The sequence below is a fragment of the Pseudorca crassidens genome, chromosome 6 (assembly GCF_039906515.1).
Source record: "Pseudorca crassidens isolate mPseCra1 chromosome 6, mPseCra1.hap1, whole genome shotgun sequence".
In the NCBI taxonomy this organism is placed as follows: Eukaryota; Metazoa; Chordata; class Mammalia; order Artiodactyla; family Delphinidae; genus Pseudorca; species Pseudorca crassidens.
The window spans coordinates 39,819,350-39,963,528 of NC_090301.1; positions in this window are offsets into that span (position 1 = coordinate 39,819,350).

Consider the following 144,179-nt stretch of genomic DNA (forward strand, 5'->3'; position numbering starts at 1 on the left):
ATTTCAAAAAGATGGCTCCCAGGTCCTTGAGAAAGACATTCCCAGGTCTTAATGCTAACAAAAGGCCTATTTAATTTATTTAGTCTTCAAAAGGATAAGGAGAAAGGAAGAAGATACTTAAAAGTACAAGTAAATAAATGCTCAAAGAAAAAGGAGGGGAGGAAAATCTGCTTCGCTTATTTTCAACAGGGAGAATTAAGCCTCTTATTTTTCATTTGTATTTTACAAATAGAGATAGGATTTTATTTGAAAAGCAGTTACATATTTCAGAAGAAGGCTGTTTGGTTACAGGAGGAATGAGGCTTATGAATGACTACATGTGGGAGGTAAATGCAAGGAACTGCAGATTGGTTAGGATTTAGAAATATGTAAATTAGAGTGAATGATGATGAATACAGCTGACCATGCTTTCATACTGTGAGAAGCTGGTGTGTCTAGAGTGGATGGCTCAGGTTGATAAATTGATCTACAAGTTTGTCTAAGCAGCATAACAGTCATGATAATAATTAAAAAGAGTATGGTCATTTGTATAACTCTTGCATTAAAACAAAGGAAACCTACCAAAGGAAGCAATACTTTAACACAAAGTTTAAAAAAATTTACATGCAATCTTTTAGAAAAGGTTTAGGCAATGTCCTCAACAATGTTCAGACAGTTAAAGCAGTGAAAAGCAGTCCGGTAAATAAGTTTGATATGTTGACGCGAAGTGTGCATAAATTGAAAAGACTGGAAAGATAGATTATGATTTGATCATAGAGGGCTATGATTAACAGGTTAATCAAGGTGTTTGAACTTTATCTAATTGGCAATAGGAAGCTATGAAAAGTTTTTGAGTAGAGTGAATGACATGACATCATCAGTGGGAAGATAGATGAAGCATTGTGTTCCAGATAGATTAGAAAGAGGAGGAAATGGAAAGCAAGGGCTTTCTTAAGGACTGTGCTAAGGACAGATTTTGTGGAGGAGGTAATATTAGTTTTGGACTTAACTTTGAGGTGTCAGTTGGTAACATCAGGGTGGAGATGTTCAGTTAAGAAATTGGGGATGCAGACGGTTGCTCAAGACATCAGGGCTGGACATACAGCCGGTCACGTAGTTATCTATATAGAGGTGATAGTGAGAGCCATTCTGTTAGATGTAGATATTATGCTAAATTCTCTGGAAAATTTTAGGACTATCGAGTCTAAAAATTACAACTTAAATTTGATGTCTAGGGTATACAATTCTTTTACAGGTCTCTAAATAATTATAGTCATTTGTTATTATGAATAACCACATGGCAGGAATATGAATAAATGTTTTTGAAAATAGGAGCATGCATTGTTTTGTGGGAAAAGAAAGTATTAATCATTTAGAAGTGCAGAATATCAGTATTTTCCTGTGAAAACACTGACACCCCAATGTGTTTGTAAAGTCTTCTTTCCCCTGGGATTGAAACATTGAAACAGGAATATCTATGAGTACTGTCACAGGAGCTGATATTTAATAGTGTTACCATGAAACATTTTGCCGAAAGTACCTCTGTCCAGTCGTAAATCTATTTTTTTGCTTATTGTCCAAACTGATAGAGATTTGTTCAGATAAAGGGAATTGAATATCGCCATTCCAATCACTCTATTGTGTCACAGAGCATACAAATAAGGATCACATTGGACAGAGCTCAGCAGAATATAAACAACTGAAGGTGACAAAGTTAACAGCTGCCATTTTTAAGAGTATATTGAAGGAAAACACTTTACTATGTAGTTGCAAATGCCGAGATTTACTAAACCAAATTAACTTAGTATTCACTCAAAGTGAAAGCTCTGTAGAGCTCACACAGAACACTTTAAGATCTTTCATTAGGTAAAACGATGTCTTAGGTAATCACCCATCTTCCATTTTGCCATTCCTGGTCCCAGGGCCTTTGCCTGGGATGTAGTTTCCACTTTCTGCCTGGAATTCCTTCTATTCTCTGTTCTCATCCTGCCTTTTCCTCTGCATGTTATCATCGTCCCATTTGCCTGATGCCCATCCTCCTAGGGCTACCAGTATCTATTCATGGCTAGATTCCTGAGTCCTGTACTTGTCCAAGATGGAAGTTCACTTAAGACTAAAAATTTTCTGTAAATTGCAACAAGGGCACTGAAATAATTTTATCACAAGGATTTGATAGATACGGGACCAGGGAGCAAAGCTGCTAGGGGCGAAACTAGAGATGAAGAAGAGGTAGGGAGAAGGATGAGTCTTCTGTATCTTTATTTTGTGCAGATAACACATACTGCTCTATTGTGTTTTCTTTGTTTTTAATCTGGGCCAGGGTTCAGCTGGTTTCTGAACCCCTAAAAATCTGAGTCCGTAAAGTAAACGTAAAGTAACAGGAGTAACTGCTAGGTTGTTTCCAGATAATTACCAGGAAGATGCCTGGCTTCATGTGGGATAAATGGAAAATATACCTGTTTGAATATTATTTGACACCAGAAATTCAGGGCTTATATTAAACTGCACCTTAACTCATGATTACCGGACAGCTTTGGAAGCTAAACAAAGTAGCTATGAGAAATCTTGGTATCTCTAATAGTTTAAAAGAAATTTTTTCATCACTATATAATAAAAAGTATATGTTTACTACATTATTATTCTTTAAAAAGTAAAAACAAAAACCTTTGTTCTCTTCAAAAATCAGAGTTGGAAACCACTCTATGTCTCATAGCATATGGATACTTGGATTTGGGGGATATGATTTGACCATTACATTAGAGTAGATAAAATCAGAGAAGTTGGGGACCCTATAAATCTCTTTTAAATAGCCTATTTCTGTCAGGGTGTGCTCCATGCTGTTACATGCACATTCAAGTTCTATTAATTGGTCTACTATATATATATATTTTTACATTCTTATACATATATATATTTTTAACATCTTTATTGGAGTATAATTGCTTTACAATGGTGTGTTAGTTTCTGCTTTATAACAAAGTGAACCAGTTATACATATACATATGTTCCCATATCTCTTCCCTCTTGCATCTCCCTCCCTCCCACCCTCCATATTCCACCCCTCTAAGGGGGTCAGAAAGCACTGAGCTGATCTCCCTGTGCTATGCGGCTGCTTCCCACTAGCTATCTATTTTACATTTGGTAGTGTATATATGTCCATGCCACTCTCTCACTTTGTCACAGTTTACCCTTCCCCCTCCGCGTGTCCTCAAGTCCATTCTCTAGTAGGTCTGCATCTTTATTCCTTTCTTGCCCCTAGGTTCTTCATGACCATTTTTTTTTTTTTTTTTTTAGATTCCATATATATGTGTTAGCATATGGTATTTGTTTTTCTCTTTCTGACTTACTTTACTCTGTATGACAGACTCTAGGTCCATCCACCTCACTACAAATAACTCAATTTCGTTTCTTTTTGGTCTACTGCTTTTTGACTATCTTCATTTTTATTTTCCTCAACATGAATTCAGTGTTAGGGTGAATTATGCTGGTCTCAGAAAAAAAAAAAATTGTGCCTTTTCTATTGAAGGAAATTTAACCCTAATACCTATCTATGAGGTAGATGTTAGGATTTGCCTCATTTTACTGATAAAGAAACTGAAGCTAAGTTAGTACAACTTTCTCAGAGTCTCCTAGCTGGGAAGTGGTAGAGACAGGATTCAAGCCTTGGTCTGACTAACTCTACACCGTGTTGTTTACTGACAATTAGGATTTTTTTTTTTTTTTTTTGGCTGAATTCTTCCTGCATCTTATTTCAAATAAAGCATTAGCTATTAATCTTTCTTCTTACACATTAAACATGGCAGATCTTTGCTTTGTACTTAATCTTTGTTGTCATCTGATCTTGCTTCTGTCCAGCCCCATTTCCACTAAGCTTTGAGTTTTTCAATTTATCTGTTTGGTTTCAATTTCCAGTTGCTCAGCACTGTTAGAGGAAATCGGCATATAAACAATCCTGACCTCAAGTATACTTATAAATTTATTATAATTATATGAAAAGATTTTTCATTATTTCTTTGCTTATTTTACAGTGTTTTTCACCTGGGTAACATGGTGGTAAAGAATTGCTGGTAAAGAATTGCTCAGGAGTGCCAGAAAAGCAATGGAGCCATGTTGTATGAATACAGTACCAAGGCAATTAACTAAAAGCTAAAACGTCAATCATGCCTTTCTTTTTTTCTCCAGCCCAAGTCCCCAAACTAGTTGGAATGACTTTTTCAACTAATCTATTTGTTGATTTTTCTTTGTATAGGCAGTTCAGTAGTCAAATATTGTTTTCCTTTTCATATCACTTATTAATTAAAATATGATTCTTTCTTTTTTGAAGCCAATGCCTAGTTTGTCAGAAACTGCATTCTTTCATTTTTCTAGGTACATAATTACCATGAGAAACAAAGCTATCAGATGCAAATTACATTTAACCCCTTTGAATCCTAACAAGCACATCAGTATTTTACATCTAAGGAAAAGTTGAGACTCAGAAGACAGCTACAAAGATTTATCTCATCCATTTAGGCAAATGCACTACACATTAAAATTATTTTATAAGTAGGAATTTTGAAAGTCATGGAAATGTCTTGTTTTTATTCTCAGGATAAATACTATTAATGCTAAACATACGTAATTTTGCTTTTGAGTTGTACCCCAAAAAGATCAAGTGGTAAAGAGGTGCTAAACATTGGTACAAACCTAATGTATGATAGCTTTTAACAACCAATAGTCCCATAAAATATTCCATCAAAAGACCTTTTAAATTAAATGTTGTATGTGTGAATGTGTGTGTTTTGCCTTGTGTGGAAAAATTTTTAGACAAAATAGAGTGATTAACCCAGTCTCTCCTGCTTTCTTTGATGTTCTTGTTTGCCTGTCAACAGTTCAAAGGCAAAAGGTGCCGAACATCAAGCTGACTTGATGGCATGAAATATTAACCCCCGTTACTGATTCTCGTACCTGAGATCATAGTTTTACAAATCACCCCTACATTTGACTAAACCAGAGTAATACTGAGAGATTATTATAATTTGAAGATTTTAACTAGTAAGTTTAGAAGAGTAATGAGTGTATGAGACTAAATTATAATTTATGTTATAAAATAGCAGCAGAGGTTGGTTTATTATAAACTGACTAATAATAATTATGGTAAATGTTCTTTTCAACTAAGGTAGTTTGACTTAAATCAGAAATAACACAGAATGGACCTACTCTTATGAAGGATAGAATTGCATTGTGATTATGAGTAAAATATAGAAATGTATACCACAATTCCATGATTCTTTTCAGCAAGCAGAAACCATTTGGATGGTTACTTCTAGGAATAGCATATTTTGTACAATAATTGATTTTTGGTTCATGATGTACAATACACAATCTACAATAAATTTAAAATGTAAAAATTAATTGAAACCATTAAAAAATGGATGAACAATTTAAGAGGAATGGCAAAATGCTTTCAAAACATGATAAATATACATAATTAATCTGATACTAATACTTTCTGTGGGCATATAGAGGGGAAAAAAGCAGTAAACATTTGGTTAAGAAAGGGAAATTGGCTATTACTTTCCTATTCCAATTGCTGTAGAACTCTCCATAGCCCAGAAAGACTACACAGACTCCCTGCTCTATGAAGAGGAAAATACAAGTAATCCTCCTGTAGTGGATGATTGTCTATGGCCAGTCACCATCATTGAACATTCTCCTTTATCTTGTTACTTTCTCACGTTAGTTCCACCTTCTGAAAATGCACATCCTCAGATGCCCTTGTGGCTAGGGTGTAGGTAGCCACAGTTGTTTTACAAATCAGATGTGGACTCAGAGATTAGCAATGTTACGAGGTGGCCTCGCCTGGGGAGATAGTGTTCTGACAAGCATGATGGTGGAGGTGCACAGTTCCCTGGGTAGCAGTAGCAAGTGTTTTGGAGTTCAGTCGCAGATGCGAGGATTGCTGTCTGAGGCAGGGATGTTTCAGGTAAGATGTCATGCATGTGTGTGGGCATGGTGCGTCACACATGTGTGTGGGTATAATTTCAGAGCTGAGTTCACCAACCCTCTCAGGGGTTCTGTGAGCTACCTAATGTCCTTTAATAATTAGTTGTTTTGGAATGGAAACTAGCCATGCTGGATTTTCTTTACAACTAAGACTAAAATAGATACTCTTCTCTCAACCCTACCCACTGCCAATGAAACTTCCTTTGGAAGTTAATGAATTCTTTTGTCGCTTCTCAATTCACTCAAATTTTACTTATATTATAGCATGTCTTAGGTCAGAATTCCCTGGAATCAGACTCTGAGATGGAGATTAGCCTTCAGGATGGAGATCAAACTCTCCTATCTGAGATGGAGATTAGGGTGCAGGATGTTTATTAGTGAGTATTGCGAGGATTAATACCTGTGCAAGCAAAGGGAAGGAAGCAGGGTTGAGCAGAGGGCGATACTAGCCTGTGATGTAGTTTCAAAAAGGACTCCAGTGAGCTCCATGGAAAGATGTGAAACTTGAATGGCCCTCCGAACAGTCCTTTATGTCCATCAGCCATGGGATGTGAGCTGCCCTGGAGAGAGGGTTGAACTTGGGCAAGGTGATTGTTTTCATCGAGAGCAATTATAAAGACAGTTGATGGCAGAGGAATTCCCAGCAGTTGGAAGAATACATCCTTCAGGGGACAGCATTCACTATGTGGCTCATATGTTTTATTATTGTTATTTCTTTCCACATCTGTTGCTCCATAAGACTAGGGGCTCTCAGTCTCATGGAAGATTTCTCAAAGTGGTAAAGTTTATAATGCTTAAGCATGTGAACTCTAAAGCCAAGCTGCCTGTGTTTCAATCATGGTTTCAGCACCTACTTACTGTGTGACCTTGGCAAGTGTATTGAACCTCTCTGTTTCTCATATATAAAATGAAGATAATTTTTCCTTACTCATAGAGTTATCATGAGTTAATTTATGTAAAGGGCATAAAGTTTTTTGGAATGGCATAAATACTCAATAATGTTAGCTAAAATTAACTTCTAAGTATCTAGAATCTGAAAGCATGCCTAGTACATATTGGGTGTTCGATTTTCACTTTTTTGGATGAATATGTTATTGGAAGTTAGACGTGGAATGCAGAGTTTATGGCTGCATGTGCAACATAATTTAAAGACACTGACAGCCTTACCTGTTCTTGAACATCCCCCCTTTAGGGAAAGAATCTGTTGAAAAAAAGATTTACTAGAATTGAAATGACTATATTTGATCTCTATAATATCTTATCATCTTAGCCAGAAGTTAGTCATATATTCTCAGGCACCAAAGCTAATAGGATAGTTTTGATAGAGTAAGAAAAAGAAAAAAAAAAGAAAAAATGTACAGAGAAAGAATTATGGTTCTGAGAGAACCACCCTGGCATGAAGATATAGACAACTGATGAGAAATGTCCAAGCCAGGAGGAGGAGGGGAAGGAGGTGTTGGTCAAAGACCGGCTATCAGACCAGGAACTCCCTGAGGGTAGTAGGCATGGTGTCTGGCACTTGCTGCAGAGTAAAGAAATAACAAGCACATTGTTTCCTGGGGCTGGAGTAGAAGCATTTTAGAATTCTCCAGGTGTCTGCTCTCTAAATACTCTTTGCTCCCTAATTAGAAAGTGAATTATGAAATCCCTTTGGTGGGACACTAATTGAAATGAAGAAGGTGTTCTGCCTCTCTTTTCTTTTTTCTTAGGGCCACAAACAACAGTGATTTTTCTCGGGGACTTTGTTGGGGGTACCGAGGCAGTCTTCTCTGGTTAGACTCTCAATAAGATAACACTTTACAGCTCTTTTTTTGTTTCTCTTTTCAAACTTGAGGGAAAATGTGAAATATTTTTGTTGCTCAGAACAAACAGATCCATGGCTGTACCTTGTGATGCTATTATGTTTCTAACAGAAGAAAATGTTTTTCTCTGGGACTTCGGGGCACTATATTAAGACATAGGGAAGGGTCAATATAATATGGTGACACGAGAGTGGTGTCTTCATTCTCAACAGACACTATGCTTATGATATTTTCCTCTCAGAATTCTGAGAATATTCATCATCTCAAACAAAGGAAAATTAAACACATGAGGAAAACAAAGTATTTTATTGTTGTTGTTGAGATTCTGAGCTAATAATCATTTAAGCACCTGCAGGATCCCAGCACTGTGCAAGATGTTCCACTAGGAATATGCTCTTTTAGAAATGTAAACAGTTATTAAGAATAAAAACATCTAAGAAAAGTGTGAAAAGTTCCCAGCAGAAAAATATGAGCTAATATTTACTTGGCACTTTGAGATAAACATTTTACATATCATCTCATTTAATCCTCACGATTTCCCTATGGGGTAGATGTTACCCGCACATTGCAGAGGAAGAAACTGAGGCTTAGTGATATGAAAACAGTTGTTTGAGCTCATGTGGCCTCCATGTCCCCTTATCACTAATTGTACAGTCTCAATGTCTTGCTTAGAAGCAGGTCTAGATTCTTTCAAATATTGACCAAAACACTGAGATATTTCCAATGGTGGATGATGTTTTAGAATCGGTCAGAATGTGGACTTAAGAAGGACTCCTCAATAGAAACCATCTGCCCTTCCTTCTGGGTTTCTTAAGAATTGTCCATATATGTCCCATATCAGAGTCATGTAGGGTGCTTGTTTAAAATGTAGATTTCTTGTTATGTGTAATTATAGCTCAGTGAAAACTAGGAAAAATAAGAAAAAACATAAAATAGTTTTCAGAAAAAAAATACATTCTTGAGTCCCACCGGAGACCTTCCAGTCAGAATTTATGGTAACAGAAGTGGAAATTTACATCTATGACAAACACCTCAAGAAATTCCCAGGCCCACTAACTTTGAGAAACACTGTTTTTGGTCCTGGACTCTGAGGAGAGGCAGGGCATTTCACAGTATTTGTGAGAAAAGAAAATCAGTATGGTCTTTGATTAATGGCCCTGAGAAAGAGAATAAGAAACGTATCTAAAAATACTACCTTAGAATTAGAAAGGTTGATGGGTGAGAACAAGTTATTAAAAACCAAGAATAATTTAAGAACTAATTTTACAGATAATTGGTAATGAAATGATCTGATAATGGTGCAAGTAGAGTACATAAGGGTGAGTTTTGAAGAAGCTGTAATTAAGAGGATTAAGGAGACCAGCTGAAAAAGAATTAAAGAATTCAAGATAAATTATAACAGAGCAGGAATAAGAAACTTACTTCCCAGAAATAAGGCAGTCTTAGGAAAGAGGCATTAGGTTTAGATTTATCTGAAAATCTGTAATGGAGATTAGAAGCATGACGCTTTGGCCTTATAGAGAAATTTTCAGAGATGAAATGTTTCGTAGGAGGTATGTATGTTACCTGGATCGAAAGGTTCTCTTTTGCTTGTACAATAACAGTAAGCGTGTATTTTCATGCTAGATGCTATTTTCCAGTGTTTAACTAAAAAAAAACATTGCTGGATGGCTAGTGGGAAGCTGCTTCATAGCACAGGGAGGTCAGCTCGATGCTTTGTGACAACCTAGAGGAGTGGGATAGGGAGGGTGGGAGGGAGGCTCAAGAAGGAGGGGATATGGGGATATATGTATGTATACATAGAGCTGATTCACTTTGTTGTACAGCAGAAACTAGCACAACATTGTAAAGCAATTATACTCCAGTAAAGATATTAAAAATAATATAAATAAATAAATTAATATAAATTAAAAAAATGCTAGCACTTATACTGAATACACTAGAATTGTAATTTCTCATGCATAAAGCATGATTTATATGTAATATGCAACTAAAAAAATAGAATTTACATTATTCTGATAGAGCAACTGTATTGCTTACTATTCATTGAAACATTTAATATATGAAATAACTTGATTAAAGTATATAAGATGATAATAACTTATGAAGTTTATATATTGCTTCCCAGAAATTTGAAGCTATTCTCTCTGATGTAAACAATAATCTCTGAATTGAAAATCAATATTTATGAATAATAATGAGTATATGAATATATTTCTTGATTTTATACTTTAGTCCATTGGCTAATCTATTTTCATACCAATACCTATTGTTTGTGTTCACAAATTTTAGAGTAAACTATACATTCTGATAATGGAAGTTCCCTTCCTCCACAAACCTTGATATTTTTTTTCGTAATTGAAACTTTGGGGATAATTGTACATTCACTTGTCATTTTAAGAAATAATATAGGGAGATCCCTTGCACCCTTTGCCCAGTTTTTCCCAATGGTAACATTTTGCAGAATTATAGTATGCCACACAAGGATATTGACATTGATACAATTCACCAATCTTACTCAGATTTCCCTAGTTTCATTTGCACTGATTTGTGTGTGTGTATTTAGTTCTAAACAATTTTATCACATGTGTAGGTTTGTGAAGCCACCACCACAGTAAAGATATTGAACAGTTCCATCTCCACATGAGCCATCTTGTTGCTTTTTTATAAACCCGCCTCCCTCCTGCTGTTCTTTGTATATATATTTTAGACTGTTCTGTCATTAATATTTCTCTGTGAAGTTGAAGATCACTTTGAGCAAATCCCAACCCACAACACGCACATAGTGGGGACTGATTGTAATCGCTTTAAACATTAAAATAAACATAAATTTTAGGAGAATTGACAGATTGTGCTCTTAATCATTCCATTCAGTGTCAATGCCCAACCAGCCGAAGACCACTGGGAACAACCTGTTGTTGAGCAGGTTGGTTTATTGTTCTTTGAGACAAAGGAGAACACACATGATGGGGAATCATAGGGTGTCTCAGAGTGCTAAAAAGAGTCTGTTATAGGATTTAGGCTGTGTTAAGTGATTTTGGAGAGGATTCAAGGAAGTCAGTTGGGCTTTGTCCTGAATTGGATCCTGTAAGGCAGAGAGGCGACTCTGCAATCGGGGGTAATCATAGATCTCATCTAGAAGGCAGGGAATGAAGTGAGGCTAGACCTATAATTGGTAAAGAAGAAGCAGGTGGCATGGACATATATACACTACCAAATGTAAAAGAGATAGCTAGTGGGAAGCAGCCACATAGCAGAGGGATATCGGCTCAGTGCTTTGTGACCACCTAGAGGGGTGGGATAGGGAGGGTGGGAGGGAGACGCAAGAGGGAAGGGATATGGGGATATATGTATATGTATAGCTGATTCACTTTGTTATAAAGTAGAAACTAAAACACCATTGTAAAGCAATTATATTCCAATAAAGATGTTAAAAACAATAAAGAAGAAGCAGGCGCTCACATTAACCAGGATGTAGGATGTGTGATTAGTTTTGTTACTTGGACAATATTCATATTTTGTCTGTGTTCAGACATGATTAGGTAGTACTCTTATTTATTCATCCTGGTGATAGAGTAGCCTTGTCTGATGATGTTACTCTATGAAACTGGGTATCTTCGACAAGACTACATGTGAGTGCCAGGTCAGCTCCTAGATGTCAAAGGCCTGCTTTTCTCTTTCTCACCAGGAAGAGGGTATGACTTTCCATTTGTTCAGATCTTCTTTTATCTCTTTTAATAACATTTTATAGTTTTCTTTATATTGTTCTTCCTTGATATATTTATTATTAAATATATTTTTTGATTTTGTCATCATCAAAAAGAGATTTTCCCTGTGTTGTCCTTTATTGGTATTTATTGCTAGAATAGAGAAAGCTATTTGGTGTCACGTTTATATTTTGTCTTTTTACCTTAGCAAAGTTTAACATCTTTATTGGAGTATAATTGCTTTACAATGGTGTGTTAGTTTCTGCTTTATAACAAAGTGAATCAGCTATACATATACATATATTCCCATATCTCCTCCCTCTTTTGTCTCCCTCCCACCCTCCCTATCCCACCCCTCTAGGTGGTTACAAAGCACAGAGCTCATCTCCCTGTGCTATGTGGCTGCTTCCCACTAGCTATCTATTTTACATTTGGTATATATATGTCCATGCTACTCTCTCACTTCGTCCCAGCTTACCCTTCCCTCTCCCCGTGTCATCAAGTCCATTCTCTACTTCTGTGTCTTTATTCCTGTCCTGCTCCTAGGTTCTTCAGAACCATTGTTTTTTTTCTTCTCGATTCCTTATATATATGTTAGCATACGGTGTTTTTTTCTTCTCGATTCCTTATATATATGTTAGCATACGGTATTTGTTTTTCTCTTTCTGAACTTACTTCACTCAGTATGACAATCTCTAGGTCGATCCACCTCACTACAAATAACTCAATTTCATTTATTTTTATGGCTGAGTAATATTCTATTGTATATATATGCCACATCTTCTTTATCCATTCATCTGTCGATGGACACTTAGGTTGCTTCCATGTCCTGGCTATTGTAAATAGAGCTGCAATGAACATTTTGGTACATGACTCTTTTTGAATTGTGGATTTCTCAGGGTATATGCACAGTAGTGAGATTGCAGGGTCCTATGATAGTTCTATTAGTTTTTTTAAGGAACCTCCATACTGTTCTCCATAGTGGCTGTATCAATTGACATTCCCACCAACAGTGTAAGAGGGTTTCCTTTTCTCCACACCCTCTCCAGCATTTATTGCTTGTAGATTTTTTGATGATGGCCATTCTGACCAGAGTGAGGTGACACCTCATTGTAGTTTTGATTTGCATTTCTCTAATGATTAGTGATGTTGAGCATACTTTCATGTGTTTGTTGGCAATCTGTATATCTTCTTGGAAGAAATGTATTGAGGTCTTCTGCCCATTTTTGGATTGGGTTGTTTGTGTTTTTGATATTGAGCTGCATGAGCTGCTTGTATAATTTGGAGATTAATCCTTTGTCAGTTGCTTCACTGGCAAATATTTTCTCCCATTCTGAGGGTTGTCTTTTTCACTTGTTTATTGTTTCCTTTGCTGTGCAAAAGCTTTTAAGTTTCATTAGGTCCGATTTTTGTTTTTATTTCCATTTCTCGAGGAGGTGGGTCAAAAAGGATCTTGCTGTGATGTATGTCATAGAGTGTTCTGCCTATGTTTCCTCTAAGAGTTTTATAGTGTCTGGTCTTACATTTAGGTCTTTAATCCATTTTGAGTTTATTTTCATGTGTGGTGTTAGGAAGTGTTCTAATTTCATTCTTTTATATGTAGCTGTCCAGTTTTCCCAGCTCCACTTATGGAAGAGGCTCTCTTTTCTCCATTGTGTATTCTTGCCTCCTTTATCAAAGATAAGGTGACCATATGTGCATGGGTTTATCCCTTGGCTTTCTCTCCTGTTCCATTGATCTATATTTCTGTTTCTATGGCAGTACCATACTGTCTTGATTACTGTAATTTTGTATTATAGTCTGAAGTCAAGGACCCTGATTCCTCCAGCTCTGTTTTTCTTTCTCAAGATTGCTTTGGCTATTTGGGGTCTTTTGTGTTTCCATACAAATTGTGAAATTTTTTGTTCTCGTTCTGTGAAAAATGCCATTGGTAGTTTGACAGGGATTGCACTGAATCTGTAGATTGCTTTGGGTAGTATAGTCATTTTCACAAAGTTGATTCTTCCAATCCAAAAACATGGTATATCTCTCCATCTGTTTGTCTTTAATTTCTCCATCTGTTGTCTTTAATTTCTTTCATCAGTGTCTTACAGTTTTCTGCATACGGATCTTTTGTCTCCTTAGGTAGATTTATTCATAGGTATTTTGTTGTTTTTACTGCAGTGGTAAACAGAAGTGTTTCCTTAATTTCTCTTTCATAGAATGAGTTTGGGAGTGTTCCTCCCTCTGCTATATTTTGGAAGAGTTTGAGAAGGATAGGTGTTAGTGCGTCTCTAAATGTTTTATATAATTCACCTGTGAAGCCATCTGGTCCTGGGCTTTTGTTTGTTGGAAGATTTTATGTCACAGTTTCAATTTCAGTGCTTGTGATTGGTCTGTTTCTGTTTTCTATTTCTTCTTGATTAGTCTCGGAAGGTTGTGCATTTCTAAGAATTTGTCCATTTCTTTCAGATTGTCCATTTTATTGGCATATAGTTGCTTATAGTAATCTCTCATGATCCTTTGTATTTCTGCAGTGTCAGTTGTTACTTCTCCTTTTTCATTTCTAGCTGTATTGATTTGAGTCTTCTCCCTTTTTTCCTGATGAGTCTTAATAATGGTTTATCAATTTTGTTTATCTTCTTAAAGAACCAGGCTTTAGTTTTATTGATCTTTGCTATCGTATCCTTCATTTCCTTTTTTTTTAAATTTTGCAGTTCGCGGGCCTCCTTATGGGGATTCTCTTGTATGTTATTTGTTGCTTTTCCCTTGCTGATTTTAATATTTTTTCTTTGTACTTAATTTTTGATAGTTTGATTAATATGTGTCTTGCTGTGTTTCTCCTTGGATTTATCCTGAATGGGACTCTCTGCACTTTCTGGACACTTGATTGACTATTTCCTTTCCCATATTAGGGAAGTTTTCAACTATAATCTATTCAAATATTTTCTCAGTCCCTTTCTTTTTCACTTCTTCTTTTGGGACCCCATTAATTCGAATATTGGTCCATTTAATGTTGTTCCAGAAGTCTCTGAGACTGTCCTCAATTCTTTTCATTCTTTTTTCTTTATTCTTCTCTGGTAGTTATTTCCACTCTTTTACCTTCCAGGTCACTTATCCGTTCTTCTGCCTCAGTTATTCTGCTATTGATTCCTTCTACAGAATTTTTAATTTCATTTACTGTGTTGTTGATCATTGGTTGTTTGATCTGTAATTCTTCTAAGTCCTTGGTAAATGTTTCTTATATTTCCTCCATTCTATTTTCAAGATTTTGGATCATCTTTACTATCATTACTCTGAATTCTTTTTCAGGTAGACTGCCTATTTCCTCTTCATTTGTTTGATGTGGTGGGGTTTTACCTTGCTCCTTCATCTTCTGTGTATTTCTCTGTCTTCTCATTTTGCTTAACTACTGTGTTTTGGGTCTCCTTTTTGCAGGCTGCAGGTTTGTAGTTCCCATTGTTTTTGGCGTCTGCCCCCAGTGGGTAAGGTTAGTTCAGTGGGTTGTGTAGGGTTCCTGGTAGAGGAAGGACCGGTCCCTGTGTTCTGGTGAATGAGGCTGGATCTTGTCTTTCTGGTGGGCATGGCTGCGTCTGATGGTGTGTCTTGGTGTGTCTGTGAACTTATTATGATTTTAGGCAGCCTCTCTGCTAATGTGTGTGGTTTTGTTCCTGTCTTGCCAATTGTTTGGCATTGGATGTCCAGCACTGTAGCTTGCTGGTCAATGAGTGGAGCTGGGTCTTAGCACTGAGATGGAGATCTCTGGGAGAGCTTTTGCCATTTGATATTACGTGGGGTTGGGAGGTCTCTGGTGAACCAGTGTCCTTAACTTGGCTCTCCCACCTAAGAGGCTCAGGCCTGACGCCTGGCCGGAGCACCAAGGCCCTGTCCACCACACAGCTCTGAAGAAAAGGGAGAAAAAAAAAGAAATAAAGAAAAATAAATAAAATAAATGTTATTAAAATAGAAAGAAAATGTTTAAAAATAAAAAAGTAATAGAAAATAAAAAGGAAGAACAAAAGAAAGAGAGAGCCACCAAACTAAGAAACAAATCCACCAATGATAAAAAGTGCTAAAAAGTATACTTAAAAAAAAAAAAATGGGGCTTCCCTGGTGGTGCAGTGGTTGAGAGTCCACCTGTCGATGCAGGGGACGTGGGTTCGTGCCCCGGTCTGGGAAGATCCCACATGCCTCGGAGTGGCTGGGCCCGTGAGCCACGGCCGCTGAGCCTGCGCGTCTGGAGCTTTTGCTCCGCAACGGGAGAGGCCACAACAGTGAGAGCCCCGTGTACCGCAAAAAAAAAAATATGGACAGACAGAACCCTAGGACAAATGCTAAAGGCAAAGCTCTACAGACAGAATCACACAAAGAAACAAACACACACTCACAAGAAGAGAAAAAGGAAAAAAAAAATATATAAAAGAAAAGGAAGAGAGCAACTTAATAAACAAATCTACCAGTTATAATAAGCCCTAAATAGTAAACTAAGATTCACATAAAACCAGAAACAAATTAGTTACAGAAAGCCAACTCCAAGTCTGCAGTTGCTCCCAGAGTCCACTGCCTCAATTTTGGGATGATTTGTTGTCTATTCAGATATTCCACAGATGCAGGGTACATCAAGTTGATTGTGGAGATTTATTCCACTGCTCCTGAGACTGCTGGAAGAAATTTCCCTTTCTCTTCTTTGTTCGCACAGCTCCTGGGGTTCAGCTTTGGATTTGGCCCTGCCTCTGCCTGTTGGTTGCCTGAGGGCATCTGTTCCCCGCCCAGACAGGACAGCCTTAAAGTAGCATCTGATTTGGGTTCCTCTGGCTCACTCAAGCCGGGGGAGGGAGTGGTACGGAATGCGGGGCAAGCCTGTGGCGGCAGAGACCGGCATGATGTTGCATCAGCCTGAGGTGTGTCGTGTGTTCTCCCGGGGAAGTTGTCCCTGGATCATGGGACCCCGGCAGTGGTGGGCTGGGCTGCACAGGTTCCCAGGACGGAAGGTGTGGATAGTGACCTGTGCTTGCACACAGGCTTCTTGGTGGCTGCAGTAGCAGCCTTAGTTTTTCTTGCCAGTCTCTGGTGTCCGCACTGATAGCCACAGCTCACGCCCGTCTCTGGAGCTCTTTTAGGCAGTGCTCTGAATCCCCTCTCCTCACGCACCCTGAAACAATGGTCTCTTGCCTCTTAGGCAGTTGCAGACGTTTTCCCGGACTCCCTCCCAGCTAGCTGTGGCACACTAGCCGCCTTCAGGCTGTGTTCACGCAACCAACCTGTCCTCTCCCAGATCCCAGTCCTGGGATCTGATCTCCGAAACCTGAGCCTCAGCTCCCAGCCCCTGCCCGCCCCGGCGAGTGAGCAGACAAGCCTCTCGGGCTGGTGAGTGCTGGTTGGCACCGATCCTCCATGCGGGAATCTCTCCACTTTGCCCTCTGCACCCGTGTTGCTGTGTTCTCCTCCGTGGCTCTGTAGCTTCCCCCCCTGCCCACCCGCCCCCGTCTCCGCCAGTGAAGGGGCTTCCTAGTGTGTGGAAACCTTTCATCCTTCATAGCTCTCTCCCAGAGATGCAGGTCCCATCCCTATTCTTTTGTCTCTGTTTTTTCTTTTGCCCTACCCATGTATGTGGGGATTTTCTTGCCTTTTGGGAAGTCTGAGGTCTTCTGCATTCAGTAGGTGTTGCGTAGGAGTTTTTCCACTTGTAGATGTACTTTTGATGTATTTGTGGGGAGGAAGGCGATCTCCACATCTTACTCCTCCGCCATCTTGAAAGTCCTCCTTATTAGCAAAATATTTTGTTAATTTTGTTTGAACATTTAATATCTTGGATTTTCTACTATCCAAATAGGATAATGTTGTCTCTTCTTTTCTGGTGCTTATGCTACTTATTTAATTTTATTGGATATTTGCTTTTGTTAAAAGTTTCAAGGCAGTATTTAATATTGTGATAGCATTCATCTCTGTCTAACTGGAAAGATTTTAGTGTTTGTTTATTGTAATGCTTCTTTTTGGGAAGTGGTAAGATAGTCTTTAATGTATTTAGAAATTTTGTTTCTTATTATTTTATTTAGGGTTTTATTGGAAATGACTGCTGAATTTTATCAAATATCTTTTAATCATCTATTGATATCACATGTTTTTCTTTTATTAATATGTAGAAATAATGGACTTCCTCTTGCATTCCTGGAATAAACCCTTAGTCATATATTTTCATTTTGATTTGTTTCTGGATTGCACTTGCTTATACCTTGTGCAGCAGGCTATGTAGCTTACTTTTAGACTGATGAGAAAGATATTAATAAGTCTTTAAAAAAGTAGCAAAGATCTTGGTCTTAATAGTCAGCAAATGTGAGAAAAAAATGTTCTAATGTGGTAGAGAAATATGCACACACACACGCACACAACCAAACAAGAAGACATGACATTATATTCATAGATCTGTCAAAAAAAATCCTATATTTTTCATCACTGGTGAGTGATGTGGTATGAAGAAGAGTTAACTGTTTCACACACTAGGAAAAGTGACTGTTAATGCTGCTGTTTGAGAGAGTAATTTGTCAGTATTAAGATCCAGATACATATACCTTTGTTTTCCAACTTCATTCACAGGAGTATATTATATAGATAAACAAAAGCATCATTACTTAACAAAGTATGTGAAAATATCTTGAGTAAAAGAAAAGGAAAGAAATATAGTGGAAACAAAGAGAATGCCAGTCAAGAGGGGTATGGCTTTATAAACTAGGGGGATCCACACCATGGAACATTATGCTACCATTAAAAATAATGACTTAGTTCTCTCCTAGTTAACCTGCAGAGAGTTTCATGATGCATTTTGGAATGAGAAAAACAAGGTGCTGAAAGGTTATAGATATGATCTCAATTATTATAAAAGCAAGAGCAAAATTTGTGTCTGGTTATATGTATATATTCTATATTTTATCCATGTTACATATTCTATGAAAAATTATGCAAAATTTTTCTTGGCTATAAAATATTGTTTTCTTTCTTGTGTATTCAAAGATAATGCTTTCTTTTCGTATGGATACAAAATCCAGTTATTTTATCTGAAAATATACAATAGCTTTTAATGTGCCTGATGTCTATATACTTCTGCATAAATGATCTTAAAAAGTAAAAAGAAATAAAACAAAACCAAAACCTAAAGGACCCTGGACTTTAGAATAATAATTAGATAGCAAAAATTCCAAAACCATTTATATTACTGTTTTATGTCTTCATGTCCTGCAATCTATATCTCAAAATACTAACGTGTATCCAAAATTGAAGATCAAGTAAAGTAAGCAGAAGTGACACTGTAAAACATTCCTTTTAAAACGATTTATTATAGTAAAAGACATGGGAACAATGAAAAGGTGAGCAGAGGGAGGAACTCTTCTCCAATTCCATTTCTATCACAGCTGGAGGTGCATAGTTTCCTTGTTCTTATAAAGGAATTACTGCCACATGGTGAGTTCCTGCAATAAAAGTTAAATATGAATTGGCTGTGCTTCTTAAATGTTAATAATCCAATCATATGGAAAAAGGAATTTAGTAATGTACAGTATAATGTAAAAAGTCAGAACTCTAAGAGTTTGAGATTTTCTTGGAGATTTACTCAGATGCTGTCATCTTTATGTGATGGCACTCCTTCTGAACAAGTGTTTATATTGATAGTGAAAATCTGTTTAAAATGAAATACTTGTATCTGTAAGCTAATTAGCTGTTTAAATGTATATGATCTAAAACAGCTAACTGATTTTAAGAAAATGAATAGCATATTTTGATACAGTGGATATTAGGCTTTCTTTCTCTCTCTCCTCCCTCCCTCCCTCCCTCTGTTCCTCCCTCCTTTCCTTCCTCTCTTTCTTTCTTTTCTTCTCCTTCAGCCGTTAAATGCTATATAGACATAGTCTAAGGAGAGGGAGTATTAGTTTCCCCCTAGGTTCTTACGGGAAGATAGCTTTCAAAACTTAATTTTTATTATGTTTATGCACACTTGCTAAACCTAGAGAAAATCAAGCAATATTTTTGGGAGGAGGGGAAGTAAGTTTACATAATCCTTTTAAATATTTGCTTGATATCTCTAAATATTGCCCACTGCACATCAACTAGTATTCTGCTACCACTAAGTACAGTTAGAACTGTTTCTGTCAGTTAGTTCCTGAAGGCATCAGTAGGATGTGTAGCCAGGGGAAAAAAGGGAGGTTAGGTACTTTTAAGAAAGGCACAAGAAGGAAAAGAGAAAGTACATAGAGAAAATAATCTTTTTTTTCTGATGTAGCCATTCATTTCTTTAACAAATATTTATTGAATGCTAGGGACTTTTCCAGGTGCTGTTGATTCAGCTGTAGTTGAAGAGAAAATGTCCCTGGAATTTACTTCCTAGTTGAGATCTTCCCAGTAAAGAATGAAAACAACCCTTAGAAATGATATTGAATGTGCTTCCAAAAAGGATATTACCCCATGGGAAATAAAAACTTTCCAATAAAATAATGCACCACTGAAGTTTCATTGTTACCAATACTTTAAATATCTAATATCAGAAAAGAAAGTGTAGTAGAATTGAGGAAGAAGACTGTATCTAGCGATCCATTGTTTAATATACTTTCTTAACAGATTATTGAAAGACACCTTGTTTTAGTAAGCATAAAGGACCTCTGGCAATGTGAATTATTTAAATATACAAAGGTGATGACTGTATTCTTGTATTCTTGTTTTTCTATCTCTGCAAACATATGAACATAACATTTCCAATAGAAATAGTCTCATACACATGTTTTTACTTTAAATAATGCATTTACTTTAAATAATGCATTAGAGTAGAAAGCACTTATGAAGAAACAGCCAGAGCAAACTTAGATTTTTATTTCTAAAAGACTGGGGAATAAACACTCTTATCAAGAGATTGGATTAGAGCATTGCACCAGTGAAGGCAGTTGGGTCAAGAATTATCAAAGTATTAAAAATCAAGTGATGTCGTCAGAGCATTAGTTTTGTATCAACATATTGAATTTTTGTAATATTAAAATTCTCTAGAATGCCTACATGTCAGAAAGAAAGAAATCTAATATTTGTTTACTGGTGTATTTTGAATTTACTTGGATCTATCATGTCGAGATAGAGAGACAAATTTCTGAAACAGCCATACTCTTGTTTGCTCTTTAGGACTCCATATACATGTTTAATTCATTTTGCTAAGTATTTATTTACTGCATTTTGTCCAGCTGAATACTGCTTGCCATGAACTCTATCTGTCACAATTCGTTTTCTAATGAAATAATACATGAACATTTAAAATAGAGTATAGTAAGAATAGAAAGTACTGTAAAAACAAAAGATGATGTACACATTGTTAATAGTTGCCTGACCAAGGAGTGATCAAGATGGGAAAACTTTATGGAAGAGAGATGCCTAGAATTGAATCTTGAAAGTTTCCAGATTTGATTGGAAATAAAGTACATGTGAAGCAGGGTGAGCATCATTAACAAGATTGAAGCTGGGGCAATGTATATGGGGAGCAACAATGAGAACAATCTCACTAGAGTGATAGACCTTGGAGGGCAGTAGGGGGAGAAAAGTTATGATGAACTCAGATTTCTCAGGAGATTTGTGTAGCAAAATATGGAAGATGGATTTCTTTTACGAGGCAACAAGAAGGTATTGAATGTCCCTGAATATTAGGTCAAAGTGAAAGAATCTGGCAGGATATTGCAGAAGCAATTGGAAGTATAAGATAATGTAAGATGAAGGTCTTCGGTATGTTTCATCTAGTTACCTGCAGCTCTGCTTGGTTTGAAGTAAGAGAAAAAATTCCTATATTCTCAGAGTGGCAAGGAATTACCCATGAGGATCCAGGACCTGGAAGGGAGCTCTGATTTGCAAAAAGGAATGAACAGCAACAGGAATGTACCACACGGCAAGAGGTTTGAAGTCTCCAAGGATAGATGATGATCAGGGACCAGATGGGAGTTCCCTATCTCTGACACCTTGGCTATACTTACATTTTCTTCATCTTGCAAGTAAATCCAACAAATTATGTGTATGTGTGTGCATGTGATGTAAGAGGTGGAGAGATGTGAGACCAAATTATATATCTGTCAGAATGAGAACCTGTTCAAAATAAAGGATGGTTATAATGTAAAAACAAAGGTTAACTAATATTTACTCCCCATAAATATAGCTCATTGAATATGAGTTCTGGCACCTATTTTGGTGATTGGTAATAAGTTCTCAATAAATATTTGTCAATTAAATAGAATTATTGATTGAATTGGATGAGACCATATATTTTCTGACATTCCCTTTAGGCTACCATACTTCTTGAAAATAGTAGAAAGTTATAAAATCTCTAAATTTAATTGGTTGTGTAGATCCTTTTTATTTTGCTTTATGTCTTTCTTAAACTTACATTCTTCCTCCAGGCCTATATTTTTTAGCATATTTCCTCTTGAAAATCCTGCTGAGTTGAAAAACTACAGTTATTTGGAGTTTCTTCAATATGCAAAAATAGAGGTTTCTTTAATATAGCAAATTAACAGAAATTTTAATTTAGTATTTAACAACTAAGGAAGGCATATTAGCCTGTCTCCATAGCTATATATTAAAAATACACAAACCTTCAGAGCTAATAAAAAGTTTGAATGTACATTTTAGTATTACATTTGGAAATACATGATCATTTTAAGCATTCTACAATATTGACCAGAGATGTGAAAATTGATGTCTTTATCATTCTTAACAGTTGGTAGTTTTTACAACATGATCCCATGCTAAACTCTGTGCTGAGGGTGTAATATATGGGCAATATATGTATGTAAGTGTGCATTCAAGTATATACCTATTTACCTAAGTATGAAATATCATTTGAATGTAGTTTGAAAATATGAAAGCAAATACAGATTTATTTTTCATTAGTTTTAGCATTATATTATACTTAATTTAAAAATATAATTTATTGATTTTTTCTAGTTTTGCAAGTAACTGATATTTATTGCAGAAAAATTGGAAAGTGAAAAAATGTATAAGATGCAAATAACCATAATCTCATTATCCAAATATTTTGTTGTATTTCTTATGGTCTGTTTTCATTGCAGAAGTATGCTTGATCAGAGTTGAATGTAGACAAAATTTTATTTTTCTACTATACTTTAAGTAACCCATAGAATACAAGGAATGAGTTTTGCTTCATAGCAAACTGGCCCTTTACCATTCTCCATTTTCTCTCATCCCTCACTCCAGGTTCAAACCCTCCATGTGAATAAATCTTCCACAGAAATTATTATAGTTATTCTCTGTTTTGTTGTCTAACAACACATCTATTTTTCTTCATTAAAAAATGCAGCGTTACAAAACCTAAATCCTAGAAATAGAAAGATCCAAAACAATGTTCCTCTCCAGTTTGATGCTCACTTCTTGTAGTACATTTAATATTGGTGAGCTGTTATGATTTGTAAAAATCTAGAGGCTTCTCTGTCTTCTGTGTCTAGAAAAGCAACTTACATACAGTGGGCACTCAGTAAATATGAATTGAGTGCATCTCCTTGTTGGATTATAGGTAAAGTGATTGTTGGTGTTTTTATGGACTATGAGTTTATTACCAATTGATATAACTACAGACTGTGTAATACAGATCAGCTGAGTATGTAATACTGTTGTATCAATGGCTCTTTTGTAAAACTCTTTATGGTTTTTCCCTATTTTTGTTTATAACTCTGTCCCATGTGGTCTGTTCCCCTTTTATTTTTTATCCAAAAATCAGAAATAATATCTCTATTGAGATTTTCCATTGATATGCATAAGCAGCTGTGCCGTTTAAAACTCTTTCAGTTAATGCAACATTGAACTGTAGACATTCCTAGAGCGAAATAAAATGGCTCCCCTTAGACTGACAAAAATACCCTGAGGCACTCTGTTTATTTAAATAGAGTGTTCTTCAGCAAAGGTTGCTCCATCAACAATTAGTGTCTTCTTCATAACTCCTAAATTATTCATTAATGCAAATCCAAAATCTAATCACTTTTTTCTGCAGCAAAGTTGAAAGGAGAAAATTAATGCTATTTATTTCTTTAAAATACACTTTCTAGTTCTTTTGCTATTAATGTGTTTGAATAAATATAATTTTGATATGCAAGGTTTCCGTGGCAATTTAAGTTTTTGAATAACAAAAGAAGGATGAAGACAGGATTTTGCTGTTTCTTTTACCTCTCAGAGAGTCCTGACTAATAAAGTGCATCTCCTGTAAACATGAATTTCTTTTTGCTGGCAGCAAAAATTCTGCTAATAGTTTCATAGCCATTTCACACTTGTACATTGACTAGTTTATGGTATATCCTTAACTTGCATCTCCCCTCCTTCCCTGCCAGAGGGCTTCATAAACAGAATAAAGATAAGGCTGCACATTTCTACTTATTACTGTGGAATCATAACTACCATCTCAGGGCACTTTCCCCAAAGTTACCTTCTGGCCAGTGCTCCCTTTTTGTGTTCTTGGCTCCGTTCACTGAGGAAGTAAAATCAGATATTGGTGATTGTTTTAACTATGTAAAGAATGTCTCTTTGTATGTGTGTTTTTAAGTCTTATAGAAACTCTGACTCTTTAGGAAGCTGATCATGTTCACCTTGTTCTTCCTGGTCTGCACCTTAAATTATATACAAATTAATGGCAGTTATTACGGTTATTCTTTATTCAAGTTGTATTCCTGTCTTACTGCTCTTGTTTTTATTTAGTTATAATGCCAAAATACTTTTTATTTCATCTTGTAGTAAAGATTCCTGTAAACCATACTGGAATCTTTCATGGAATGATGTGGAGTATAACTATAAACATATAGACAGAAATTCATATGTTGTATATAGTGTGCACCTCTGCTATGCTGGCAGAATGACAGCTCGTAGGGCCAGCCGGTAAATTCTTCCCTTCAGTAGGAAGAGATTGTGAGTCTAGAGTAAGATAAAGCACAGTCCTTTACTTTTCACACATAGGGGTATGTATTATTCACTTATGGAAGAGTAAATTTCATCCAAAGGCTTAACAATATAGGTAATGAATAACAAGATAGTTCCCTGATACTTTGTGATCTGTGTATAGCCATGACAAAGGAGTATTTATGTTTTAAATGTACAAATAACAAGAAGGGATGATAGCATGATCTGTAACTCTTATGTAAATTATTCCTGGTCATGGGACATAGGCCAAGCGAATCTGAGAATAAAGTTTCATCTGCCCCAATGTTTGTCTCAGCAACAGGGATATGACCCACTCAGACCAATGAGAAGCAATCCGTGTGAAAGACCCAGTCGTGGGGGAAACAAGATCAGACTCTGGACTTTTCAGTATGATAAGTAATCAATCCCTTGTCCAGAGGTTAGGCAGTAAGCATTTGAGTCTCTACTTTATTTTTTAAAAATGCACTAAATCAAGGTTACTGTGACACTTATGATGGATCAGCAACAATAGTTGAGAAAGCATTCTATGCTACCGACTTGATGCAATGCTCTGGGAAGGCAATCAGGGACCCCAGGTATGTCTGTGTAAATTGTGGATTAAATAGTCCTTAAAGAGACAGTTCATATAGTCCACAACATGAACAACAACATATCCCAGGATTTATGAACTTTATGACCTGCACAAAAGCCAGGTCTAAATGATTAATTCTAGAACTCAGCTGAAGCTTACTCTAATGTTTGATTCAACTTTTTATATGAAAATACAGTTTTGTGCAGCATAGTGGAGAAAGCCAGTTAGGTTATATGAAATTGGCATTGTACTGCCATTTTAACAGTAATTGAGAATCTCCTTTTTTTCAATAATATTCATATTTCCATATTTTATAAAAGATGTTAGTCTTTTGAATTACATATACTCAATTTGAACAGTGTAAACTCTCAACCTTTTCTTTTCAGAGACAGAGCGTTGAATTTTTTGAGATTTGACAAGAAAGAAGTTTTTAATAGTGAATTATAGCTAAAAATAGATTTGTGTTAAAACAATTTTATTGACCACTTCTGGGTCTAAAAAATAGATTAAACTTTTGATTGCAGGGCATTTGTTAGTAAAGAGTTGGAGCATAATTGTTAGTGAGCTTTCAGAAGCCTTTCTTGGAGATAATGTTTGAATAATCTATTGCCAGAATTTGAATAATTTATGCATGAACCAGTGTAAAGTTATAATTGCAATTACAATGTTCAGTTCAGTAGCAATGAGTTGCATTTGAAGTTGGATACCGATTACTCTGTATAGCTTAGGTTCTGCTTTTCATTTCATTTTTAACAAAGGATTCTGAGTAAAGGGATATGGCTCAGAGCTTGACAAAAGTTCCCAAGTGAAGTTTTAAAGAGTTTCTTTCTCAAGATTTTTATTTCATTTTATTTTATTTATATTCAAAGTCTGAAATCCAATCTTGCATGCTTCTGTGCCATAGAGATAAAGCAAGGGACTGAAAGTGCCCCTGGCTGGACAGAAAGGACTTTTCTACGTTTCTTCTGAAGGAGCAGCTGCTCTTATCAATAATTTCCTGAAGCAATAGTCCTGGAGTGTAAACAATATTTTATACGGATGACAGTGGAACAGAATATGTTATTGCTAAAATTTGTGGACTTCACTGTGGAGAATGGATTAACCCTGTATAACACAGCATCAAATGCATTATATTTTCTGAATTAAATGAAAGGGTTAAGAGTTTTTGTATGATGGGAGTCTCAGACTCAAAAAGAAACAATACAATAATTTTATTTTCACAAATATACAAAAAATGTTATCTATCACATCACATTCTAAGTAATTAATATTACTAATCTTAGTGTTTGGTCAGTCAATTCAAATTAAATTTGTAATGTGACATTGAATTTTTGCTTTCTTGAAAAACTTTAAAACTCTACTGAAGTGTTGACAGTTTTAGAGGGCTAATTTTTTTTATTTAAAAAGATGTCAATGGGCCATGAATTATTTTTATATTCTCTGAACTCAACAAACAAACATTTATAAAGACTTTAATTGGTTTGACCAAAATTAAAACAATTTTAATTGTCTCTGGAGATCAAGCACTTCCATGAAAATCATTTGTTTCTAGAAACTTTGAGATTTATTTTCACTCATTACAGTCAAGTGTCTACAGACCCCTTTCTCCAAATTTTGTTTACTCTTACTACAATATAAGAACATTTCTTAATTTTACCATTCATATTAAAGATATTCTCAAATGGGGGTATTGACTAGGGAACTGAGAAATATAAGATGAATCTCAGAAGCAGAATTGTGTAACTCTTCCATCACAGATATCCTAGCGTATACTGAGTTGTAGATTTATGGACTTAAAAGAAAACTTGAGCTCATTTAGATCTGTACCCCACTCTAAGCAAAAGAAAACAATACAGAAATATTGTAGACATATTTTGGCAAAAAATCTTAATATCAAATCAAATTATACAGCCTTTTAAAATAACTGTTTTTCTTTTTTCATAAGCCTTACACTCAGGAATATAATTTATTTTTGGTATAATTTAGATCTATTCTCACCTGCTACTTTGTAATTTCTAAATTTATTTTTGAGATCATTGAAAGAATATTAAAGATGAGCTAATTCAGTATGAACCCCCCACAGGGATTGAGAAATTTAAAAATCAAGGGTATAACCAAAGATTTATTTTATTTTAAATCTTATTGAATTAAAATCAGTTTTTATTTTTTAGGAACCTTCCAAAGAAATTTAATATTGTATTTTACTTATTTCAACTTCTTTCAAATGAGAATGAAAAAATAAAATTCAATTCTCACAATTATACCTTATTAAAGCAAGTTTCAGAACTAATGTATAATTTGAAGTATAGCTAATGATTACCTTTAGGAAAATATGCATTGCAAAATCCAAATTCAGTTGATAAAATTTGTTTTCAGTGTTCTCTTCTTTAAAAATGATCAACAGAGATGAATCTATTTGGACTATAGTAATTTATAGTTGGCTAATTACAGGGTGGACTTTATAAAGAATTAATTTTGACTAAGCAACATAATAATGTGAACAACATTGTAAGATGCTATGTTTGAAGAGAACATACTTAAGAAAAAATCTGATTTTCACATTTATTATACAGGAGTTAGTGGATAGGAGCGTGAACGTTGCAGTTAGACTGATGTGCCACTTAGTATGTGTTGTGGTCTTGGACAGATCAGTTGGGAAAGTCAGTTTGCTTATCAGTAAAAAGTAGTTACCTGATAGGATTACTATATATATATATATATTTTTTTTTTTTGCGGTACACAGGCCTCTCACTGTTGTGGCCCACTGTTGTGGCCTCTCCCGTTGTGGAGCACAGGCTCCGGACACGCAGGCTCAGCGGCCATGGCTCACGGGCCCAGCCGCTCCGCGGCACGTGGGATCTTCCCAGACCGTGGCATGAACCCGATGTGTCCCCTGCATCGGCAGGCGGACCCTCAACCACTGCACCACCAGGGAAGCCCTACAATTATTTTATTATATGTTAAAGCACATAGAATATTACCTGACCCATAGTTAGCACTCTATAGTATTTGCTATTAATTATGGTATATATATAAGTAGATAGCATTTATTTTAGGTGAATTTATCTTTTTTTCCAAAGTAGTGCCTTCTACTTGGAAATGTGAGAAACAGCAATTTTGATATAATTCTATAAAATTCTATTAAAAAAAGACATGGTCATTAGTCATGAAAATTATCTTTAATTGGAAAATGAAATCACATGCCACTGTTAAATGGAAGAATGATGTGGAATATTATAGTACATTTTTCTGAAATTGGCATCTAAATTATTAAATATACAGGTTTTCCCCTGGAAAAAAATTGTAGTTTGAGGTCTTTCACTAATTTGGGTGGTTTCTTTTTTTCCTAATTAGTCTGAATCACTAAGGTTTTCCTTTGTTTATAAAATATCAGTTCATGACCAGGTGTACAAAAGGGAAGAAAGTACTTTCTATCAATAACTTTATGTATTCAATATATTCATTTATTTTCATTAATTATTTATAGAGGATTTATAATGATATATATGCACTGTAAATACATAGATGTATATTTAGTATATAAATACACATTATATATAATTAAATATATCTGTAATATATAGTTATATAAATATATATATATATATATATATATAAATTCTCCCAACAGACTTGTGAGGTTGTCATATTCTTCTTTTATTATAATAAAGGAAATAGCATGGAGAGAGATTAGGTTAATTAATATACGACAATACTGTGCTTTGAATCCAGGTTGCTCTGCTCTGAAATACATGCTTTTTCCCAAAATACCATATTGCTCTCGTAGATAGCCATTTTAGGCCAGTGATGCATGTTATAACTAAGGATGACTTAGTATGGCAAGACCAGAATGTCAGGAATGTTAGAGATTGAATTTATGTTAAATGACTTAAATATCAACCTAAAAAAACCCAAACAAGCTCAATAAATAACAGCAGGCCAGTGTGTTAGTATTTATTAACAATCTTGCTGAGTTTATAAGTTTTCTGAGTCAGTGTTTACTAGCCATGCTATATTTTAAATCCAGATTACAATGATTGAGCACATTAGATCATTTAGGAACACTTGAACAGTGTGTCAGCATCTGATGAAGAGGAAGTAGGCCATTCTACATGAAATATTTGTTACTAAGGAACAGTTTATTAATGTTAATGTATTTTCAATCCTGTGGGTTAAAATAAATAAAAGATTTGACCTAAACTCTTTCTAAAATAGGGTGCCATACCTTTAAGCATGTTTCTATCCCTAATTCAAGGATTTTCAGGAGACCTAACTGGTGAACTTATAGGCTTATGTATATACAGGCATACTTCATTTTATTTTGCTTGGCTTTATTGCATTTTGCATGTATTGCATTTTTTACAAGTTGAAAGTTGTGGCAACCCTTCATTGAGCAAGTCTATTGGCTCCACTTTTCTAACAGCGTTTGTTCACTTTGTGTTTTTGTGTCACATTTTGGTAATTCTTGCAATATTTCAGACTTTTTCATTATCATTATATTTGTTTTGGTGATCTGTGACCAGTGATCTTTGATGTTACTGCTACAACATGCTGAAGCTCAGATAATGGTTAGCATTTTTTAGCAATAAAGTATTTTTTAATTAAGGTATGTACATTGTTTTTTAGACGTAATACTATTGCACACTTAATAGACTAAAGTATTGTGTAAACATAACTTTTATATGCACCAGGAAACCAAAAAATTCGTGTGACTCACTTTATTGTGATATTAGTTTTATTGTGGTGGTCTGAGGTATGTCTATAATAGATGATTCATAGAATGATATTCTAAGGATACTCTAAAATATTTCTCATAAGCAGTTTTTTCTAATATGATCAAACAGATATTTCTGTCAGGACTTGAAAGAGACTAGAAAACACAACTTCCTGAAGTTATGTCTCTTTGTATTTAGTCCCAGATGGAGTTCCGTTAAGCTTTTTATATTGTATGCATTTAAAAATCTCTTTTGAAGATGGTATACCTATTAACTAATAAGTTACTTGATGGAAAAATGTACGGAAGTAATTCTAAAGGATATATTATATTAATATACATTATTTCCCCAGAAATAGAACAACATCCACTGTAGTTTTAAAATGGATTGTTCTGAATTATGGGCTGTTGCTTCTGAAACCTGTAATAGCTTTATATAACCTTATGCTTTACATCTTAGACGAGCCTTTACACATGTTCCTCTTGTATAAAATAGGGTGGTGATCAACTGCAGGTTATCACTGAGTGGAGGAAGTCTGCATAATGATTAGAAAAATTAGATTTAGGGTCAGCCACTTTCTAGCTCCATGATCTTGATCAAATTACTTGACTTTCTTAAAGCTTCAGTTTATGTATTTGTGAAATGAGACCAGATAACTACATGCTTAATTATTTAGTAAATGTCTGTTATCATTATGGAAATCATGGGTAACGTTTTCTTATCCATCGTGGCAGGAGATATAAGCAGCTAATGTTCTAACTCTCAATTCCAAATGTGTCTGTTATTGGCCACATAAACCATTGAAGAATAGTAAAATGTTTGATTTTAATATAAGAACTTCAAGGTAAGCTTTTATTAAAAAATGTAAAAAGCTGTTTCTTTACAGCTGTGTATAATATTTACATAGTTCTGTTCACACGGGTCCAGAACTGCATATCCACAGAGCTATTAGCATCTCAACTGAGAATGTCTAAAAAGATTTTAGCAACAGATGCAAAACAGCTGCAGTGCTATTTCAATAATAATAATGGATAGATTTATTTTCTGTGGGCTCTCTTTTATACATTCTGAGCTGACACTAACATTTAGGACACAAAGGAAATTAAATAATAACCAAAAAATCACATTTTCTTGGGTGAGGAAAACTCACCCAAGAGTTTTACTATTACATATGCAATAGTAATTAACTGTCAAAGTCTAGTGTATTCTATAAGATCACGCTGAATTGCAATATCAGCCTTAGCACTGAACAGTAGGATGAATGTGTATCAAAGTTTACAAATTAGTTTCTCTAATAACACACACTGCTTTGTAGTGAAATTTGGTTTGGATATCATTTTGATTCCAAACAAGTTTAAGAGGATGAATAATTTACATATTGATACTATTGACAACCCTTGCCATAGTTTGAATTTCTTTTTAAAAAATTGCTTCCTGGTTCTAAAAGATGCTCCAGATCTGAGATTTTGTTTAATATGACTCAATATGAGATATAGCTATAGTTAATTGCGAAAGTGTTGATGCAGTATTTACTATATGCTGCTGGAGAGTAGAGAAGCTGCAAAAGAAGTGAAATGAATGAGCTCCCCAAAGAGTGTTCAGTATAATTCAAGCCATGAAATGGCTTAAATAACTTCGAGGTGACAAACCCTGTGATTCAAGAAGGATACTGGGCTGAATAATAACATGGAAACTAGAAGGGCATTCCTTTTGGGGAGGTAAATATAGTATCAGTTTTTGACAAATTACATTTCAGATAACGGTGGAATATCCAAGAGGGATTTCAACGTGATGGTTGTTATATCTGTTTTCATTCTGCTGGTCAACCCATTCAGTGATTCTCTATTTCATTTAATACATTATTCATATCTAATATCTTCAAATGATTTTTCTTTAAAACCACACGCCCTTGCTTCATGTTTGTAAGATTCTCTATTTTCTCCCATAAGATAGTAATTCTGCTTTAAATTCAGGTTCTTTCTGTTTCGTTAGTTCTGCTTCCTTAGGTGTAGTTCTTCTGCTTATTGTTCTTGTTTCATAATGCTAAGTACCTTGAATGTCTTAGTTTTGTGGAGGTGAGTGCCGATTCACTTCTCCTGAGAGTGTCATCCTCCTCTGCTTGCCATGTGCATTTGGGAGAGGAGAAAATCCTGTAGCCTGGGTCTGAACTCTTTGCCCTGGTTTGGGGAAATGAGTGTGATGTGTTTATAGGTGCAGTGTTTTTTTCTTTTTCTTGGTTTGACATCTTAAACCAAAGGAAATATTTGCCCTCCTATTGTTTGCCAGGGTTTATTTAGCTGATCTGGCTGGCTGAGCAGATGTTACCTTTCTTGTTCAAGACCACCTGTAAAAATCTCCTAAAAATTTAAACTTGATTAAAATAGAAGGTTTATTCAATGTAGATTAAAACAGTTATTTCTCTTTCAAATATTATTTCTATCTTTTAAAGGATTTCCAGTTGAGATTTATCTTATAGGAAATAGGATGTAGTGAGTTAAGTAGATAGTGTAGGTTTGCATTTCACAGTCTTCTTGCTAGGGTTGGTCTCAGAAAGGATTGTGGAATGTGCATATTCATCTTGTTGGTGTCGCTACATCCTTTAGGGTCATTATCCCATCTCTGAAACTTCACCCTATCCTAACCACACAAATAGCCACTGGCTGTTCAGAGTTCTTTATAAGGACTTAGCCAAACCCAAATCACTTAAGACCCCACTACAGACGTAGTATTTTAATCCATAGGAGCCGCCAATGGCAGTGCAATGAAAGTCCTTCTCCCTTTTTTAATAGTTTATTAGAAATTATGTTTCCTTTCATTAGAAATGAAAAAATTAAGGTTTGAAAGACATTTTTGGTAGACTTGGACTAAAAATAGTATGCAGTAATACTCCACATTTTCTTGGATCTGATGAAATAATCATTGAAAGACATCTTTTATATATTAGTGTGTGTATATATTCAAAGATATGTGATATGGCCAAAATTTTTTGACAAGATGAAATTGTGTAAATTATCTCTATTTTCCCACAGTCAGTTTAATTTACTTGTTATGATTTCAGTATGTTGTTATTATATATTTGTCTCAGTTACATTTAATGAGCCATTTATGTCTATCTGCCTGCCTGTCTGTCTCTCTGTCTGTATCTATGTATCTGTCTGTCTATCCATCCATCCGTCTATGCTGCATTTATCTTGATACCTATGATTGATACCAGCAGCAAAATAAAAATTCTTTTGGTTCATTTTATTATGGAATATTAACTTGCTGTTGTAATGCTGAACTTTGGTCACAATTAAAAATAGCAAAGTATTTAAAAAGACAAATTGAACCATTGATGACAAGAATACTTGACAGTGTTGTAAAGTCCATCATACTTTGATTTCATTTTTGAGAAATTGCTTCATAGTGAGTTGTGTGATCCTAGGACATGTATTTTTATTCATAAATTCAAACTTGATTTTTGACAAATATAAAAATTAGCTCTCCTAACCTCCGGTTCTAATTCATACTGATGGAACAGAAAATCTTGTCCTCAAATTCAGTAATATATTTTGTAAATAACTTTAAAGTTGAAATATTTTCCCTTTTGGATAATTTATTTTTCTTGTTTAATTTATAGAAGATCCACCTACTGGAGTATTAGAAAAAAATGACAACATAAGACTGTGGGATACATGTTTGAGTCATGATATATAATTGACTCCATTTAATAAATACCTATAAGTGAAATCATCTAAGTGATAGGCATTTATTGATAACACTGTCCAGTTCCCCTAGAGAAACAAAGATGAATTAAAACACTGTTTTCTAGCTTTTTGTAGCAAAAAATATATACACGATAAACTGATACATTTGTTGTCTATGATTTTGGGTAGTGTTAAACATGATCTATATCTCTTATTTTTACTGTCAAGTTCCAAATTGTGATAGAACATTTAGAAAGATGACCTTCTGTACTCTAAGATACTTTCTACATTTAGATATAATATCTTTAAAAATTACTGGAAATATTATCATTTAATTTATTTAGTATTAAGCCCTTTTTAAGACTTGAGACAAATGATACTTTTAAAATTATACATGTATGCCTGGGGCTTCAGGTTTTGAAATCTAATAAAAAATGTTTAATGCTAAATAATTTAAAAACAAAAATCATTCACAGATTAATTAGAGACTCAAGCTAATTATTATGTACATTTTATTCCTCGACAGACAAATTGCTACCAAGTCAGCCTGTTGTAGCTGAACAGCTATTGTAGACCCTCGTAATCTGACTTCATAATGGAGACTGCCACATTCACTGGTAAGAGTATTTCTGCTTTGTTGGTTAGTGAAGCTGTGATACTTCAAAGCTAGCAATTAATTTTTGGTTAGAAATATGCCTTTGACCTCCCTCTAGATGGAAACAACAAAAAATTTTAAAGAATAAAAGGAAATAGTATACTGGTTTACTTAAACTATATGACTTGGTGCATGTCTGTGTTTGGTGTGTTTGAGTTGGAGAACAAGCTGTACATTAACATAATTATATATATATTTTAAAGAGGAGTGTTCTTAGGAAGCCATCTAGGGAAACAGCCTATGACAGGCAACATTTAATCAAGGTAAGTTCTTTAAGATTAGTTAAATTTGCAGGGGCTAGTTGAGAAGTCAGTTGTATTAATAGTTTGAATTTAGCTCCAAATGATGGCAGGGCAAGAGTTAGTTGAGATAAAGAGGCTCAATCTGCAAGGCAGAGATGGAACTTGTAGGCAACTCAAAGATAACTCAAGCAAAGGGAAATCCAACGATGGAAGAAGAGAAGGGAAAAGAAAGTTGAGAGGGCAGGCCTCTTGTCTCCTTTGTCTGAAATGCTTTTTGTCTCCTTGCCTACCTAGCTAACTCCTTTTTATCCTTCAAGCATTAGCTCAAATCACTTAGTCTTATTTTCTGTCCTCACTCTAGTTTCTATTCTGTATTTCCACTGCACTTGGCACATACTACTATTTCTGACCTTGCCTGGAAATTTTTAGTTATTAGTTTCTTTAACGATCTCTGTCTTGAGACACAGGAAAGTTGTCTCGTTTATCTCTGCATTGTCACTACCCAGAAAAATGTCCCATACATAATAGTTGTTGAATAAATACATGTTTGTATTTCTCCAGGAAACATGGTGAATGGATTTTTAAAATTCTAAGTTGTGCTCTGGATATTTGCAATTTTTGAATGATAGTTAGCTGGCATTAGAATTATTAGACAAGTAGTAGCACTTACTGCTCATAAATGGAAAATGTAGGGAGAGACCTGAAACCTTTGTAAAAATGTGAGTCTAGAATTGATTACGAACGTGGTGCTGAAGGCTGGCAGCAAAGCTCGGGTAGTAGGCACAGCTGGGTTGTTGCAGGTGTTTGCAGAAAGGGCTAATCAAGGGAGTTGCTTAGCACAGCAAAGGCAAAAACTTTTCTCCCAAACCTTAATTCTAAACCTCACATGCAAGGAGGAATGAAATCTGTGCAGACTGTTCCAGGAGTTTATAGGAACTAACTACTAAATGTGCAAATGGGAGCTTGTTTGAAGTTTCGAGCAGAGGAGCACAGCAACTTGTATACCCTTCACTAAAGAACCGTCCTCCTCTGTGAGGGAAGGTCATCCTCTTCCACGGAGTGCACAGCCTGTACAGATGTGAAATTCAAGGTGTCTTTTTTTCAGAATGATTATGCCTTTAGAACAGAAGATCTTAGACAGAATTAGAAAACATAATCTAAAATGGAAACCTTACATTGTAGGATCTTGTGGAGGGAGAAGGTTAAAACTAAAGGGCCACGTTAGAGAACCAAAATAGGAGGGAGGAGGAATATGAGACCCAAGAATCTATCTAACAAGCATGTAGCTCTTCCCACAGAATTAGCACTGGGCTTTTGGAAGGAGATCATCATAGCATGTTCTACAGATCAAAATGAATAAGTCACAAAGCTGGAAAGAATGAAGAGACCTTCTTTATATAACAAAACAGAGCATCTGGGGCTTAGCAGCTCCTATGGAGTAGTATAAGCATGTTTGACTTGGCCAGTTGGTAGCTGTGTTGTGGGTATTAATATCCCCATTTTTCAGATGAGGAAACTGAGGCACAGAAAGTTTAAGTAACTTTTCCATGTACCTATGGTGGAGTCAGATTTGTCCTTAGGCAGTAGGGCTTCAGAGTCTATGTTCTTTGTCAATATTCTATGTCAGAAATCAAGGTGGTTTTAATAATGATGAAAAAGCAGAATTAGGAAACCTAGCTTGATCACTCATTAAAATTAGCTTTCTAATGCATATATCCTAAATTGAAGTTATCCACCCTAACATTGTCCGAGTTGGACAACCACAGCCTTGTTCCCAGAGGTTGAGCCTATTTCATAAAACATTCAACACAGATGAGTAGAGAATTCAAGTGCATGGAGGGCAGGATGCCCCGAATGAGAGACCAAGGCTGACCAGGTATGCGCAGCTTTTTCTCACAATCTCTCTAATTTGATATTCCCTTGAAAAGTATAATGCGATGGAGGGTGTACTTTCCTAAGGAGTGGGAATTACTTCTGCTTTATGGAAATGCTCACAGAGAGCACTTAGATATGATGGGTTGGAACATGCAATCAGAATATGGAAAAGCAAATCATATTTTATTTAATTCTGAAATAGGAAGCAGAATTGAATGTGGTTTGGTGTGTGGTCTTCAGAGGCAGCAGGCCTATTTTGGATTCTAGATCTACCACTTATTAGCTGTGTGGTCTCAGGCAATTTATTTTATCTTTCTCAGACTCAGTTTCTTTATCCTGAAAATGGAGATAAGAATACCTGTCCTTCAGAGTTGTGACATTGTATATGAAACATCTATTGAAATAGTCCAGATCTAAGCCTTTCGGGTGAAGAATCTGACAAGTGGGTTTCTAATTGGGGTACATATTCCTCCTCAGAAACATTGCTCTGCAGGCTTAGGATTCAGAGGCAAGGCCTGACTGCTTCTTGTCAATGTGAGATTTTGAAGACGCAGATTTTTCTAATTAACTCAAGATGGCAACCTCCCAAAGCTGTCTGTTTTCAAGATTGTAGGTATTTCATTTTCATTCTGTTGTGATAAAGGGGAATGTGGTGAAGATGATCGGAATTACCTCCTATTATGAGCTTGTTAATTTGTCTGCTGTCATTTTCTAAGCGTTTTCTTGGAACACATCCAGAAATTTATAAAAGAGATCATCTTCCATTTCATACTGTTACAGGCTGTGAAACAATAACTAATTTGAGATAATAAGTATTGTAGCTTATGCAAACATACATAAATACAAAACATGCTGGAAGCAAGTACACCACCAACCAAGACTAGAGAAGGTATATTTTTAGCAGAGTTTACTGTTGTATAAGATGAGATAAAGGTACGGAAATATGCTAAGATGTTAGTACACTCATTGCATTAATCATTTGTCCAATAAGTATTTATTAAGTACATCATATGAGAGAGAGATACCAAATATCCAATTCAAAGATAAAGGTGCATATATCATACAAAATCACAGCAGCATCAGATGAAACAAACTGCTTTATTTGTACTAAAATATTTGTAAAAATTGAATAATTGCATTATGAGACACTTTCATAATACACAGATGCTGATTGAAATACGGCTGACTATTGCTGTTTGTTTTATTAGATTAAATAGGTCTTTATGTTTGGACTGGTATATATCATAGAATCATCTGTAAGCCCTCTTTTATTTCAGTTCTATAACATTCATTTTTAAACTACTTTGATATAATTTCAAGCTTTTAGAATAGCTGTAAGGCTACTACAGAAAACTCTCATATAGCCCTTAGCCAGATTCACCAATTCTTAAATTTTGTACCTTTTTTTTCTTTTGGCTGCACCGTGCGGCGTGCAGGATTTAGTTCCCTGACCAGGGATTGAACCCATGTGCCCTGCGGTGGAATCACGGAGTCTTAACCACTGGACCGCCAGGGAAGTCCCAGTTACCTTTGTTTTAATCTACAGTATTTTTGAATAATTTCCAGAAATTTTGCTTTTTACTAAGTACCCAAGGACATTGCTAGAAAGATTTGTGCTGAAGAGAAATCTGTAAGCCAGGTGTTTAAAATCTTTAGCAAATGAGTGGTACATATCAGTGATCAAGAGGACTAGGAATGTAAAACCTATTGGTATTAGTCTCAAAATTTCTAGAAATAACGATCTCTATATCCCTGGGCTTGTCCTGTTATCCAGTCTTTATTGACTTTGTCCATTGACAGGGCAGAACTTCAGCCACCACTCTGATGGGCTACGTCCTAGATATGCATCTTTGCAAAACTTTGTTATTGCTAACCTGATGAATTCAGATGTTTGCTTCAGATCACAACTTCCTAGCTTTCTTCCTACCCACTTATTTCTTCCTGTCTTCATCCTTCCCTGAATTCTTTAGATCCCATGGTTCATCATATCCATGAATAGTCTCACAACCTTTTCTCATTGTCATTCTGTTTTGCTAACCTAATAAAACCCCTGAACTGGGTAAATCCAACTATCCACTTTCTTTGTGCTTAATCTTATGTTCTAGGCAGAGGTGAAAAGATTATTGCTACTACAGATTCATGGTCTCCAACTTCATCTACGCTCTCCTCAGTTCCGGGCAAGCCTAGCCACAATCTTCCTTTCTTCACTGTGACCATTGAAAATCTTGTCTCATCACTTCATGGACATATTTAGTAATTATCTCATTTCTCTTCTGTAACTTCAACCTCTACCCTTTTATAGAACCCTTCCCTTTAAAATGTAATCCGCTATACTCTCACATGGGGAGGGGACCCTCCTGTAGCCCCTGTGTATTCAAGATTTTTAAGTGCATCTACCCACATATCCCCAGCTAAAGTCTCCAGGACCCACTTCGTCCTTACTGGAACTATAAAATCAGTCTTGCCTGGGCTGAGAATTTAGCCTTTTATGAAGTTCTCCTGCTCTTAAGATTAGGTCCTCAGCCTGGTTCTCAGTACAGTAAGCTCTCCAGTTACAGAAAGTTGGTGATTCTTTAAAATCTGACAAAGCAGTTCTCTGGATTTCAGTACTTTGCTTTCAGTTGGTGATTGATGGTCCTGAATTAGTTATTTCCTTTCTTCAAAGCATCACTGGTACTCAGCAACAGCTATTCCATTCCAGAGTCCTTACAAATACTATTTCCCTCACACCTCTCATATGCCAGAGATACTGTACAAGTAGTGCATACTCTTCAACATGTGTCCTGTTCCATGTACTCCATGTAAAAGTATAAACAATTACACTCCTACAGCATGTCAGAGATGATCAATATTACACCCACCACCAGTGATCGTGGGTCCATTACCAGCTGACTGATGGATAATCTAACTTAGAATCCCATAGACTCAGCTTCCTAGGATAATTCTCACTACCAATTTTCTGACTCAACCCTAAAAACAGAACATGAGGCAGATTCAGTTGTACCTCATTTTCTGAGAGATTCAGTTGTACATCATTTTCTTCTAAAAAAAGAAAACAGTAGGGAGTGAGAGAAGCAAAATAGCAAAGGAGAAAAAGCTGAGCTCGAATAAAGTCTGGGATTGACCTAATTCACGAGGGATCACACCACAGAGTTCTGGCCAACTTGAGACAAAAATGCTGTCCTATTGTACTGTACACCTGTTGAACATTGACTCTGTGTTGCCCTAAATGTGAGGTGCCATCAGCCAGAGGCAATCCTCTAGAGGAAGGGAGTAGTTGTTAGCAGCCTACCCTATGGCAAGTAGGCTAGCAGTAGCCTGTTAAAAATGCTGCTACATGGATGCTCCTCAAAAACATGATATTGAGAGAGGGAAAAATAGATACAATATAGTACATACTGTGTGATTTCATTTATGTGAAATTCAGAACAGGCAAAAGTAATACGTGATCAGAGTGATGGTTGCCACAGGGTGAGGAAAATACACTTATGGGAAAAATGAGACTTGGAAATGTTTCATATCCTTATCTCTGGTGTTCCAGAATCAGGTATGGACTAGGGATGAGAGATCGAAAAAATGCTAAGTATTTGGGTCCTCACTCAAAATACGATTAAAGATTTGTGCACAGAGTAGAAAAGAGGAATCCTATGAGTTGAGGAATGTCATTTTGACCACTGCCTCCACCTAAATTGTGAGGGAACTTTCTTTCTTGCTTGCTTTCCCCCTGAATTATCAACGTGTTAATTAACCCTACACCTGTTGCACTCCTATTGGATATAAGACCTTTTCTCTTTTTCTTCTTCATTTTTATTTAATTTTTATCCCTATTTAGTTATGTATTTTTCTATTCTTCTGCTTTTCCAGCTGCCAATTCAGAAAACCTTTCTCTGGCATGGCTTTTGTTCCAAACTCCTTCCCAACACTCGATATTGTATTATATGAAATATGAATACTTTGAGTAAGCCCCATTGGAGCTGCTCCTTATAAAAGCAATTTATATGGTTATAAATACATCACTTAAGTTTAAGCACCCAGTTTTAACAACTCATGCTGCTCCCCTGGGACTCACAATTCACTCAGAGCCTTGCATGTCAGAAACATTGAATCAAACATGTACAGCATAAAAAGTGTCTATCCACACAAACCTTTATCCCTCACACTGTTTAAATATTGGTTGAATACATGGATGCCACAACTTTATTTTTTACCAAAACATTTATTTCAGTCATTCCATATATTTACAGCATTAGAATCAATATATGAGTTATGCTGTTGTGTTCAGAAGAAACAATTACAAACTTGTGATGAAAAGAGGAATAATGCAGAATTCACGCATTATTACATGGTGTGAAAAATGATACTGCCATATATCGCAGGAACGTAGATTATCTTAAAGTTCACTGGTTACTTTCATAATCCTTTTTCCATCTTTGAAGAAATATAAAATAGAGATTTTAAGCAAGAACCATAAAGTAAGAATAAAGAAATTATGAAAATAACTTAGAGTCACCTTTGCTATTTTGGTATAAATGCATAAATTTCAACTGAGGAAAGACTTGTGAGATATTCTGAAAGCAGATAACAAAGAACTTTTTATAGTACTGATGATTACATTGATTTCTGGCAGCTATCGGTTATAACTGATGTCCACTATAATTCTGATTGATGTTTAATGCCAGTCATTTCCAATTACTTTGGTTTAACAAAGAAAAAGTTCCTATGGAAATGTATTTACCTGCTTGACAACACCTTTGGCAGCTTTCCTTATTATGAATCTGCTTTTGACATTGTCTGTGTGTCTTTAGTACTTTCATTGTATCCTACTCTCTACTCTCTCCCTTTTTTTCATTCCCCATCTCAACTTCTTCATGTGAACTATACAAGGGAGAACTTGACATGCCAGGCCTAAGAAAAATATGTAGCTGTCTGTCCACAAACAGATGGTATTTTATACCTCTATCTATATCTAGCTCTATATCTATCTATCTATCTATATTTCTGACATGTAAAATTAGAGTTTTAAGTTTTGTATACTTATGTACTTATATATATGTACTCATATATATGTGTATATGTGTATATATATATGTGTTTATGTGTATGTGTGAGAGAGAAGTTGCAAGGGGTGTATGGGAGAAGTACATTTTTTCTTCTTTTTAAAAAAAATTTATTTATTTGTTTATTTATTTATTTATGGCTATGTTGGGTCTTCGTTTCTGTGCAAGGGCTTTCTCCAGTTGCGGTGAGGGGGGCCACTCTTCATCTCGGTGCACGGGCCTCTCCCCATTGTGGAGCACAGGCTCCAGATGCGCAGGCTCAGTAGTTGTGGCTCACGGGCTTAGTTGGTCTGCGGCATGTGGGATCTTTCCAGATCAGGGCGCGAACCCGTGTCCCCCGCATTGGCAGGCAGATTCTTAACCACTGCGCCACCAGGGAAGCCCTCTTCTTTTTTTAAAATTTGATGAAGTGTTATTAACACTTTTCTATGTGATTACTCAATGATTATGACCATAAATAACATCGTCATAATTTATTGCCTTGAAAACACAGGTGGAACCTTGAAGCATTTATCATCTGTGGTGATCCGCAATGTGTTTTATATTACCAACAAGATTTTATATGTCTGTCATATGTCTATATGTCTATATGTCTGTTTGAAATAAATAGTACTGGAAGCCCTGATGAAAAAACATTATCAAATAATCCTTCCTGAAAGAGAATGAGAGAAAGAGGGAGATATTAGAGTTCTAATCACCTAACTTTAGTGGCTTTGATATATTTAAAATCTGCAGTGCTAATTTGGTACAAAGTCAGGGACACTGCAGGGACTGGTTGGAATTTTCATTGTGACACAGGTGAAGGATTAAATCTTTTCCTTCTGTTTTGTGTGGTGTCTTTGGATTTGATTGATTGATTGATTGGTTGATTTTTAGTCTAAGTTTGAACCTTTCTCTCTAAGATCTCCAATCATCAGATAAGTTTTGCTGTAGTAACAAGCTACTTTAAAATTTCAGGGGCTATGGTACAAATATTTATTCCTTTTTCATGCTACGTGATCACTGAGGATCAGTTCTGACTCTGTTCCACCTTGAGTCCAGAACTCTGGACTCAAGAATGAGGAATTAGCCACTATCTGGAACATTGCAAGTTCTCATGGCAGAGAGAAAAAAATATAGTGCACTGGCTTTTACAGCCTCTGCTCAGAAATGCTACTTAACCACTCTGGTCATGTTTCATTGTCCTAAGCAAGTCATATGGCCAGGCCTGATTTAAATGGTGTGGTATGTAATAATCCCCCAGGGAAGGCAGTGAAAAATATTTGTGATCAAAATACAATCTACAGTGGGTTCTTTTCATTCCAAGGCAAGAAATAAATGGGCTTAGAACTTCTTTCCTCTTAGCAAGGTGTCTTATAAGGAAAAAAAAGCCCAGAAATCATCAAAGCTCTTTATCTGTCTCTAGTTAAGGTAACTCACAATCTAACTCAGCTTCAGATGTCAGTAATCAAAATGCAATGTTGCCCGTTATCTCTTCCTCCTACCTTTCTCATAGACCTTCAGTAGTAGTAGGTGGGGATTTGGAAGTTCTCTCTCTTTTGACCTTGGAAATACAACTAATCTGAATGACTATCATTCAGCTTTGCTGGAGTAATAAATAAATCCTAAAATCCCAAGGCTTAACACAATAAAGGTTTATTTCTTGCTCAGACAAAATATGATACAATTTGACTGTTTGTCATAGGCTGGCTTCCCCAGAAAGCAGACTCTGAGATGAAGATTTGTGTCCGTGGAGGTTAGTGGTGGGGGAGCCCTTGGAGTCAGCATCAGTGGGTGAGGCAAGAAAGTAGGATTGGGCAGAGGGAAGAGTTGAACTATAATGCTGTCTTACCAGAGGCCTCAGTTAATCTCACAGGAAGATCTGGAGCTGGGCTAGTTCTTCAGGGTTGTCTTACGTGGGGATTGCGGGAAGGCTGTTATACTTCTGTATTGACCAGTTATTAGGTGTGTGTTACCCCTAGAGAAGGGTAATAGTTTTGGCAAAGAAGCTCTCTTCTGCCGAGGAAATCTCCAGAGTTCAGCTCAGCTGAGAGCAGTCACCACTGATGAAGGAATCTTGGTGGCACAACAGAGCATCCCCTGTGATTGTCCTCCTCCATTTTTATAGGTGGACCATTGAGAACTTGTGCTTCCTAAACCTGCCATGGCAGAAGACAAAGGAGCTAGCAGTCTCTACCCACCTTTCATTGTCCCATACCAAGTCACATGGCTCTGAGCTAACTGCAAGTGCAGCTGGGAGAGAGAGGAGCACAAATGTGTTTATTGAGTGCTAATAATCTCTAACACACTGCCTGATTTACTAGATGATAATTTTTGGTGCCTGAAAGAACTTGCTTTCACCAAGAAATGTTTATTGTGCAGGTGAAATTTATGTAACATTTTTCCAAATTTAGGGACTGGGTTATTTATTTGGATTTGTTCTATTTCAGGATTGCTCTGTATAAAGGTAATGAATATTTTATTTATCACCTCTCTCTTTCTGATTCAGAAGAATGCTTGTTGCCATCTGGAATCACAGAGAAAAGAAATAACTCTTCTCTGAAATCACCGTTTATGCCAAGTACATAAGTTGCAGTGTCATACTACAGTGAATTTAGAGAATATAGTAGAAATTTTTGTTAGGATATAGTTTCATCTGCAATATGAAAGTTTGTTTCACTTACATAATAAACTGTAAGTAGAAGGTCCAGGTATGGCAGCTCTGCTCCATGAAGTCCAGGGACCCAGGTTCCTTCTGGTTGTTGCTCTGCGATCCTTAGAATGTTACCCTTGTCTGCCGTGTCCCAACATGACTCCCCACCAGTTCCAAGTTTAAAGTAGCAAATGGGAGGAAGGAAGAGAAAAGGGTCATCATTCCTCCTTTTAGGACACATTGGAAGTTGCTTATATCATTCCCCTTCATATTCTATTGGTCAGAATTTAATCATATAGCCACACATAGCTGAGAATTGCAGCCTTCATTCTAGGTTGCCATGTACCTAAGAAGAGGTGAAAGGATAGTGTGGATAACTATTTTGTCTGCCATGGTGGCCTGGAACTTGTCAGTTAACACCAAGTTGGAGACTTGTTTATGTCAGAGGTCTCTGTTTTCTTCCTTTCTAAAGGTGGAAGAAAGGCATTTATTTTTCTCTCTTTGGGGTAGGGCCACAGAAAATCTACTTATTTGTGATGGAGTAACATCAAACAGCAGGGTCATTAAACAGCTCATTAGAACATAAAATATTTTGTATTTTTGTTTCAGTTAAAAATAGAGGGCTAATTTAGATGCACTTAGAATATAATTATTTTTTATCAGTATTTTTATACTTTTAAAGTAGTACGTAAGTGCACATTATTCTTAATTTAAATTGACAGCCACTGTGATACTTCTAGAATAGTATGTGGATGATCTTTGTGTCCCTCCAGGGAACTAGAGAGTCAGGTAAAACATCTTTGATGATATATATTGATTTTATTTGGAGGTAAGAGTTAAATACTTTTCATAAAAAGGACTAAACATAGGGAGAGTGGGAGGGGAATGCAAGAGGGAGGAGATATGGAGATATATGTTTATGTATAGCTGATTCACTGTTATACAGCAGAAACTAACACACCATTGTAAAACATTTATACTCCAATAAAGATGTTAAAAAATAAAATTAAATTTAAAAAAAGGGGCTAAACATATCATACATGCATGTCATTGAATATATCAAGAATGGTGGTATTAGTTTTAAGATTACATTTTTTTTTTTTTTTTTTGTATTTTGGCTGCACCAGATCTTAGTTGCAGCATGCAGGCTCTTCTTCCTTGCAGCGTTCCGACTCTCAGTTGCGTCATGCATGCAGGATCTAGTTCCCCAACCAGGGATCGAACCCAGGCCCCTTGCATTGGGAGCATGAGTCTTACCCACTGGACCACCAGGGAAGTCCCAAGATTACATTATTTAATGGAATATTAAAAGGATTTTTTCCTTTTCACTACAGATTTCATATATCTATCTATCTATCTATCTGTATATAATTTACTGACCTTGGCATTATTCAAACTTGATTCAAAACTAGAAGAAATAAATTAATAGTTTTTAAGTTCATAAATGTGTGGCTTCTAGATGTGACCTGATAGAACACTCTAATTTTTCTCTAAAGATAATTGTTTTTAGAGATCAAATATTTTTCCAAATGTTTTATATTACATCTCTAAAACTTTTGAACAAGTGACTTTTCAGGTGCTTGACATTAGTGAGAAAATTTTGAAAGTAGCTTTTCTGTAATCTTGAGTCAGTTCCGATCGAGCAGGGATTACTATGGATGCCAACACCATGGGAGCCCTGGGGACAAATCCTGCTGTGTGCTTGCTGACATCCACTGGATTTTCTTGGAAGTTCAGTCAGTCTTGATGAATATGAATTCTTCCCAAAAGAACAAGACCTGCTTGTGCTCCAGGAGGCTGTTGGGACTGACTTTTCTTTCGGGGAAGTTCATAGGAGTCAAATTTTATGCCTTAAATACCCATTATCTTTAGTCACTACCCCAAATACCAGCTTTTTCAGTAATCAGTAGTCTACACTTGCAACCTTTTTTTTTTCTTGAGCCAACTTTCACAGCTCTTTTTCTTCCAAAACCATTCTCTTTTGCCTTTTGAAATCCTCATTCTGTGGTATAAAATTTTTATGTTCTTCTCCAAATCTCCCTACCTTAACTGAATCTTAGATAGCTCCAAAAAGACCACATTCGTTGTAGGTCTTTTAGTTAATGTCACACATTATCCTATAAGCCAAAAAACTCAATACTGGAAGTGGGATAAGCATCCTCACCACTCTCATAATCCAGCTTTTGTGATTTTATTTTTTTCTGAATTTTTTAATATACAGTAATAGAAAAAACAACCATAGTTTTTGAAGATGTGGACAACTAACTATCCATCTCACTATCTTTCCCCATTCCTACCTTCTGACCTCCAGATCATTCCCTGTCACTCTTTGAGGACTTTGGTGTCCATCTACAATCTTGTTTGTGAACAGTATCCTGCCATCCTCCAATATGAGGTCAAATCACATTTGGATTTCTCTAGAAGAGAAATTATGTAGTGATTATAGTACTGTAGCTGTATCCGTAGACAGTCTCTTCACTCCACTTCAGCTGTATCTCCCAAGATTCACCTTGGACATTTTCCCTTTCCATAACTATGTCATTTCTAAATTCTTATCTAAAATATTCCACTTTATATCTATAAGCAGCTATGCTTTCAATTCTCTCACATTAAAGGAGAATGTATCACATTAGAAGAATGTGAACTTTTAAATCAGTCACAATTGAGTTTGGATTTTAATTCTGGATTTTTTTTAACAGTGTTATTATCCTCAATAGCTTACTTAATCAAATTGGACTTTAGTTTGCTAAGTAATAGTTAAGATATGTCAGTCAAGTTTTAAACCTAGCTATACACTTGCTTTAGAATTCTTAACCTTTTGATTGCACCTAATATAAAGGAACACGTTACTACCTTTTTTAGATTAAACATTAAAGTTCACTCTCTCGTTCCTTTTATCACTCCTTGGATCCAGAAGAGAAACACAGGAGGTCCTTAGCTGGAGCACATGCCATACAACTCTATGTGTGATATTCAGCACATGCTAAGGAATTATAAGGTTTGTATGAATTCATATGGAAAGGTTTCAGAAACCCAGGATGCTGACTTCTCTTGGTCAGTGTAGAATCAGCACTAACAGACTTATTGTAAGAGCTAGCTAATCATTAAGTGCAAACTCCCTGGAATATACTAGGTGAATAGTAAATGTATGACTTTGTATTATTCCCACCACCAAGGTTGCTCAACCTTTTTGAGTTGTTAGGACCTCTGCTCTCTCCTGGCCATCAGCACTCTTCTTGCTTCCTCCCTTCTTCAGCATGGATCCTATGGTTCGTCTCCTCAGTGATTCTCTTTCTAGTACCAACACAATCTTTGCCCTCTTGTCTTTTCCTCCCATCTTCCTGGCAAAACAAAATCCCACCTCAACCAGTTTTCTGTCTTCTCTGGTCTTACTTCTGGCTTTCTACTGATGGCTGGAAATGTGACATAATAATGCAAATTTCCATTACAATAAATCCATGATCTCTGGCATTAACTGTACTATTTGGGCTAACCAGAAGTCGTTTCCTATTTTTATACGTGTTTTGTTTATCCATTTTTTGCAGCAATTTTATAAAACCATCCCTGTTATTATGTTACACAATTCCACCCCCCTCTTAAAACATGACTTAAGAGATCCCTCCTTAACTTCCTGTTACCCTGCCTTAAAATGACACAAATTTATATCTATGATTTTCTCTTTAAATTTTATCTCCAAATAATTATAATCTACTATTTAAGGCAGCAGTGAATCCCATTTATTGAATGGACTCTGCTTCATCAGTAATTGTTTTTTCCTCCAGTATCTTCAAGTTTTCCTAAATAGGCCCTTCCTCTATTTGAAATATAATTGACCCTTAAACAACTGTGGGGGTAAATCCATGTTTAATTTATAGTCAGTTCTCCTTATATGTGGTTCTGCATCCACAGACTCAACCAACCTCAGATTGTATAGTATTGTAGTAGGTATTTATTGAAAAAAATCTGTGTACCTGTGCAGCTCAAACCTGCATTGTTTAAGGGTCAGAGGTACACTTAAGTTCCTTTTGCCACAAACCCCTCTCTTTACCTCATGCCCAACTCTGTGGTCAGTATATCTCCTTCCTTGAATGGGTATTCACTCCTTCTTTCTCCACTTTTTCACTTTCTGTTCATACTTAAACTTTTGAAATTTTGGTTCTGTTCCACCCATTTCAATATATCCACTTTCACTAATGTCCTATGTCGTTAAATACAATAGACACATCTGTGTCTCTGTCATCCTTACCTTATGTTAGCATTTGCTAATATTTATCACTCTCTCATCTAAACAGAATTTCTTCCCTTGGATTCCATGATTCTTGACTCTCTTGACTTTCTTCCAACATCTCTCAATGTCCTTTGCTGCTTTCCTCTTTCTCAATACTGGCATCATTTTCCTCCCTGATATTCTTAACTAGTTCAAATAAAACCCAAACTCCTCTAAGCAGGACATTTACAAGTTCTTTAGGATCTGTCCCCGACTTACATCTCTGTCTTCATTTCTATCAAGTCTTCAACTCCTCATGCAAACTATTTACTTTAATCATGCTAGCCAAACTGTCTCTTTTTCCCTTTGGTCTTTGTACATCTCATCCCTCTGCTTGGAACACATCTTCATCCTTCTTTGTCTTCATTATGTCTTAGTGGTTTTTAAGTCTGACTTTCCTAACATCTCCTACATGGCCTTGGTGCCTTGTTTGGTGTCTGAGGGGACACTGTGACTTATGGCTGGCACTCATCTCACTTTACTGTAACTACCTATTTACTTACCAGTCTCTTCAACTCCCTCTATGTGGATTGGAACAATCTTACTCCTCACTGGGCCCCTAGTTCCCAGCAAAATGGCTGAAAGATGCTTATTATGTATGTTTAGAAAGAATTAATGATGATCGTTAGTCACATCTGACTAAACCAAATGAAATGCTTTTGTTTCTTTACGTGAAATGTAAGGTTAATATCATTGTTGATGACCTGGTAGTACGTAATATAACTTTAATAAATGCTCATTTCCCATTCTGGCTATCATAGACTATCTTTATTTGTCAATAAAACAAATACATGTTCTCTTTCATCCTCCTTCCTCAAACTTCACTGTCTAGTGGGCAGTGCTACCGTTTTAGCAGCCCATAAAGAAAGCATCTTACTCAGTCTCATCTCTTCTAAAATCCTGCCATTATGTTTTTCCAGAAAATCTTCAAAAACTAGTTCTTTTCTCCTTTGAATTTCTGCTTTTGCCGTCTCTCATCTGTAATATTGCAGGTTTCTCCTCTAATTGCATATCTCTAGCTCTGTACTACTGCTGTCAATCTTCAATTTCAGAATGTAAGTTTTCTTATCAACCCAAACCTGTCTCCACACTCATAATTTTTTTTTTTAAAGGAGGCTTTGTTAATGGCCTGGCATTCTGAGAACTTGCTTACTGTACTCTCAAGAGGAACTGGGTCATAGTGAATTCAGTGTTTTTTATGAGTCCATTTGCTGTAGATAAAGTGCATAGTTAAGCCTCAGAAAATCCAGGATTGTCATTTCACTGGAAAATGAAAGTTTCCCAATTCATCTTGGCTCACAGTTTATCATAATAAATGCTTCAGAGATGAATGCTTTTAACATTCACTGAGATTTTTCTGAACTTTTAAATACGCATTCACTTTACTGTTCTCAAATGTATGTACTGTGAATATTTATTAAGAATAATTTATAAAACACTGCTGAATAGTGATGAATTTAATAATATATCTTGTTGTAAGACACTTCTGAAATTTATAGAACTTCAACAAGCCTTTAAATGTTTTTTCATAGTTTTTTTCACTCACATTAATAGATTTATAACTGTTGAGTGAGTTTCATTGTACACTATATATTTTGCTATCGGGAGGTTAGTTATAACTATGAAAGCTAATATAGGAGATTATGTGGAGTCATGCGAAACAAAGGAGAAAAAAAGTTTTTCTCAGAAGATTGTTCTTTATAAAAGAAAAACCACAAATCACACTTTCCCAGAATTATGTTATGTATTTGTGGCAATCGTTAAGCTGGTGGAATTCTCCTTCAATATAATTTCTCTTGCCAGTTAAAAATATTCTCAAGGAAATGACACAAGGTGTCCCTCATAATTTAGGAAGAGTGTTTAGAGAAAAGTTTCCCATGTAACTCAGCCACATCTGTTCAGGCTAAAACTGAATGTTGTGGCTTAATAATCTCTTCTCATAAAGAAGTAGACATTTGTGAACTTTACCATCAGACTTTGTCTCATTAGTTGTAATTGAATAAATCTTAACATTGTTGACATATTAAGTTGGAGGACAAGTACAGTGAAAATTCAATTCTGGATGCTAGAGACTTTACATTGAGCTTTAACTTGAATCTCAGAATTGCTGCTTAAAATTATGCTAAGTTCAATAAGTCAGACAGAAAGACAAATATTATATGATATCATTTATATGTGGAATCTAAAAAATACAACAAACTAGTGAATATAACAGAAAAAGCAGCAGACTCACAGGTACAGAAAACAGACTAGTGGTGACCAGTGGGGAGAGGGAAAGAGGGGGAAATATAGATGGGGGATTAAGAAGTACAAACTACTAGGTATAAAATAAGGTACAAGGATATACTGTACAACACGGGGAATATAGCAAATGTTTTATAATAACTATCAATGGAGTGTGACCTTTAAAAACTGTGAATCACTATATTGCACACCTGGAATTTATATAATATTATACATCAAATATAGTTCATTAAAAAATGTTCTGCATTAAATGTTATATTGGTTAAATTTCAAAAAGATAACTTAAGGTAAAACATTTAAATGAAAAGCTCAAAGAGAAAAAATATTACCTGTATTCTCACCACCTAAATAGTTATTTTTAAAAATTTTCTTCTATAATCTTTCATATACACTGTCCCTAAGTATCCTCAGGAGATTGGTTCCAGGAAGCCCTCTGTGGATAATAAAATCCATGGGTACCCAAGTCCCTTACAGTCGGTCCTCTCAATCCACGGGTTCCACATCTGCAGATTCAACTAAGGGCTGATAAAATATTTCTATTTGTATATTTACCATATAATAGGAATAGATTTCCATTGTAATTAAGGTCATGAAGGAGAGTCATGTATCTCATTTTCCTAAATTGAATTTCTTTCTCCTTTCTTGAATTGGAGGGAAATCTAATCATAATTTGTCCAAAGTTTTGTCATTTAACACCCATAGGTTACATTTTTTGCATGACTCCTTGACCTTTCTCATACTGGTTATATTTGTTACATCTAGAACTTTTCAGCTGCTACTCATCTTTTCTCTATGTTCTTTGATTTTTCTAGTAATACCAAGCAACCCTATTTCCAGGGTTATTTTAAAGTCTGTGACATTATGGTTAAAATAATGTTTAAAAAAGCAATCCCAGTGTTTTTGGATCATGAGTTGTGATGATATATTTCAATGTAAAAGGTTAAGAAAATAACTTGGATTTTAATTGTGACAAAATTTAGTGTTTTTTGTTAAGAAAACTAGTTATAAACTGTGAAGCTCAAATCTTTCTCATGATATTTCGTGTTTACATGTACTACCATCTACACACCTTGCTCTATCAGAACATGGCTTTCCCATTTCCAATTCTTGCCTGTGAATACAGGAATAATTTTGGGCATGGGGGAAGAAAGGCATTTTAAATAAAAACAAATATAACAGTTTTTGTTTCATTTAGTCAATGATTTCATATCCTCAGTAGAATTTAATTTTTATGTAGATTTTACCTGTTTTTGTTAATTTTGTAAATTCCTAAGAATTTCCTTTTTCTGTAAATGGTAACTTTCCTTCTATTATATTTGATTTTTGTAAACTGCCACAGTAGAGTTCTTATTGCTCCTAATACTTTATAAGATTTGATTCTCTTGGTATTCTGCACATATGTCATCTACCACTAGTGCCTGCTTCTATCTTTCAATTTTTCTTTCTTTCTTTCTATCATGTACTTGCATTGGACAGTTTAGAGCAGTGTTAAGTTGTAATGGTGTAAGCAGTTATTATTATTGATTATATCTGTACATGCTCTAAATATCCATATATTTTGGAGTTAACTTCACTTGTGGTCATGTGTTCTTCTTCTGATGGATTTCCTTTTCTTTTTTTTTTCTTTTTTTTTTTTTTTTTTGATGTGGACCGTATTTAAAGTCGTTTACAATATTGCTTCTGTTTTATGTTTTGGTTTTTTGGCCTCGAGGCATGTGGGGTCTTAGCTCCCCGACCAGGGTTTGAACCCGCACCCCCTCCATTGGAAGGCAAAGTCTTAACCACTGGACTGCCAGGGAAGTCCTCTGATGGATTTCTTGATCCCATTTGCCCAAAGCCTATTTAAAACTTTTGCACCATATTTAAAGCCACGGTCTTGTTTTTACTGTGATATCTTGGTCAGATTTTGGTGTCAGTGTCACGATGACTTTGTAAAAAAGTAATGGTAAGCATGATGGTTAATTGTATGTGTCAGCTTGGGTAGGCTGTGGTGCCCACTTGTTTGGCACCATCTAAATACTACTTTAGATGTTCCTATGAAAATATTTTGTAGATGCAATAAAATTTTACTATCAGTTAACTCTAAGTAAAGGAGATTACTATCAATAATACTAGGGTAAACCTCATTTAATCCGTTGAAAAGCAAAATTTGAGGTTTCCTGGGAAAGAAGGAATTTTGCCTCAAAACTGCAGCAAACTCAGGAAACTTGCCTGAGCTCCCAGCCTGCTCTTCTGTCCTACAAATTGAAACTTACTAGCCCCCATATTTTTTGAACCATTGGTTCTAGTTGGTTCAGTGTTTCCTTTTCCCCTTCCCTCTCCATGATTACAAAGGCAGTGTAGATAGCATGGTAGTTAAGAGGGTGGATATAGGACAGAATCTGTGAAATTTTCTGTGTATGTGATGTGTATCACATCACTTTGGAATAGTGACAGTTGTGTTTTTTCCTTTCCAATCATTGTCTCTTTGCTGTTGTTGCTATTCTTGTATTAGTGTACTGATTAGGATTCCTAATACAATGTTGAATAAGATTGGTGATATTGCTTTGTTTTGTTTCCTATCTCAAAGGGAAATGATGTTTTGCTTTAGGTTTCTTGTTGTTGTTGTTAATATAGGATAAATACTAGACGAAAAAACCCTATCACATAATTTGTAGATGCAACTGAAAAATAAATGCCATGATTCAGTAAGCTAAGCATGTGAAGAGCTTCTCCCATTTGATTTTATGTATATTTGTAATATATATTTTTCATCTGTGGAGGCTGTTAAAATCAGTTATTGAAATAATGTGAGCATAGAAACAGTTATATTGCTCTTTCATTAAACGTTAAAATAAAATTTTCAAAAATAATTAAGCAGAGTCATTAACATTGTGTCAGAGAAGATTATCAAAAAGAATATTCTGTTGAGAGCAAAATTCTTTTTGTATTGTTAAGAAATTTTAAAAACACAAAATTATTTGAAAATATTGTTTTTTAATCTAAATCATTTTTTAAATGTGTATTTTTGTGTTTTTATCTACTGAATAAAATATGTTAATGCATGGATATAAGTAACCAACCAATCAATATAAATATATAAATATTGGGGGAACATTGGCAAGAACAAACTTTTTCTGATAGTCATGATCAAAATGTTTGGTGATCACTACACCATAGCATTCTTTTTTTTTTTTTAATATTTATTTATTTCGCTGCACTGGGTCTTACATGCGGCATGTGGGAGCTTCATCGCGGCATGCAGGATCTTTTGTTGCAGTGCACAGGCTTTTCTCTAGTTGTGGCATGTGGGCCCTGGAGTGCACGGGCTCAGTAGTTGTGGCATGTGGGCTCTCTAGTTGTGGTGTGTGGGCTCCAGAACACGCAGGCTCAGTAGTTGTGGCATGAGGGCTCTCTAGTTGTGGTGTGTGGGCTCCAGAACACGCAGGCTCAGTAGTTGTGGCATGAGGGCTCTCTAGTTGTGGTGTGTGGGCTACAGAGTGCACGGGCTTAGTTGCCCCGTGGCATGTGGGATCTTAGTTCCCTGACCAGAGATCGAAACCACGTCCTCTGCACTGGAAGGCAGATTCTTAACCACTGGACCACCAGGGAAGTCCCTATAAGGCAGCATTCTTTGCAATCATAGTATATCTGACAGAACTTTAAACACTACCATTAGACTTGAGCTCTCAAAAGTTTTGGTAGTTTTTTTAGTGAACATTACCATGAGGTTAAGAACTTTTCTATTCAGGGAAGGATGACGTGAAAGCCAGAGTGTTTCTAAGGAATAAGCAGAATAGTTAGGCACTTGTGAAAGGTGAAGGTATAGATCAAAATAGCACACAGGTTTTAAACTTGGTGTTTAGATTGGCAATATACATAAGACTGAAAGAAGAGATCAAGAGAATGATCCAGGAGTATTTAACTTGATGGTTTGGAGAAAATAGTTAAAGGTTGGTGGTTAAGCCCTTGGTGAGAAAAAATACCTCTCTGAAGGGTTAACTCGCTGACACTTCCTTAGGCACAGAGGTGCAGGAGGTTGTTGGAATATACCACAGTAGACGGTCCACCTCTGAAGTAAGTTGAGGGGATACAGGCAAACACCACTCTTCTGCTGAAGATCTGCTGAGTCTTTGAGACATCCAAGCAAAGATGCCAAGTAGACAGTTGGATATATGGATTGGGAGTTCAGAGAAGATTCAGAGTGGGGGATATTTATTAGAAGATAATATATTTTTTAGAAGATAATATAACTTTAAGGAAGGGGTAGTTAAGGTTGCCTAGGGAAATAGCATAGAATAAGATAAAGTCTTAGATGCAGTCTGGGTTTTAGAGTTCAAGTAGCAGATGAAGGTATGATGATGGGGACAGAGGTGAAATAGCCAGAGAAGAGAGAAAATAATAGTGAAGGGACATGGACACTGACAAAGAAAACAGCCATTCTATATTCTTAGTAAATATATCATAAAATTCAGGTTAATGAATGCTATATAATAAATGACCCATAAAACAATTCAGTTATTCTTCCTAAAAGGCTAAAAATCCCTGCCTATGTATACCTCATTTTGGAGAAAGAATCAAGACTATATAAGGATTGAATGATTGCTTCCTTTATTCATGTAAGTAGGGAGGATACTTATTGTGATTTTCTAACATCTAGGAAGTTCCCATATTCCAGTCTGTTCTCTTGGTATCTGGAGAAACAGTAGACCAACAGAAAGTGTGTGCTTCCTATTTTACACCTGCCCTAAGGATTTATCTGCTATTCATAGCTGTCACTGGCACCCTGCTTCCTACCCAGGGTGAAGGAGGTCTTCAGGTTGAGTAAGCATGAGTGGATGCAGTTATAATTGGTTGATAGCAGCAGAAATAGTGAACAAGTTGTCCAATTGTTGCAAGAATTCTTTGGAAGAGTCACGGGTAGTCAGCCAAGCAGAGACATTATTGTCACAAGGCAACAGGATGAAGTCAGTAGTGGGAAAAAATTCAGGTTCTCTTTTTCCATTTTGATCCTGGAGAATCCGGAAGGCATAATTCAGAGAATTAATGTAGGCTCTTATTTTTGCCCTGTACAATCTCTTGGTACCCTCAGGTTGGTAATCTAGAGAAATAACTGTTGAATTATTAAGTCCCCCAAAGACAGAGACTTCATTTAACAATTGCTGTGAGATCATGCATAACTTAAATCTAACCCACACAGGCCTTTGTTATATCTGGTCTATAGAAAAAAAAAAAAAAAAAAGAGAGAGAGAGAGAGAGAGAGCAAGAATTGGAATCAAATTATATCTAGTAGAAAGTTGGGCTGAAGATAAGGAGGAAGCCAAAAAAAAGATACAATTAGACTGGGAAAAGTGACAAATTAAATATTGTAGAATATTTCAGATGGCTAGAAATGGGTTGTAAAATTAATTCATTGGTCTTTATCTCTACTGTTTTAATAAAAGTAGGATTTTCTTCATAATAGTGTCATTAGTTTGAAAGTATTGTGCTTAAATCCCCCCCCAAACTATATTAAAAGCCAATCCAATTGTATTCTGGATCTAATATAAGGCTTTTCACTGTCTGAGGAGATCTCAATTCTTAGTTTGCAAATTGCATCATTGTCCCAAATGATACGGATATATAGCAAAAAATACCAATAATCATAGTAAGAGATTGTGGAGTTGTTTTTAAAGGGATATAGAACTTTAAGAAGTTGTTTAAATAAAACAAGAAGTGAGAGATAACGTTGCATAGAGCTATGAGTTCTCGGGTCTTCCCAAGTTCCACGTGGGAACAGTTGGTGAGAAAGTAACAGTGCACTTTCTAAGGAGTCTATACCATCCTCTAGAACTCTGCTATATATAACCTGAGCCACTTGACTGTTGCAGAGATCTAGCCCTGTGTCTACTGCCTTACACGATGCAGGAAATTATTGAAAAAAATTCTGATATTTACTGCAGGATAGGGTGAAGATGTTGTTTCCCAGCAGCATCTCTCTGTAGCTCCAGACTTTAGGTATCTCTGAGCTCATTTCTCCATGAAGAAACCATGAAGTGATGTCAAATAATTAATCATTTAAAATATTTACTCCATGCCTATGTCTACCATTAATATACTAGGGAAAATGAATAAATATTAATTATATTTTTGTGTATATTGTTCCCTAATTATCATATATTTGAAAATTAAAGTTGGTAAAATATCTCATTTATGATATAGATAATTGACACCATGTGTATGTGGCCAAAGGGGAAAAGTAAAAATATTTGCTTTCTTTAAATGTTAATAGTAGCTCCATTGCTTGGCTTCCACTTTTTCTTCCAGGTAAAGAGACTGAAAAGCCCCACATTTTTTTTGCAGATTCCCTTGTAGTTAGGGCTTTGGATTTCAGTTATTTTCTGGAAAACTGATACACCTGTGAGAGATTTAGAAGGCAGAAGGGAAGCAGAAGCCAACTTGCTGCTGCTGTTGCAGCCAGCAAACAATGTCTAGAAACACCGATATTTATAAGCAGTTGACAAAGCTTATATTTTATGTCTTAACCTCTTTATATCAGGTTTTAAAACTTATTTGCATAGGCTTAATTCCTTGAGTTTTCTTTCTTCTCTGGATTACAATTTTCAAAGTAAAAAAGCTGTACCCTTTTTCTTACTAAGAGTGCTGATGGGTTTTTGCTTGCTTTACTGTTTGTTTTATTGACATTGATTATTTTTGGTTCCTTTCATTAGGTTTTTGGGAGAAGGTCTTTGAGTCTCAGTATTGTCCTCCTGCTATGTTACCCTATCCCCTGGGTGCAGTCAGTCTTTATGAGTGGTGTGAGTGCCAGGGAAAAACAGGCATATCTCATTTTATCACACTTCCCTTTATTGTGCTTCACAGATACTGCATTTTTTACAAATTGAAGGTTTGTAGCAATCCTGTATTGAGCAAGTCTATTGGTGCCATTTTTTCAACAGCATTTGCTCCCTTCGTGTCTGCATCACATTTTGGAAATTCTTACAATATTTCAAACTTTTTCATTATAATTGTATTTGTTATGGTGACCTGTGATGAGTGATCTTTGATGTTACTACTATGACTCGCTAAAGGCTCAGATGATGGTTAGAAATTTTTAACAATAAAATATAATTAAGGTATGTAAATTTTTTTAAGGCATAATGCTATTGTACACCTAATAGACTACAGTACAGTGTAAACATAACTTTTATATGCACTGAAAACCAAAAAATTTGTGTGACTTGCTTTATTGTGATAATTACTTGATTGTGGTGCTCTGGACTGAACCTACGATATCTCCAAGGTATGCCTATAATCCCCTCATTTGGATCAGTTTACGGGAACCCCCAAACCTGGAGGATGAGCCGGCCATCTCATGGTCCCTTTTTTTCTCCCAATCAGTAGTAGACAACAGGTGAAGCAACATGTATACACAAAGATTTATTTGCATTGACTACATGAGAGATACCAGAGGTCTGAGATACTCAAGAATTCCCTAAGTTATTGGGCTTGATAAAATCTTCAGCATTCACACATCTGGCCAATTTTGATTGTGTCTTTGTCCACTGTACAAACCCCTCTGAAGACACTCCCCAGACTTCTCTCTAAGATGAAATTCACTATCTACTTACTAATTACTGTTTACTTCCTTTGCTTGTTGCTTTTCACATATAATGTGATTATTAGAAGCAGGGTGGGCATGGGGGTTCGGGAGGTGAATTGTAACTGGTAATGGTGCTAGTTAAGTTCTGTTTCAGCCAGGACCTTGCCTCCATTTGGCTGAAACTCACTTGTGTTCCTGCCTCATCCCACCCATATGGTAACAATAATTTAGAGACTTTGTAGTCTCTGTCTCCTTATCTAGTTGGATTTCCTTAATGTCTCCCCAAATTTACTAACGTAAGATCCAGAATATTTCCAATCTTTAGTCCAAATACATCTATTTTTACCTTAGTCCAAATACATCTGTCAATATTTATTATGTAATAAATTTCTAGCTTATAACGTCTCCATATTTTCCCTATGACAAATACTAAATAATTCTTTCTTATTAGTATTCAAAACTGAAAAGTATGAATAAACAAAAATAAAAATGATTTTTATCCCTTAATCGGCATGAATTAATATTTTCTTTACTTAATTCTTTTTATCACCTGCTTAAATCATCATATGATGTAACATATGATGTAATTAGGATGTAAAATTAGAATAGGTCAATAATAATGATTTACAGAATTGAAAATTTTTTAAAAAATCACACAATATTTTATAATTTACAGCTGCATCATCATGCAATCTGATAAAGTTACTTTCTTCCTCATTAAAAGGACTACTGCAGAGGGAATTCTAGAATTAATAGAAGCCTCATGAATAATGGCAAACAGGTGCTTCATGAAACACAACGAAACCATGAAGCATGGTGGCCTTGAATATGAAATTTCCTTTCTGAAAGTCCTTCTATTTTTTCAGTCAGCCCTCAGAATTGAATAACATTTAAGCTTTTGTATGTAGAGATCAGATATTTCATGAATTCAAGGACCTGACTAATTGCTTGTGAATACTGAGAATCCTGTAAAAATTATAGAAATAAATTCTTGTGAAGGAGCAAAGAACACAGATCTAGGAGTGGTTTTTTTAAGAACAAAGACTGAAATATTTCATTACATTTAGAAAGAATTGTTGCTTGAAATCTCATATTAAGATGCATTCATTCAGGTGCCAAGAGCGATACATTGATGGATTGCAGTACAAAGGGGAAAAAAGGAGAGGAAGGTACAGTACTATATATGTTACTAAGCTCATTTCACCTGTAAAGGGAAGAATATTGATTTCATTCATCTCACTTAGTTGGGAGTCTGACTTAAGAAAAATTCAGGTTCATTGACATCAACTCCAAAGATGACAGGATTGTATTGAGAGCAGAAAAAAAGGACCAGAAAAATGATAAATGTAACTTCATTAAGAAAATTTAAAAACACTATTTTTCTTCATGAGAAGGCAGCAAAGGAGCCAGGGATTCTGGCTGCATCTTTAATCTGTGGTGACCTCAGTGGCGTTTGTGATCTATGGGCTTTCACTTACGAGTGTGTGTGAATGTGTGTGTGTGTGTGTGTGTGTGTGTGTGTGTGTGTGGCATTTCCAAGAACAATCAGGACACACAGGTCAATAGAACTAGTGCATAAAACTTTTTTTTCCCTAAAGGTTACTTATTTTGTATGTGTATGTTTGTGTATTGAAAATAACAAGCTTTATAAAAATAATGCAATAGGATGACCTTCAAGATGGCAGAGGAATAAGACATGGAGATCACCTTCCTCCCCACAAATACATCAAAAATACATCTACATGTGGAACAACTCATACGGAACACCTACTGAATGCTGGCAAAAGATCTGAGAGTTCCCAAAAGGCAAGAAAATTCCCATGTACCTGGGTAGGGCAAAAGAAAAAAGAAAAAACAGAGACGAAAGAATAGGGACCGGACCTGCATCTCTGCGAGGGAGCTGTGAAGGAGGAAAAGTTTCCACACACTAGGAAGCCCCTTCACTGGTGGAGACAGGGATTGGGCTGGGGAGGAAGCTTGAGAACCACGGAGGAGAGCACAGCAACAGGGGTGCAGAGGGCAAAGCGGAGAGATTCCCGCACAGAGGATCGGTGCTGACCAGCACTCACCAGCCTGAGAGGCTTGTCTGCTCACCCGCTGGGGTGGGTCGGGGCTGGGAGCTGAGGCTCAGGCTTCAGAGGTCAGATCCCAGGGAGAGGACTGGGGTTGACTGCGTGAACACAGCCTGAAGGGGGCTAGTGCACCACAGCTAGCCGGGAGGGAGTTCGGGAAAAGTCTGGATCTGCCTAAGAGGCAAGAGACCATTGTTTTGGGGTGTGTGAGGAGAGGGGATTCCTTCCCTGTCTGACCACAGAAGGCAGAGCACTACCTTAGTGAGCTCCAGAGACAGGCACGAGCTGTTGCTATCAGCTCAGACCCCAGAGACAAGCATGAAACACTAAGGCTGCTGCTGCAACCACCAAAATTCCTGTGTGCAAGCACAGATCACTATCCACACCCCTCCGGGAGACTGTGCAACATGCCGCTGCCAGGGTCCCATGTTGCAGGGACAAGTTCCCTGCGAGAACACATAGTGCGCCTCAGGCTGTTGCAACGTCACGCCAGCCTCTGCCGCAGAACGGTCGCATTCCAATTTTAACTACCGTACCCCTCCCTCCCCCTGGCATGAGTCAGCCAGAGCCCCCTAATCAGCCACTGCTTTAACTGCATCCTGTCTGGGTGGGAACAGATGCCTGATGGAGACCTGCAGGCAGAAGTGGGCCCAAAACCAAAGCTGAGCCCCAGGAGCTGTGTGAACAAAGAAGAAAAAGGGAAATTTCTCCATGCAGCCTCAGGAGCAGCAGATGATTGAATTCCCACAATCAACTTGATGTACTCTGCATCTGTGGAATACCTGAATAGACAACAAATCATCCCAAAATTGAAGCAGTGGACTTGGGAGCAACTGTAGACTTGGGGTTTGCTGTCTGCGACTGATTTGTTTCTGATTTTTATGTTTATCTTAGTATAGTTTTTAGCACTTGTTCTCATTGGTGGATTTGTTTTTTTGTTTTGTTGCTCTCCATTGTTTTTATTTTTAAAAAATTATTTTATTTTAATAATTTTTACAATTTATTATTATTTTTTTTTTTCCTTTCTTTTTTCTTTTTCTTCTGAGCCATGTGGCTGATAGGGTCTAGGTGCTCCAGCCTGGTGTCAGGCCTGAGCCTCTTAGGTGGGAGAACTGAGTTCAGGACATTGGACCACCAGAGACCTCCCAGCCCCATCTAGTACCAACCAATGAGAGATCTCCCAGAGATCTCCATCTCAACGCTAAGACCCAGGTCCACCCAACGGCCAACGATCTCCAGTGCTGGACGCCCCATGCCAATCAACTAGCAAGACAGGAATACAACCCCACCCATTAGCAGAGAGGCTGCCTAAACTCATACTAAGTTCACAGATACCCAAACACACCACTGGCTGCGGCCCTGCCCACCAGAAACTCAAGATCCATCCCTACTCACCAGAACACAGGCACCACTCCCCTTGCCCAAGAAGCATACAAAAGCCATTGAACCAAGCTCACACAATGGAGGCAGACACAAAAAACAATAGAAGCTATGAACCTGCAGCCTGTGAAAAGAAGACACCAAACACAGGAAGTTAAACAAAATGAGAAGACAGAGAAATACGCAGCAGATGAAGGAGTGAGGTAAAAACCCACCAGACCAAACAAATGAAGAGGAAATAGGCAACTTACCTGAAAAAGAATTCAGAGGAATGATAGTAAAGATGATCCAAAATCTTGAATATAGAAAGGAGAAAATACAGAAACATTTACCAAGGACCTATAAGAACTACAGAGCAAAGAAACAATGATGAAGAACACAAAAAACGAAATGAAAAATTCTCTAGAAGGAATCAATAGCAGAATAACTGAGGCAGAAGAATGGATAAGTGACCTGGAAGATAAAATAGTGGAAATAATTACTGCAGAGCAGAATAAAGAAAAAAGAATGAAAAGTATTGAGGACAGTCTCAGAGACCTCTGGGACAACATTAAATGAACCAACATTCGAATTATAGAGGTCCCAGAAGAGGAAGAGAAAAAGAAAGGGTCTGAGAAAATATTTGAAGAGATTATATTTGAAAACTTCCCTAACATGGGAAAGGAAATAGTAAATCAAGTCCAGCAAGCGCAGAGTCCCATACAGGAAAAATCCAAGGAGAAACATGTCAAGAGACATATTAATCAAACTATCAAAAATTAAAAGAAAAAAATATTAAAAGCAGCAAGAGAAAAGCAACAAATAACATACAAGGGACTCCCCATAAGGTTAACAGCTGATTTCTCAGCAGAAACTCTGCAAGCCAGAATGGCAGGGCAGGACATATTTAAATGATGTGAAAGGGAAAAACCTACAACCAAGATTACTCTACCCAGCAAGGGCCTATGTCATTTAGATTTGACAGAAATTAAAACCTTTACAGACAAGCAAAAGTTAAGAAAATTCAGCACCACCAAACCAGCTTTACAACAAATTCTAAAGGAACTTCTCTAGGCAGGGCACACAAGAGGAGGAAAAGATCTGCAAAAACAAATGCAAAACAATTAAGAAAATGGTAATAGGAACATACATATTGATAATTGCCTTAAATGTGAATGGATTAAATGCTTCAACCAAAAGACATAGACTGGCTGAATGGATACAAAAACAGGACCTGTATATATGCTATCTACAAGACACCCAGTTCAGACCTAGGGACACATACAGACTGAAAGTGAGGGGATGGAAAAAGATATTCCATGCAAATGGAAATCAAAAGAAAGCTGGAGTAGCAATTCTCATATCAGACAAAATATACTTTAAAATAAAGATTATTACAAGAGACAAGAAGGACACTACATAATGATCAAGGGATCAATCCAAGAAGAAGATATAACAATTGTAAATATATATGCATTCAACATAGGAGCACCTCAATACATAAGGCAAATACTGACAGCCGTAAGAGGGGAAATTGACAGTAACACAGTAATAATAGGGGACTTTAACACCCCACTTTTACCAATGAACAGATAATCCAAAATGAAAATAAATAAGCAAACACAAGCTTTAAATGATACATTAAACAAGAAGAACTTAATTGATATTTATAGGACATTCCATCCAAAAACAACAGACTACACTTTCTTCTCAAGTGCTCATGGAACATTCTGCAGGATAGATCATATCTTGGGTCACAAATCAAGCCTCAGTAAATTTAAGAAAATTGAAATCGTATCAAGTATCTTTTCTGACCACAAAATTATGAGACTAGATATCAATTACAGGAAAAAAGTCTGTAAAAATTACAAATACATGGAAGCTAAACAATACACTACTAAATAACCAAGAGATCACAGAAGAAATCAAAGAAGAAATCAGAAAATACCTGGAAACAAATGACAATGAAAACACGATGACCCAAAACTTATGGAATGCAGCAAAAGCAGTTCTAAGAGGGAATTTTATAGCAATGCAGTCCTACCTCAAGAAACATCTCAAATAAACATCTTTACCTTACACCTAAAGCAATGAGAGAAAGAAGAACAAAAAAACCCCAAAGTTAACAGAAGGAAAGAAATCATAAAGATCAAATCAGAAATAAATGAAAAAGAAATGAAGGAAATAATAGCAAAGATCAATACAACAAAAAGCTGGTTGTTTGAGAAGATAAACAAAATTGATAAACCATTAGCCAGACTCATCAAGAAAAAAAGAGAGAAGACTCAAATCAATAGAATTAGAAATGAGAAAGGAGAAGTAACAACCGACACTGCAGAAATACAAAGGATCATGAGAGATTACTACAAGCAACTATATGCCAAGAAAATGGACAACCTGGAAGAAATGGACAAATTCTTAGAAAAGCACAACCTTCCCAGGCTGAACCAGGAAGAAATAGAAAATATAAACAGACCAGTCACAAGCACTGAAATTAAGAATGTGATTAAAAATCTTCCACAAACAAAAGCCCAGGACCAGATGGCTTCACAGGTGATTCTATCAAACATTTAGAGAAGAGCTAACACCTATCCTTCTCAAACTCTTCCAAAATATAGCAGAGGGAGGAACACACCTAAATTCATTCTACGAGGCCACCATCACCTTGATACGAAATCCAGACAAAGATGTCACACAAAAAGAAAACTACAGGGCAATATCACTGATGAACATAGACGCAAAAATCCGCAACAAAATACTAGCAAACAGAATGATGTAGCACATTAAAAGGGTCATACACCATGATCAAGTGGGGTTTATCCCAGGAATGCAAGGATTCTTCAATATACGCAAATCAGTCAATGTGAAACACCATATTAACAAATAGAAGGAGAAAAGCCATATGATACTCTCAGTAGATGCAGAAAAAGCTTTGGACAAAATTCAACACCCATTTATGATAAAAACTCTCCAGAAAGGAGGCTTAGAGGGAACCTACCTCAACATAATAGAGGCCATATATGACAGACCCACAGACAACATCGTTTTCAGTTGTGAAAAACTGAAACCATTTTCTCTAAGGTCAGGATCAAGACAAGGTTTCCAACTCTCTCTGCTGTTATTCAACATAGTTTTGGATGTTTTAGCCACAGCAATCAGAGAAGTAAAAGAAATAAAAGGAATCCAAATTGGAAGAGAAGAAGTAAAACTGTCACTGTTTGCAGATGACATGATGCTATACATAGAGAATCCTAAAGATGCTACCAGAAAACTACTAGAGCTAATCAATGAATTTCGTTAAGTAGCAGGATACAAAATTAATGCACAGAAATCTCTTGCATTCCTATACACTAATGATGAAAAATCTGAAAGAGAAATTAAGGAAACACTCCCATTACCACTGCAACAAAAAGACAAAAATACCTAAGAATAAACCTACCTAAGGAGATAAAAGGCCTGTATGCAGAAAACTATAAGACACTGATTAAAGAAATTAAAGACGATGCAAACAGATGGAGAGATATACCATGTTCTTGGATTGGGAGAATGAACCTTGTGAAAATGACTATACTACCCAAAGCAATCTACAGATTCAGTGGAATCCCTATCAAACTACCAATGGCATTTTCCACAGGACTAGAGCAAAAATTTTCACGGTTTGTATGGAAACACAAAAGACCCCGAATAGCCAAAGGCATCTTGAGAACAAAAAATGGAGCTGGAGGAATCAGGCTCCCTGACTTCAGACTATACTACAAAGCTACAGTAATCAAGACAGTATGGTACTGGCACAAAAACAGAAATATAGATCAATGGAACAGGATAGAAAGCCCAGATATAAACCCATGCACATATGGTCACCTTATCTTTGATAAAGGAGGCAAGAATATACAGTGGAGAATAGACAGCCTCTTCCATAGTGGTGCTGGGAAAACTGGACAGGTACGTGTAAAAGTATGAGATTAGAACACTCCCTAACACTGTACACAAAAGTAAGCTCAAAATGGATTAAAGACCTAAATGTAAGGCCAGAAACTATCAAACTCTTAGAGGAAAACATAGGCAGAACACTCTATGACATAAATCACAGGAAGATCCTTTTTGACCCACCTCCTAGAGAAATGGAAATAAAAACAAAAATAAACAAATGGGACCTAATGAAACTTAAGAGTTTTCCACAGCAAAGGAAAACATAAACAAGATGAAATGACGACCCACAGAATGAGATAAAATATTTTCAAACGAAGCAACTGACAAAGGCTTAATCTCCAAAATTTACAAGCAGCTCATGCAGCTCAATTTCAAAAAAAACAACCCAATCCAACAATGGGTAGAAGACTTAAAGAGACATTTCTCCAAGGATGATACACAGATTGCCAACAAACACTTGAAAGGATGCCTAACATCACTAATCGTTAGAGAAATGCAAATCAAAGCTACAATGAGGTGTTACCTCACACCGGACACAGGGACCAGTCAGAATGGCCATCATCAAAAAATCTACAAAGAATAAATGCTGGAGAGGGTGTGGAGAAAAGGGAACCCTCTTGCACTGTTTGTGGGAATGTAAATTGATACAGCCACTATGGAGAACAGTATGGAGGGTCCTTAAAAAACTAAAAATAGAATTACCATATGAACCAGCAATCCCACTACTAGGCATATACCTGGATAAAACCATAATTCAAAAGAGACATGTACCACAATGTTCATTGCAGGACTATTTACAGTAGCCAGGACATGGAAGCAACTTGTGTCCATTGTCAAATGAATGGATAAAGAAGACTGGCACATACTTACAATGGAATATTACTCAGGCATAAAAAGAAATGAAATTGAGCTATTTGTAGTGGGGTAGATGGACCTAGAGTCTGTCATATAGAGTGAAGTAAGTCAGAGAAAAACAAATACCGTATGCTAACACATATATATGGAATCTAAAAAAAAAAGAAAAGTTCTGATGAACCTAGGGGCAGGACAGGAATAAAGACACATGTAGAGAATGGACTTGAAGACAGGTGGGGGAAGGGTAAGTTGTGACTAATTGAGAGAGTGGCATTGACATATATACACTACCAAATGTAAAATAGATAGCTAATGGGAAGCAACTGCATAGCATAGGGAGATCATCTCGGTGCTTTGTGTCCACCCAGAGGGGTGGGATAGGCAAGGTGGGAGGGAGACACAAGTGGGAGGGTATATGGGGATATATGTATGCATATAGCTGATTCATTGTGTTATATAGCAGAAACTAACACAACATTGTAAAGTGATTATATTCCAATAAAGATGTTAAAAAAATAAAATGCAATAAATATAATATTTCACTTTCACATTTTTCAATAAAAATAGTTTTAGTTTCTTCACTTACTGAATTTTGCTCTTTTACTGTTTTTTTTACTATAATTTTTTTTCTTTTAAAATTAAAACAAAATTTTTATATAGTTTTTTAAGGTTACTTTCAATTTACAGTTATTACGAAATATAGGCTGTATTCCTCATGTTGTACTGTACAACCTTGAGCCTATCTTATACCCAGTAGTTTGTACCACCCACTCCCCCACCCCTATTTTGCCCCTCCCTCCCCACAACTGGTAGCCACTAGTTTGTTTTCTATATTTGTGAATCTGCTTCTTTTTTGTTATGTTCACTAGTTTCTTGTAATTTTTAGATTGCACATATAAGTGATACTTTATAGTATTTGTCTTTCTGACTTAACTTCACTCAGCATAATACCTGCCAGGTCCATACATGTTGCTGCAAATGGCAAATTTCATTCTTTTTAATAACTGAGTTGTATTCCATTATATATATGCCACATCTTCTTTATCCACTCATCTCTTGATGCACACCTAGGTTGCTTTCATATCTTGGCAATTGTAAATAATGCTGCTGTGAACACTGGGGTGCATGTATCTTTTCTAATTAGTGTTTTTGTTTTTTTCAAAAAGATACCCAAGAGTGGAATTGCTGGTTCATATAGTAGTTTTATCTTCAGTTTTTTGAGAAACCTCTATAGTGTTTTCCACAGTGGCTGTACCAATTTACATTCCCACCAACAGTGTACAATTATTCCCTATTCTCTACATTCTCACCAACAGTTCTTTGTGTTCTTTTTGATGATAGCCATTCTGACCGGTGTTAGTGATCCCTCATTGTGGTTTTGATTTGCATTTCCCTGATGAGTAGCGATGTTGAACATCTTTTCATGTGCCTGTTGGCCATGTGTATTTACCATAGTTTTTTTTTTAAATCATGGAAAGTATCACCTTTGCTGCCTCTGAGTGTTAAAACATTTACTGTGACTCTTTAATTCTTCAATCTATATATTTAGCATATGTTTATTGAGTGTCTTCTGCATATAAATTATTACATTAGATACTATATGATAGACCTAAAAACGAATCAGACCTAAAGGGGTCTTCAGGGAGATCTTCAGGGAGATTATAGGATATTGCTTTCATCTACTACTTGAGAGATTGTGTTTCCTGGCAAGAGTTTTTCCTAATTCTGGATGGTGGGCATTCTCTTTGGAAGGCAAGAACTACTGTCCTTGGTCTAGTAGGAATTATTCCAGCAGGATAAGAGGGTGTGATCTGCTACTCGAGTGAGAACAGGGTCCACCCCTGAAAGCAGAAAAGCCCATCTAGATAGATCTTTTGGAACCTTTTTGCAATAAAGGACTGTTAGAATGCTATGCAATTTACTGGGAATAAGGGGAACTTCCCAATAGAAATTATTGTATTGACTTCATCTGTCATTCAACATACACATTTGCTTATGGTGCTGCGGTGAGCCCTAGCATCAGAATGAGAGTTGGAGAGTCAGAAGATTTGATGGATACAGGAGAATGGATTAATAATGTTTAGGGACAGGAGAGAGGCTACTTGAGAGACTGAATTTCAAGCTGCCAATTTAAAAAAATGCATTACTTATTTCCTATGGTCTATAAATAATTATGAAAAGATAAATTATTTTTACACAGTTTAAATGCCCAAAGTAGGTTTTTAATTTGACAAATTGGGGGAGGTAATATACTTTATAATTTTATTTAAATTCTTCTGAACTATTGTGTTCAGATACGTGTAAAAAAATAAAGGCAAAGCTTCTGTTAAGCAGCTAAGAGTTGCTGGGTTCATTAAGTTATTACCTTTAGCAATTTTGTGCAAAGTAATTAGTAAAGGCTATGAGCAATGAGCTCCAAATGAGGGAGGTGTGAATGACTAGAAGATAGCTAAGGGAATAAATTTCGTCCTAAATTATATGCAACTTGTAAGTATCTCTGGCCTTCTTCTGTTTGTCGTAGCAGGAACTGTGTAAAGGGGAGAAGCAACTACCCTTCATCAAAGAGATAAAAAAGCCTTAAGCCTTTTATAGCTAAATGGAAACAATAAGGCCACAGATAAACGCCTTATTTTAGATAAGCCTCCATCAGCAGGTCAATTAGGGAGAGTGAATAATTAAACTGGACCGTTGAGGTGTTAAGCTTTTCTACCTAGACACTTAAGAGGTGAAGAGCTAAGGCAGAAAGACTAGAGAACAGAAATGTTGAAGCCCAATTAAAGACTTGGGGTAAATTTTCATTTTATACCTGATTAGGAGATTATCTGATCTAAATTAAATAATGATAAAGTTGAAATATATGAAAAGCAGAATATTTAATTCCAATGCATATTTATGTTTTCCTCTTTTGTCATTTTTTCTTAAAATTGCTATTTAACCAAAAATATATATGGTTTGATAATTTTTGGTATTTTATATTTTTAGGAATAACTAACACCAACCGAACCCCATGCTAAACCATACGAAACACAGCACACCTAGAGAACTGGGTACCAAAAAATACTATGCACTAATTTTTTTAAAATGTAGGGAAGATAAAGTGGGTAACTTCCAGGAAAACTTCTAAGAGGAGAGGCAGGCATTAGCCTGTTAACTGTAAAATTCAAACGGCAGCTATGGCTACAAAATTTATGGTTGTTTTCCTCTAAGGGACACAATGTTCCGGAACATCCTGTGGAATAGGAACTCCCTTAATGCTGGTTAAACAATATGCTAGCTGCTTTGCTTGAATGATAATCCATTTAATTGGACATGTTGAGCTACAAACTAGTGACTAAATGTTGAGTTATCTCTTGTGCTAGCTGAGTCTATTTGTTTCCCTACTCAGACCCATAGAAATACATGAAACATATTTATTTAACACAATTGGGTTCTCACTGCTTTTTTCAATCACATCAATCCAGAAAACCCAGGGAGAAACATATTTGTATTAAACATAATGTAGTGTGAAAATTTAAATTCCCAAAGAACAGCAGATAGAACGTGGTAAATGAAAAACAAAACTGTATAAAGCTCCTTATTCAATTGAGCTTCACCTCAGTCTTTTCTCTCCTCTCATCCCTTATTTATGAGTGAGGCTTGATGGCATTTTCCTTACATACTAGGAAATGTTTTGCAGTTTAGTGTCAATGTCAAAATAGAAAATCTATTTTTAATACTTTAAGACAATTTATTTGTTGCCATTCATATTTTTCTGCAACTGTGTCTGCTTTCCTTTCCCTGGAAGATTTCTTTTCCCTTTGGTTCTAATACAAAAAAACTTCTGCATTCCTTTTTTTAACATTTCCACTTATTTTTCAAATTGTGCTTGATAAAAGCCTTGTTATAGGCTACACAGCTAACTCCAAGTTGTCAAAAGATTTTATGCATAAAGTGGCTGAGATTTTAACAATTTTATTCAAGGAAAAGTAGCTCCTTCACATAGTGGTTTAATTATTCACAGCTTCAGAAAAATCTCCGTCTCATGTTCAAACTAACTTTTGAGAAAGGACTGTGTTTCTTTGGAAGTCATTTTAGGGACTGTGTGAAAAATTTTTTGAGTATATGCAATGTTTTTTTTTCCTTCATATTGAGGATAACAGGTGATTTCTTTACCTCTTTTTTTTCTGTGCACACTTCTCGTATTTGAGAAACACTACTCCCAGATGCTAGCAAATAAGATTTGACCATACTATGACCTTTTCAGTAAAGAGTAGCAAATAACATTCAGAGGGAAATAAAACTGCAAAAAGAGCTTTAACATATTTACTCCTCATAGAGTGAATATATTGACAATTTACTGAATGAAACTCTGTGTTCTATTTCTCCATTATATAGTACAGGGCTATAGAGTATAAATAGCCTTATATGGAAAAAGATATTAGAGAAGACATCAAACTACTTTAAAATATATAAAATTACATATATAATTATTATTATATACACACACACTGCATATGCTTACTGTCTTAGGCATTCTTTCACTGTCAGCCTCGTAATAATTTAGGAAGGGTAATGCTATTTGAAACACATAGAATTTGCTTGCTTTAAATAAAATTTAATGTGGTTAAGATGAATCATTTGGTGGTGCTTTTGCTGGTCCTGGCTGGTATGATTAATATAAGCAGGAAATAAGATTCTTCTTTGAAAGAAATAAAAGGCACTGATTCTTTTATGTTTTCTGCAGGAAGTCAGTCAGGTAGGAGAGTGGATGGTGAAAACAAACAACTAGCAATAAACGGAAATGTACCAAAATTTGAAAATAAGAGTTTAGGCACCTCACATCTTTTATTAACATGCTTTATAGATGTGTGTGTATTATGGGCACTCTGAGTTTATATAAAGTGCCCTATAAAATATTTGGTACAGTGCTGTGGACACAAGAAGGTAAATTTGATGTTTGATTGTGTTTTGGTAGATACAAACATTTTGGAAAATAGAAAAAGTTGCAAATTAAAAGTATCCATCCCTGTTTACTTTCCCTTTTATTTCCTTATGACCATAAAAGCCTGAACTTTTTCTTATTTCTGTCTTGTGATTGAACCATACTAATTGGACTGTTTAAAATCTGTTAAATAGATGAGAATAGAAGAATTTGTCAGCCCCAAAGAACCCATTTGAAGTAACTTACATGTGAAATCCCATATAACATTTTGCCAATACATAGCATTACTGATTTTTATAAAAATAAAAATTTAAGTTGGTGATATGCAATTTTTTCCAGTTAATAATTTATCTGGAATTTTATCAGATAAAATTGTGTGTGTGTGTGTGTGTGTGTGTGTGTGTGTGTGTGTAAATCGAGTATTTACTGACTGCTTCGTGCTCAGCACTACTCAGACATTGTGGGCAAATACAAAAGATTTAAGAGATTGGGAGCCCACTTCAGAGGGATGACATTCAGTTGGGATCTCCATGCACTCCAAAGTTAGCAACAGAAGAGAGTTTCTGTCACAGGTGCTCTGGAGGGGGTTCATGGAGGCCCCTGGGGCTAGTTTGATGTTTTCAGAAAGATGGTGATCAAGCAGCTTGGGAGTGAGAAGGCAATGTCTTCCAATGGCTCTCTGGATTCTTTTTTCTTCTGTAGTCCTGTCACCGTGAAGAAGGCATCTTCCAGTCCAGTCATCACTGGGGGAAATCACTAGAGTACTTAGATTAAGTTAATGTGAAGAGAGCATGACATCCTTTACACTTGAATTAAATCCAAGTGAACAGTTCGTGCTATTCTCCATCCCTGTAGCTCCATTTGTTCACAGGCACCGTCCTTAAGAGTGATCCATCCAGACTCCACACCAGAGCCCAACACCTGCTCCTGCTATGTCTCCTTGTTTTTCAACTCCAGCAACACAATGGACATTTCCATTTCTATTACCCCTGAACAGTGTGTGAGGCCAAAGACACACTTTCTCTATTCTCAAGTAGAAACACCTCTTTCAGGAAACAGGTGAAAAAAAATTGTCTATACTGAGACATGTCTTGATAAAATTACTAGATGTTAAAGACAGAGACCAAAAATGCTATAGACACTTGGGGAAAATAATTTATCACCATTGCTAGTAAAAATAAATCAAGCTGGCTGTATACTTTATGTAGCCCATCAACAGAGCATTGGCTATAACATACATAACAAAAGAAAGTGTGCTCTAAGAATTTTTTATCCACCCAAATTGTTCAGAGCTAAAACAGGAGACAAACATTTTCAAACATGTAAGAGTTCAGAAACTGTAGCAACATGAATCCTTCTTAGAAAAACAAAACAAAATAAAATAAATCTAGCTTACCAGGAGATAAATTTAGAAAACTTAAAGACACTGATAGTAAGAATTAAATTATTTAAATATATAAATTTGTGGAAATTATGGTTAAAACAAAATATAAATATTCTAAATCTTGACAATATAGAAATTGTAATATGACTAACAAAATAGGGAGTAGAAGTGAGATATATGTCTTTCATGGAGGGATATTTAATAAATGTTATTTCAAGTTAATCAGATAAGGCTCACTCCAGATTTTTATTCAGAGTAAGCAGTTTCCCTTTCAGTATAGTGAAATGGAATATTTACTTAAAAAAAAAAAATCTGTGTCTTTCATTCAAATTTGACCACCAAAGGCAAGGTTTGTTTGTAAGCAAAATGAATAATTATTGTATTGCAGAGACTAAAACCAGATTTCAAAAATCTCATCTCCAGTAGCTTTTATCTAGTTTTTATTTGGTGTGATATGTGTGTGTGTGTTTTGGTTTTTTTTTTCTATAAGCTTCCCAGGTGTTCCTAGGTGTATGACAGTCCTCAAGGGATTTGTCTAAATGGTTCAGGGTTGTGTGATCTTGGTTTTTGCCTCTCTTCAACAGAGGTCATCTCTTCCTTATATAGGTTCTCCTAGTCTGGTAGTGGTAGGGGGAAAAGAGGAAAGAGCATTGAAACCGCAATACTTTTTTTCTGTCACCTTTAATACCGAAGTGCTTAAATGGAAGGGTATGAGATATTTTTCTATAGAATTAGGACCAATGTCAAAAATATCAACTCCTTCTTCCCCCACTAAATAATCTAAAGATAGATGTTGTGTATACTTTGAAAAATAAAATTAAAATAAACATCAATGTTAACATTAAAATATTATTTTAAAAATTCCATGAGATTTAATTATATAAAACTAAAATCTAGAAATTTATTAATTGGTTCTAGAATATAGAGCTCTTGCCCGGTAAATAAGATTGGAATTTTGGCTCTGGAATAGTTACAGAAGTCAGAAAAATTCCTCTAGAGAAATGATAAGTGTAATGTTATGTATAATATGAATTTTTATCTCTCCTTGTTCATATTGTAGGCTACCCTGAAGGAATATTTATATATTGCAGTAGAAAAAGTAGATGGTAATTGAGAAATTCAAATTAGAAAGACTACATGTTCACTTTATTTGATAGGATTAAAGTACATAAATTTCACCCTAAAATGTTGACACATTTCAAAATTAAAAGAAAAATCCATATTGTTTTTATTCTATTAATATAACAATTTTTCCGTGTGTTCTTTCTGTTGTTAATGTTTGGTAATTTAAATTTATTTCAGAGGTTTCTTTTATATCAAAGGGTAGATAGACATCATTGGACATTAACTCTATGTCAGCTTATAGGTTAAGATTTAAAATTTATTTCTTGTTTATTAACTGTAATGGGAAATTTCACAGTTTTGAGTTTGTTTGCAACATGCTTGACATGTAAAACATATTGAAATGGTAACTTTAAAGACATAAGCTCACAATGTATTCAGATTTTTGTTTTAAACATGTGAGTTATTACTGGGTGAATAAAGATGGTAATAAATGTATAGTGTTGTTTCAAAAAATTACCCAGTATGATAGTTACAATTTTATAATGATCTCTGTAAAATTTTCACACCTAGGCCAGGAAAGACTGTCTTACACAAACAACTGATGAATTCAGAGAATAATACATCAGACTCACACATCAACTTGGAATGAGAGCACTACTAAAAAAATACAATCATAATTTCTGTTTCCTCATGCTTGATGTAGTATTACACTACCTCAAATAATTTCCTCATTCATTCATAAAATTTGAATGTATTTAGCAAAATTATTAAAAACCAACACATCACATACTTTTTTAGAGCTCATTTGAATTCATCTATTATGTCATTAAGTACTTTATTTATATTGAACTGACATTAGTTAAGAGCTTAAATATTTTATAATACCTAAAAAAGTACTTTGCCCTTTTACAGATTTATAGATACTAATATACATTGAGGTAAAAGCAAGGTGAGATACAGGGGATAGAAATTTTTTAATGTATAATATTTTCCTGAAAATTTGGAAACTGAAATGTATTGAAATTTACATTTTAGAATAATTAAAAGACTAAAAATACGAATATTTACTTACTTCAATCTGGACTTTTCACCCTCAGAGGTAATATGTGCAGAATGTATTTGGGAATGTATTTGTTTCCCTGTGTTGTCAAATAATTTATATTTCTGTAAATTGAAAATAAATAATACAGTAAAATATAGAACATAAAAGCAGAGATATATCACCTTATAGAAATAGTCATTTTGATGAAAGCAGGAAAAACAGTTTAGCAACATATTAAACCTATTGCTGGCTATTGATCTCAAATTTATTGAATTACCACTCTGATTATTTAAAATGATTTCTTGAAAATAGTCAAAAGATCCATTATAGCTTCAAGATTCTTTGGGAAATAGGGGTCACCTTGTCGAAGCAAAGCTCATATTTATTATTATTATTAATTATTCCCATAGTACAAAGCAATGGTTCTGAAACTTTAATATGTATCAGAATCACATGAAGGCCTATTAAAACAAGTTGGTCCAGAACCACACTTTGAGAACCACTGGTATGGAGCAATTATAGTGCTCATAATCATTACACAGAGAGTTTTTGAAATATATATTCCTGGACCTACGCCAGAGATTCTGATTCATGTGTCTAGGTACCAAATGTCTCACCTAATTATGCCAATGTCCTGGACTACACACTCAGAAACATAATTGCAGAGATTAGGTTAAAAATTATTGTACCATTTAGTCAAAATATGCAGAACAAAGAGATGTTGTATCAAATCAACAAATTTTGAAAGTCACAGTCTTATTTTGTGAAGTTGATTCCTGTAGGCTTTCAGGTATTTTATTGGTAGGAAGATACTGCATACATATATTACAGATCTCATTAGCATTAGATTCAGACACTTAAAGGAAGTGAGACGACTTCACAGAACAGGAGTAAATGATGCCTATGTTGGAATGAGTTTCCATTGGATCTTGGTTGGCTGGAGCAGATATGCTCCCACAGATTTATGAAAATAGCAGAGTTTTTTGTTTCTTTTTCTTTTTTTTTTTTTAAAAATACTCAGAACATACCTGATTATCATTAAGGGAGAATTTGACTAATAAGCTTCTACTTAAAGAAATGTTTACAGATTTTAAGGTTTACTTATTCTTTTTTTAAATTCAAATTTGTTTCCCAAACATCAATCCATCTAGTTTCAGCTCTGATATGTACAGAGCTTGGAAGTCACCACTGCCAACCTTATAAGAGACAAGCTGAACAAACTGAAAATCAACAACTTTTCTTGGACCCATCAGAGAACTGATGTCACATGGCAAGCTAACACCCTGAAATCTGGAGAGACAGGCAAATCCCAACAGTCACAGCTGAGGTCTACGTACCTGGAGCAGAAGACTCTGGAGCCAGGAATATTTAATGTTAAATATTCCTAGCATTAAATATTGTTAGGGATATTTAAATGGTAATTTTGATAAATTTATTTAGGTTGAGTGTGGACTAGCTTGAGAATGAGAAACTCCTGGGGTCCACAGTCAGGCGGGTAGGAGCCCACACTTTTGTGGATTGTCCCTCTGGAAGCCCTGCCAGTTTCTCCTAGTAAAGAGTCAAGAAATATCTTGTTGTAGATGTCATTGGGTGAAGGGAAGAAAGAGTGAAATACAGACAGAGACTTCTCCGTACAAAAGCCTATTATCCCAAGGAAATGACTTTACCAGAACCTCATCCCTCCTGAGAGAAGTGTATTTACTCTCTAGCCTTTCTGTCTCACCTAAGGGAAGGATGGGAGGCAGCTAAGAAACACACTTAAGGTCACAGCTGAGAGACACAGGATAACTAAAAGCCTGAGATTTAGTCGTAAGATTATAAAATGCTTGCCTTTCCCACACCTTACTACCACATCAACAGGGCTCTAATATAAATATAGTGGATTACAGCTGAGAGAACTGTAAGATGCAGACTCTAACAGTAGAGGAGTTCTGAGAGAAGCCCAAAGGAAACAAGGGAGACAAAAACAAGGACACTAGAGTACAGTTGACCCTTGAGCAATGAGGGGGTCAGGGGTGCCAATCCCTGTGCAGTTGAAAATCCCTGTATAAATTTATAGTCGACCCTTCACATCTGTGGTTCCCCGCCCATGGATTAAACCACACGCAGATAGTGTAGTACTGTAGTGCATATTTATTGAAAAAACATTCGTGTATAAGGTGTCTCACGAAGTTCAGACATGTGTTACTCAAGGTCAATTGTAGTTTGAAGTCTCTGGCACCTACAGCTAAAGCCAACATTAAATACAGCCCTACTCCTAGGGGGATAAACGTAAAACTTCAATTCCTATCACCATATACAATTCCTATTACCTAAAACTTCAATTCCTATTACCTATAACTTCAATTCCTATCACCTTATACGTCATACCTATAACTTCAATTCCTATTACCTTGAATTTCAACCAAGAATTTCAAGGCATGTGAAAAGACAAGGAAAAAGAATACAATCTGAAGAGGCAATGTATACACCAGAGACAGGTATTATGTAAATTTTGGAATTATCAGAGAGGGAATATAAAGTAACTATGATTCCTATGTTAAAGGCTCAGATGGAGAAAGTAAATAAATACAAGAACAAATGTTAAATGTAAGCAGAGAGAAGAAAACTCTAAGAAAGAATCAGAAGGAAAGGCTAAAAACTTAAAAATTCAGAATTAAAAAAACAGGAAGAAGTATGCTTTTAATGAGCTAATCTGTAGATTGGATGTGGCCAGAAGAGCCAGTGAGCTTGAAGATAGCTCAATAGAGTTCCCAAACTGAAATGCAAGGATAAATAAGAATTAAAAACAAATCTAAAAAACCCCAGAACATCTAAGAACTCCAGGGCAATTTCAAAAAGTACGACATATACATACTTGTAATACCAGAAGGAGAAGAAAGAGAAAACAGAGCAGAGAAATAATTGAAATAATAATGGCTGAGAACTTTCCAAAATTAAGGACCGATACCACATCACAGTTCCACGAAACTCAGAGGACACCAAGCAGGATAAAGGACAAAACATCTGCTCCTAGGCATATTATATTCAAATTGTAGAAAATCAAAGGCAAAGAAGAAATTTTGAAAGCAGCCAGAGGAGGAAAAAACCCCACCTTATCTGTAGAACAAGGGAACAAATTACAACAGACTTATCAAAAGCATGCAAGCAAGAAGGGAGTGGAGTGAAATAGGGGGAAAAAATCAGTTTAGATTCTATATCTAGTAAAATTACACTTCAAAAGTGAAACAAATAAAAAATTTCTCAGAAAAACCAAAACTGAGGGAATTCATCACTGGCAGATCTATCCTATAAGAACTTTTAAAAGAAGTTATTTTAGAAGAAAAATTATATATGTTATCAGAAACTCAAATCTGCATAAAGAAAGGAAGAATTTGGAGAAGAAATAAATAACAGCAAAGTAAAATCCTGTATTTTTCTTATTCTTAATTGATCTAAAAGGTAACTGTTTAAGTAATAATAGTAACAATGTATTGGGAGATTATAGCATGTGGATAAGTGAAATGAACAACAGTAATGTTGTTAAGGGACAGGTGAGAAGAATTGGGACTACTCTGTTATAAGTACTTACATTACCCATGAAGCAATACAGTGACATTTGAAGGTGGACTTAGATTAGTTAAAAATTTATATTTCACACTTAAATAGCAACCAGTAAAAAGTTTAAAAAGAAGTAAAATTTATAGTTTGTAATATAATCCAGAACAGTGTATGTGTTCTTAGTCATACCCTTTTTAGCAAAACCAGTCCCCATCAGCAGTTGGAAGAATTCATCTCCTAATATATAAAAACTGGCTTGTGATGTTTGAGCTAATTTCAACACGAATAAGTATATTTGGAGGAGAAAGCAGTGATTCTGCTCAGTATTCCTGGATGATATCAATGCCAGAGTGTTCCTATGTCCGAAAGGGCTCATTTTCTTAAAATTCACCTAATAGTCTTGATCATGGGTGCTTTGGTCCTGAGGTTGGTCCAAGTGTAGCCATCTCAAATCTATTTTCCTACAAGCCCAATAAAGAAGCAGAAGGAATGTAAATTGACAAATGTTATACATAATTCACCTTGTGATAGACTGGATTAGAGTTTCCCAGTCCCTTACTCCATCTCTTAATAGAATTATCTATATGCAGTTTCCTTGGCCAATGGAATGTGTGTAGAAGCAACAGTGTGTTGGTTTTTAGTTGAGACCATTAGAGGCATCACTTCTTTCTATTAACCCATTCCTTTTCTGTGATTGCCACGAACATTGCACGCTCTGGGTAGCTGCTATATCATCAGTCTGGGCCTCAGGATGTGAAACATGTAGAATAGACTTAAATCCACCAAAACGCCTAGAGCCCAGCCTGCCCCCGCTGAGACCAGCCTAGATCACTGGAACTTCAGATGACCTAAAGAATTCATGAGCATGAAAATGGATATTGGTGTTGCCACTGAGATGTTGAAGTTTTTTTTTTACATGGAAACAACTAATACACACTTTTTTGTTCTTAAATTTAAACCTGTAAAACATAGAAATAAACATGTTTTATATACGTATATTTTAAATTCCATTACTAATTTGCTTATTTTTATTCAAAGAGGGACAAATAATTTGTTTTAAATTCTTTAGATATTCTGATTATATACTAATATATACTCACTATAAAAGAAGTCTCTGTTATACTAAGATGATAGTTTTTAATATGGCTGGTTTAATATGGCCTAATCCACTAATTCTTTGAAAAACAATTATTCAAACTAGTAAGATTAGTTATATAATTTAGCTAGCCAACTACTGGACTGAATACATTCACTCAAAATGTGAGGTAGTCTTAAATGGGTAAGAAGGGTCATATACCCAGATTATAATTTATTACTCTTTTCCATGCTATACCTTTAAAGTTGACGTGTTTAGTTGGATAATTTAATATTTATATACATGCAGATGATTATATTATCCAGGGATTTTATTTCTCCTTTTTACAGCCTTTCCTCTTTTTGTAAGAACTCATTTCTAATACTTTCCTATTCAGACATGCTTTCTCTTTTGTTTTCCCTCCTTCAGTCCTCTTAGTTAAAGTTCCTTATTCTCTATTCTTTGATATCTTCTTCTTTAATTTTATTTTTGTGTGATTTTAGTATATCTTACACATACTTTTCCTTCTAATCCTGATTATTTTCTTTGCTTTTATGTACAGCTCTTTGGGAATTCAGAAACAGTTTCTTCAATTTTTTTCTCAGTTCCTGGTATGCAGTGTGTAGTGAATAGATGTTGAATGAATGAATGCTAATGATCTAACCAAGAAACAATCATCCTGTCAAAGCTCCTTTTTCTCAAAATTGCTTAGGACTGAAAACAAAAGTCAACAGCAGAAGCTGTTTCCTAAAGTTTACATGTGATTCAGCAGCCTTGAGTTTCATCTGGGCTCATCCTAGGACAACCAAGATGATGCTTTCTAAACAGCCGACACTCATCTCAGGCACTGTTGGCAGGCTCTGTCTTTCAGTGACCTTAGCCCTTTGCTATGGGGCTAAATTCCCCTAATTGTCGAATCCCTATTATGAGTGACATTTTTGCCTGAGAACTCCAACACTGTCATTTCATTTTATTCCCTTACTATTGACATACACCTTTAACCAGTACTTATAGTCTCTAATAAGCAGAGCGTAAGAATCCCCCTGAACTCAATAAACCTTCATACTTATTAGATCAGGTTGTTGAAGTAGAATATCTCAGAAAATATTTACTAATGAAAGTGCTGATACAAAAGCTAAACCATTGTAAAAATAAATCTATAAAAAGCACCACATGTACTCAAAATATAATGGTGAAAATGTGAACTTAGACAAAAATATTTAATTTACATTAAATCAATTGTTGTGTCATATTACTAGAGGCATTTAAAATAAGAACATGCTATTCTCACAAAACTCCAAAATAATATTGTCCGGGCAGATAGTTGAGGCGTTATCTTGCTTTGTTCTTAAGAATTTGTAGTCAAAATTAGAAAAAAAGTGTTTTAGGCTAAACCATCTATGGTGAATAGTCTTTTTAATCATCACATATCCCTTAAATGTTTACGACTTGACCTTTGAGGAATCATAGCAAACCAAAAGCTCTTTGGTGTATTAATTGAATGACTCCTGAGGAGAGCCTGAGGAGCTTAAATGCCAGTTGATCTTGTGAAATATCAGACTTGAAAGTGGGACTCGCACACCTGCCATGCAGCATTAGCAGGGGCAACCGAATCAGCAGCACAGAGTAAGAGCAGAGGCTCTTTCAAACCTTCTATTCCACCTAAAATAGTATTGAATTTCATCTCTCCTTGATGCATTGGGGGATTTATTCTTTATGCAGGGCTTTCTTTTCCTGTAACCTGAACCAGCAGATCTTTCTATCTACTTCAGTATCTTAATTCTTCACTGTCTTAATTAAACCAACAGCAACTTCTTTTCATTTTTCATAGTTATTCTTCAGACTTTTAAAATGAGAGGGCACATGTGAGGGCACAAAAAATAAAAACTTGGAAAAAATTAGGCAATAAAAAGATAAAAATACAAGAAATAGGATGTATCTATCCACATGTTCATCAGTTCAACAAATAATTTTTGAGTGCCTAGTATATACAAACGCTGACTATTCTAGGTTCCAAAGATATGGCAATAAATAGTACATTGCAAAACAAATGGGGAAGTGAGGGAGAAAGTGAGATATAAGAAGAAAAAGGAAGGGGCAATGATAAAACAATAAACTTTTTATATCTTTATTTCTGTTCAATAACTTTTCTCTTCCATTAATTATTATTGTCATATATTTTTACCCTTTTTAAAATCTTGAGCCTATATATTCCCAAGAAATATCATTGTGCAGAATGATTGCCTTACATATCCATGCCTTATATTTTGCAAGGCAAGTGCTTCTTTGAAATTAATTCAAGTCTTGATATGATTCATTTAAATATGTTTAACATTTGAAATTGAACTGATTTCATTCAATTAACTGAATCAGACATTGAAAAATAATTTATTGTTGAATTACTTTCCTAACACTTAATAGAAACTCCTCGGAAATCCTTTAGTTAATGGTCTCATTGGTATATTTTATTATCTGTGATATCACATGCAGAAGCATTAGCTTATATCCTATCGTATAGAATAAGTACCTGTTAAAGAAAACATTACAGATTCCTGAAGTTGAGGATCAAAAAGACTGGGAAAATACTTACTCTTATAATTCATGCTAATTTAACAACCCAGAAGTCTCTGATTAACACAGCAAGGGCATGCTGATTTTAATATTTTTTATTCTAAAAACTAGTCATCATTTGATACATGCCCAGCTATAATGACATTTTCTAAAGGAGCTCCTAAAGCTTCTCAAGAGAGAAATTAATTTTGGAAATCTCCCAAGTGAAATTTTCTGGGCTTGAAGAAATGCTACATAAAGAATGGTCATTTTTTAAAAAATAGCAGTCACTGATACTCTGCGTAGTGGATAAACTCTAGAACAACTTCCAATAATCCCTTCCTCTTCCTTTGTATAATCTCCTCCTCTTGAGTACAGATGGAACCTGTGGTTTGTTTCTAACAATTGAAAGTTGATAGGGTGTCATTCCCTTGATTTGCTTACATTATATAAGATGCAGTCTTAGAAGGAGAGAGTCTCCTGCTGGCCTTGGAGAAAGAAGCTTCTGTGAGCTGCCTATGGAGAGGGCCACGTAGCAGGGAACTGAGGGTAGCCGCTAGAAGCTGAGAACACTAGTCATACAGACACAAGGGAAATAAATTCTACAAACCATCTCTTGAGTTTGGAAGAGGACTCTGAGCTCCATGAAAAAACCTACCCTAGCTGACATCTTGATGGCAGTCTTGAGAAACCCTGAGCAGAGGACCCAGCTAAGCTGTGTACAGACTCCTGACCCATTGGAACTGTGCAATGAAAATGTATGTTATTTAAAGCTCTTAAATTTGTGGTAATTTGTTACCCAGCAATTGAACTCCAAAACACTTTGTCTTATGTAGTACTGTTGGTTATAGAAGAGGGTGGTAAAATATGCTTGTTCAATATAATGACTGAGTTGGTATAACATGCATACATCAAAAGGCACTAATCACAATAGTACAGCTACTTGAAGTTTTATAAATTAAACAAACGCATGTAACCAGCATCCAGAAGAAGACATAGATCATTACCAACACCCCAGATGTTCTCCCCATGCCCCCTTTCAGTCACTATTTTCCATGCTCCTGCAAAGGTAACCATTATTGTGATTTCCAACACCATAGATTGGTTCCACCTATTTTGGAGCTTATGGAAATGCAATTTTACTGTATATATACTGTGTCACAACATGGCAGCTTACTTCTGCAAAGCCAACAGAGAAACTATTTTCAGTCTACATTGAGTCTTAGATAAGGTAACAACCAGGGACATTACTATCCTATCACCTTTGTCATATAATGTAATGTAATCAGGAGCATGACTATGCCATTATATTCACAGGTCCTGCCCACACTTAAGGAGAGGTGATTATATTGGGCATGTACACCAGCAGAAAAGAATCTTGGAAGCCATCTGAGAATTTGGCCTCCCACAGGAAGAATACCATTGTTTTACAGTTTTGCAAATTTATTTAATAGCTTGTGAAATATAAGACATCTGGAGTCTCATTAATTTGTTGCAATATGTTGTTTTAGTTGAAATGTATGAGGATAATTTGGCCTCACAGTTGAAAAAGGTGGTATTATTTTCAACACTTTTTCTTAATACTGCAACCACCCACTTAGAACTGTTAGTTTCTTAGAGGTTAGTTGCAGTGTGCAATCAGAAACCACATCAAAAAGCTTTGTGTACTCCATGACATTGAAATCCACTGGCCTTTCTTGCTCTTTGAATGGATCTTTTACCCACGCATTATGTTAGTTACCATGAATGATGCTGAAACCTTTGCAACAAATATCAGCTGTTTTCTTTCAAGTGACAAGCTCACTTCATTAATTTTCAAGAAAATGTCTGCCAAAGGCCTCAGATGCACAGAAAATACAGAAGTAGACATGATTTTCTTATTTTTACTTGGTAATATGTCGTCTTCGAATCAGCAAAAAGGTTCAAATTAATGGTTAAATTGCAGTTTTGAATTAACAATTTATTACATATTATTCTGCTCTGCCTTCTCCTATAAATATGGGAAATATAACACAAAATAACATGTGGAGATATTCATTCATCGATAGGATTTCTTCTTCACATGTGACCTTTATTCTTTGATCTGTAGCACTTCTTTTGTTGTGAAAAGTATATTTCTTTCTCCTTTAGCCAAGGTTATGGGCCAAAAGTCACATTTCATTTCTTTAAGATTTTCTTAAAATTTATTTTTTATCTTTCATATTATGTTAGAAATATTTGAATGAGTTGTTTCTATAAAATTCTGTAAACCATGAGTCTAAAATTCCAGTTCATGTCTTAAGCTACATAAGCCTAATGAGCCATGTGTGGGCAACCATTCTTTTTCTGCTTATGTGGTAATTTCCTGATTAATATTAATTAATAACATGTCACTGTTCATTTAAAATAAATGATGAAAATGATTAGTCAACCCTGATATTGAAATCACTCAGCAACTTGGCACGTGTCAGGAGGCAGTACCAGGATTATAAAGACTCTGTGTTATTTCTACTTTCTGCTACAGTAAACTGAAGTTAAATGATGTTTGTCTTTAGGTAGAGTAAGCCTCTAAAGGCATGATGGATGATTTGGCTTCCTTTTGTAGCTTCTGTTTGATTTATTTATAAATGGGTGGTAAATTAGGTAAACTTCAAAGTCTCAGAACAGCTAAGGAGGACTTGTCTAACCAAGAAGTCAGAAATACAGACGTTTCGTGAATGTCACTTTCTCCCATCTTTACTGTCTTGTGTTTTCATGCCTTCAAAGATTTTGTTTACTCATGTCAGAGTTTTCAGAAGAGTGTTTCTACTCAGAGTTCCTAATGTTTCTTTTCCCTGAGATTATTATTTTAGTGACAATGGATTAACTATGCATATGAATGATTTGCCAATTTGGAAAATACTGTGTGTGTATCCATATATTATGTGTGTGTTTATAAGTGTGTGTGTGTGTGTGTGTGTGTGTGTGTGTGTGTGTATGTGTATGCTATATACAGCAAATGAGACCATGGTATTAAATGTGGTTTGGGTCAAAGGACAACCAACTTCAGCAAATTTAATTTTTTCCTCTCTAAACTACTGTTCTGGGCCGTGAACCAAGATGGCGGAGTAGAAGGACATGCTCTCACTCTCTCTTCTGAGAACACCAGAATCACAACTAGCTGCTGGACAGTCATCGACAGGAAGACACTGGAGCTCACCAAAAAAGATACCCCACATCCAAAGACAAAGGAGAAGCCAAAAGGACATTGTAGGAGAGGCACAATCACAGTAAAATCAAATCGCATAACTACTGGGTGGGTGACTCACAGACTGGAGAACACTTATACCACAGAAATCAACCCACTGGAGTGAAGGTTCTGAGCCCCACATCAGGCTTCCCAACCTGGGGGTCCAGCAACATGAGGAGGAATTCCTAGAGAATCAGATTTTGAAGGCTAGTGGGATTTGATTGCAGGACTTCGACAGGACAGGGAGAAACAGAGACTCCACTCTTGGAGGGCACACAAAAAGTAGTGTGCACATCAGGACTCAGGGGAAGGAGCAGTGACCCCAAGGGAGACTGAACCAGACCTACCTGCTAGTGTCGGAGGGTCTCCTGCAGAGGTGGGGGGAGGCTTGGCTCACCGTGGGGACAAGGACACTGGCAGTGGAAGTTCTGGGAAGTACTCCTTGGTGTGAGCCCTCCCAGAGTCTGCCATTAGCCCCAGCAAAGTGCCCAGGTAGGCTCCAGTGTTGGGTTGCCTCGGACCAAACAACAAACTGGGAGGGAACCCAGCCCCACCCATGAGCAGTCAAGCGGATTAAAGTTTTACTGAGCTCTGCCCACCAGAGCAACAGTCAGCTCTACCCAGTACCAGTCCCTCCCATCAGGAAACTTGCACAAGCCCCTCAGATAGCCACATCCACCAGAGGGCAGATAGCAGAAGCAAGAAGAACTACAATCCCGCAGCCTATGGAAGAAAAACCACATTCACAAAAAGATAGACAAGATGAAAAGGCAGAGGGCTATGTACCAGGTGAAGGAACAAGATAGAACCCCAGAAAAACAACTAAATGAAGTGGAGATAGGCAACCTTTCAGAAAAAGAATTCAGAATAGATAGTGAAGATGATTCAGGACTTCAGAAAAACAATGGAGACAGAGATTGAGAAGATGCAAGAAATGTTTAACAAAGACCTAGAAGAATTAAAGAACAAAGAAACAGAGATGAACAATACAATAACTGAAATGAAAACTACACTAGAAGGAATCAATAGTAGAATAACTGAGGCAGAAGAATGGCTAAGTGACATGGAACAGAATGTTGGAATTCACTGCTGTGGAACAGAATAAATAAAAAAGAATGAAAAGAAATGAAGACAGCCTAAGAGACCTCTGGGTCAACATTAAATGCAACAACATTCGCATTATAGGGATCCCAGAAGGAGAAGAGAGAGAGAAAGGACCAGAGAAAATATTTGAAGAGATTATAGTCGAAAACGTCCCTAACACGGGAAATGAAATAGCCACCCAAATCCAGGAAGCGCAGCGAGTCCCATACAGGATAAACCCAAGGAGAAACACACCAAGACACATAGTAATCAAATCGACAGAAATTAAACATAAAGAAAAATTATTGAATGCAACAAGGGAAAAATGACAAATAACATACAAGAGAACTCCCATAAGATTAACAGCTGATTTCTCAGCAGAAACTCTACAGGCAAGAAGGGAGTGGCACGATATATTTAAAGTTATGAAAGGGAAGAATCTACACCAAGATTATGTGGCAAGGATCTTATTCAGATTTCACGGAGAAATCAAAGCTTTACAGACAAGCAAAAGCTAAGAGAATTCAGCACCACCAAAGCAGGTCCACGACAAATGCTAATGAAACTTCTCTAAGTGGGAAACACAAAAGAAGAAAAGGACCTACAAAAACAAACCCAAAATAATTCAGAAAATGGTCATAGGAACATACATATCGATAACTACCTTAAACGTGAATGGATTAAATGCTACAACCAAAAGACACAGGCTTGCTGAATGGATACAAAAACAAGACCCATATATATGCTGTCTACAAGGGACCCACTTCAGACCTAGGGACACATACAGACTGAAAGTGAGGGGATGGAAGAAGATATTCCATGCAAATGGAAATCAAAAGAAAGCTGGAATAGCAATACTCATATCAGATAAAATAGACATTAAAATAAAGAAAGTTACAAGAGACAAGGAAGGACACTACATACTGATCAAGGAATCAATCCAAGAAGAAGCTATAACAATTATAAATATATATGCACCCAGCATAGGAGCACCACAATACATAAGGCAAATGCTAACAGCTATAAAAGAGGAAATCAACAGTAACACAATAATAGTGGGGAACATTAACACCTCAGTTACACCAATGGACTGACCATCCAAAATGAAAATAAATAAGGAAACAGAAGCTTTAAATTACACAATAGACCAGATAGATTTAATTGATATTTATAGGACTTTCCATTCAAGAAGAGCAGATTACAGTTTCTGCTCAAGTGTGCATGGAACATTCTCCAGGATAGATCACACCTTGGGTCACAAATCAAGCCTCAGTAAATTTAAGAAAAGTCACATCATATCAAGCATCTTTTCTGACCTTGTACAACACTATGAGATTAGAAATGAATTACAGGGAAAAAAATGTAAAAAACACAAACATATGGAGGCTAAAGAATACTTTACTAAATAACCAAGAGATCACTGAAGATATCAAAGGGATATCAAAAAATACATAGAGACAAATGACAATGAAAACATGATGATCCAAAACCTATTGGAAGCAGCAAAAGCAGTTCTAAGAGGGAAGTTTATAGCTATACAAGCCTACTTTAAGAAACAAAGAAAATCTCAAAAAATGTAACCTTACACCTGAAGGAACTAGAGAAAGAAGAACAAACAAAACCCTAAGTTAGCAGAAGGAAAGAAATCATAAAGATCAGAGCAGAAATAAGTGAAATAGAAACAAAGAAAACAATAGCAAAGATCAATAAAACTCAAAGCTAGTTTTTTGAGAAGATAAACAAAATGGATAAACCATTAGCCAGACTCATCAAGAAAAAGATGGAGATTACTCAAATCAGTAACGTTAGAAATACAAAAGGAGAAGTTACAGCAGACACCACAGAAATACAAAGCATCCTAAGAGACTACTACAGGCAACTCTGTGCCAATAAAATGGACAACCTGGAAGAAATGGACAAATTCTTAGAAAGGTATAACCTTCCATGACTGTACCAGGAAGAAACAGACAATATGAACAGACCAATCACAAGTAATGAAATGGAAACTGTGATTAAAAATCTTCCAACGAACAAAAGTCCAGGACCAGATGGCTTCACAGGTGAATTCTAGCAAACATTTAGAGAAGAGCTAACACCCATCCTTCTCAAACTCTTCCAAATAATATCAGAGGAAGGAACACTCCCAAACTCATTCTGTGAGGCCACCATCAACCTGATACCAAAACCAGACAAAGATACTACAAAAAAGAAAATTACAGACCAATATCACTCATGAAATAGATGCAAAAATCCTCAACAAAATACTAGCAAACAGAATCTAACAACACATTAAAAGGATCATACACCATGATCCAGTGAGATTTATCCTAGGGATGCAAGGATTCTTCAATATACGCAAATCAATCAATGTGATGCACCATATTAACAAACTGAAGAAGAAAAACCACATGATCATCTCAATAGATGCAGAAAAAGCTTTTGACAAAATTCAGCACCCATTTATGATAAAAACTCTCCAGAAAGTGGGCATAGAGGGAACCTACCTCAACATAATAAAGGCCATATATGACAAAACCACAGCAAACATCATTCTTAATGGTGAAAAACTGAAAGCATTTCCTCTAAGATCAGGAAAGAGACAAGGATGTCCACTCTCGCCACTATTATTCAACATAGTTTTGGAAGTCCTAGCTATGGCAATCAGAGAAGAAAAAGAAATAAAAGGATTACAAATTTGAAAAGAAGAAGTAAAACAGTCACTGTTTGCAGATGACATGATACTATACATAGAGAATCCTAAAGATGCCACCAGAAAAGTACTAGAGCTAATCAATGAATTTGGTAAAGTTGCAGGATACAAAATTAACGCACAGAAATCTCTTGCATTCCTATACATTAGTGATGAAAAATCTGAAAGAGAAATTAAGGAAACACTCCCATTTACCATTGCAACAAAAAGGATAAAATACCTAGGAATAAAACTACCTAGGGAGACAAAACACCTGTATGCAGAAAACTATAAGACACTGATGAAAGAAATTAAAGATGGTACAAACAGATAGAGAGATATACCATGTTCTTGGATTGGAAGAATCAATATTGTGAAAATGACTATACTATCCAAAGCATTCTACCGATTCAGTACAATCCCTATCAAATTACCAATGGCATTGTTTTACAGAACTAGAACAAAAAATCTTAAAATTTCTATGGAGACACAAAAGACCCCGAATAGCCAAAGCAGTCTTGAGGGAAAAAAATGGAGCTGGAGGAATCAGACTCCCTGACTTCAGACTATACTACAAAGGTACAGTAATCAAGACAATGTGGTACTGGCACAAAAACAGAAACATAGATCAATGGAACAGGATAGAAAGCCCAGACATAAACCCATGCTCCTGTGGTCAACTAATCTATGACAAAGGAGGCAAGGATATACAATAGATAAAAAACAGGCTCTTAATAAGTGGTGCTGGGAAAACTGGACAGCTACATGTAAAAGAATGAAATTAGAACTCTCCCTAACACCATACACAAAAATAAACTCAAAATGGATTAGAGCCCTAAATGTAAGACTGGTCAGTATAAAACTCTTAGAGGAAAACATAGGCAGAACACTCTTTGACATAAATCACAGCAAGATCTTTTTTGATCCACCTCCTAGAGTAATGGAAATAAAAACCAACATAAACAAATAGGACCTAATGAAACTTCAAAGCTTTTGCACAGCAAAGGCAACCATAACGAAAACGAAAAGACAACCCTCAGAATGGGAGAAAATATTTGCAAATGAATCAACGGACATAGGATTAATCTCAAAAATATATAAACAGCTCATGCAGCTCAATATTAAAAAAACAAACAACGCAATCCAATAATAGGCAGAAGACCCCAAAGAAGACATACAGATGGCCAAGAAGCACATGAAAAGCTGCTCAACATCACTAATTATTAGAGAAATGCAAATCAAAACTATCATGACGTATCACCTCACACCAGTTAGAATGGGCATCATCAGAAAATCTACAAACAACAAATGTTGGAGAGGGTATGGAGAAAAGGGAACCCTCTTGCACTGTTGGTGGGAATGTAAATTGATACAGCCACTATGGAGAACAGTATGGAGGTTCCTTAAAAAACTAAAAATAGAATTACCATATGACCCAGCAATCCCACTACTGGGCGTATACCCAGAGAAAACCATAATTCAAAAAGACACATGCACCCCAATGTTGATTGCAGCACTATTTACAATAGCCAGTTCATGGAAGCAACCTAGATGCCCATCGACAGACGAATGGATAAAGAAGATGTTGTACATATATACAATGGAATATTACTCAGCCATAAAAAGGATCGAAATTGGGTCATTTGTTGTCACATGGATGGATCTAGAGAGTGTTATACATAGTGAAGTAAGTCAGAAAGGGAAAAAAAATATCGTATATTAATGCATATATGTGGAACTAGAAAAATGGTACAGATGGACCGGTTTGCAGGGCAGAAATTGAGACACAGATGTAGAGAACAACTGTATGGACACCAAGGGGGGGAAGCAGCGTGGAGTTGGGGGTGGTGATGTGTTGAATTGGATGACTGGGATTGACATGTATACACTGATGTGTATAAAATGCTGACTAATAAGGACTTGTAGTATAAAAAAATAACTAAAATTAAAAAATTAAAATAAATAAATAAAAGTTACTGTTCTATTTTCAAACTGACAATAATAGGCACAATCAGCTAAATAAACTAATATGAAAAGAATACTTTGTCTACTTTCCCATAAAGATCACCATCAAAGCTTTATGCGTAGTCTTTCTGGCAATGGAGAATGCTATTAAGAACAGAGTTGAATTGCTTTACAATGGTCTGTTAGCAATTATACTCCAATAAAAATGTTAAAAAAAAAGAAAAAAAAGAGAATAGAGTTTCAATAATAGCTAAAAGAGAAGAGCATGTGTATACATACAACCCATTTCTTAGTTCATCATTATGTTCTGTTTCTGTGAATGTTCAGTTACAAAGTCCACTTCTTGTGAAACGTGTCAGGTTTGTTTTGTTAGAGATGGAAATGGTCAATGCTAGGTATTGTGTCATAGGGAGTTTTAGACTTTTGACTGATTAGGGTTGTGTTTACCATATAGTGGTTGAAAACAAATACTCATGAAACCAATTGATTCTATAGATGGGACTGGTACTAAAGGAAGCTGGATGGCACCCAGAGAAAATTGAGAACAATTTGACTTTTGATTTGATTGTATCTTTTAGCCAAATTGTGACTAAATCATAGCCAGGCATTGGATGAAGGATGATAAGAACAGTAATAAGAGTAGGGACATTTAGGAAGCAATGGTGAAGGAGCTACAAGTGTTATAACCTTCTAGAACCTTAAGCCAACAGAGAGAAAATAAAATACCCAGGAAAATAAAGAACATGATCGTGCAGATTAAAACATGATTATTTGTGTTTCTGGTCATCTGGATTTTATCAAATGGGTTTTGAACAGAAACTGTTGACATCAAGAAGTCATGTACCTGATCCAAAATCATGGTAGAAGTTGTCTGCTTTATGATTTCATCTATGTTTGGAGACTATCTGGAGACCTTATCTTGAGATCACCCAAGAGTTTGGATTGTCAAATGGAATTGGACTTTTTATATTGTGGAATATGGACCCAGGTGTCAACTCACTGAATTTGATTACTGTGTGTAGTCAATAGTCATTGATAGGATTCTTTCCAGCCAGGTTCATGTGTAGCCTTTCTTTGTTAACTTTTTCAAAATACCGAACATTCAGGTTGAGGGTTGTGCAATGGTGGAGAAGAGAGATGTTGTGGAAAAGCAGCTTTAATTTCTTGAAGATAAGACAGTTTAGAAAATATACTGAATTAGCCCCTTATAATATATTTTTTTAAATTTTTATTTAAAGGATCTCCTTTATTTATTTATTTATTTATTTATTTTTGACTGTGTTGGGTCTTCGTTTCTGTGCGTGGGCTTTCTCTAGTTGTGGCGAGCGGGGCCCAGTCTTCATCGCAGTGCGCGGGCCTCTCACTATCGCGGCCTCTCTTGTTGCCGAGCACAGGCTCCAGACGCGCAGGCTCAGTAGTTGTGGCTCACGGGCCTAGTTGCTCCGCGGCATGTGGGATCCTCCCAGAGTAGGGATCGAACCTGTGTCCCCTGCATTGGCAGGCAGATTCTCAACCACTGCGCCACCAGGGAAGCCCCCCCTTATAATATTTAACTAACTTAGCTTAAAGAAGATGCAAGACCAAATAGGTGAAGATATCTCCAAGTGATTCATGTTTTTTTTTCCAGAATTATGTTGATTATGAGTTGTGAACCAGCCACATCATCACTCATCAATATTAGTGTTCCATGGTAAGCAACTTTTGTCTTTTATAATGGGAATTTTCATGAATAATTTTCATGAATAGCCATTTGAGGCTATCAGGTGCCAACACTTAGCTGTTTTGGTATCACAAAATTTATCTTTATGAATTATTCAACCAGATCATTCACAGTGTTTTTCTCAGAATCTAAGCTTAGCTTTTATAATGGACTCTTTGAAAGAATTCATAGATTTATCCCTCAATCATTGAATGGCTTTTTTATGCCAGTCTATGTTAAGGGAGCTTGTTTGGAATGGTGATGAGAGCCAGGGCATGTCTAATGTCAGTGTCTAGAGCTTGGATAATACAGTACAATACAGTAGGCATTAGCCATATATGACTACTGAAAACTTGAATTTTGGCTAGTCTGAATGGAGATGTACTGTAAGTGTGAAATACACATTGGGTTTTGAATACTTAATAAAAAGAAAAAATGTAAAATATAGAATTAATATTATTGTATTGGTTACATATTAAAATCATAATATTTTGGTCACATATGTTTAACATATATTATTCAAATTAAATGCACATTTGATTTCAATTTTTTTGAAGTAGCAGCTATAAAATTCAAAAATATAAATTTGGCTAATACTTATGGCTTGATTATATTTTCACTGAACAGCCATGTTTCCGGAGTTTGTCCTTTATATTGTGACTTCTATTTAAATGATACCTATTTGTTTCAACAATTGAAAAGATTCTAATAATTCTTGTATTTACCTGATATTTGTATTGAGGGCATCAGCTATAAGGAATTTTCCCTTTTCCATAGCATGCCAAAGTCATGTATGACCCCAAAGGCATATCTTCTATCAGTATAGATACCGGCTTTCTTTCTTTGGCAAATTGGCAGGCTCTAGACAAAGCTAAAACTTCCTCTAGGAATTTGTGCTAAGCCTCTGGTAAAGGATTGAATTCTAAAGGTTAAACAAAGATGGTTACTGCATACTTAGCCTGGTATTTTCTTTGTTCAATCTTTAAGTAAATGCCATCTATAAAACTAAGTCAGGAATCAAGTCTGTGAATATTGGTGTACAAATCTTTGAGGTAAGTGTGTTTCCATGTCTTATGGAAAAATATGTAGAGTGAGATTGCTTGGTCATATGGTAGATGCATGTTTATCTTTATAAGAAAATGACAAACTCTTTCCCCAAATGGCTGTACCATTATGTATTTTCAGTGGCAATATAGAAGAGTGCCGGTTGCTCCATTTGCTTGCCAAAACTTGACATTTTCAGTCTTTAAAAAATCTGTGTTATTCTAATGGATACGTAGTGGTATCTTATTGTGGGTCTAATTTGCATTTCCCTAAAGACATGATCCTGAGCATCTTTACATGTGCTTAACTGTCATTAATATCTCTTCTTTGTTGAAGTGGCTGTTTAACTCTTATGCTCATTTTTATTGGGTTAGTAGTTGCCATCTTATTATTGAATTCAGCTTTTAAAAATACATATTCTAGATTAAGTCCTTTATCAGATAAATGTTTTACAAATATTTATACTAGCCTATGGCTTGCCTTTTCATTTCTTTAACAGTGTCTTTCAAAGAACAGAAGTCTTATATTTGATAAAGTAAAAATTATCAATTATTTTTCTTTAGTATTTGTGCTGCTTTGTCCTATTTAAGACATCTTTATCTACCCTATGATTGCAGAAGAATTTCTACTACATTTAATTGTGGACATTTTATCGTTTCCACTTTACATTTATGTCTATGATTAATTCTGGGTTAATTTTCATATATAATGTGAAGGAAAGTTCAAAGTCAGTTTTTTCCATATATATTCAGTTATTCTAGTTGAAGAATATTTGTTGAAAAGACTATTCTTTTTCCACTGAATTGTCTCGGTAAATTTAGTGGTGAAAATCAGTTGAGCATATATATATTGGTTTATTTCTTGACTCTTTGCTTACTTCCATTGATCTACATGCGTATTCTTGCGGCGGTACCACAGTGATGTGATTGCTGTAGATTTACAGTAAATCTTAAAATAACAGTGTCCTCCAATTTTACTCACTTTTGAAAATTATTTTGGCTATTATAGGCCCTTTGAATTTCATAGAAAGAAATTGGCCAATTTATCTAAAACTTGGTATTTTGATAGTTTTAAGTTGCATCCTTAGATCAAATTAGGGAGAAGTTCCAGTGTAACAATGCGGAGTCTTCCAATCCTTGAATATTGTAGAGTTCTTCATTTTTAAAAATTTCTCTCTATATTATTTTATAGTTTTTATTATACAAGTCCATCACATATCATATTAAATTTATCACAAAATGTTTTATGTTTTTAATGGTATTTTTAAAAATAATTTGGCTTTTATTTCAATTCTCAATGATTCTTGAGATATTGAAGTACAATTTTTTTGTTTGTTTGTTTGTTTTTGTATTGAACTTTTGTTCTGCACCATTGCTAAACTCATTTATTAGTTCTAGTAGCATTTTTGATAGATTATATTAAATATTCTGTATAAATGATTATATAATTAGCAAATTAAATGTTTTGCTTCTTGTTTCTAATAATTATGCCTTTTATTTTTATTGCCTTCTTTGGTGTCTACCTTAAGAAAACCAATCATTTAGGCTGTTTGTACATATCAATATGAACATTTTATAGATTATCTGTTGTTTTTAGCCCATAAGTATTTTTGACCAAGGGCAATTCTTCCATTTTGTTTTGAAGCTTACATGGTACAAACAAAGATGACCAACTCAGCAATAAATTGTTCATAGGTAGACAAATTTTCTGGGGCTTCTAAAAAGACTCTTTTGAAAGTCCATTTACTCTACAATAAGTCTCTGATGATAAAATTGACAGGGGTGTTATTTAGTTTTCTCTTCTTTTTGTTTACAAAATTCTTTGATAATGACATGAAGTTCAGCCTGAAACAAATATTGAATTTCCATCTGCAAATATTGAATTTCTACCTGCATAATAGGCCTGATTTGAGGATTATTAGACCTTAAGGGAAATTAGAAACGTTCCTTCTAGGGAACTTTCTGAGGAAAAGAACATTCTTATAGAGGCTCTTCGTAGAGAATCATTCTTGTAGAGGCTGAAAGAGTGGCAGAAGGATAAGGAGAAGGTAGTCCAAGATAAAGTGGAAGAGACAGGCCTGTAGAGAGTAGTATATCTAAGATTGAAATGACTTTCTCTTTAAACTTTGCCAAAGAGAGCTTTGAGAATGCCAATTTGAGCTCTGTATTTCTTTTGAAGATTGTTGCATATCAATTGAAAAATGATTATTGGATAGTTAATTAAGTGTTGTATACTTGAAAGTTACTGAGAGTAGATCTTAAGCATTCTCATCATATACACAAACATGCAAAGAGTTAACTATATGAGGTGATGGATGTGTTAATTATCTTGATCTTGGTAATCATTCCACAATACATACATATATCAAATCACCATTGTACACTTTAAACATATACAATTATATTTGTCGATAATTCCTTAATAAAGTTGGAAAAATGATTATTGGATGTTTAGAATCTTACTACCTTTCTTTCATTGTCCACCTCAAAGATATATAATATTAGATATATCAGATGTTCCACAAAATGGCTACTATAATTCCAAATGGTCCTTGATAAAAAATTATGCCATTTAGAGTGATATGTACATGAAGTGAGATTGGGATGTGAACACATTTAAGAACCTGATTCTAGGAAATATTTATATTTACTGTTATACATACCCATGAATAACAAATGCAGTTGATTAAAAGTATCTGCTTATAATATTCCATGTCTCGAGTCCCCTCTCCCCCAATCCTGATGATCAGGCCATGTCTAGACACCAACTAACCAGTTAGTGGCCCCTGACAGGCAGAATTTGTGGGGAAACAATTTCTCCAAGATTAAGGTCCTCGACACAAGTCAACATGAGGTGGATTCTTAATAGTTTTGATGGTGACTTAAGGCATAGTTTGTTGTAGGAAGGATGACAGTCCAAGGAGAACTTTTTATTAGTCTTCAGGGAAGTTATGGAGAATAGGCTTTGTAGGTAGTATGTCTGTCTTCTATCCTATGAGTTTCCTTATGTCAGTGCACAACAGAGAATGACATTCTTTAGACATGACAAATAAGGATACAAAAGTGACAGTAGGCAGTTTTCACCAAGGAAAATAGTATTTATTTTAATTAGATGTTAAAATATACCTGAAGGACCAATTCTGAGGATACAAGTTAAATGGAGCAGAGGGCTTACTTTATAAAAATCAGAGTCATATGTATTGCTAGAAAGTTATTCACCACAGCAGCCTAGGATAGGCTTCTGGTAAGAGTGGCTCAGGTGGGTCTTGGAAGTGCCACAGAGTCCCAAATCAAAGGTCTTAAGCCATGTAATGTAGATAGATTACCGTGGAGCCTCATGAAATTGTAAAAGCCCCCACAAAAATCACCAGGAAAACCATTACCAAAAAACAAGTTGATTTTATTAATAATCTTGCCAACAAATAAATACAAGGTCTTGGAAAGTTACAAAGAAAGTTTTATAGGATTGGGACTGGTACATGTATAATTTTGAGGTGGCGTTTTGAGGTGGGGTGGAGTAGAGACTGGCTAACATGGACAGACTGAAATCACTTTTAATTATCTGGGGTCGCAGAGCAGGGCTTTTAAGCAAACTGTCTACTGAAACTTCATGTTCTTATCTTTCCAGAACAGTTACAGCAATGGGGCCCATTCATGCTTGCTTTGCAGTTTGGTAAATTTCTATTTCTTAGGTTCCTAAATTCAATTTTCATTACTGAAATTGAATCTGAGGTTACCTCACACTGCATAGATGGCAATAAGAGTATCTCCGTCTTGTTTGCAGACACTCAGTTTTTATCAGTTCAAATCAATAGAGATAAAACATACTATAGTCAAAGTGCTTTAGATACAGATTATAACCAAACACCACTGTATAATCACTGAAAAGTAATGGTTTAACATGTTAAATGAGTTAGAGGATGAAGATGGTGACTAAAATAAATACAGAAGAAGTGTAACACCTAATGTTGCTGCTGTGTTGGAAGACATCCTTAGGTTTTACCTCAAAATTCTGGGTTACATTTGATGACAATGAATAATATGATGTTTTGATATACATTTACATTGTGAAATGATTACCACTATCAAGCTAATTAATACATCCATCACCTCACATAGTTTTCACTTTTTTGTGTGTGGTGAAAGCATGTAAGATCTCTCTCTTAGAAATTTTCAAGTATATAATTAGTATTACTAACTATACTCATGCTGTACATTAGCTCTCCAGAACTTATCTACATAACTGAAACTTTGTACCCGTTGACTGACATCTCATTTTCACCACCGTCTAGATCTTGACAAACACCATTCTATCCTCTGCTCCATGAGTTTGACCTTTTTAGATTATACCTATAAGTGAGCTCATGCAGCATTTGTCTTTCTGTTGCCAGGCTTATTTCACTTAGTATAATGTCCTCCATGTTCATTCATGTTGTCACAAATGACAGGATTTTGTTCTTTTTAAAGACTGAGTAGTAGTTTATATTAGAATGACATTTTCTTTATCCATTCATCTGTGAGGGAAAATTAGGTTGATAACTGTATCTTTGTTATTGGTGGACAATACTGTAATGAGCATGAGATTGCAGATATCTCTTCAAGATACTGATTTCATTTCCTTTGGATATACTCTAGAAGAGCAACTACTGAATCATATGGTAGTTCCATTTTTAGTTTTTGAGGAGCCTCCGCACTGTTTTCCATAATGGCTGCACCAGTGTATATTCCCGCCAACAGTGTACAAGGATTCTGTTTTCTCCACATCCTTGCCAACACTTATTATCTGTGTTCATTTTGATGATAGCAGTTCTAACAGGCGTGAAGTGATATCTCATTGTGGTTTTGATTTGCATTTCCCTGATGATTTTTAAATTTCTGTGGTCAGTTGTAATATCTTCTCCTTCATTTCTGATTTTATTTATTTGAGTCTTGTCTCTTTTTTCTTAGTCTAGCCAAAGATTTGTCAATTTTGTTTATCTTTTCTAAAACCAACTCGTAGTTTTGTTGATCTTTTCTATTGTTTTTCTAGTCTCTATTTTTTTCTGCTCTGATCTTTGTTATTTCTTTCCTTCTGCTAGAGTTGGGCTCGGTTTCTTCTTCCTTTTAGAATCCCTTAAAATGTAAAGTTAGCTTGTTTATTTGAGATTTTTCTTTGTTTTCTCTAGCTTTATTGAGGTATAATTGAAATTGTAAGATATTTAAAGTGTACAAGTGATGATTTTATATATATATATATATACACACACATAGCAAAAAGATTCCCCATCAAGTTAATTAAAACATCTATCATCTCATATATATGTATATATATATATAAATATAAATATACATTACAAAAAGATTCCCCCATCAAGTTAATTAAAACATCTATCATCTCATATATATATATATATATATATATATATATATACACACACTATTTTTTGTGAGACATTTAAGTTCTCTCCTTGTACATTTCAATTATACAATTTTTAGCATAAAATAATGATAGTAATGAATTATAAGTCATTGACTAATGAAAAATTCTGAGAATTTATACTTATATAACACAATAAAGTAATTAATGAGGGAGAAGGAAAAGCTCCTTATAGAAGAATGCTGAATAATAACTGTGGAAGGAATGATAGAGTTAGAAAATCAAAATGATTTAACATTAGTGAGTGGAAGTTTGATTAGGAACAGGCTATTTATAGAGTATCAAAGTATCTCTGCTAAGATTGCTTATCAATTACAAAGTGAAAAATACAGTGAAGAAACCAGATAAACATCACTTAACCAACTGATCAAAGTTGACATTAAAAAATTGGGACAACTGACATCATGTGTTGCTGATATGATGCACTGAGAAGGACATAAATAACAGTTTGCCAAAATATATAACCCGAGTCTCATCAGGAGACATCAGACAACCTAAACTGCTCTTCTACCAAATAACTGCCTCAACTTTTCAAAAATGTCAGGCTCAAGAAAGACAATGAAATGTTGATAAACTGTCCCAGACCAAAAGAGTTTTAAGAGGCATGACTAATAAAATGTAATACAAAGTCCTGGATGAATCCTGGGCAGATGAAAAATAATAGTTATATAGGATATTATTGGATCAATTAGTAAAATTTGATTATGGACTATGTGTTAAATAATGGTATTGAATCCATGTTGTATTTTACTATTTTGCTCATTGAATTATGGGTTATTTAAGACAGTGGTCTTGTTCTTATGCAGTGTACACTGAATAATGTAAGAGTAAAGGGACATGATGTTTCCAACTTAATTTCAAAAGCTCAGAAGAAATCATATGTGTATGTGTGTATTTGTGCACACACATGAGAGGTGGGGAGAGATGAGACAGAAGAGAGGTGGTGGGTAGAGACAGAGGATGGATTAATAAGGCAAATTGAGCAAAATGTAAAAAAATTTGTTGAATGTTGATACACGGTATGAGGAGTTCCTTGTACTATTCTTGCAGCTTTTCTTTATGCATGAAATTATATAAAAATTCAGCAATATACAAAAAACTACAAAAAGTTATCAAAAATGGATTTAGAAGTAAAATCTGATTTCTCTATTGCCAGCTGGTTATTCTCATCTTCTTTCTCTCCATTGTTATGTTTCTTCTCTTTTTATTCCTGATTCCTTCAAGTTTAAGGATCATGCAATCTTTCCCTTTGTCAGTCTACCTCAAATGCTTTGCATTCTTTGTCAGATTGAAACTGTGCAATGTAGCTTTCCATATTCAAATGCTGCCATAAGATAACTTTGAAGACAAAAAACAGTGAGGGTAAGGAGATGAAAGTAAAGGCACTTGCATGTGCATTATTCAATTCAGGTCAGTATTGCATTGCACTATGCTTTCAAATCTAGAAGAATAACTATGAATAATAGACATTAATGCACTTGTTTCCTAAAGGACAGGATGGAGGAATACAATAATACTTTGTCTTCAGAAATATAGTTGAATAAATTAGGTGAAAATTTTCAGCTGAAAGAAGACATTTTAAAATATACCTTATCGTATTCTTTTAATGAATAATTTCAGAAGTCTTTTTATAGTAAATCATGCTCTTCATTTTAAACACCTAGCTTTCTACAGTAGTGCAAAAAAAGATTTTCAGGCTTTCATTTTCTCTGGGTAGTTAATCAAATAGAAAAATCTTGTTGCTTAAGGACTTTTATATTCAGATGAACAAAACTATAGTCTAAATGATAGATACAAGTCTATCATTTTTATGATCTGATAGCATATATTAATTTTCTTAGTTTGGCTATAAAAATAATGAATAACTGTAACAAAGGATACTGGCTCTGATATTCCAAAAGTTTAAGCATTACAATAACCAAAAATTTAAAAAATATTTAGAACTGAAGATATGTCACTATACTTGTGGTTTGAATTTAGTAATAATGAGTTAAAGCTGAGTATTTTCTAACTAAAAGGGGTGGGTTTATTAGATAATGGATCTGCCTTAGAATTTGTATATATATAACTATAATTCATAGAAATTATAAATAGAGATGACTGAATAGTTGTGTCTCTAATAAATAGAGATGACTGAATAGTTGTGTCTCTAATCAATAGTTGTGTCACTATACTTGTGGTTTGAATTTAGTAATAATGAGTTAAAGCTGAGTATTTTCTAACTAAAAGGGGTGGGTTTATTAGGTAATGGATCTGTCTTAGAATTTGTATATATATAACTATAATTCATAGAAATTATAAATAGAGATGACTGAATAGTTGTGTCTCTAATCAAGACCTCTTAATCTTTTTAATATTGTATAAATATTTTTCCAGGTGAAAACACATTAAATTTTATAGAGAAAAGGTTTTGTTAATATAGATTACTAATAATAGTGTCACTAAAATTAGAGCCACTAAAATAATACTTTAGCATTATTTCAATACTAAGAAGCCCGACTCATTTTTTAAAAATATCATTGTGATATGGAAATATCAAAACTTGTGACAGTTACTTTCTGACTTGTGATCAGGGCTAAATTAGGAGTTCTGTGCTGTTTATGTCATAAGATTTCATAGAATCATTGAATAGAAGAGTTTTCTTTGAAACTACCTAGTAAAACATAATTATTCAATTCATAATGTGACTGAATCCAACAGGTGGAAAATACCTGTTCAAGATCATATAACAAGTTTATTACTAATAAGTATATCCTAAATTGCCTGAATTCAAGTCTTGATCTTTTAGAATTTTTGAAATAGCAGTTCACTTCTATGTGGTACTAGGTTTGAGGACATTGCCATTAAGGTACTTCCAGAAAAACTAAGATCCTAGGGCTTTCAAATGCCACCTTTCTAGAACATCTCATCAACTCTTTTGACTATAACTACTATCTTGGCACTGATACTTCACCCCCAACATCACTTATAAACTCCAGATACATATTATCTGTATTTTCAGCTAACTGTTGGGTATTTCTGCCTGGATATTCTATAGACATTTATCTCAAAAGCAGTGTATCCTCCCCCAACTGCTTCGGAACTTTGTCTCACGTGCTTTTGTTGAGCTTTGTTAATTGTCTTTAGGGTTGATGTTGCTCAAGAGGCCTTTCTTTGCATGTGAGAAGAATACAGTTACTATTTATATGTAATACCCAATTAAAAAAAACATATTAAGCACTTTCTCAAACATTTAAATACTGTTTACATGACTAGTAAACCACAAATTATTTTAAGTTGAATTATCTTGAATATTTTAATTATCGATCACAATACTAAGTGCTCCTGAACAATTCAAAACAATAACAGTTCCTAAATGTTTTGACAACTTGTCTCATTAAAATTATTACAATAATTATAACATAATATTGTATCATAGTGTTATTTGAAAATATAAATAATATGGCTGGAAAAGTGGAAGTTTTCTGTTCAGAAAAGAAACTTATCAATTGGTATGCTTCACAGGAAGGTGATCCAAAGAGGATCTGGTCCTTTCAGTGAGGAATCCCCAAATAATAGTATCTATAAGTCTTTCTATGGGACATTTTTTCTTTCTTCTGCCTGTGATGGTATAAACCAACCTACAAACATTCTGGGAAAAGTACAGGGACTAGGAAGGGGTATCAAAGTTTAATGTGCAAACTGTTACTTAATGTGCCAGGTTCCAGAATGTTATCCAGTCCCACCCTCAGCTCTGCCTCAAAGTTCAATTCAGACCATGTCTCCTTCAACTGCAGAGGTAAAACCTCCCATCTTCTGCTATGTTAGGTGACAGTGGGCTGGGGAGGGGAGCAATCTGGGAGTACAACTCCTCATTAAACAGGCTTTTAAAGAATGCTTCTGTTAACTCCATCTTACTTTCTGCACCTGACACATTTTATGATGAAAATCAGCTTGTTTTCCATTGTCCCTTCCTCCATACCTTGTAGGCAGTTACAATTCAGCTTTCCTTCAGCTCTGATAATATATTTTCTAGAACTGGCCACTTTGACTAAATTTTACAATATATCGATATAATCTTATATATGAGATTCAACTTATATAGTATATGACAAATATATCTAACTTATGATGAAATATTAAGGAAAGGTAGCCCTAATTCTATAATGAATCTGTAGGTGTTTTTATGAGGTCTTGTACTAATTTGTTTAGTATATTATTTTTCTTCTTCATCTTTACCTTCTTTCACTATAGATGACTCTTCTGTGGACAAAATATTCAGTTATAACTTATGTATTTCCTCCTAAATATTTTATTCTTGATCGAAACTCTCAATATTTTGAAAAGTAAAATTATCCTGTGTCAGCCTACATCTTGGTATGTTTGGAGTTATTAAACTTGAACGCCACTGAATTTCTTTATGAGGCTTATTGGTGCAGAAATATTGACTAAAGTGATGCAAGAAGGGTCATTGTGTTGAGAATGAGGAAGGAAAGATTTGTTTTTAGTGTGGACCATAGTCAGGTTTATACCTGCCATAGTTGGGTCAGATATAATTATTCTAGTAAAGAAATATCTAGAGAGAATTATGATTGTGACAGAAGCCATGCAGCATCCTGTGCTCAGAATTGTAGGGATCTGAAGCGTCCAACACTTCATTAAGAAAAGCAGGCAGTTCACATTTTGTAAAGTACATTGGAGATAAGCAAAGCCTTTATGCAATCCATTGATGGAGTCTGTATGGGAAATGAGCTTTTGCAAATAGAATGACTAAAGACTTCTGCAAATAGAAAAAGGAGTCCTGAAATAAGGAAACAGCTACTCTTACAGTAAATGATGTGTTATAAGAAGAGTGGTGGTTCTAAAAATGTGGAAGGAGAAGAATACAGGATGAATAAAAATACTTGCTAGGGCTTCCCTGGTGGCACAGTAGTTAAGAATCCACCTGCCAGTGCAGGGGACACGGGTTCGAGCCCTGGTCCGGGAAGATCCCACATGCCTCGGAGCAACTAAGCCTGTGTGCCACAACTACTGAGACTGTGTATCACAACTACTGAAGCCCTCATGCCTAGAGCCCATGCTCCGCAACAAGAGAAGCCACCGTAATGAGAAGCCCGTGCACCACAACAAAGAGTAGCCCCCGCTCGCTGCAACTAGAGAAAGCCTGCACGCAGCAATCCCTGCAACTGGAGAAGGCCCAACACAGCCAAAAATAAATAAATAAATACATTTATAAAAAAAAAATACTTGCTAAATGTCTCCATTAGTTCTTTATTGAGGAGAAACTAGAAGTATGTCTGTACACACACATGAACATACACACGTACATCACAGGTCAATGTAGATCCATTGTGGCTGCATATACTTCTGTGTGATGTTTTGTAATCAGTTATTTAGAAATCTTATCTAGACCTGTGATTTAGTCACTTTCAGCAAATCCTTTTGCTGTCTTCCTAAATCCTAAGGTAAAGCTACCTCCTTCAGGCATTACCATTCTTTGCATAATCTATCTTGCTATCACTGCACAGATATTTTTCTGAATGAACTTACTCGTTATATTGGTACAAAAGGTATGTCTCTGATAAAAGTCATTAGTGCCAGTCTGACTTCTCATCCTGAAGACCTTATCTCTGCCAAGGCCCCCAAATTGGGGTCATTTAGTTCATACCTGTCATCTCACCTGGCTGAGAGAAATCCATCTCTCTTCTGGGCAAATTGAAACTCTGTCTGAGGAAGCTGAGGAGCATGAGTTTTATGATTGATATGAGAATGTTTTGTTATTTTCAGGCAAGTTCTGATATATTTTACCACTACAGTTCAAAAATATAACAAAACTGATGTTTTTCTGTTAATTTGCCCTCCTAATGCAGGCAACAGGTGCATGCTTAACATCTGAAAGTCATAGGATGATAACAATTTATCAATGAAGCTGTATTTTGTGGGTGCCTGCTGCTTTAGCACATAAAAGAACATATAACCAGTCCCTTTTCTGCTGAAAACCTAGCTAATAGCATGAAAGCTTGCAAACATTGACAAAACAATTTCATCAACATTGTAAAATCATTCAGGTAACAAATGGTATCCAGGAATGGCTTCTCTGAGAGGTGGGGTGGAGGAAACAATTGCAGTCACATGGTTTGCTGATTGCTTTTTAACTGGATACCTCCAGTGACCTAATGCCATGTGTCATTTTGAAATACTATAGCCACCATTCAGAAAAAAAACAACCAAAACAACATGGCTCAGAAACCTGCATCAGCTCATGAAAGACCTTTTCATTTTCAATTAACACTGGCTAGGCGAAAGACTAATTTTCTGATCTTTTCATGGAAAACTACTTGTTAAAAGTGCATCCTAGGGGCTCATTTTTTTCTACATTTATTCATCAGGTTTTTTGTCTGGTTAATCAATGGGGGAATCTTCTGCCCTATCTAAGCTCTTCATCCTGGTTTGCATGTTGTTATGTTTCTGCCTCCAGGCCTTTTCTTGCACTTGCCTTTCCAACTTCAAAAGTGCATTTTTTTCAGGAAGCTTTTCTGACTGGTCTCCTTTGATCATTTCTGTGGCCAGATTTAGTCAGATGCATAATTAATACTCTGTTCATTTGTATTCTTGGGTATATCACTTTGTAATACTTCTTTAACTGTTTATTATTTATATGAGTAATCTATTTAGCTTATTTCAGTATTCTTGGTACTTCTATTACACCTTCAACTCAATGGTATAATAAGATGTGGAGCGAACTCTAGTGACTGACCTAAAGTTAGATGGAGTAGGTAAAATAAGATAAAATAAAATAAAAATACCTAGAACTCCATTGTGAAATTTAGTGTTCAGATGTATGCATGAGTTCTGAGACTTACTGTTTTAACATTTGGGACTTGAAGTTTGAGACCCCTGTATTGATCTTAACTTAGATCATGTAGGTGGTGGTACTAAATATAGCTATATATGTTTTCAAAGCAAGTGTATCTCAGCTATCTATTTTCTGGAAGTTGGATAAGCAATAGATTATAAAACAGAATATAATCTTTCTATAAATTGAGAACAATGGAAAATACAAGAGACATTAATTTCAAAGAGGCTGTGCAACATAGATTCACGGGAATGAAAACATACACTGCCCTATTTGGTAATCATGTACTTATGAATAGACATTATTTCATCTCCTACTTTCAGCATAAGGTCCTTTGAGAAAAAGCTCTTTGTAGATGACCATTAGTAAGAGCCTCAAGGAAACAGAAATTCTGTAGAAGTAGCTTTGGAAGAAAAATGGATTTCTTCTTTTGCCAAAGAATGGAGAAAATGTAAAGCGGGGTATCTAGTATTAATAAAACACTTTTCTACCTGTTGCACTTAGAAGTTCTCCAAGAAAACATAACACATTTGCTTGCAACTTAATAACATTTTTTTAAATATATAGTCAAAAGACTATAAAAATTAATATTACCAGCAACTTACAATTGTTCAGCATTTATATATGACATATTGTAGTATTTTTATATACATCATCTTCTTTCATCCACATAGTAGTCCTTTTAAGTTAGATTTTTATTATCCCCATTTTACAGATGATTAAATAAGTTGCCCAAATCACCAAGCCAGGAAGCATTAGAACTAGGAGGCTCGTCACTTCTATCTGATCTAAACCCAGTGGTTTTTAACCATTGTGTAATATGGTCTTGAAATTTTATTAGAAATTTGTGATATCACATTAACCCATGAGCTACAAAGGAGTTTCACAAAGTTTTTAAGAACAAGATTCACAGAATGAGTTCAAGTTATTTTCTAAGCAATTTCTATGCTACCTTAACAGGTAGTCTCCAATTTTTTTTAACACCTAAAATTTCCTCCCTTGGCCTGAAAGTGATAAAAGTTTTCCATTAATCTTCCCTTAAGCCAATACCAGAATGGTCTCACACGACAAAACAGGAGCCAGAAATAAGGACCGAAGCAGAAAGGGAAAAACAGTTAATAACTGTGCTGTACGTATATGTTAAAAACGGAATATCCCATCATCCTATCTCATATATAGTTGAGTTATCAGATTTGTAAGTTTTTATACATACTTTCATTGAATAAACATTTGATTAAATGGGAAAAAAGCAGGTAGGTAGATTTCACCTGAGAAACGGCATGAAAAGAATTATTCTAGACAGGATTTTTGATATATTTAAGTTTTGGGCTTTACTGATTCTATGAAAAGCTAAAATGGCCTACATTCTTATATAATGACTTTTGCTGTTGTTTTTACTATTACTGTGTCCTAAGGGAGTTATAACAGAAAAGTATGACAGATATATTTATAAAATAAAATTTATAGTGACCTTTGATATGAGCCATTTTATTAACTGACTGATAATACAATGATTGTGACCTAAATTATCCTTTTGAAAATTATGTTAATCTCAATTCCAGAAATAAAAGCACACATACTATATGCTAAATACTGTGCAACACATTAACATAAGCAATTTAATGTCATGTTCGTAACAACTTGTCTTACTCTGTTTGGATGGCTGTAACAGAATACTATAGACTGGGTAGTTTATAGACAACAGAAATTTATTTCTTACAGTTCTGGTGGCTGGGAAGTTCCAGATCAAGGGACTGGCAGATTCACTGTCTAGTGAGAGCCCACTTTATGGTTCATAGATGACTGTCTTCTTGCTGTGTCCCCACTTGGTGGAAAGGGTGAGAGAGAAAGCTCTCTGGGGTCTCTTAAGGGGGACTAATGCCATTTATGAGGGCTCTACCCTCATGACCTAATTACCTCCCAAAGTTTCTACCTCTTTATGTCATCACATTGAGGGTTAGGATTTCAACATGTGAATTTGAGGGGGATACAAACATTCCGTCCATAACACAGATCTAAGAGGAAAGTGTTATTTTAAAAAATCATGAATAAGCAGAAACTCCAATTCAGAAAACTTCGGTAACTTTCCCCATTATACAGCTATGAATGTAGGAAGCTGTACTTGAATTGAGGACTGTGGATACCAATACCCAAGCTTGTAACCACTTTGTTGACTAGGAAGTTGGCATCTCTCTCCTTCAGAGGATATACTTACCTAAAAAATATTATTTTTATCTCCATTTTCCCTAAAGCATAGATTTTATATAAACTTCAGATTGAATTTTTCCAATAAATTTACTTACTTAATATTTGGAGCAAGCAAAGAGAATGTGGTAGAATTGCATCATTTCTACCAAATGCATATACATTTTCCCCAATACTCTCTAGATTTTGAGCTTCCTCAAATATATAATCCATAAGCATTTACTACAGAGGCCAAGGTAACAGAAATAGGTGATTGTCAGTCTGTCTTATACCACAGTTCCTTTTTGTACACTGACATTCAGCAACTTAATGGGAGGCAACAAGAAAAGCATTAAAATTTAAAATTGTGTAGTTCTAGAAGTTTCAGGAAATTTTGTTTTCTTTTTCTGGGTGATAACTTGAAACTGAGTTCACCAAATTCCCTGATCAAGACTCATTTCTTAAAGCAATCCTTTTGTTTGTTTAATTGTAAATAATCTCCTTGCTTGGTCGTTTCCCTCTCTTCATTTTTCATAGTAATGCTCAGTTTACCTATTACAGGATATAAACCTTCAGTTTCATTTTCTGTGACCAAAAAGACCGGAATGATTTTTTTCTAGTAATTTTCATATAAAGTTGAATTAGCAAGTCAGAGAAGAATATCTTAGATTTCCTTGGTTTTGAAATTTTCCTTGCTGAGGATGACTAACCAGAGTCACCATAACCCTCAGCATCAGTAGTTGTGATATGCGCAAAGCTGAGGAGAAAAATAAAGGTACTGATTCTCCTCTGTCAGTTATTTTAATTTTCAGTGTAATAGGGGAAGGGAGTTCCTTTCTAAAGTGTGAGTTTTTCCTTTTCTTTCTTTCTCTTGCTTCTCAGTTAATAAAGTAGGCTGGTGGACTTTTGTTGGTTCCAAACAAAAACAGAATGATAAGAAAAAACCCTGATAATTTCTGAGTTTGGGCCTCTTTTGTTTATCTGAAATTCTTTGCTTCAAGAACAATAAATTCTTCAATAACCTGGCTGCAGAAATACTTAATGGAAAATTTGATTTTCATTTTCTGATCTAATTCATTTCACAGTAAGGTGTGTGGGCTTAATATAGGAACTTTTTCTTTTGTTTATGACATTTTCACACCTACAGATATTTGTAGACATATGGAGGGGCTGCAAGCAGCTGATTGTTTCTGAAATTAGCTCAGTACAGACACAGAGCAGTGCCTGAGAATAGCTCATGTTTAAAAAGTGAAAATTCCAAAGGGTAAGGCTGCTTTATAAACAAAACCTGTATAATCTGTTTTAATGCACTTTAACTTTTGTATTTATTAATTTATTTGTGAAATCCAGCTGATAGTGCAATTAGGGTGACATTTTAAAATCTTTAATTTTAAGGAAGTCATATTCATCTTGCTTGGATATAGGCCATAAAATTAATAGGTTTGGGAAAGGTAGAAGGCTTCTTTTTTGAATTGTTCAGATACCACACAAGGCAGAGGCAGGGCTGGAGGAGGCAATCTCTCAGGTCATTCACTAGCCAAGGAAACGAGGAATAAAGCCAAGTTTTAAAGAAATCTCATTACCATTGTTCTTGTTTCCCTGGAATTAATGTTAAAAAAGTTAAAACTGGATATATGTGGTATCTTATCAATATGGAGATCTGATCATTTCTCCAGGGAGCAAGTAGCATTTCACTGAGTTTCTGGGGCAACAGGGCAGTGAATACACATAAAAGCAATTACCAGATTAAAAAGCTATTCCCCTAACCTCTTGTAAATCCTAAGTACTACTTATAATGAGAATGTCTTTAGAATTCTCTAAAATGATGTGTTACTTAACCTACTGGGGGAAAAAATAACTGGAATGAAAATAGACTCCCAATTAAATAACTCCAACTTAAAAAATTGGTTTTGGAAAGAGTTTCTAATTTTGAACTATATGTACATATACACTTGATAAAAAGGAAATATTTTCCTTCAAGACAAATAGAATCATGTCAACACATATTTGTTTTGCATTTAATCAGTGTGAAATTTGATGCTGGATTTTGGGTTCTCAGCAAGAGCAGGGCACAATTCAGCACATGAATAGCCTTAGAGTTGTGTGAGCTGTTTCTAATTTAGTTTGTAAAAATAATGTCTAGAAGTCTAGAGTGGCTTGCACGACTAGACATATTGAAGAAGAAGCATATTTCTCTTCCTTAAAAATTATTCCACTTGTATTTCACATTTCTATGCTATTTTTAAATATTACCATTTAATTTGAAATTTATAATTTTTTAACACAGTGATTTGTATTGCCTTAGGGAGAAAGATATGGAATAGTAAAGTACCTCTCTAGTGAAAATTACTTGCTGCTCACATAAAATAAGCCTCTATTCTTTTCCATCACATTCTAGTTACAGAATAAAAAGCTGATTGAATATTGCAGATAATCGTGTGCTTTAAATATGAATGTCCTTGTAAGGTATATATTAGTGCAGTATTTTTTACATAAATCATTTGATTAAAATCGCAAGAATTTAACATGTAGAAGACACATCAACTCCACTTAAGATTCAACTGATCAATTTTTACTTCTACCACCAGCTGACATTTGTCAAAATACTTCTTTAGAATGTATTGCTGAATCTTCCAAATAGGTTACCTCATGCTCCTTTCAAACTCAGAGGATCTCTTTTCTTATATCAGACCAACTGTTTAAAGCTGGCACTATATTTAGCAACTATTTACCCTCTGGAAAGAGAGACCTTAGAAAGTTGATCTATTTGAGTTCTGACAGTTTTCATTGTGAATGGCTAATTTTATGCAAAATGCTTTTTTTTTTTTTTTTTTTTTTTGCGGTACGCAGGCCTCTCACTGTTGTGGCCTCTCCCGTTGCGAAGCACAGGTTCCGGACGCACAGGCTCAGCGGCCATGGCTCACGGGCCCAGCCGCTCCGCGGCATGCAGGATCCTCCCGGACGGGGGCACGAACCCGCGTCCCCTGCACCGGCAGGCGGACCCTCAACCACTGCGCCACCAGGGAAGCCCCTAAAATGCTTTTAACATGGTTTTAATCTGAAGCAATTAAGAGTAACATTTAGAAAGGAATCTGGAGATAGTACCTTGTCTTCCTGCCCTATCCTTGTTTTGATTGAAATTTGAATTTGTGCCTTCAACAACTTCTTTTGTCTCACCTTTATTTTGTTAGTTCCTAAAAGTATGGAATTAAATCTGCAAGTGGTCATTGTGACAGTGTTTTCTTGAAAAACTCAAGAACCCCTGTAGTAATGCAAGAAACGTTGGTAGTCTGCTTTTGTTTTATCATGTATTACGATCTCAGATAACTTGAGGTGCACTCTGATGTGCAGTCTCAATGTGGATGCTTTGTTTTCTACATCTGATGTGATCTTGCAGTGCAGCAAGGGGAAAAAAGAAAATAAAAAAACAAACTCATGAAACTAAATTTGATCCGTCTGATAAATTCAGTCTCATAAATTCAGTCTCTTCATGTATTTGTCTTTTTTGAATAATGCAGTCTCGTAGATTTCCTCCTCTTCCCTGCTTCTTTCCAGGGTGACGTGTGTGTCACGGGTGCTATGTAATCTGGCAGCAAGGAAGGCAGTACACATCTCAATATTTCCATCTACAAGCCTTTGCTTGATTTTTCTGGCTTCTCTGACCTTTGCAATGATGGTCTTACCTGGTGGCTGAGTGTCCTGCTAGCATCCTCTGACTATAGCAGGGACCTCCTGCCTGTGTAGTTATTTCTCACGTTGGTTAGGAGTCTTTCCTGCTGTCTTGGCTTCACATCAGTCCCCTCTGAGGTCCTGTTGTAACTTATCTTTGCTCCCTAACCTTAGGTATACCCTGTGGATTTCAGATAAATAGACAAATATCACTCATTGCAATGATCTCCCCCCACAGAAGCCTGCCAATACTTTTTGCACCAAATGGGATTCTAGGAAGACCAAGTGAGGGGAGGTCAGGACTTCATCTCCCTAACCCTGGGGCTATCCTGAGTTGTTTTAGTAATACTCTGTGAAACTGACTTCTGCTATAATTCCAAGTGGAAAAACAGCACAAACCCCCTCTATTCAATGACTTTCTTCTTAACCCATCTAACAGTCCAACACAGTTCCTCTCCATGAGTTCACTGCAAAGAAGGGTGATTGGGAATGATATGCCTTCTTATCTATTTCTCCTCTACTTTCTTGTCTTCATTTTGCAATCACTAAGGAAAGAAGATTGGGCTTTCCCCTCCCTCTTTCTGTCTGTTCAGAAAAATCACTTATGTCATACTTGCTAGGGTGGCATCTCCCATTTCCTGGATTTAGTAATGGCAGATGGGGCATAGGTATTTCAAAAAGATTTTACCTGTTACACTGGAGTAACTCTGGATACAAAATGTGGTACATCTGCTCTGCTATGTATATTTGAGAGATCACTTTCCTTTTCTGGTTCTTACTAAACAAAATGAAAATGATGTTTTAGCTTTTCTCTCCCTAGAAAATCTGGAAGCTACAAGAATATTTGAATTTGTTATATCTGAGTGACCCATACCATGTGACTGTTAGAATCTTAATTTAGTTTTTCCTTGAGGCTGTTCCATGATTTTCTGCATGGGACTGACATTTAGCATAGGCCCAAGTGTGACTAATTCACCTTAGTTTCAGAGTCTGCATCTTTACTTCCTTTCCCTGCTGTTGTCCGTCATGAGCTAAAGCCTAACTATATCCACAGCCAGGCGTGGAGAACACTTGGACACTAGGATACAACTCTTAGCCTTTGGCAGTTCGTTTGGCCTCAGATGAAGATGATTTGAGTCCCCAGTAGTGAAATTCCATCAGTAAATTAGGGTCTTGAGCTATTGGAATCCCTTGTCCCAATCCATTCATCCTTCTCTCCCCTCAGAGCCTGCTCATCCTAGCTGTGCTTAGTCTTGACTTCCTATGGGACTCTGGGAAGCAGCAATTGGGGTACTTTCCTCACATTTTGTAGGATAATATTTTGGGGATTAGTCTCCATAGAGAGGTTAACTGACCAATGTTTCCCAAGTTCTTCACATAGGCAGCAAAGTTGGGATTGCTACCTCTGTCTCCCGTTAAAATACGACTAGGTGAAAACACACTTTGGGTTTTCCTCCCATTAAAAAAAAAATCTCTCGATAGATGACCTGATGGAGCAGCAGTCTGAGCTGAGAGGAGACAGGAGACTGGCTCACTGAGGGCAGCAGCCCCTCATTATCAGAGGAAGGGGCAGTAGCTCGCTGAAACTAAAGGGTTCTCACTACCTCTCCCCGTAGAAACTGATGAATTGGGTAACACAGCTGAATTGCTGGAGTGGAGGAAGAGTTAGTATGAAGATTGTGCAAACAGAGTACACCTGAGAGCAAGACTGTCCCAACACACAGAGTGGAGAGTGAAGGCTTCCCTACGGACGCATCAGGGCTGAGAAACATTGAACACCTGGGTGCCTCTTGAGAACAGTGAAAACATCTGATCTCTGATCAGCCACCTACTGGAGGATCCGGGCAACTTTCCTGGTGACTAGGTAGCTGAGACCGGCTGCTTTAAGGAAAAGAGCCAGGAGTTTGGCATGTCCAGCCAGCACTGCAGTGATTACTTGAACTCGGTGACAGCACTGGGTGAATCTATAGATGGAAGACCCCAGACTGAGTTGAGCAGTACAGCCCTGCACTCCCTTGAACTGAGGCCCGTGCTGTCTTGTCAGGATTCTCTGCTCAATGAAGCGGCAGCACATTTGGAGAGATGACTCTCTGGTGGTAGTCTGGCATTATCTACTAAATGGCATGAAGAGGAAACCTGGAATGTGCATATCTTAGTATCTTCTGTGAAATAAGAGGACCTCTCTATTAGTTTCCTAGGGCTGCTGTAATAAGGTATAACAAACTGGATGATTTAAACAACAGAAGTGTATTCTGTCAGATTCCTTGGGGCTGGAAGTCTGAACCTAAGATGTCAACAGGCCCATGCTCCCTTTGAAGATGCTGTGGAAGAATCCTTCACGTTCTCTTCTTAGTTTCTGGTGGTTGCCAACAAGACTTGGCATTCCTTTGCTTGTAGATGCATCACTCCAATCTTTCCTTCTCTTGTCACATAGGGTTCTCCCCTGTGTGTCTCTATGTCTTCACATAGGTTTTTTATAAGGACACCAGTCATTGGATTTAAGGTCCATCCTAACCAGTATGACCTCATGTTAACGAATTACATCTACAAAGACCTTATTTCAAAATAAGATCACATTCTTAGGTTCCTTTTTTTCTCCATAGTTCTCATCACCATCTGACATTGTATTTTTTTTTTTAATAATTTTCTTCTTCCTTCCACTAGATGGAAGCTTCATGAACACAGAAAGATTATTTTTAAAATTTGACTCTGTATCACTAACATCTAAAGAAGTGATTTGCCCATAGTAGGAACTCAGTAAATCTCTTTTGAATGTACTTGTATGTCGGGAAAAAGATACATGACCTGCTGTAGTGGCCACACATGGACTCCTGGGAGGCATGCTTACCACTACCTGAATAAGAGAGGATGCAAATACCATGTAAAGGGAAACAGGCAAGGTGAGATGGGCTATGAGGGTAGACAGAGAGGGAGGGTCTTATTGACAATTAATCCATTATTCTTGTCTTTAAAGCCTGCTTCCAGCATCTCCGTTCCGCCTTGGTATTCTAGCCAATAAATTGCTGATTTGATTTTATTTTTTCAATTTAAAGGAATACTACTTATTGTTTCCTTTTTTTATAAGGAAAATTTCATATCAGACTTTGGCATGTGATGTGTTTTCCCTACTTTACTCTGTATCTACATTTACAGTGTCTATCTCTTCTCTTTCCTGCCTTCACTCAGTCCTTCATCATATATCTCTTTTCTTTTTATTTGAATTTTATTTCTTTATTTCTTTATCTTTTATACAACAGGTACTTATTAGTTATCAATTTTATACATATTAGTGTATACATGTCAATCCCAATCTCCCAATTCATCACACCACCACCACCACCTGCACCTCTGCTTTCCCCCCTCAGTGTCCATATGTTTGTTCTCTACATCTGTGTCTCTATTTCTGCCTTGCAAACCGGTTCTTCTTCACCATTTTTCTAGATTCCACATATATGCATTAATATACGATATATATATATTTTTTTCTGACTTACTTCACTCTGTTTGACAGTCTCTAGGTCCATCCACGTCTCTACAAATGACCCAATTTCATTCCTTTTTATGGCTGAGTAATATTCCATTGTACCACATCTTCTTTATCCATTCATCTGTCAGTGGGCATTTAGGTTGTTTCCATGGCCTGGCTGTTGTAAATAGTGCTGCAATGAACATTGGGGTGCATGTGTCTTTCTCAATTATGGTTTTCTCTGGGTATATGCCCAATAGTGGGGTTGCTGGGTCAGATGGTAATTCTATTTTGAGTTTTTTAAGGAACTTCCATACTGTTCTCCATAGTGACTGTATCAGTTTACATTCCTACCAACAGTGCAAGAGGGTTTCTTTTTCTCCACACCCTCTCCAGTATTTGTTGTTTGTAGATTTCCTGATGATGGACATTCTGACAGGTGTGAGGTGATACCTCATTGTAGACTTGATTTGCATTTCTCTAATGATTAGTGATCTTGAGCATCCTTTCATGTGTTTGTTGGCAATCTGTATATCTTCTATGGAGAAATGTCTATGTAGTTCTTCCACCATTTTTGGATTGGGTTGTTTGTTTTTTTGTTATTGAGCTGCATGAGCTGCTTGTATATTTTGGAGATAAATCCTTTGTCAGCTGCTTCCTTTGCAAGTATTCTCTCCCATTGTGAGGGTTGTCTTTTCATCTTGTTTATGGTTTCCTTTGCTGTGCAAAAGCTTTTAAGATTCATTAGGTCCCATTTGTTTATTTTTGTTTTTATTTCCGTTTCTCTGGGAGGTGGGTCAAAAAGGATCTTGCCGTGATTTATGTCATAGAGTGTTTTGCCTATGTTTTCCTCTAAGAGTTTTATTGTGTCTGGCCTCACATTTAGATCTTTAATCCATTTTGAGTTTATTGTTGTATACATTGCTAGGGAGTGTTCTAATTTCATTCTCTTACATGGAGCTGTCCAGTTTTCTCAGCACCACTTATTGAAGAGACTGTCTTTTCTCCATTGTATATCCTTGACTCCTTTGTCATAGATTAGTTGACCATAGGTGCATGGGTTTATCTCTGGGCTTTCTATCCTGTTCCATTGATTGACATTTCTGTTTTGGTGCCAGTACTATATTGTCTTGATGACTAAAGCTTTGTAGTATAGTCTGAAGTCAGGGAGTCTGATTCCTCCAGCTCCGTTTTTTCCCTCTAGATTGCTTTGCCTCTTCGGGGTCTTTTGTGTCTTCATACAAATTTTAGGATTTTTTGTTCTAGTTCTATAAAAAATGCCATTGGTAATTTTGATAAGGAGTGCATTGAATTTGTAGATTGCTTTGGGTAGTATAGTCATTTTTGCAATATTGATTCTTCCAATCCAAGAACATTGTATATCTCTCCATCTGTTTGTGTAATCTTTGATTTCTTTCATCAGTGTCTTATAGTTTTCTGAGTACAGGTCTTTTACCTCCTTCAGTAGGTTTATTCCTAGGTATTTTATTCTTTTTGTTGCATTGGTGAATGGGATTGTTCCATTAATTTCTCTTTCTGATCTTTCGTTGCTAGTGTATAGGAATGCAAGAGATTTCTGTGCGTTAATTTTGTATCCTGCAACTTTACCAAATTCATTGATTAGCTCTAGTAGTTTTCTGGTGGCATCTTTAGGATTATCTGTGTATAGTATCATGTCATCTGCATACAGAGACAGTTTTACTTCTTCTTTTCCAATTTGTATTCCTTTTATTTCTTTTTCTTCTCTGATTGCCATGGCTAAGACTTCCAAAGCTGTGTTGAATAATAGTGGTGAGAGTGGACCTCCTTGTCTTGTTCCTGATCTTAGAGGAAGTGCTTTCAGTTTTTCACCATTGAGAATGATGTTTGCTGTGGGTTTGTCGTTATGGCCTTTATTATGTTGAGGTAGGTTCTCTCTGTGCCCACTTTCTGGAGAGTTTTTATCATAAATGTGTGATGAATTTTGTCAAAAGGTTTTTCTGCATCTATTGAGAGGATCATATGGTTTTTATTCTTCAATTTGTTAATATGGTGCATCCCATTGATTTGCATATATCGAAGAATCCTTGCATCCCTGGGATAAATCCCACTTGATCATGGTGTATGATCCTTTTAATGTGTTGTTGGATTCTGTTTGCTAGTATTTTGCTGAGGATTTTTGCATCTATATTCATCAGTGATATTGGCCTGTAATTTTCTTTTTTTGTAGTATCTTTGTCTGGTTTTGGTATCAGGGTGATGGTGGCCTCATAGAATGAATTTGGGAGTGTTCCTTCCTCTGCAGTTTTTGGGAAGAATTTGAGAAGGATGGTGTTAGCTCTTCTCTAAATGTTTCATAGAATTCACCTGTGAAACCATCTGGTCCTGGACATTTGTTTGTTGGAATATTTTTAATCACAGTTTCAATTTCATTACTTGTGATTGGTATGTTCATATTTTCTGTTTCTTCCTGGTTCAGTCTTAGAAGGTTATATCTTTCTAATAATTTGTCCATTTCTTCCATGTTGTTCATTTTATTGACATAGAGTTGCTTATAGAAGTCTCTTATGATGCTTTGTATTTCTGCAGTGTCTGTTGTAATGTCTCCTTTTTCATTTCTAATTTTATTGATTTGAGTCCTCTCCCTCTTTTTCTTGATGAGTCTGGATAAAGGTTTATCAATTTTGTTTATCTTCTCAAAGAACGAGCTTTTAGTTTTATTGATCTTTGCAATTGTTTTCTTTGTTTCTATTTCACTTATTTCTGCTCTGATCTTTATGATTTCTTTCTTCTAACAACTTTGGGTGTTATTTGTTCTCCTTTCTCTAGTTCCTTTGGGTGTAGAGTTAGATTGTTTATTTGAGCTTTTCTTGTTTCTTGAGGTAAGATTGTATTGCCATAAACTTCCCTCTTAGATCTGCTTTTGCTGCATCCCATAGGTTTTGGATCATTGTGTTTTCATTGTCATTTGTCTCTAGGCATTTTTTAATTTCCTCTTTGATTTCTTCAGCGATCTCTTGGTTATTTAGTAACATATTGTTTAGCCTCCATGTGTTTGTGTCTTTTAAGTTTTTTTCCAGTAACTGATTTCTAATCTCATAGCGTTGTTGTCGGAAAAGATGCTTGATATGATTTCAGTTTTCTTAAATTTACTGAGGCTTGGTTTGTGACCCAAGATGTGATCTATCCTGGAGAATGTTCCGTGTACACTTGAGAAGAAAGTGTAATCTGCTGTTTTTGGATGGAATGTCCTATAAATATCAATTAAATCTATCTGGCCTCTTGTGTCATTTAAAGCTTGTGTTTCCTTATTAATTTTCTGTCTGGATGATATGTCCATTGGTGTAAGTGAGGTGTTAAAGTCCCCCATTATCATTGTGTTACTGTCGATTTCCTCTTTTATAGCTGTTAGCATTTGCGTTATGTATTGAGGTGCTCCTATGTTGGGTACATATATATTTATAATTGTTATAACTTCTTCTTGGATTGATCTCTTGATCATTATGTAGTGTCCTTCCTTGTCTCTTGTAACATTCTTCATTTTAAAGTCTATTTTATCTGATATGAGTATTGCTACTCCACCTTTCTTTTGATTTCCATTTGCATGGAATATCTTTTTCCATCCCCTCGCTTTCAGTCTGTATGTGTCCCTAGGTCTGAAGTTGGTCTCGTGTAGACAGCATATACATGAGTCTTGTTTTTGTATCCATTCAGCAAGGCTTTGTCTTTTGGTTGGAGCATTTAATCCATTCACGTTTAAGGTAATTATCGATATGTATGTTCCTATTACCATTTTCTTAACTTTGGGGGGTTTGTTTTTGTAGGTGCTTTTCTTGTCTTGTGTTTTCCACTTAGAGAATTTCCTTTAGCATTTGTTGTAGAGCTGGTTTGGTGGTGGTAAATCCTCTTAGCTTTTGCTTGTCTGTAAAGCTTTTGATTTCTCCATCGAATCTGAATGAGATCCTTGCTGGGTAGAGTAATCTTGGTGTAGGTTCTTCCCTTTCATCACTTTAAGTATGTGATGCCACTCCCTTCTGGCTTGTAGAGTTTCTGCTGAGAAATCACCTGTTAACCTTATGCGAGTTCCTTGTATGTTATTTGTCATTTTTCCCTTGCTGCTTTCAGTAAATTTTTTGTCTTTAATTTTTGCCAATTTGATTACTATGTGTCTCGGCATATTTCTCCTTGGGTTTTTCCTGTATGGGACTTGCTGCGCTTCCTGGATTTGGGTGGCTATTTCCTTTCCCATGTTAGGGACGTTTTCGACTATAATCTCTTCAAATATTTTCTCTGGTCCTTTCTCTCTCTCTTCTCCTTCTGGGACCCCTATAATGCGGATATTATTGCGCTTAATGTTGTCCCAGAGGTCTTTTAGGCTGTCTTCATTTCTTTTCATTCTTTTTTATTTATTCTGTTCCACAGCAGTGAATTCCACCATTCTGTCTTCCACGTCACTTATCCATTCTTCTGCCTCAGTTATTCTGCTATTGATTCCTTCTAGTTTAGTTTTCATTTCAGTTCTTGTATTGTTCATCTCTGTTTGTTTGTTCTTAATTCTTCTAGGTCTTTGTTAAACATTTCTTGCATCTTCTCGATCTTTGCCTCCATTCTTTTTCCGAGGTCCTAGATTATCTTCACTATCATTATTCTGAATTCTTTTTCTGGAAGGTTGCCTATCTTCACTTCATTTAGTTGTTTTTCTGTGGTTTTATCTTGTTCCTTCACCTGATACATAGCCCTCTGCCTTTTCATCTTGTCTGTCTTTCTGTGAATGTGGTTTTTGTTCCACATGGTGCAGGATTGTAGTTCTTCTTGCTTCTCCTGTCTTCCCTCTGGTGGATGTGGCTACCTAAGAGGCTTGTTTAAGTTTCCTGATGAGAGGGCCTGGTGGTAGGTAGAGCTCACTGTTGCTCTGCTGGGCAGAGCTCAATAAAACTTTAATCCCCTTGACTCTTGATGGGTGGGACTGGGTTCCGTCCCAGTTGGTTGTTTGGCCTGAGGCAACCCAACACTGGAGCTTACCTGGGCTCTTTTGTGGGGTAATGACAGACTCTGGGGGGGCTCACGTCAAGGAGTACTTCCCAGAACTTCTGCTGCCAGTTTCTTTGTCCCCACGGTGAGCCATAGCCACCCCCCACCTCTGCAGGAGACCCTCCACACCTAGCAGTTAGGTCTGGTTCAGTCTCCTCTGGGGTCACTGCTCCTTCCCCTGGACCCGGATGTGCACAATACTTTGTGTGTGCCCTCCAAGAGTGGAGTGTTTGTTTTCCCCAGTCCTGTCAAAGTCCTGCAATCAAATCCCACTAGGCTTCAGAGTCTGATTCTCTAGGAATTCCTCCTCCCGTTGCCGGACCCCCAGGTTGGGAAGCCTGACGTGGGCCTCAGAACCTTCACTCCAGTGGGTGGACTTCTGTGGTATAAGTGTTCTCCAGTCTGTGAGTCACCCACCCAGCAGTTATGGGATTTGATTTTACTGTGATTGCGCCCCTCCTACCATCTCATTTTGGCTTCTCCTTTGTCTTTGGATGTGGGGTATCTTTTTTGGTGAGTTCCAGTGTCTTCCTGTTGATGATTGTCCAACAGCTAGTTGTGATTCTTGGATTCTCCATTCTTAACAGTTATCATTAGCATAATTAAATATTTGATGAAGTAATTAATTAAATGATTGAATCCTCCCATGGACCATAAGCTCAACAAGAGCAAGGCTAGTACAGAGAAGACACTAGTAAGTATTGATGATACATATATATTTATATATATATTAATATATATTTATATATACACACAGATACATACACACACACTCATATCTTGGTCTACTTAACCTTTTTGAACTTCATCTTTTTAGTTTTTTAAATGAGAATTCCTGTTCTGAGTACCTCACAAGATTGCTATAAAGATTATAAATGATTTTATATATACAATATATATAATATAATCCCTTGTGAACCTGACAGTAAAATATAAATATTTCTCCAACTTTATTCAAATAGAATACTTCCATTTGAGATCTGTGGGATTTGAAACATGTAGTTGAATATGTTTGGGTGCTTAAGTGGACTTGAAGTAAGCTCTCTGGGTACCCAACTTGTAGACTGCTTGTTAAATTTTCCCTCTCTCCCATTTTCTGGCAGGCATCTGTCAGTGTGTCATTATTAAAGATCAACTAACCTTGAATGATTCTGGATTGTACCTTAACCTTTTTCTGCACTAAATGAAAAACAATATGTGACAACCAAAGAGAGGTCTAGGTGACTGCTGTATTGATACTGGTTATAACCACCATGATATAGGGAATTTCTATGATAAAGATAAAGAATATGTATTTTCCTGTGTGATACATAGCATATATTTTAGAACTCTCCATATATGACAATCTAAGAGGCACATGGTCTCATCATAGAATGTCAAAGAAGCTTCTCAGAGGCAAATAGCAGAGTCTTTTCTTCCTACCTTTTTTGTTCTGCTCCATATGTGGAATACAAGCATGGTATTCTGAAAGAGGAGGATGTGGGAGACAACTGTAAGGTTTGCTTTGTTGGGTCAGCAGGATCTCACACACTAAGTGAAGTTGTTATGAATTAGTGGGGCCATTGATTTATGCTTCCACCAGAAAATGCTGGGACTATATCATTCCCAATGGGGGGCAGTATGGTGTTATATATAAGCAACAGTAATGTATGGAGGGGATAGAGCATAAATCAAAGTGGAAGGACACTCCTATATTAAATATTAATCCAAAGGTAAGAACTATGCTAAAGAGATGAATAACAAATGAATATAAAAGTGTCCAAAGGAAAAGACTTAATGCACAGTTTATAAATTAATCCAGTTATTTTAATTTTAGTTAGTGTATATTGAGTGCCCAACACTTCCTAACTGGGCCTGATTATAATTATATAAGAACAAAATCCAAAATTTGGGGAAAATATTCTTTTATACTACATGTGTTAATTATATATATACTAAGACAAAAATATTATTTATTAAAATAATTATTATTTTCATATATAATGAGTATAGACCTACCTTTAAATATATTGGGAGCTCTCTTTTTATATGTGCATGATCTGTGTGTGTGTGTGTGTGTGTGTGTGTGTGTGTGTGTGTATGTGTTTGTGTATGTGTGCGTATCCTTTCTATCATCAATCTATTGATCTATCTAATTTTTTATCTATCTGTATATCTATCTAATCTATCATCTATCTATCTCTGCAGGAATATAGAAAATTTTTTAGGTAATAATTTGAGTTATAATTTTGAAGAAATTTCAACTTTAGGATCTTTCCCTTTTATTAGCTCATTAATGCCTGATAGACCAAACTCACTATAAAGACCTAAAATTAGTTATATGCTTGAGAAAATGTTAACAGCAACAACAAAAAATACCTTGGGAGGGAGGTAGTTTAAATTGATTTTGACTTTTTTTTTTTGGCTCCTGATAATTTTGCACTAATTTTAAAGATTCAAACAAGCAATTCTGAAAAACTGAACTAAAATTTAATTAATTTATTTAATGATTACATTTTCTAGACTGATCTTTTAATATTTTTGTGTAATTTTATTTAGAAAGACATTAATACATTGTTATATATTTTACTGTAATGAAAATATTAAAATTATATGATAAAATATGATGCTTAATTTTAAATTTGTAATATGATGTAGTATTAGAGAAAAGATAGCTAAAATGAAAGCCCCAGCGATCTTGAACTGGGTTCTTTATACATGACATTGGCTTGTTTGTACACAATGAAGAGAAGATAAATGTGGCAAACATGATATTGACATTTGTTAATCCACATATAAAGACAGTCCAGATAACTTAGAATTTTCATTGGGTATATATTTTAAAACACTTACTTCTTGTCAGCCAAAATTTATGGCCCAATTTAATTAGATAATTGAAAATTCTCAAGTTTCTGTTGAGTAGAATCAATATATATATATATCCTAAAGCATTTTGATAAGTGATATTGCTTTACTAATATATCCATATTGGATTTTAACTTTTTGTGTTCAATATTTGTGATCCTGTAATTCTCCTTCCTTTATCACTATGAGTGATGCTGAATAGCTGGTTTTACTTTTGTAGTCACATAACATCTTAGAGGCATTGCTAACCTATGCAAGCAAATTTTGCTTTTTCTTAATCACTTGGATACTCTAGAGTATTCATTAGATAGTATAACTCAAAATAGTTGACATATGTATCTCCATTTATTACATTCATATACATCATACTGGATATTTAATACCTATTATTTACTTATTTTTACATTAGAATTGGGCATTAACAAAAGGCATAGGACTACACAGCTAGAATTATGTAATACGTCCAATCTAATTATAAAGCTCACATATAATTATTCATTTTTAACTTCAAATTAGTTACCATGAAATGTGCTTTGTCCTACTAATATTTTTAATTATTCACCTTCAGCTTAATATATTAAGAGCCTTTATTTTTTCGATTTTCTCGTTTCTTATTTCATCTTCTGCCTTTACTCATTCTTTAGAGGTGCAATTTTACTTTTTAAAAATGTCTTTCTTTTTCCTTTCTTTTTTAATTTATCTTGCAGCATAGTATTGAATATGTTTGATCTTTTTTTTGCTTAAGTCTCCTAACTTTTTGCTGGGTGTTGGTGATGTTTTTTCTTTTCCCCTTTCCTGCAGCAGTGGATACATTGTCCCCAGACACATAGTAATTGCGTATAAAAAGCAGAACAATGCTAAGAGTCAGAATACAGATCTGAAAAAAATAAAATGACAAGAGTTAAAAATACCTATGCACCATGAGGAGCAGAGTTTGTGATAGTTTCCATGTTTCTGATGAAAGTGAAGCCACAATTAGCAACAGGTAAACGTGAATGGATTATTTAACACATCTAAAAGTATTCACATCCTGTTGCCAAGATTGTTCTAAACGTTTTAAAGAATTGCCAGATTTCTCATGTTGCAGTATTTTTGGAGAAGTGTGTCAAACATATCTGAAAGTACTGTTAATTACTACATCAGAGTACCTATCCTTCTGATGCAGTGTCCTAGAATTTTTGTTGCAAGTTTGAAAGTGATAAATCTCAAGGAGCTAGTTTATGTGTTATAAAAATCTAAGGAGCCTTAAAGAGAAGTATGGCAATTGCCATCTGAGCTCATATAAAAACCAACTTCAGGTTATAGAAGGGACAGTATTTTTATTTTAACTATTTTATTTAATCACATTCAAATAGAAATATGTCTTTAGCATATTGCTGATTCAGTGAATTGTGTAACCTTTTTTGAAGACCTGCTTCTAAATTTAGAAAATTTCAATTTGACCTTAACAGCCTCTCTATATGTTCATTTATCCATTTACTTTTTTGTTAAGTGTAAAAAAAAAAGCCTTAGCTTTAAAAATTTTGATTTTCAGAATATGTTGTTGTGGCTTAGAATTATACAAAGAACCCAGAAGCTATTTCTTAGCATTTCCATGTTTTTTAAAAAAAAAATTCTAGGACACATTGTTTTCAATTTCAATATTTTAGAAATAAAAATCAGAATAGATCACATTTTATAATCCTCATTAAAAACAACTGACCACATCACTAATAAAAACATTCACGTATAAAAAATAGAGTATATATATATACATATATATATATGATGTTTTGTTATTGTCCCTCATGTAAGAATTATCATTAGATTATCACCTTAGTTGAGTTATTAACTTTTATAATCCTATATATCTATTTATTTTAACATAATTATGCGGTTCTAATTTTTGCTATTTTAATAGATAACAGTGTTAGAAAATGAAAACAAAAAATTACTATGTCCTCAGAATATTGTCTGTCACATGCCAATCAATGTAATTAAAGACAGTAGAAATAGCTACATTTCTTATATGTGTGTATACATAATAGAAATTGTATTGCCGGCACAACAGAGGGAGGAGTGACAGATATGTGTCATGAAGGGCTATCATTCAGGCAAAAAGCATCTTCAAACCTCTAACTGACTTTCACGGTAAGTAGTCTAACTCTTTCAGTACATAATACTCTAACTGGTGGGGTGTGTGGAACTAGACAAATCAGGTTTTCAAAGAAATTGAAGATCACCTACCTCAATTTTCCAAACTGTAGAGACAGGAAAAGGAATTTTCCCCTGATCTCCCAAGAGGAGGTTGTCTTTTGTATGCACTCCCATTATTGCACTCTGTAGCATTTGTCGCAAGATGATCATTATTGCCTATTTACTTGTTTGTATCTCCATTAAATTGTACGTTTCCTGAGCGGAGAACCATGTCCTTAGAGCACAGCACTCTACCCAGAACACAGAGAACATTATTGACTAAATGAATGATATCCAATTTTCTTCTACCAGAAGTGGCCACCAATATGTATTATAAAACATCATGGCTAGGAAACTGAAAACAATACATGGCCATAACTTCCACTTTAAGGGTTTATTTTTTATTTCTCTTGATGTAAGATTCTTATCTATGTCCTTGTAAATACTACACATTAACTAATTCTACTACCTTGTAATTGTGAAGAATGGTTCTATGCCTGCTTCTCTATGACAATATCTCAAATATTTGAAGGCAGCTCATATCCCTTCCACATGTCCATTTTACACTTTTTCTGTTTTACTAATGCCATCTATTTACTCTATTTTGTTATTCATTTTTGTAGTAGTATATTAAATTATATTTCTGTTCAGCTCTGCAAAAATTATCAATGTGTTAGGTACTCTGCTAGATAATTTAAAGTGTAAGAATGAATAGGCATATATTGTGCTGGGGCAGTAGCAGATAAACTTATAATTGAAAAATGCTGTGGGATTTTATGACATAATGTATTATTTTAACATGGTGTCTGGGATTCAGATATGCACAAGGTGCTATATGAGCAAAGAGACTGGGCTGTTAGCCCAACCAAAGAGATGAGATGAGCAATTATTTTATTATTTCATTTCATGCTCTTAGATGTGGCCTGTTATTCATATCTGTCAAGATCTATTTGGATGTTTATCCTATCATACAAATTATGTTCTTTCAAAAATTTCCTTATCATTCACAGATTTTATAAACTTACTTTAAGAAAATTGTATCTTCATGTTAAAAGTGTTGAAGAGTACAAGACTAAGGACTGAGGTTTTTGAGATCCCTTTTCCCTGGTTGATTCAACCATTACATAGCTCAGATAAGGATTTCATATTGTTGATGATGAACTGTTTACATTATAAAGATTTTCTTAAAATAACCCATTATACTTTAAAAACAATATTTCCATATTCCAGTTTGAGAGAGCCAGCTTCAAACTCTTTCTCATGGATTGGTAGATGTTGATCTTCTTGTCCTATGATAAATTTTGGATTACAGCACAATTATTTTGTTTCTCAAGAGTAGATGTTTGAAAATACGCTGTCTTTCTATTTTATACTTTCAGATTTGTACACAGAAAATCTTAGTAAAAATTTAAATATATTTTATTTACTGTTAATAACTTTTTCTTTGTCTATTTACTTATGAATCTGTTTACTCATGCTCTGCTACAGTGACAGGAGAATGTGGGTCAAAAATGTTTTCTTGGGCTTCCCTGGTGGCGCAGTGGTTGAGAGTCCGCCTGCCGATGCAGGGGACGCGGGTTCGTGCCCCTGTCCGGGAGGATCCCACATGCCGTGGAGCGGCTGGGCCCGTGAGCCATGGCCACTGAGCCTGTGCGTCCAGAGCCTGTGCTCCGCAACGGGAGAGGCCACAACAGTGAGAGGCCCGCGTACAGCAAAAAAAAAAAAAAGTTTTCTTTAAAAATTTTTTTCCTTATGTATATTTCTCACAACTAACTACCTAAATCCTATACTCTGGACGACTTCTGAGTATCAGAAATGGGACAGGAGCAGAACTCAAGTAGCTGTGTTTTCCAGTGGAGGCAGTCATTAACTGAAGGCACACCCAAGTGAATATGCCTCCCTAAATATGATAAGGCAATTTCACTTTTATATGACTTCTCTGGAGCATTTCGCGTCATTGACCATTCCTTCCTCTTTCCTTCTGCTTTCTTTGACATCACATTGTTGTGATTTTCTCAGTATGTCCTATGAAAAAAATGTGTGAAGAAACAGCTGTAATTCTCATCTCTGGCTGTTCTTTGGAATCACCTGGTAATTTTGAAAAAAAAAATGACACTCAGCATCTCAACCACAAAACTGTAACTTAATACATCTGAGGTGGGGGAGAGGGCAGGCCCTGGAACTGGTAGTTTTAAAGTTCCCTCAGCTAATTCTAATGTGTAGCCAGAGATAAGAATTATTGTCTTAAATTATAAGTTGAACTATATGCCATTGCTTTAAAAAAAGTCAGTTTCAAATGGTTCAATTTAATATTTTTATTTTTCTATACTTTTAGATAAATTAGAAAAAAATAGTAATGGTAAGCAAAACTAACATTTATATAGGATTTACTCTGTGCAAGATACTTTGTATGTATTAACTAGTTTAATACTTACCAAAACCCTATGGTATAGACACTGTTAATATTCCTGTAGATGAAAAAACTGAAGCACAGAGATTTTAAGTGCCTTGCACAAGGTCACACAGCAGTTATTCATGTTGTGTCTTTTAAAAAATTTTATTTAAAATTTTTAATTTAAAACAATTTAAATACAATTTTAACAGGTTACTTTCCATTTACAGTTATTACAAAATATTGGCTATATTCCTCATGTTGTACAATACATCCTTGAGCCTATATTACACCCAGTAGTTTGTATTTCCCACTCCCTTACCTCTTTATTGCCCACACCCACCACTGGTAACCACTAGTTTGTTTTCTGTATCTGTGAGTCTGCTTCTTTTTTGTTACAGTCACTAGTTTGTTGTATTTTTTTAGATTCCACATACGTGATATACAGTATTTGTTTTCTTTTGTCTGACTTATTTCACTTAGCATAATGCCCTCCAAGTCCATCCATGTCTCTGCAAATGGCAAAATTTTATTCTTTCTTAAGGCTGAGTAGTGTTCCATTGTGTGTATATGTGTGTGTGTGTGTGTGTGTGTGTATGTGTGTGTGTGTGTCTCATCTTCATCTATTCATCTGTTGATGGACACTTAGCTTGCTTCCATATCTTGGCGATTGTAAATAATGATGCTATGAACATTGGAGTGCATGTATCTTTTCAAACTAGTGTTTTTGATTTTTTCAGATATATACCCAGGAGTGGAATTCCTGGGTCACATGATAGTTTTATTTTTAGTTTTTTGAGAAACTTCCATACTGTTTTCCACAGTGGTTGCCCCAATTTACATTCTCACCAACAGTCTATGAGGATCCCCTTTTCTCCACATCCTTACCAACATTTGTTGCTTGTATTCTTTTTGATGATAGCCCTGCGGACAAGTGTGAGGTGATATCTCATTGTGGTTTTGATTTGCATTTCTCTGATGATTAGCAATGTTGAGCATCTTTTCATATGCCTGTTGGCCACCTGCATTTCCTCTTTGGAAAAATATCTATTCAGTTCTTCTGCCCATTTTTTTTAACATTTATTTTATTTATTTATTTTTGGCTGCATTGGATCTTCATTGCTGCATGTGGGCTTTCTCTAGTCGCGATGAGCGGGGGCTACTCTTCGTTGCAGTGTGTGGGCTTCTCATTGCGGTGGCTTCTCTTGTTGCGGAGCAGGGGCTCTAGGCATACGGGCTTCAGTAGTTATAGCACGTGGGCTCAGTAGCTGTAGCTTGCGGGCTCCAGAGCACAGGCTCAGTAGTTGTGGCACATGGGCTTAGTTGCTCCACGGCATGTGGGATCTTCCCGGACCAGGGATTGAACCCGTGTCCCCTGCACTGACAGGCAGATTCTTAACCACTGCACCACAAGGGAATCCCTTTAACTTTTTTTTTTTTTTTAACATTTATTTATTTGGCTGTACAAGGTCTTAGTTGCAGCATGCAGGATCTTTTGTTGCAGCTTGCGAACTCTTAGTTGCAGCATGTGAGATCTAGTTCCCTGACCAGAGATTGAACCTGGGTCCCCTGCATTGGGAGTGCGGAGTCTTAGCCACTGGACCACCAGGGAAGTCCCCTTCTGCCCATTTTTTAATCAGGTTGTTTTTGTTTTTGTTGTTGTTGTTGAGTTGTATGAGCTGTTTATATTTGTTGGATATTAATCCCTAATCGGTTATATCACTTGCAAATATTTTCTCCCATTCAGTAGGTTGTGTTTTTGTTTTGTCCGTGGTTTCCTTTGCCTTGCAAAAGCTTTTAAGTTTAATTAGGTCCAGTTTGTTTAATTTTGCTTTTATTTCCTTTACTTTAGGAGACAGATTTAAAAAAATATTGCTGTGATTTGTGTGAGTGTTCTACCTATGTTTTCCTCAAGGAGTTTTGTAACATCTGGTCTTATATTTAGATCTTTAATCCATTTTGAATTCATTTTTTTTATATGCTGTTAGAGAATGTAATTTCATTCTTTTACATGTAGCTGTCCAGTTTTCTCAACACCACTTATTGAAGAGACAGTCTTTTATCCACTGTATATTCTTGCTTCCTTTGCTGTAGATTAATTGATCATAAGGGTATGGGTTTATTTCTGGGCTCTCATTTATGTGTCTGTTTTTGTGTCGGTACCATACTGTTTTGGTTACTGTAGCTTTGTAGTATAATCTAAAGTCAGGGAGTGTGATTCTTCCAGGTCTGTTCTTCTTTATCAAGATTGCTTTGACTATTCAGGGTCTTTTGTGTTTCCATATAAATTTTTAAATTATGTGTTCTAGTTCTGTGAAAAATGCCATTGGTAATTTGATAGGGATTGCATTGAAGCGTAGATTGCCTTGGGAAGTATCTTAACAAATTGATTTTTCCAATCCAAGAACATGGTATATCTTTCCATCTCAGCTGCAAACAGTGGCAGTTTTACTTCTTCCTTCATGAGGTGTCTTTTTACTGTCCAGATTGTGAGCTCCACAAGGGCAGGAATTATTGTTCTGTTCACGGATGTCTTTCAAGTGCCTGGAACAGTTTCTGGCACATATAGGAGCTTAGTTAATATTTTTGAAAGAAAAAAGAGAAGGAAGGGAATATTTTGTCTTTTAATAAAGTATATAGGTGAGGTTCAAATTTATAGGAATGGTTATGGTTTAAGGTTTTCCTCTAATGTCTTTATTACATCTATCAAAAATTAGAAAACACTTTTGATGGGTAGGAAATATTTTTAAAAGATAACTGAGAAGTGGAAAGTATTTTGATTTATCTCAGAAAAGTCTATAACTTGGGTGATAAAACATTTAAATCCACATTTTATTTTTCAATCTCTGTTTGTAATTATATGACAAGTAGTTCTATATATCTTTACTCAATTGTTGTTGTATTTTGCATTGTATTTTTATGTTTATATAGGGGACTCTTAAAGATAAGGGAACTTCAAAAATGTATCCAACCTTTTACTGAAGAATTTCAAGGAAAGGGGCCTTTTTGTTCATTCTTCCCACCCTGGCAACAACCCACACTGCTTACACTTAAAGTAAATGCTAAAGAGAGTTGCTACCAAATGTCATATCCACAAACAGTAAGAAAATGAAAGCAATAACTTTTTTATTTTTCTTAAGCATGTGTTACCATAAAATGCAAAAGATAAACGTTTCATATTTTAAATTGTGGATTAAAATCATAACCCTATTGGAAAATAAAATTTTATACATGGGACCATTAGCATAATAAATTAATTGTCTAAAAGAAAAGAAATACATATTTTTTAAAACATATATTAGAATACAGAACATTTGTAAGAATAAAGTCTGTTGAAATCATACCAGAAGACACTAACTTCCTCCCGTTACACTCTTAAGGACAGGTGAGGGGCATTTTGTGGTAATATCTGCAAGCTTTCAGGAGGAGAAACCCAATTGGAGCATTTTCTGTTTAGGGAGAGATAAAGGCCGTTTTGCCTCCAGAATAGTGACTGGAGGCACAATAGGCCTGATCACTGCTTGCCAGATTGGTTGTGAGTCATTTGGTTCTTTTATTAGCTCTTTCTTGCATTACCATCTTGTCTCCTTCTTCCTTGCCTCTCTTCCTGCGGTTTGGACAGCAAAATCGGGAAATATGTTGCACTTGGTGAGTGGTGAAAATCAGGAGTGAGTGACTGCCTGGTTCCTGTGTGGTAATGTTAGCTCTGCTGCACATCAGATATTTAAGTGCATGCCTCTCAGCACTGCCAGATGGGCATGAATCTGGGCTCCTAGAACCTGAAGTCCTAAATTGATCAAGACACATTGTGAAAATAGTAGCTGCTTTTCATTGAGCTGTCTATTCACTGGGAACACGGCTGCTGTTCCCTGATATATACTACCCAGAGACTTTTAGATTTTTAATTTAATTCTTGTTTAGGAGGGCTTTGGGGGAGGATCTGACATAACTGCTTTGGGAGATAGAGGTTGGCATGTGCCAAAATATATCAAATGTTATCTAGTAGAAGAAAATCTAGTTTTAGTGAGAACAAAATCTGTTCTATAATTAGATTTAAGTAGTAACTAAATCAGTCTTTATTTTCAGAAGCACTGAGAGATATTTATTTTATATCAATTCAATTTACATATACCTGTTGCTATTTATTAATTACTATTCCTAGACTGCTTACTACTGTACATGGGATATAACTTACATAGTCACTGAAAGCCTTCTACGGATTTGAAAGAATGCACACTTGTGAGCTCCTCATGGGTTTGTTGTATGTTGCATTATGCAGGGATCATCAGTCAGTTTACTGCCTCTTCTTCCTTCCAAGTTTTTGATTTCTTCTATAAACCCTTAAAGAACTTATTAGGCTTGCTTCCTTTCCATTTCGAAGCCCCAGTGCTTAGAGCACTTTTGCAAATAATGATTTGAACTTGGGTGAAAGTTTCTGAAATATAATGAAGGTCAAACTAATCATCTAATATAAAACATTTCAAATGACAGGACCTGGAAGTAAAGTCTATTTCTAAAATATCCATCATGAATTCATTAAGAGCTTATGTGGTAAATACACCCCAGAAAATACATCCAAATGAAAAAATGCAGAAGTAATAGGGGAAGATTACATTGGCATTAATATTTATTTACAGGTATGTGCATCAAGAATGGGAGAAAGTGAGGAAAGGGGCAAAGAGAGAACTGTCAACCTAGTTTATGTTATATCTGTTTATACTTCTGTTTGCAAACCAAGTACCACTTCAAATACAACTCGTTGACCTGACTTATGATTATTACAACTAGAATGGACTTTTATATCCAAAATATGCTTAAATTATACAAATGTACATTTCATACCCCCAAAACAGGGTCAATCAATACTTCAAGGATTTCATACATGGACATTGGGGAACATATATAGGCAGCAGACTTGTGAAGGCCAGGAGATGATGTGGTTTTTTTGGAATATTTCTTTGTTTATTTTTTAACATCTTTATTGGAGTATAATTGCTTTACAATGGTGTTAGTTTCGGCTGTATAACAAAGTGAATCAAGTATACGTATATACATATCCCATGTCTCCTCCCTCTTGTGTCTCCCTCCCACCCTCCCTATCCCACCCCTGGGTGGTCACAAAGCACCGAGCTGATCTCCCTGTGCTATGCAGCTGCTTCCCATTAGCTATCTATTTTACATTTAGTAGTGTATACATGTCCACACCACTCTCTTACTTCATCGTAGCTTACCCTTCCCCCTCCCCATGTCCCCAAGTCCATTCTCTACTTCTTCATCTTTATTCCTGTCCTGCCCCTCGGTTCTTCGAACCATTTTTCTTTTTTTAGATTCAGTATATATGTATTAGCATACGGTATTTGTTTTTCTCTTTCTGACTTACTTCACTCTGTATGACAGACTCTAGGTCCATCCACCTCACTACAAATAATTTCAATCCTTTTTATGGCTAATATTGCATTGTCTACGTGTGCCACATCTTCTTTATCCATTCATCTGTTGATGGACACTTAGGTTGCTTCCATGTCCTGGCTATTGTAAAATAAGCTGCAGTGAACATTGTGATACATGCCTATTTTTGTAGTGGGATTGCTGGGTCGTATGATAGTTCTATTTTTAGTTTTTTAAGGAACCTCCATAGTGGCTGTATCAATTAACATTCCCACCAACAGTGCAGGAGGGTTCCCTTTTCTTCACACCCTCTCCAGCATTTATTGTTTATAGATTTTTGATGATGGCCATTCTGAACAGTGTGAGGTGATACCTCATTGTAGTTTTGATTTGCATTGCTCTAATGATTAGTGATGTTGAGCATCCTTTCATGTGTTTGTGGGCAATCTGTATATCTTCTTGGGAGAAATGTATTTAGGTCTTGTGCCCATTTTTGGATTGGGTTGTTTGTTTTTCTGATATTGAGCTGCGTGAGCTGCTTGTATATTTTGGAGATAAATCCTTTGTCAGTTGCTTCGTTTGCAAATATTTTCTCCAATTCTGAGGGTTGTCTTATCGTCTTGTTTATAGTTTCCTTTGCTGTGCAAAAGCTTTTAAGATTCATTAGGTCCCACTTGTTTATTTTTGTTTTTATTTCCATTTCTCTAGAAGGTGGGTCAAAAAGGATCTTGCTGTGATTTGTGTCATGGAGTGTTGTACCTATGTTTTCCTCTAAGAGTTTTATAGTGTCTGGCCTTAAATTTGGGTCATTAACCCATTTTGAGTTTATTTTTGTGTATGGTGCTAGGGAGTGTTCTAATTTCATTCTTTTACATGTAGCTGTCCAGTTGTCCCAGCACCACTTATTGAAGAGTCTGTCTTTTCTCCATGGTATATTCTTGCCTCCTTTATGAAAGATAAGGTGACCATATGTTCGTGGATTTATCTCTGGGCTTTCTGTCCTGTTCCATTGATCTATATTTCTGTTTTTGTGCCAGTACCATACTGTCTTGATTATTGTAGCTTTGTAGTATAGTCTGAACTCAGAGAGTCTGATTCCTCCACCTGTGTTTTTCTTTCTGAAGATTGCTTTGGCTATTCAGGGTCATTTGTGTTTCCATACAAACTGTGAAATTTTTTTTTTCTAGCTCTGTGAAAAATGCCATTGGTAGTTTGATAAGGATTGCATTGAATCTCTAGATTGCTTTGGGTAGTGTAGTCATTTTCACAATGTTGATTCTTCCAATCCAAGAACATGGTATATCTCTCCATCATCTTTAATTTCTTTCATCAGTGTCTTATAGTTTTCTGCGTACAGGTCTTTTGTTTCTTATTCATAGGTATTTTATTATTTTTGCTGGAATGGTAAGTGTGAGTGTTTCCTTAATTTCTCTTTCAGATTTTTCACCCGTAGTGTATAGGAATGCAAGAGATTTCTGTGCATTAATTTTGTATCCTACAACTTTACCAAATTCATTGATTAGCTCTAGTAGTTTTCTGGTAGCATCGTTCAGGTTCTCTATGTATAGTATCATGTCATCTGCAAACAGTGACAGTTTACTTCCTGTTTTCCTATTTGGATTCCTTTTATTTCTTTTTCTTCTCTGATTGCTGTGGCTAAAAGTTCCAATACTAAATTGAATAATAGTGGTGAGAGTGGGCAACCTTGTCTTGTTCCTGATCTTAGTGGAATTGGTTTCAGTTTTTCACCATTAAGAACGATGTTGGCTGTGGGTTTGTCATATATGGCCTTTATTATGTTGAGGTAAGTTTCCTCTATGCCCACTTTCTGTAGGGTTTTTATCATAAATGGGTGTTGAATTTTGTCAAAAGCTTTTTCTGCCTCTATTGAGATTATCATATGGTTTTTCTCCTTCAATTTGTTGATATTTGTTGGTTTATCACATTAATTGATTTGCATATATTGAATAATCCTTGCATTCCTGGGATAAACCCCTCTTGATCATAGTGTATGATTGTTTTAATGAGCTGCTGGATTCTGTTTGCTAGTATTTTGTTGAGGATTTTTGCATCTATGTTCATCATAGTGATATTGGCCTATAGTTTTCTCTTTTTGTCACATCTTTTTCTGGTTTTGGTATCAGGGTGATGGTGGCCTCGTAGAATGAGTTTGGGAGTGCTCCTCCCTCTGCTATATTTTGGAAGAGTTTGAGAAGGATAGGTGTTAGCTCTTTAAATGTTTGATAGAATTTGCCTGTGAAGCTATCTGGTCCTAGGCTTTCGTTTGTTGGAAGATTTTTAACCACAGTTTCAATTTCAGTGCTTGTGATTGTTCTGTTTATATTTTGTATTTCTTCCTGGTTCAGTTTGGAAATGTTGTGCTTTTCAAGGAATTTGTACATTTCTTCCAGGTTGTCCATTTTATTGGCATGGAGTTGCTTGTAGTAATCTCTCATGATCCTTTGTATTTCTGCAGTGTCAGTTGTTACTTTTCCCTTTTCATTACTAATTCTATTGATTTGCGTCTTCTCCCGTCTTTTCTTGATGAGTCTGGCTAATGGTTTATCAATTTTGTTTATCTTGTCAAAGAACCAGCTTTTAGTTTTACTGATCTTTGCTATTGTTTCCTTCATTTCTTTTTCATTTATTTCTGCTCTGATCTTTATGATTTCTTTCCTTCTGCTAAACTTGGGTTTTTGTTTTCTTCTTTCTCTAATTGCTTTAGGTGAAAGGTTAGGTTGTTTATTTGAGATGTTTCTTGTTTCTCGAGGTAGGATTATATTGATATAAACTTTCTTCTTAGAACTGCTTTTGCTGCATACCATAGGTTTTGTATCATCATGTTTTCATTCTCATTTGTTTCTAGGTATGTTTTGATTTCTTCAGTGATCTCTAGGTTATTTAGTATTGTATTGTTTAGCCTCCATGTGTTTTTAGTTTTTACAGATTTTTTCCTGAAATTGATATCTAGTCTCATAGCTTTGTGGTCATGAAAGATCCTTGATACGATTTCAGTTTTCTTAAATTTACTGAGGCTTGATTTGTGACCCAAGATATGATATATCCTGGGGATTGTTCCATGAGCACTTGAGAAGAAAGTGTACTCTGTTGTTTTTGATGGAATGTCCTATAAATATCAATTAAGTCCATCTTGTTTAATGTATCATTTAAAGCTTGTGTTCCCTTATTTATTTTCATTTTGGATGATCTGTCCATTGGTGAAAGTGGGGTGTTAAAATCCTCTAGTATTATTGTGTAACTGTCAATTTCCCCTTTTATGGCTTATTTATTGAGGCTTATTTATTATGGCTTATTTCCCCTTTTATTTGTCTTATTTATTGAGGTGCTCCTTTGTTGGGTACATAAATATTTAAAATTGTTATATCTTCTTGGATTGATCCCTTGATCATTATGTAGTGTCCTTCTTTGTCTCTTGTAATAGTCTTTATTTTAAAGTCTATTTTGTCTGATATGAGTATATTTACTCCAGCTTTCTTTTGATTTCCTTTTGCATGATATATCTTTTTCCATCCCCTCACTTTCAGGCTCTATGTGTCCATAGGTCTGAAGTGGGTCTCTTGTAGACAACATATACACAGGTCTTGTTTTTGTATCTATTCAGTCAGTCTATGTCTTTTGGTTGGAGCATTTAATCCATTTATATTTAACATAGGTATCAAAATGTATGTTCCTATTGCCATTTTCTTAATTATTTAGGGTTTCTTTTTGTAGGTCTTTTCCTTCTCTTGTATTTCCTGCCTAGAGAAGTTGCTTTAGCATTTGTTGTAAAGCTGGTTTTGTGGTGCTGAATTCTCTTAACTTTTGCTTGTCTGTAAAGGTTTTAATTTCTCTGTCGAATCTGAATGAGATCCTTCCTGCATAGAGTAATCTTGGTTGTAGGTTTTTCCCTTTCATCGCTTTAAATATGTCCTGCCCCACCCTTCTCACTTGCAGAGTTTATTGCTGAGAAATCAGCTGTTAACCTTATGGGGATTCCCTTGTATGTTATTTGTTGCTTTTCCCTTGCTGCTTTTAATAATTTTTCTTTGTATTTAACTTTTATAGTTTGTTTAATATGTGCCTTGGCATGTTTCTCCTTGGATTTATCCTGTATGGGACTCTCTGTGCTTCCTGGACTTGATTGAATATTAGGGAAGTTCTCAAATATAATCTTCAAATATTTTCTCAGTCCCTTTCTTTTTCTCTTCTTCTGAGACCCCAGAAGAAGAGAAATTCGAATGTTGGTGCATTTAATGTTGTCCCCAAGTCTCTGAGACTGTCCTCAATTCTTTTTTGTTTATTCTGTTCTGCCGTAGTTATTTCCACTCTTTTATCTTCCAGGTCACTTATCCATTCTTCTGTCTCAGTTATTCTGCTATTTATTCCTTCTAGAGAATTTTTAGTTTCGTTTATTGTGTTGTTCCTTGTTGTTTGTTTGCTCTTTAGTTCTTCTAGCTCCTTGTTAAACGTTTCTTGTATTCTCTCCATTCTATTTCCAAGATTTTGGATCTTCTTTACTATCATTACTCTGAATTCTTTTTCAAGAGACTGCGTATTTCCTCTTCATTTGTTTGGTCTGGTGGGTTTTTACTTAGCTCCTTCATCTGCTTTGTATTTCTCTGTCTTCTCATTTTGCTTAACTTACTGTGTTTGGTGTCTCCATTTTGCCGGCTGCAGGTTCATAATTCCCATTGATTTTGGTGTCTGCCCCCAGTGGGTAAGGTTGGTTCTGTGGGCTGTGTATGCTCCCTGGTGGAGGGGACTGTTGCCTGTATTCTGGTGAATGAGGCTGGATCTTGTCTTTCTGGTTGGTAGGACTCCATCTGGTGGTGTGTTTTGGGGGTGTCTGTGAACTTAGTATGATTTTAGGCAGACTCTTTGCTAATGGGTGGGGTTGTGTTCCTGTCTTGCTAGTTGTTTGGCATGGGGTTTCCAGCACTGTAGCTTGCTGGTCGTTGAGTGGAGCTGGGTCTTAGTGTTGAGATGGAGGTCTCTTGGAGTACTTTCGCCATTTGATATTATGTGGGGCCGGGAGGTTTCTGGTGTACCAATGTCCTGAACTCAGCTCTCCCAGCTAAGAGGCTCAGGCCTGGCACCTGGCCACAGCACCAAGGCCCTGTCAGCCTCATGGCTCAGAAGAAAAGGGAGGAAAAAAAAAGAAATAAAATATAAATAAATAAAATAAAGTAAAGTTAGTAAAATAAAAAATGTTATTAAAAAGAAAAAAATTAAAAAGTAATAAAAATAAAAGAAAGAAAGAAATAAGAGAGTATCCAAATCAATAAAGAAATCTACCAATGATAACAAGTGCTAAAAACTATGCTAAAAAAACAAAACAAAACGGACAGACAGAACCCTACGACAAATGGTAAAAGCAATGCTATACAGGCACAATCACACAAAAAAGCATACACATACGCGCTCAGGGAAACAGAAAAAGGAAAAATATATATACTTAAAAAAAAAAAGGGAAAGAGCAATGAAATCAATCAATAAATCTACCAGTGGTAATAAGCTCTAAATACTAAACTAAGATAAACATAAAACCGGAAACAAATTAGATGCAGAAAGGAAACCCCAAGTCTACAGTTTCTCCCAAAGTCCACCGCCTCAATTTTGGGATGAGTCCTTGTCTCTTCAGGTATTCCAGAGATGCAGGGTACATCAAGTTGATTGTGGAGATTTAATCCGCTGCTCCTGAGGCTGCTGGGAGAGATTTCCCTTTCTCTTCTTTGTTCGCACAGCTCCTGGGGTTCAGCTTTGTATTTGGCCCTGCCTCTGCGTATAGGCCACCTGAGGGTGTCTGTTCTTTGCTCCGACAGGACAGGGTTAAAGGAGCAGCTGATTAGGGGGCTCTGGCTCACTCAGGCCGGGGGAGGGAGGGATATGGATGCGGGGCGAGCCTGCGGTGGCAGAGGCCGGCATGATGTTGCACCAGCCTGAGGCGTGCCGTGCGTTCTCCTGGGAAAGTTGTTCCTGGATCCCGGGCCCCTGGCAGTGGCGGGCTGCACAGGCTCCCCGGAAGGGGGGTGTGGATAGTAACCTGTGCTCACACACAGGCTTCTTGGTGGCGGCAGCAGCAGCCTTAGCGTCTCATGCCCGTCTCTGGTGTCCGCCCTGTTAGCCGCTGCTCACGCCTGTCTCTGGAGCTCGTTCAGGCAGTGCTCTGAATCCCTTCTCCTCCTGTACCCCAAAACAATGGTCTCTTGCCTCTTAGGCAGTTTCAGACTTTTTCCCGGACTCCCTCTCGTCTAGCTGTGGTGCACTAGCCCCCTTCAGCCTGTGTTCACGCAGCCAACCCCAGTCCTCTCCCTGGGTTCTTGACCTCTGAAGCCCGAGCCTCAACTCCCAGCCCCCACCCGCCCTGGCGGGTGAGCAGACAAGCCTCTCGGGCTAGTGAGTGCCGGTTGGCCCTGATCCTCTGTGCAGGAATCTCTCCGCTTTGCCCTCAGCACCCCTATTGCTGTGCTCTCCTCTGTGGCTCCGAAGCTTTCCCTCTCCGCCACTCACAGTCTCCGCCCGCGAAGGGGCTTCCTCGTGTGTGGAAACCTTTCCTCCTTCTCAGCTCCCTCCCACTGGCGCAGGTCCCGTCCCTATTCTTTTGTCTCTGTTTATTCTTTTTTCTTTTGCCCTACCCAGGTACGTGGGGGGTTTCTTGCCTTTTGGGAGGTCTGAGGTCTTCTGCCAGCGTCCAGTAGGTGTTCTGTAGGAGTTGTTCCACTTGTAAATGTATTTTTGATGTATTTGTGGGGAGGAAGGTGACCTCCGCGTCTTACTCCTCCGCCACCTTGAAGATTCCCCCAGGAGGTGGTTTTTAAAATGACTTTGAATGTTCTGAGAAGGGTACATTCTTCTAGCTTAGATGTGGAATAATACTCCTTATTGTATCCTGCTTCTTACTGTAATACATAGCTTCACCCACTTATGTTACATTAATACCTACCTCTCGTGGTATTAGATATTTTTGACTCTCCAGATGCGAACACATCTGATTAAGGCAGTATTTTTTCAATGACATAATTATTCTTTAAAATTAATTAAATATATACATTCATTTCCTGAAGGGAACACAGATCATTATTTTTATGCACACTATTTAGTGTATTTTTGTTAATACTGAACTATTTGACTCATGTGGAACTTCTCCTGTGCTATAAAAATAAATTTCAGTAAATACCAGCTCTTTCTCTTGGCACGAGAGAGTATTTCATGGCATTGACTAATTCATCTAACGGCAGCTTCACTGACAGCATGTATATATGTACATGCATAACATGATATGAAATATTTGAGGGATGTGTGTGATATACACATTATTCATTATTCAAGTGCAAGTCTTCTAAGTGAGATCTTGAGTTCATAGGGAATGAGACTAATATAAACTCACAATTTTGTACATACCATGTTTAATAGGAAAGTACTTTTAGAGTATTTTTATTATTTCATTTAATTTATTGCTGCTACTTTTCATTCCCTTGATTTATAGAAGCAATTACCTTAGTTACACATTTTTGCTCCTAATCTAGTTGACTTTACAAGTTCATAAAAATGAAGGAGAACACGGCATTAGTAAATTAAAGAAAAATATTAGAATTTCTGCATGAAAGTCATAAATGGCTTCTTCTTCCTTGGCACAGTCTTTTCCTTCTGTATGGAAGACTTTGAAGGCCAAGGAAGAGGAAGGAGCCTTTGTATGTAAGTTAATCTTTTCCTTGTTAACCTTTTGCTGTCAGTCACAATGAGATTTATTCTTCATATCGCAGAGGACTTCATCAGCATGAGTGTACTTTTATCTTTGCTGCCTGGTTTTACAGGACTGGAGGGAATTGGCACCACTAGGGAATCATTAAAGAGATAACAGACAAATTATTTTCTCATATCTTCATTCAGACTTCTTTCTCACTGGTGCCCTCATCCTCAGGAAGCAACAATCAGAGTTATTCATTAAGAACTGTGGGATAGAATCGTGTCCTGAGGGTGAAGGAAGAGGAGGAGGTAAAAAAGAAAAGAAAGCAACAAAAAACTTGGACGCAAGTAGGACTCAGACCCAGTATGTCAAAAAGAAATGTTGGGATTCTGTCTATGTGGATATATTCGAATTAAAGAGGTTGGAAGAGTACTGACCTGACTTATTCATATTAAAGCCATAAGAACATAGGTAGCCTTCAATCTTTATAAATTCATCTCCCACGAAAGGAGTTTCAGTAGTAGCCAGAACTTTTTCATTTTGTAAGTTTCTTTTAAATTTTTTTTGCCATTCATGCAGTGAAAGACTAGTTGCTAATAATTTGGTTTGAGCATCTGTCTTGCTCTTGTTAAGAAAAAACCTGAGTATTGTAAAATAAAAATTGCACCGGATGAGTTACACAGTCAAGGAAGATTTTGTTCAAGAATATTTCAGTACAGGAGAGAAACTATTGCAATAGGGGAGAGAGATTGGACTCAACTATGCTAAAACCAATGGCGGGAGGATTTTTAAGTTATTGGCTGAGCTAATGCAAAGCCCTTGAGGACGTTAGGGGTGGGTTAATCAATGTGCTTAGGCCATCTGCCTTTACTAATTTTTGCTTCTTGAAGTTAGGCTCCTACCCTGCCACAGAAACTGGGAGATAAGGGTGCTCTCTCCTTTATGATTACATTTCAGAGAGGTGTCTTCCAGGACCTTGAGACAGACATTTCTGGATTGTAGAAGATTTACATTTCAACAGCAAGTGTTCTAAAGTAAATACTCCAAGAAAAGAGAAGTTAGGAGCCTATAGTCAAGACAAACCCTGTCTAATGTTTAATCAAGCCGAGAGGAATGTTAAAGTCCTCTTGGTCAGTAGTTTTTTTTTTTTTTTTTTTTTGTGGTACGCGGGCCTCTCACTGTTGTGGCCTCTCCCGTTGCGGAGCACAGGCTCCGGATGCGCAGGCTCAGCGGCCATGGCTCACGGGCCCAGCCGCTCCGCGGCATGTGGGATCTTCCTGGACTGGGCCACAAACCTGTGTCCCCCGCATTGGCAGGCGGACTGTCAACCACTGCGCCACCAGGGAAGCCCGGTCAGTAGTTTTAATGTAGGACTTTCCTCCTACTACTAACAGCAGTTGGGAGTAAGGCTAAAGCTGTGATCAAAGGACTTGTGGGTCATGCCTCAATCTTCATCTCCCAGAGGAGGCTGATGCAGGTTTGCCTAAATCAGGATAGGTTATGGGGAGAATTGCTTCATGAAATCCTTATTTAGAAAGAAACAAAGGCCCAGTGCATTTTAAGGGCTAATTTGACTATGTAACCTGCAGAGGAATATCCCTTTGGAAGTGAGATGATTTAGTAGCCTTCTTCCAGTGTGATGGCTAAGTATGAACCCGGTTGTTCTCTGGGCTGAACTCATACCTTCAGGCTATAAGGGAAGCAAGATTCAATTTGTCAGACTTCTTCACTGTGTGTTAATGATTATCATATGCCAAGCAGACTTCTGGACACACAGCCGTCACAAAAATTTTTTCAGACAATGCAGTAAGTGACAAGATGTTATTATCTACTTCTTAATACACATAGAAGTAACACAGATTCATGGTTATAGGAATAGTGTTGGAGAATCTTTTCCCCACTGGAAATATTCTTGGGTTTTAGTTTTAATTTCCCTGAATTAAGCAGGATAGTATAATGTTGTATATTTTTACATGGAAGAAGAATATTATTGTAAATTCTTTCCATGGGCAATGAATAGAAAAATTACAAATTCTATTTGCGCTTTTAATGTAGCTTTTCTGGAAACTTTCCCATCCTTTTCTGTTCCAAATTTAGCAGGTGGATGCACTGTATTTAACTTAAAATTGTTGTAGGCTACTTTATAAAACATGAGCAAACTGAGCTATGAATTGAATTTTGTTTGACATATTAAAAATGTGAAGAGGGAAAATGATGGCATCACTAATGGCTCAAAGTAACAATGTTATGAATAAGCTGCTCACTGGTCTCATGTATTTTTCTTAAAGAGATTTGGGAATAGTGCAACTAATCCCCAATGCCTAATTAAAGTCTCTTAACTAATTTAACAAACGTATAGTAAATGTGTACTTAGAGATACTTTAAGTAAACATACATTGCATGGGAGGAAGTTTAATAGCTAAACAAACGGAAAATCACTTCAGATGTTGTAGCTTTCTCAAAGTTCTTAGCGAAATAGTTACAATAAAAAAAAAACCCAAACAGCAATTAGCATGCAAAGCATCAAGAGGGTTTTTTTTTTTTAGATGATGATATTCTGCAGTATTTGCCTTCTAAGAAAATCTTAAGATAAGACGTGAAGATTCTCAGTCATTTAAAAAGAAATTACTGATTCCTTTTCTGCTTCCTTTTGTGTGTGGTCTTATTGTACAAATATATTACTTAAAGATAAGAATAGATACACACAGATATAGAAAAGGATAAGATACTATCCCATCTGCTTAAACAGATATAGGTTGCTTACAACTGATTGAAAGCTGACCCACATGGAGATACAAGATTCATAGGTAGCATGTCCTTGCTCTTTGGCAGCATTTTCTACAGAGGCTGACAATGAAATGAAGCCTATGACTTTCTGGGGAGCTGGTCCTCAATTTCTCATGCATGGGTTTGGTCCTGGAGGAATTCTTCCAAAGTGTGTAAACTGCACTTCAATTAAATAAGTCTGCAGGGCACATAGAGTGGATGAACAGCAAGTGCTCTGGGACTTCTCTTGACAGACTCTGGCAGGTGGAAAGCCCAAATGCAAAGCAGGCATTTGGAAATGTTATATAGGAGCAAATATTTAACATACTAGGGGATTGGGACATAATGTTGATTTCTCATTATGTTTCCCATTTTCTTGGAACCTCTAGAAGCAAGTGTTTGTGACTCCAAATAATACAAGGAATCCAACACTTTCAAGTCTGAGTGGTTGCACATTTCAAACTTGGTGCTTTTAAACAGCTGTCCAGGGGAAAGGCAGTAGTTATTAACAAACCAGTACCATCTTTTCTGAAATACTAACTGCATTCATTTGGCTCAGGTTGTTCTTGGAAGCTTTAAAAATTCCCAGTGACACGCTTTCATTGTTGTTAGTGTAGATGATTTGCTGTTGGCTTTTGCTTAACTTCAGATGACTTTCATATAAATATGGTTACTGCAGAATGCTATTCTGACTTGTACTTCCCCTTTACCTCACCCCTTTCACATGCTGCAATCCCCAGTACTATGGAATTGGGACAGAAATGTGAATTATTTTTATGGATGTTCCGGCTGCTTTACCAACTTAAAAACAAGATAATTAGGTGGTTTCATTCATTTAGTTGAGACCTTCACTTCTCTGAATAAGACATTTCCAAAGGAGCCTATCTGGTATCATTGTAATAAGAATTACAATTATAAGTAGTTGCAATAATACAGTTAATGGCCAAGAATAACTCAGTTTATGAACAACAATATCT